This window comes from Phocoena sinus, chromosome 3, assembly GCF_008692025.1.
Source record: "Phocoena sinus isolate mPhoSin1 chromosome 3, mPhoSin1.pri, whole genome shotgun sequence".
In the NCBI taxonomy this organism is placed as follows: Eukaryota; Metazoa; Chordata; class Mammalia; order Artiodactyla; family Phocoenidae; genus Phocoena; species Phocoena sinus.
The window spans coordinates 5,969,632-6,076,835 of record NC_045765.1 but is presented as its reverse complement, the minus strand read 5'-3'; the positions used below and the strand labels follow the sequence as shown (position 1 = coordinate 6,076,835).

The 107,204-nt window shown below is 59.1% G+C and overlaps 8 protein-coding genes across 13 annotated transcripts; 3 read left to right on the top strand and 5 right to left on the bottom strand.

Annotated features, from left to right (window-relative positions):
• The first annotated feature begins 20,294 nt into the window (after nucleotides 1-20,294).
• TIMM44 (translocase of inner mitochondrial membrane 44) lies at nucleotides 20,295-34,511 on the top strand. Of its 2 annotated transcripts, XM_032627826.1 has the most exons (13): nucleotides 20,296-20,439; nucleotides 22,231-22,332; nucleotides 25,111-25,281; nucleotides 26,278-26,358; nucleotides 27,081-27,230; nucleotides 28,205-28,344; nucleotides 28,639-28,724; nucleotides 29,346-29,438; nucleotides 29,535-29,659; nucleotides 31,036-31,086; nucleotides 32,837-32,926; nucleotides 33,541-33,651; nucleotides 33,964-34,511. In XM_032627826.1, exons 1-13 carry the CDS (start codon nucleotides 20,356-20,358, stop codon nucleotides 34,081-34,083), a joined length of 1,404 nt encoding a protein of 467 aa, XP_032483717.1. In that variant the 5' UTR covers nucleotides 20,296-20,355; the 3' UTR covers nucleotides 34,084-34,511. The 2 variants fall into 2 exon arrangements, with proteins under 2 accessions (XP_032483716.1, XP_032483717.1); XM_032627825.1 differs by having other exon boundaries at nucleotides 20,295-20,439; nucleotides 29,346-29,659.
• Nucleotides 34,512-34,965: 454 nt separating this feature from the next.
• Nucleotides 34,966-36,749, top strand: CTXN1 (cortexin 1). Its single transcript, XM_032627242.1, has 2 exons — nucleotides 34,966-35,283; nucleotides 35,655-36,749. The coding sequence occupies exon 2, from the start codon at nucleotides 35,675-35,677 to the stop codon at nucleotides 35,921-35,923; it is 249 nt and encodes an 82-aa protein (XP_032483133.1). The 5' UTR covers nucleotides 34,966-35,283; nucleotides 35,655-35,674; the 3' UTR covers nucleotides 35,924-36,749.
• Nucleotides 36,750-38,080: 1,331 nt separating this feature from the next.
• SNAPC2 (small nuclear RNA activating complex polypeptide 2) lies at nucleotides 38,081-41,013 on the bottom strand. The gene is made up of 5 exons (XM_032625520.1): nucleotides 40,601-41,013; nucleotides 39,784-39,903; nucleotides 39,566-39,634; nucleotides 38,981-39,272; nucleotides 38,081-38,888 (listed from the first exon to the last, which is right to left on the bottom strand). The coding sequence occupies exons 1-5, from the start codon at nucleotides 40,781-40,783 to the stop codon at nucleotides 38,557-38,559; spliced, it is 996 nt and encodes a 331-aa protein (XP_032481411.1). The 5' UTR covers nucleotides 40,784-41,013; the 3' UTR covers nucleotides 38,081-38,556.
• Nucleotides 41,014-41,560: 547 nt separating this feature from the next.
• TGFBR3L (transforming growth factor beta receptor 3 like) lies at nucleotides 41,561-44,974 on the bottom strand. Its single transcript, XM_032625500.1, is given in 8 exon segments — nucleotides 41,561-42,330; nucleotides 42,540-42,698; nucleotides 42,801-42,927; nucleotides 43,270-43,578; nucleotides 43,656-43,798; nucleotides 43,801-44,063; nucleotides 44,611-44,652; nucleotides 44,781-44,974. Coding segments are annotated over 8 exon segments (1,305 nt in total). The 3' UTR covers nucleotides 41,561-42,262.
• A 280-nt stretch (nucleotides 44,975-45,254) lies between these two features.
• On the bottom strand, nucleotides 45,255-55,127 carry MAP2K7 (mitogen-activated protein kinase kinase 7). 4 transcript variants are annotated; one of them, XM_032625515.1, is made up of 13 exons: nucleotides 54,932-55,127; nucleotides 53,066-53,113; nucleotides 49,928-50,069; nucleotides 49,693-49,759; nucleotides 49,462-49,575; nucleotides 49,270-49,389; nucleotides 49,015-49,122; nucleotides 48,725-48,904; nucleotides 48,544-48,624; nucleotides 48,279-48,421; nucleotides 47,614-47,659; nucleotides 47,361-47,491; nucleotides 45,255-47,185 (listed from the first exon to the last, which is right to left on the bottom strand). In XM_032625515.1, exons 1-13 carry the CDS (start codon nucleotides 55,053-55,055, stop codon nucleotides 46,819-46,821), a joined length of 1,671 nt encoding a protein of 556 aa, XP_032481406.1. In that variant the 5' UTR covers nucleotides 55,056-55,127; the 3' UTR covers nucleotides 45,255-46,818. The 4 variants fall into 4 exon arrangements, with proteins under 4 accessions (XP_032481406.1, XP_032481407.1, XP_032481409.1 ...); XM_032625516.1 differs by lacking the exon at nucleotides 53,066-53,113 and having other exon boundaries at nucleotides 54,932-55,126; XM_032625518.1 differs by having other exon boundaries at nucleotides 46,521-47,491; nucleotides 54,932-55,111.
• Nucleotides 55,128-57,214: 2,087 nt separating this feature from the next.
• LRRC8E (leucine rich repeat containing 8 VRAC subunit E) lies at nucleotides 57,215-64,754 on the bottom strand. Of its 2 annotated transcripts, XM_032625512.1 has the most exons (3): nucleotides 64,201-64,754; nucleotides 60,655-60,797; nucleotides 57,215-59,981 (listed from the first exon to the last, which is right to left on the bottom strand). In XM_032625512.1, the coding sequence occupies exons 2-3, from the start codon at nucleotides 60,790-60,792 to the stop codon at nucleotides 57,732-57,734; spliced, it is 2,388 nt and encodes a 795-aa protein (XP_032481403.1). In that variant the 5' UTR covers nucleotides 60,793-60,797; nucleotides 64,201-64,754; the 3' UTR covers nucleotides 57,215-57,731. The 2 variants fall into 2 exon arrangements, with proteins under 2 accessions (XP_032481403.1, XP_032481404.1); XM_032625513.1 differs by lacking the exon at nucleotides 64,201-64,754 and having other exon boundaries at nucleotides 60,655-60,870.
• PRR36 (proline rich 36) lies at nucleotides 60,971-72,461 on the top strand. The gene is given in 18 exon segments (XM_032625499.1): nucleotides 60,971-61,036; nucleotides 61,189-61,396; nucleotides 63,486-63,629; nucleotides 64,179-64,285; nucleotides 64,386-64,463; nucleotides 67,797-68,061; nucleotides 68,195-68,329; nucleotides 68,732-68,879; nucleotides 68,996-69,094; nucleotides 69,323-69,435; nucleotides 69,529-69,590; nucleotides 69,592-69,676; nucleotides 69,679-70,400; nucleotides 70,632-70,745; nucleotides 70,747-71,160; nucleotides 71,162-71,279; nucleotides 71,282-71,452; nucleotides 71,630-72,461. Coding segments are annotated over 18 exon segments (3,564 nt in total). The 3' UTR covers nucleotides 72,145-72,461.
• A 3,008-nt stretch (nucleotides 72,462-75,469) lies between these two features.
• Nucleotides 75,470-105,887, bottom strand: EVI5L (ecotropic viral integration site 5 like). The gene is made up of 19 exons (XM_032625514.1): nucleotides 105,726-105,887; nucleotides 93,731-93,914; nucleotides 92,185-92,374; nucleotides 91,554-91,778; nucleotides 91,394-91,468; nucleotides 90,714-90,839; nucleotides 89,395-89,538; nucleotides 89,174-89,263; nucleotides 87,926-88,023; nucleotides 87,782-87,842; nucleotides 84,509-84,562; nucleotides 82,466-82,606; nucleotides 79,497-79,625; nucleotides 77,941-78,081; nucleotides 77,708-77,863; nucleotides 77,475-77,621; nucleotides 77,298-77,393; nucleotides 77,122-77,217; nucleotides 75,470-76,965 (listed from the first exon to the last, which is right to left on the bottom strand). The coding sequence occupies exons 2-19, from the start codon at nucleotides 93,865-93,867 to the stop codon at nucleotides 76,687-76,689; spliced, it is 2,385 nt and encodes a 794-aa protein (XP_032481405.1). The 5' UTR covers nucleotides 93,868-93,914; nucleotides 105,726-105,887; the 3' UTR covers nucleotides 75,470-76,686.
• Between the last annotated feature and the right edge of the window lie 1,317 nt (nucleotides 105,888-107,204).

The window sequence follows — 107,204 nt, the reverse complement described above, 5'->3', positions numbered from 1 at the left end:
TCAGAGTTTTTATAGAGATGCCAAATTGATATATTTACATGTAATGGAAACATGAAAAAGTTTTATTAAACAATTGTTCATAGCTGTGTAGACATTTTAATTCAGTTTCCAAAGCTCTCAAAAGTGTATTTTTGGAGTACGGAGTGATAACGGTTTGGGGCGTTACGGTTCCAAACGACTCGATTGTCCGAATACTTAGTTCTTTTCACAGGTATCAGGTTTGTGTTAAACGCTGTATGTTAACTATGACTGGACCTCTGTGATATTTTGGTAATAAATGAAGTGGGATCGTTGAGACACGGTGGTGTAGGGGTGATGGTGTGTGACTCGTAAGCAGCCATCGCCGAGTGACGCGCCAGCCAGGGCCACAGGTGACTTGCTCCTTCCTAGGTGAGCGTGGGCTGCCCCTCGCCAGGCTCTGTGCCAGGCCGTGGCCTTGACCCACGTGGGGAAGGAGAGAGCCCTCAGACAGCCCAGCCTGGAGGACGGAGAGGAAGGCACCAGGACACGCCCTGTGACTGGCTCTCCCACCTCCCTCTGCCCCTGCCCAGATGCTGGCCTCCCCCCTGGACGCACTCACAAATCAGCCCCCTCCCCCTGGAGACCCAGGGACCCCTCTTATCCAGGTTCAAAGGTTCCTGGGCCTCCTGTCTTGTCCCTGAGTGTTGCCTGTCTGTCTGCTCCCCACACCTGAGCCCCTGGCCATTCCAAATGTCTTCTGACACTAATCTCCTCGGGTGACGGAAGGTGAGTTCGAACTCACCAAGAGGCAGGACGGAGCATAAGAGTCTTAGGGTCGGAGTTTTCGGTTTGAATCGTGACTCTGCCGCCTCCCCAGTGTGCACCGCAGGCAAGCCCCTGACTCTCTCCGAGCCTCAGTCTCCCCGGCTGTGAAATGGGGTCCATAACGCCCAGCCCATAGGATTCTTGTGGAAAGGAAAACAGATCAAGTAGGTACCACACCACAGCCACTCTGAAGCCAAGACGCATCCAAGGAGAGAGACTAGGGTTGGCAGAGAGAGCAGGAACCCCCCCGGCACCCAGTGGGCTCAGCTAAACCCGCGGACGTGCTTCCCCAGCGGCACTACAGGGCCTCTCCTGAAGTCACTGGATTTTCTTTCTCCTCTGTGTGTGTGTCTTGTGGTTCTGTGTTGAGGTCCCTCAGAATACCCAGCCCGAGTCCCTGGCAGAGGGGCAGGCGGGCACCACCTGGGGAAGGCGGCTGGGCTCCAGCTGGAGGTGGCTCCAGGGGTGTCCTGGGACCTCCAGGCAGCTCCGCAGGCGCCGTCTACACCTACTGCACTGAGGAGAAGGGGTCTGGGCGTCAGCCCTTGCCTGCGCATCACAGACCAGAGTGTGCGTCCCCCTCCCCCAGGGGCCTTGTTCAAAAGCAGATCCGGATTCAGCAGTTCTGGGCTGAGCCCGAGACTCTGCACTGCTAACCTAACCAACTCCCAAGTGATGCCGATGCTCCAGGGACCCCCTCTGAGAAGCCAGTGGTGTAAGTGGGGGTGTGCTGTCACAAAGCCTTGCCGCCCCCAGCTCCACGTCTGGTGCGCAGGACAGCTTCCGACTCCCCCCACCCCAGGATTCAGAGCTGAGAGGCTGAGTCCACGTGCGAGGTGGGGGGCTCTTGCCGCCAGCCTGCCCGGGGTGGGGGTGGGGGGTGCCGTCTTCGTGGTTCCGTGCAAGGTTAAGACTCTGAGGGCTTAATGCCTGCATCTCTTTGCTTTGGGTCTTTTTTTTTTTTTAAGATATATTTTTTAAAAATATTTATTTATTTATTTGGTTGTGTTGGGTCTTAGTTGCGGCACTCACATGGGATCTAGTTCCCTGACCAGGGATCAAACCCGGGCCCCCTGCATTGGGAATGCAGAGTCTTAGCCACTGCGCCGCCAGGGAAGTCCCTGTCTTTTGGGTCTTTTTGTTTGTTTCACCTCAGTACTTTCCTAGCACAATTGCAAAGGATTTCCTAAAGAGAAGGGAGAAAATCATAGACACTGGTGTTGTCCCTGAGAACCATGGTTTCTGTTTAGTGACAGGAAGGACCGTTCTGCTGTGAGAGTGTTTTTTACCGTGGAGTCGGGGGTGCTAGGGACAGCACAGTGGATCTTACCCTCTGCCCCTGGCCTGGAGCCCACTCAGAGCAGGACAGATGGTGGTGACGTGGGCCTGCAAGCCTGGACAAGTGGCAGCCCCGGGCTCTGGGAAGCCGCCTGGAAGTCCCGCAGCAAACTTCAAGCTGGCCAGGGAGCATTTCTCCCCAGTTCACGCCTTGCTTTGCCCACCCAGGGGTCCAAAAGAACAGACCGAAGACCCCCATCCCACGTGTGGGCGTGCCGGGGCGTGTGAGGCCCTCCGGGGCGTGGCGTCCGAGCGGGAGCAAGTTCCGAGGAGCCAGGAGGTGGTGGTGAGAGGTGATCGCTGTTAGCTACTAGCGTGCTGTGCACCTTACAGAGTACTTCACTGAACTGTGAGCGAGGTCTTAGTATTGCCCACGTACTCATTTAAAGGTGATGCCCTGAAGCTTAGCCAGTTGGAAAAACAGACACCGTTTGGTGCTGGTGATTTTTGGTTTTTTCACTGGTTTGATACAGAGCATCCTGGGTTTGGACCTGCCCCGTAGCTCTGTGCCTCTGAATGTGTCCATTTTGGAGTTCAGTCAGGGATGGGAAGTTAGGGGTTTGGACGGGGCAGGGCTCCTCCCACAGGTGAGACCTTATGCCTGTGTAACTGCACAGGGGTGGGGAGAGGCTCAGGTGCCCGTGGGCACGTGCCAGGGGCCTGGACCCAACCCCCAGCTCTCCCGGGGGTCTTTCAGTCACCCCAGAGCAAGCGAGGGAGAGAATTTCTCTTGAGCCCCTGCGTCGTGTGTGCACAGCCAGCTCCCACCCACCACCACCCCCCCACCCCGCCTGGACCTCCAGGGGCAGTGTCCTCTGAGAGCCCGAGGGCTTCTCCTAAACTCCACCGAACTGGGACAGAATTTGCAGGGACCTCTGGTTCAGAAAGTACCAAGAATTTCAAGTCGGTGACCGCAAAGCGTTAAACCAAGCGTGGGGCATGGGGCCCTCTGAGCTTGGGGTCTTGTGGAAGCACGGGTCCCACTCCCACGGCCTGCCACCCTCTCTGTTCAGGAGGTTTCTGGTTTTCTTTGGGCTTCCTGGAGACTGTGGAGTCTCAAAACCCACCTTCCCGGGACTTCCCTGGTGGTCCAGTGGGTAAGACTCCGTGCTCTCAGTGCAGGGGGCCTGGGTTTGATCCCTGGTTGGGGAACTAGATCCCGCATGCATGCCTGCAACTAAGAGTCCGCATGCCGGGCTTCCCTGGTGGTTCAGTGGTTAAGAATCTGCCTGCCAATGCAGGGGACCGGGTTTGAGCCCTGGTCCGGGAAGATCCCTCATGCCACGGAGCAACTAAGCCTGTGCGCCGCAACTACCGAGCCTGCACTCTAGAGCCCACGAGCCACAACTACTGAAGCCCGCGCGCCTAGAGCCCGCGCTCTGCAACAAGAGAAGACACCGCAATGAGAAGCCCGTGCACCGCAACAAAGCGTAGTTCCCACTCGCCGCAACTAGAGCAAGCCCGTGCGCAGCAACAAAGACCCAACGCAGCCAAAGATAAATAAATAAATTTTAAACAAAAGAGTCCGTATGCCGCAACTAAGACCCGGAGCAGCCAAAATAAGTAAATTAATTAAAAAAAAAAAAAAAAAAACTCCACCTTTCCCTTCATTCCAAGGACCGCCTTCCGTCTGATTGGTTTTCTCAGAGTTGAAGGATTTGGTGCAGGGCCTGAAGAGTCAGAGCACAGCGGCATCTGGGCCCTGCGGTGTGAGGGCCTGGGTCCCGGAAGAAACTGCAGCTCAGAGAGCCGCTGGGTGGGTGTCGGGGAGAGGGACCAGGGCTCGCGGCAGGCCCTGCTGAAGGGACATTTCCGGTTGGAGGGATCCCAGGACAAGAGATGGGGCTGGGCAGGCACAGGCACGAATGCCCTCTTCTCTCTGTCAAGTGAGGCCTCTTGGAGACGCTTGATGGATCAACTGTGTAAACCACCCACCTGCCCGACCCAAGCCACGCAGCCAGCCCCCGGGGCGGCACCGAGGAGCGGGGCAGAGCGAGTCCTCAGACATCGTCTGTGCAGGGGCTGGAGCTCCAGGACCACCAGGGCCCCGCGGGAGAGACCCTAGGATCCAGAGGCTCTGAAACTAAAGCCAGTTGTGACCGACAAATGCACATCCACATCAATAAAATCGCCGCATGCCTGGAAAACAGGGAAGTGGCCTGATGGGCATGTCTCACCTGACATACAGGATGCACGGCAACCAAAAGCCCAGGGCCCCTCAGAGAGCCATGCGTGTGTGCTTGCACAGAAATCTCAAGGCAGACCCTGAAAGACGGCGTAGATGTGCACGCAGGCCTTTCCCGGGGACGGGGCACTCCCTGGGTGTGTCTATCTCAAGGTTCACAAGTCAAGGCGGTGGAGGCCTCGAATGCTGAGGTCACACCCGCAGTGAAGGGGTCCGTGTTCCTCGGATGCCAGGCCTGGCCCTTGCTGTTCCCCTTGCTGGGAGTGGCCTTGCCCTTCTCATGTCAGCTCTTCGGCATAAACTCCACCTCCCGGGCTTCGTGGACTGGGCCGGGGCGCGAGGGGGCAACGCCACTAAAGGGTTTTCACGGGGCATCTGGCGGTGGTGCCTGTGCTCTGACTCAGGAGGCCTGGGGCTAAGGAACAAATGGACCACAGGGCAGCGTTTCAAGGTGACAATAAAATGTGAATGAGTAAAGGGAAACTTACAAAGAGATGTGACCCAGATGGAGGTATCAACGTGCTTCTTAGAGCGCGGAGGAGGACGATCATTGATTGTGGATGCATCGGGGCCCCGGACCCACAGAAAACCAAAAGTGTAAGCCTTAAATATGCTTTTTCAAAAGGCTTGGTCTCCTGTGGGGGTTTTGGGTGATTTTTAAAAATCTTAAAGCATTTCACTCATCTGCTTTCGTGACTGAAGAAGAACATTAAAAGGTATCAAGTTCGGGGCTTCCCTGGTGGCGCAGTGGTTAAGGATCCGCCTGCCAATGCAGGGGACACGGGTTCGATCCCTGGTCCGGGAAGATCCCACATGACGCGGAGCAACTAAGCCCGTGTGCCACAACTACTGAGCCTACGTGCCGCAACTACTGAACCCACATGCCACAGGTACTGAAGCCCGCACGCCTAGAGCCCGTGCTCCGCAACAAGAGAAGCCACCGCAATGAGAAGCCCGCGCACAGCGACGACTGGCAGCGCAGCCAAAAAAATAAATATCAAGTTCTTTTTAAACCCTTTTGGCCACACGAAGATGCAACCTGTAAACATTTTCCATTTAAAGACGCGATGTGTGTATAGCACCCCTTTCCTCACCTTCCCCCTTTACAGGCCCTTTGAATCCTCCCTTGCCCAGTGCAGGATAGGTCCTGCATCAGACGGGAAGGTGTGGGCACCATGTCAGGGAGTCAGGGGACAGAGGGAAAGGAGAGGCTGAGAGCATCCCAGCCGCCCCTGGGCATCCACAGGCGGGTGGGTTCACACAGGCCTGGGTTCTCCCCGTGCCTGCCCCGTGCGAGCCTCAGCGGAAGGGGTGGCGCCGTTCCTTGGCTTGTAGATGTCTGTCTCCTCCCTGTGTCCTCACGTCGTCTTCCCTCTGTGCGTGTCTGTCTCTGTATCCAAATTTCCCCTTGTTATAAGGACACCAGTCCTATTGGATTAGGGCCCACAATGATTTTAACTTGATTACTTCTCGAAAGACTGTATCTCCAAATACGGTCACATTCTGGGGTCCTGGAGGTTAGGATTTCAACATACGTTTTGTGGGGGACACAATTCAACCCATAAAAGGCCCTTCAAAATTTGTCACTGGGTCTTCTCCGAGTTCTTCCCCAAAGCAGCGTATGGGGGGGGAGTTAGTCATTTAACCCCCTCTGGGTTCCCTTCAGGGAGTTTCAGGGAGGAGGGGACTGAGTAAGCTGTCGGCTGGGCCTGGAAGGATTTCTCCTACTGGATCTAGTGTGACAGGGGCCAGCTGGACAGGCTATGTAATTTGGGGGGCCCAGTGCAGCATGAAAATGCAGGGCCCTTGTTCAAAACTTATTCAGAATTTCAGATAAACAAAATGTTAGTATATACATAAAATGGACTATTATTCATCTTTTAAAAGGAAGGATATTCTGACAAACGTTACAACACGGCTGAACCATGAGGACATGATGGTAAGTGAAATAAACCAGTCACAGAAAGATAAATACTGTCTGATTCCACTTATGCGAGGTCCCCAGAGGAGTCAGATCCACAGAGACAGGAAGTAGATGGTGGGAGCCAGGGGATGGGGAAGGGGGATGGGGAGTCAGTGTTTGATGGGGACAGTTTCAGTTTGGGAAGATGAGAAAGTTCTGGAGATGGCGGTGGGGATGGTTGCACGACAATGTGAATGTGCTCGATGCTGCTGAGCTGAACACTTTTACAAATGATGCATTTTATGTTATTTGTATTTTACCGCACTTAAAAATGAAGTTTTTTAAGATGTATTGAGAATTTCAGGATGGCAACAGCAGAGCATGAAACTGAGCACGGACCAGCCCGGGGACCAGACGTTGCCCCAGTTGGCTGCATCTTGCATCCCCCTCCGGTGCAGCCAGCAGACCTCCCAGTGCAGCCAAGATGCTGTCGCCCTCGGTGCCCGGGTGGGGAGACACCTGCTCCCCACAGCTGGTGTCTTCAGCACCTGGACAGATGCAGCCCAGGTCTCTCTGTATGAAAATCCACAGTGCGTTTGCTGGCAGACATACTCGGTACAAAGAGAAGCAAGCTGGGTGGTGATCGGGTCCCAAGGGCAGAATTTTGGCTTCCCTCCTGACAAGGTCTGGGTGTTGCAGGTGATGGACTGCCCCTGCTGGGGTCCCAACCGTAGGACCCCAAGGGGGGAGCCTCGGCCACAGTCACCTAGAGAGGGGAGCAGGTCAGGCCCGGCTCTGAGCGAGGACGAAGTTTGCTCCCCTCCCCCCATCACCTACCCCACATCCCCCCTCTCCCATGCTCCCCTGGCTGACCTAGGAGTCCCCGCTGGACTCCTGGCCCTGAGGGAGGGCGGCAGGGCCTGGGCCACCTGTGCCTCTGTCCCCACAGCTCACCTGTCCTCAACCTCTATCCTTCCGGTCATTCTTTTTTTCAGTCCGTACATGTTCACCGGGTAGAACATTTTAAGGCAGGTGGGCCATCAACACACGAACATAAACACAGTGTGGTCCATCCATACAGTGGAGTGTCATTCAGCCGTAAAAAGGGATGAAACACGGACAGACACACTACAACATGGATGAAGCCAGAGAACGTGATGCTCAGTGAAAGAAGCCAGACGCAAGAGGCCACACATTATATGATTCTATTGATGTGAAATGCCCAGTACAGGCACAGAAAGTAGATCAGTTATTTCCAGAGGCTGGGGGAGGAGGGAACGAGAGCTGCTGCTTAATGGGCACAGGGTTTCCTTCTGGGGTGAAGCAAATGTTTTGGAACAAGATGGAGGTGGTGGTTTCACAACCTTGTGAGTGTAGGGAAGTCCACTGAATTGTCCAGTTTAAAATGGTGAATTTTCTGGGAATTCCCTAGCAGTCCAGTTGGTTAGGACTCTGTGCTTTCACTGCTGAGGGCATGGGTTCAATCCCTAGTTGGGGAACTAAGATACTGCAAGCCGCACAGCACAGCAAATAAAATAAGACAAAATAAAATAAGACAAAATAGAAATTTCTGATACCGGAATTTTATCTCAATTAAAAAAACAAAAATCACCTTAGGGCTTTCCACTGCCAAGAGTCTGACATTCGTGGTGGATCAGCTGACCCAATCATGCGTGCTCAGCCCATGTGGGGACCCCATTCGGCACTCCAAATCGGTCAGCTCACGTAGGGAATATTGAGTCTATCCATGCACAGATATTAGCGTGCAACGGGCATTAACTAAAGATGTGTCTTAGTTTGCTAGGGTGGCTTAAACAACAGAAAAACTTCTCACAGTCCTAGAAACTAGAAGTCCAAGATCAAGGTGTCAGCAGAGTTGGCTCCTTCTGAGGGCTGTGAGGGGGAATCTCTCTCTCCTAGCTTCCATGGTTTCTGGCAATCTTTGGCGTTCCTTGGCTTCTGGTAGCCTGACTCCAATTTACGCCTTCACCTTCACATGGAATTCTCCCTGTGTGCGTGTCTGTGTCCAAATAAGGCCACCAGTCCTATCGGATTTGGGGTCCAGTATGACCTCATCTTTATGAATTACGTCTGCAATGAACCTATTTCCCAGTATGGTCACATTCTGAGATCCTGGGGGTTATGACTCCAACACATGAATCTGGGGAGACATAATCCAACCCATAACAACCTACGATGCGCTGGTTCTGAGAGTACAAAGAGGAGCCCAAAAGGACAGTCCCCGTCCGCACGGAGCATGTGCTACGCTGGTCAAGGCTGAGCACAGCAAACAAGTACAGGACCGGAGCAGAGGTGTCTAGAAATGCGGGAAGCCGTTTGATATCGTTGCGACCTCCAAGCGCGTCCTCAGCTAAGCCTTCTCCTTGCCCAGGGTCGAAGCCAGTCTTAGAAGTCGCTTGGCACTTTCCCAGCTGTGTGTTGGCCACATACAGCAGAACCGCGCGTTGCTTCACAAGAGATTGGAAATTTAAAAAGAAGCACAACCACAACCCGATGCTTCACTATCCATTGTTAGAGAAGAACAGTGAGCCTCAAGAAGGGGCAGCAGAGGGGCCCAGTCTAGAGGGGGCTCAAGCAACTGGGTGGGGATTTCATCCAATCAGGAGGGGCCAGGGTAGGCAGGAGGACGGAGAAGCCATTGGCGGAAGCGGGCAGGAGGAATCCAAGGGCGGCAGGGGCAGGGCTCCTGGGACGACTCCATCCACAGACACAGCGGCACCTGCCAGAAGCCGTAAGCAAAGCCAGAAGAAGACAGAGCCCCGGTGGTGCCGGCGTTGTCAGCCTGGACCCCAAGCTTGGTCCTGGCAATCCCCTCCGTTCCGCAGAAGGCTCGAAGGCAGAGGGCCTGGGAGGGATGGGGGGGAGGTCTCAGCATTGACGATCCCAGCCTCCCGCATCACCCATGTCGTAGAACCTGCCCTCAGTCCTGCTCCAGCCTTCCTGTCTTTGTCCTTTGGCGACGCTACTCCTGTTCCTTGCATATTAACTGTGTCCTTTATTTTCTGTATTCTGATGATTTGACATCTTGGGGCCTTGGTGATCTGGGAGAGACTCCCAGGGCTAGCTAATTCCTAGAGAGAGTAAGCAACTTACCAACAAGCGCACCTTTTGTGTTGGTGGACAAATCCACCAGTCCAGAGCCAAGAGCGGCAACCACCTCCTTTATCAGGCTTTCGCACTCCAGGAGGTAATATCCCTCTGCCCTGATCACCCCGGCACCAGGTGCCAGACAACTAGGGCCAGCCCCTACACCCAGAGCCTGCTGAAGTTATTCAAATTAGCCAAGCGTAAGCCTTGCCCATTTCTCCCCATGGAAACCACAATAAAGGCTGCTGCACACGCTCCCCGCCAGCCCCACCTTCCACCCCCCACCTCCTGACCAACCCTGGCCACCAACTCCTAATTTATCCCTCCCCCCCTTTACCCTTTGGTAACCATAAGTTTTCTACGTCTGTGAGTCTATTTCTGTTCTGTAAATATGTGTCACTTTTTAGATTCCATTTGAACTGTTTTTAAGGGTCCAGTTCAGTGGCATTCAGTACATTCACTTTATTGGGCAATCATCCCCACCATCCATCTCCAGAATTTCCTCATCACCCCAAACTGAAACTCTACCCCCATTAAGCACTAACTCGCCATTTCCTGTGTATATTCTTTTTTTCTAAATTTACTGAAGTATAGTTGATTTACAATGTTAATATCTGCTGTACAGCAAAGAGATTCAGGTATCCATACATATATTCTGTTTCATATTCTTTTCCATTATGGTTTATCACAGGATATTGAATATAGTTTCCTATGCTGTATGGTAGGACCTTGTTGTTTATGTATCCTATACATAATAGTTTGTATCTGCTAATCCCAAACTCCCAATCCTTCCCTCCCCCACTCCCCCTCCCCCTTTGCAACCACAAGTCTGTTCTCTGTATCTGTGAGTCTGTTTCTGTTTTGTAAATATGTTCATTTGTGTCATATTTTTGATTCCACATATAAATTACATCATATGGTATTTGTCTTTCTCTTTCTGACTTACCTGGCTTAGTATGATAATCTCTAGGTCCATCCATGTTGCTGCAAGTGGCATTAGTTCATTCATTTTTATGGCTGAACAGTATTTCATTGTATACATGTACCACATCTTCTTTATCCAGTCATCTGTCGATGGATATTTAGGTTGCTTCCATATCTTGGCTATTGTAAATAGTGCTGCCAGGAACATTGGGGTGCATGTATCTTTTCAAATTATAGTTTTGTCTGGGTATATGCCCAGGAGTGGGATTGCTGGATCATATGGCAACTCTATTTTTAGTTTTTTGAGGAACCTCCACACTGTTTTCCAGAGTGGCTGCACCAGTTTACTGCATTCCCACCAGCAGCATAGGAAGGAGGGTTCCCTTTTCTCCACACCCTCTCCAGCATCTGTTATTTGTAGACTTTTAAATGATGGCCATTCTGACAGGTGTGAGCTGGTACCTCATTGTAGCTTTGATTTGCATTTCTCTAGTAATTAGTGATGATGAGCAGCTTTTCATGTGCCTATTGGCCACCTGTATGTCTTCTTTGGAACCCTGTGTTTATTCTTAATAAGTAATGTTCACTGTGCAAAGCATACGAGGTCCAAAGATGAGTGAAGGAAAGCTCCCCCTCCCTCTGGTTTCCCAGCCACCTGGCTTTCCTCTCTCGAGCTGCCTGTGTGTATCCCTCCCGAAAAACTCTGCACATTCAAGCCAACTATAGGTCTATGCTGTATTTTAAGTGGGGAAGGGGAAGCGAGGCCACCAGATCTGTGTTTTAAGCCCACCCAAATGCTGAGAGGAGAAAGGCTCTTTACATGTAGAGTTTCGTGCATTTCAGAAACCGTAGGCTTATTTAACAAATGTTTTCAGATTCATCCATGCTGTAGCATGTATCAGAACTTCATTCCTGGGAATTCCCTGGCGGTCCAGTGGTTAGGGCTCAGTGCTTTCACTGCCAGGGCCCGGGTTCATCCCTGGTCAGGGAACTAAGATCCTGCAATCCACATGGCCAAAAGAAAAAAAAAAAAAAAAGGAAGGAAGAAAAGGAAAGAGAAAAGAACTTCATTCCTTTTTAAGGCTGAATAACATTCCATCGTCTGGATGGACCACATTTCGTTTTTCCATTGGTCCCACTGCTTATTTTTTTCTCTCTTCCCTCCCCACCTCCCCTTCCTGGGTCATGGTAACAAAGGAGTTGATAATGGCACCCAAGACTGAAGAGACAGACCTTAGCGTGATAAGGCCAAAGAAGTAAGCTAAAATCACGCCCCGCTGTGACTTTCATGGGTCCCAGGCACTGTTGCCTTCATGGGTCCCATCCTTCACGAAAAAAAGAAAAAAATTTTTAAATTATATTTTACAACTAAGTTGGCATAACGATGACTATAATTCCAACTAGATTATATATATTTTCCTTCTTATTTAAAAAAAAAAAAAAAAAGTGAAACATTTGCAAGGGCCCCCAAAGTGTCGTGGGCCCTAGGCAACTAATAGGTAGGTCAGCCCTGCTAAGAGGTCAGGCCTGGTTCTTTGAAAGGCCTGATCGCCTTAGAAGCCCTGCATCTACTGCCTGACTATTCCATCCACACCCTCCATAGACTCTAATAAGCGCAAATAATTGTGAGAAGAGAGATGAGGTTCCAGAGAGAGAGAGTGTCCTCAAGGGCCACTGGAGATGCTAGAAGCCCCTCCCGATCGCCCGCCTGCGATGGCCAAGGGCACTGCACCACGGCCGCACCTGGAGGTTGACAACCAGGTGTGCCACCGACCTGCACCATAAAAGGTTTCCTTGTCCCTGAGTCCTGAGCACCCTGACTCCTGGCTGCTCAGCAGGCCCATCTGCCACGTCCCCTTCGTTTGGGACACTGTGATCTCCTAGCGACCACGGTGGCCTCCTCACTGGAACGAGAGGGGGAGTCTTTCCACAAAACAGAACTGACCGTATGGCTCACACAACACCCCGCCACGCCCCATTTAAAACTCCCCGGAGCTCCTGGCTTAGTCGACCCTCGTGATCTTGTCCCTGCCTAGTCTCTCCGGCCAAGCTCTTTTGCTCCCCCTGACATTTCCCCAATCTGTCCTCATCCCCTGCTGGTGCTGTCCCCACAGCAAGCCTTCTAGTCTAGCTGCCCTTTATGGCTCCTTTCAAACGCCTTCGATTTCCCCATCCTAGCACTTGAGTGGCTTAGCTTCTGGAGGCCTTTGCTTCCTTGCCAGGAAAGGGAATGATGCCACCAGCTTCACAGATATGAAGGAGGATTCAAAGCCTGTCTTACAGACGGCCCTTGCTTTCACATCACCTGGTCTGGGCACAGCCGACGGGGCCAGGGGTCTATGCTGTGACCTGGGTCCGAGGCTCTGCCCTAACCGGGCCAGCTAGATTCTCTTTGTTGACTTGGTCAGTACGGGCAGCTTCCTTTCCCTCTGCAAGCTTTGGGTGCCAGTCTGTACGAGAGCGCTAATGATAGCATCCGCCTTGAAGGCTGGTGGGCTGGTGCTAAATGAGACACCGCTTCCTGGGGCCTGGCGCGCCGTCTGGAACAGGGAAGGCACACAGCCAGTGCCAGCAGCTATTATTATTCCTGGGGAAGGAGAACAGGAGAAGGAGGAGAGAGTCAGCCGGGTAGAGGGGGCAGCAGAAGTGGGAAGGAGGCCAGACAGAAGGGAGACAGATGGCGGAGGCCCGTGGGCAGCAGAAGCTGGGTGTGTGCAGGGGCTCTGAGCCTGAGGGGAGAGGTAGAGGATCTGTTGTCTGAGTTTGCATGGGCTGCCCTAACAGAGGACCACAGTCTGGGCAGCTTACACAACAGAAATTAATTTTCTTGCCGTTTTGGAAGCTGCAAGTCCACAGTCAAGTTGTCTGTAGGGTTGGTTTCTCCTGAGGCATCTCTGCTAGCCTTGCAGACAGCTGTCTTCTCCCTGTGTCTTTACATGGTCGTCCCTCTGTGTGTGTCTGAGTCCTAATCTCCTCTTCTTATACGGACACCAGTCATACTGGCTTAGGTCCCACCCCGGTGACCTCATTTTACCGTAATTACCACCTCAAAGGCCCTCCCTCCAAACACACATCCTGAGGTCCTGGGGTTAGGACTTCAATACATGACTTTGGAGGGACACCACTCTGCCTATAACAGCTGGTGAGGGGGTCGTTGGGAGAAGGGGAGCAGGAAGGTTGGAGACAACAGATTTCTCTTAATAACCAAGTGCCTGCATCCCAGTCTGAGGCTGGAGGGACAGTTCAGTTCTGCCCACGAGGCCCAGCTGCAGGGTTAGATGGCTGTCCCCCACCCCCCCGACTCAGGCTCCTTCCAGCCACAGAGGGCCTCCCTAAACCAATGTGTGAAGCACTTGGCACACTGCCTAGCCCAGTAAGAGCTCTACAAATCGTAGCTATTATTGTTCTAAGGATTATTTGATCAGTGATATTAATTTCAGAAAAAAAAATCAATGAGGTCAAAAATATTAAGAACCTGATTATATAATGATTACCATTACCGTAAAATTGGAGCTGTGGCATTATTAAACCTAGAGCCTTCATAAAATACAATAATAAAACGGAAAAAAATGTTAGGACTAGAAGGCATTGACAGAGGCGTTAATTGCAGCGAGAACTGAATATCAGTGTATATATTGAGTGTACTGAGTGTATAAAAAAGAAGTGTAGGGGCTTCCCTGGTGGCGCAGTGGTTGAGAGTCCGCCTGCCGATGCAGGGGACGCGGGTTCATGCCCCGGTCTGGGAGGATCCCACATGCCGTGGAGCGGCTGGGCCCGTGAGCCATGGCCGCTGAGCCTGCGTGTCCGGAGCCTGTGCTCCGCAACGGGAGAGGCCACAGCAGTGAGAGGCCCGCGTACCACAAAAATAAAAAAAAAAAAGAATAAAAAAAAAAAAAAAAAAGAAGTGTATAAAAAAGAAGTAATTCTGAGTGTATAAAAAAGAAGTAATTGATCCCGCAGTTGCCCCTGTTGGGATTTTTCCAAACGAGGTTAAAACTTACCAGCGCACAAAAACCTGCACGTGGATGTTTACAGCAGCTTTATTCATAATTACCAACCAAGACGTCCTTCAGCAGGTGAGTGGCTAAATAAACTGTGGTATATCTGGACAGCACTCAAAAGAAATGACCTACCCAGCCATGAAAACATGGAGGAAACTTAAATGCACGTGACTAAGTGAAAGAAGCCCATCAGGAAGGGCTACGTGATGTATGATTCCAACTCTATGACATTCTGGAAGAGGCAAACCTATGGAGACAGTAAAAAGATCAGTGGTTTCCAGGGCTTATGGGGCAGGGAGGGATGAATAGGCAGAGCCCAGAGGAGTTTTAGGACAATGAAATGATTGTCTGATACCGTGATGGTGGATACAGGTCGTTGTTCATTTGTCCAAACCCATAGAATGTTCAACACCAAGAGTGAACCCTAATGTAAACCATAGACTCTGGGTGGTGATGATATGTCAGTACAGGTTCATTGATTGTTACAAAGGCACCACTCTGGTGCCAATGTTGACAGTGGCGGGGAGGCTGTGGGGGGCGGCTGGGGGGCAGGGATTATATGGGAACTCCCTGGACTTTCTGCCCAATTTTGCTATGAGCCTAAAACTCTAAAAAATAAAGTTTTATGTTACAAAAAAAAAAAAACCCAACAGAAGACGAAGAATGGTCCCTAATTATTTTTTTTACGTTAATGCCTATATTGAGACTAGTAAGGCGAATACATTAAAATTATGCATCTATTCATTAAAAATAATGACACAGACACCATTTCCCTTATTAGCAATATCTTAGACTGGTAGGAGACATTTGTTACAATTAAGGAACTGATACCGATACATTATAATGAACTGAAGTCCATACTTTATTCAGATTTTCTCAGATTTCCCCTAATGTCCTTTTTCTGCCCCAGGTTCTGTTTGGTACAACTGTAACAAATAACGTTTGAGTTAGCCCTCAGTCTTGGCCTCCCCAGGCCATAGAATCAAATTGCTCTAACACTTACAAAGAGTGTAGGTGGGGGGCAGCCTCTAAAGTAGCCTCCAGGATATTCATGCTCTGGTCTGATCCTGTCCCCTTGAGGGTGGGCAGGACCTAGTGAGTCCCTTTTAACTAATAGAATATGACAGATGTGGTGGGATGTCACAGCCAAGATTTGGTTGCAAAAGACTGTCTTGCTGGCCCTCTCTTGCACCCTCGGATGGGAGCCAACCGCCATAATGGAAGCAGAAACTGAAGAGGGTCGCCAGGCAACAGTCAGTGGGAAGCGGAGGCCCTTCATCCATCAGCCAGCAAGGGACTGAATCCTGCCAACAGCCACGTGAGTGACCTTGGAGCAGAACCTTCCCCCAGTTGGGCCTAGGGGGGCAAACTTCCAGATGCTTCTCATCAAAGTGCCCCAGTACCTTTATAAAAGAGGCCCCAGAGAGATCCCTTGCCCCTTCCACCATGTGAGGACACACAGCGTTATTGAGGTACCATTGATATACACAAGCTGCACACATTCAGTGTATACAATTTGATGGGTTGGAGCATCTGCACACAGACCCCGTCGCCACCATCAAGGTGATGAGCACGTCCATCATTTCCAAAGTTTTCTATGTATCCCTTTGTTTTGTGTTTTGTGTTTGGCTTTTTGTTTGTTTGTTTGTTTGTTTTGAGGGGCGTGGGGAGGATGAGATCTACCCTCTTTTTTTTTCACTTTCTTTTTGATTGATGTATAGTTGATGTACCATATCACATAAGTTACAGGTGTACAATATAGTGATTTACAATTTTTTGTGTGTCAATCCCAAACTCGCTATGTATCCCTGCCCCCCACCCTTCCCCCCTAGTAACCACAAGTTCGTTCTCTAAGTCTGTGAGTCTGTTTCTGTTTTGTAAATAAGTTCATTTGTACCACTTTTTTTTAGATTCTGCATATAAGTGATATCATATGATATCTCTCTTTCTCTGTCTTACTGAGATCTACCCTCTTAAGAAATGTTTTAAGTGCACAGTACAAGACTATTAACTGTAGGCACCAAGCTGGCTGTATGAGAGAGCTCTAGAATTCACGCATCTTGTGTATCTACCCCCAATCCCTGGCAACCACCATCCTACTCTCTGTTAAGCCGTTACATTTTGGGTAATTTGTTGCAGAGCAGTAGATGAATAATACAAAGAGTCTTTCTGTGATCATCTCAGCCCCAGATCTTGCCCTTCCGGGGACACCATGCACACACTGCCACGCACACACTCCCCATTGCCTTGGTCCATGTCCCACTCCTGGCCTTGCTGTTGACTGTGCCCAGCCCACTGTAACACACACTCACTGGACGGCATTGGGAAGGTTTCCAGGCAGCCTGGGGTTAGTCTGCTGATCCGGGAGAACAGACTTGTCTTAGTCAGCTAGGGCGGCTATAACAAAACACCACACCCACTGGTGGCTTCAACAACAGACCATGATTTACTAGTATGCTTTGCAGGAACATGTAGATCAATCACAATCACCAATGACACACCAAGTCACAAGACGAAGCTGGTAAGTCTGCAACTGAGGTCTTATCAGGGAGCTGAAATCACAAAGACCCCTTCCCTTTTACCTTTTTTTTGCCTTTAAGAAGACCTAAACAGACATTTCTCCAAAGAAGACAAACAGATGGCCAACAGGCACATGAAAAGATGCTCAACATCACTAATTATTAGAGAAGTGGAAATCAAAACTACAGTGAGGTACCACCTCACACTGGTCAGAATGACCATCGTTAGAAAGCCTACAAATAACAAATGCTGGAGAGGGTGTGGAGAAAAGGGAACCCTCCTACACTTTGGTGGGAATGTAAATTGGTACAGCCACTATGGAGAACAGTATAGAGGTTCCTTAAAAAACTAAAAATAGAGTTGCCATATGATCCAGCAATCCCACTCCTGGGCATATATCCAGAAAAGACAAAAGCTCTAATTTGAAAAGATACATGCACCTCAGTGTTCAGAGCAGTACTATTTATAATAGCCAAGACATGGAGGCAACCTAAGTGCCCATCAACAGACGAATGGATAAAGAAGATGTGGTATACGTAATGGTATATATAATAAGTAATGGAATATTACTCAGTCATAAAAAAGAATGAAATAATGCCATTTGCAGCAACATGGAAGGGCGTAGAGAAAAGCTTACTAAGTGAAGTAAGTCAGAAAGAGAAAGGCAAATACCATATGATGTCACTTATATGTGGAATCTAAAAAATAGTACAAATGAACTTATTTACAAAACAGAAACAGACTCACACACATGGAAAACAAACTTACGTTTACCAAAGGGGAAGGGGGGGAGGGATAAATTGGGAGTATGGGATTAACAGATACACACCACTATATATAAAATAGATAAACAGCAAGGACCTACTGTATAGCACAGGGAACTATTTCCAATGTCTTGTAACAAACTATAATGGAAAAAAATTTTTTTAATCATTATACATATATGTATATAATTGAATCGCTTAGCTGTACACCTGAAAGTACCACAATACTGTAAATTAACTATACTTCAGTAAAAACAAAAACCTTGTGCCCACAGCCAGCCAGAAAGATGGATTTGAGATGAGTCTAGGTCTCCCATCTTCCAGGTTGGTGCCTCGTCAACTAATTAACCTTTCTCTGCTCCGAAGTCCAATGTTTCGGTTTGTTTGCCTCACTGTTCCTTGGGCACACAACCTTGAGTTTGACAACACATATATATTTGTTTGCATACATATGTTTGTTTGCATATACATAGAGAAAGAATGCTAAAGCAAGTGTAGCAAAATGAATCTAGGTGAAGGGTATATGAGTGTTCATTATAGTGTTCTTGCAACTTTTTTGTAGCTTTGAAATTTTTCAAAATAAAAAGGTGGGAATAACACAAACCACCCTCACTCTACCCCATATGTCCCTCCAGCTGTCATCATTTCACCTTCTAAGCACGGCAAAGATTCCTTGGAGGCGTCTCTGTTCTCTCTCTCTATGTGGTGGTTAAACATTTAATAACTGGCCCTCCAAACAAACCAGAAAGCTACCGATCTGTAGTGTTTGTCAATTCCTAAATACTCCCACCACGGGAGTAAATACTCCCACCACGGCCAATTTCAGGCTATTAATGTGGTGTCATTAAAGACAAAATGCATAAGAGATGCACCGCATATAGTATGGTATTTCCAGCCTACAGATGTGATATATGCAAATAACCTCAGTAACATAGATAGTAACATAATTAAGAAGTGTTGAGTTTTGAGTAGTTATTACCTTTGTTTTAATATAATCCAGTTGATCGTAAGTTTATACAATCAATTTTTTTTTTTTTTTAAATATTTATTTATTTATTTATGGCTGCGTTGGGTCTTCGTTGCTGTGCGTGGGTTCTCATTGCGGTGGCTTCTGTTTTTGCGGAGCACGGGCTCTAGGCGCGCAGGCTTCAGTAGCTGTGGTTCGAAGGCTCTAGGGCACAGGCTCAGTAGTTGTGGCGCACGGGCTTAGTTGCTCCGTGGCATGTGGGATCTTCCCAGACCAGGGATCGAACCCGTGTCTCCTGCATTGGCAGGCGGATTCTTAACCACTGCGCCACCAGGGAAGCCCTATACAATCAATTTTTAAATAATGGTTGTGTTTAACAACTGGCCCCAAAATTCCTGAAAATTTGATAGTTGGCTCTTGTCAGGCAGTACAAGCTGGCTCCAGTACACCTCTGTAAAAAAAAAAAAAAAGAAAAAATCTCAGCCCACTGAAACCTGGCTTCCACAGCCACCATTCAACCAAAACCCTCTAGCCTGTCTCCCCAGGGACCTCCTCCATACTACAAAATGAAAAGAACGACAGATAGAGCTCTGGCCTGGTCTACCTTGCTTGAGTTCTCTACAACATTTAGCACTGTTTACTCTACCTGCCTTTTCCAAGGCCCTCTAGGTCCTCTTCTGACCTGCTGACCAGTCCTTCCCAGTCTCCTTTAAGGGCTCTTCTTCCTCCATTTGACTATGGGGCTTTGATGTGCCCCTCTGACATACTCCCCCTGGGTGCCCTTGTCCAACTCCACGGTTTCAACTACAACTAAGAAGCCCAGACCTCTTTCTCAACAACAAACCTGTATATCCCAACCTCTTAACTAGTTTGCTCCTCTTGCAGTAAAGACATTTCAAACAAAGCCGAGTGGAAGCCCTCATCCCTTCTGTCACCTCGAGGTGGAGGTCCTGAGTTACAGGAAACGCAGATCTGTCCAATCCTGAAGCCAGGGAATGTATGTTGCCTCCCTTTCAAGTCCCATAGACCTTATCACAGTTTAGTAATGCAAAAGGTTTCAATAGGGCAAAGGCAACATACATTAACTCTCCCCGGGGTACCAGCCCACCACCCCTCCCCAGCCTCAGATTGCATGGCCATGTCAAGGTACCGCCACTTGGTGGCGGCATTCTCCAAATGGAAAATAGTATCTGGGTGCTGACATGACAGAGGCTTGAGCTTCTTCAGGGCCAGGTGTATCAATTCACAATGAATCGATGGAGGGAGGAGTAGTCCACCACCACCCAGGTCTCAGCTCCCCGTTCCTTTTCTGGACCAAAACCAACAGGCGCCTTCCCAAAGTGCTGTACAAAAGTGGGCTCATTCGCCCTTGCTCGTGAAGCAACTCACTTGCCCGTCTGTTGGTCACTGTCCATCATTGTCAGTGAGAGCCAGAGTCAGTGGCTTTCGGGCTGGTGCGTCGGTGTGGGTGGCTCTGTTTACCCGTTCTTCCGGCCACGAGAACCCCGAGTTGCCAGTCGGAGAATCACAGCTCGCGACAGAATCCACACCCTCAGGCTCCGCCCCCCCGCTGTTTTATCCAACCATACGTCTCTGCCTCACAGGAGTACCCGCCCCCCAGGTCACATCCAGTCACAGTCCCCGCTCTTCCGAAATTCTGCCCTATCAGAGGCCTAGCTCTCTAGGAATCCCCGCCCACTATTAGGCCACGCCCCCATTGTGGATTTCCCTCCACGGCGCCGCCCTCCTTGGGAGCCCTGTCCAGTGATAGGCCTTTCCCTCCCACAAACCCCACCCGCAGGTCTCGCTTTTCCCAGGCCCGGGCCGCACTAGGCCGACGCGGCGGATGACGCCATCGGATGACGCCGCGAGAAGGTCACACGGGATCTTCCAGCATGGCGGCGGCGGCGGCGCTGCGGGGATGCTGGTGCCGCTGCCCGCGGGTGAGCAGAGTGCGGGGCCGGGGGGGCGGGCTTAGGGAGCTCCGGACCCGTGACCTCCAGGGCCTCGTTCTCCCCAGGCCTTTGACCCCTTCGGCTCTTCCCTGAGCTCGGCGAGAGGCTAGGAGTTTGGTCGCTGGGTCAGCCGAGGCCGGGGCGGGGGCCCCGGAGCGAGGCCTCGGAACGTGGATCCCGAAGCAAGGCCGGAGGGCGGGGGCCGGGCGTGCCGGGCCGGGAGCGGATCGCCCCTCACTTCCTGGCTGACCCCATGTGTACCGAGGAGTGAATGGTGTCCGTGGTGCTCAGTGGAGAAAAAGTAGCGAGGAAAAGGCAAAAAACCGTGACAGTCACAGCTCACCTTTATATGCCACGTCCCCCTACCAGGAGCATTTCCTGCATCGCCTCTCTTAATCCTCTGAAAGTGTGGGAGGTAGTTGTCGCCCTGGCTAAGAGCCTGGGCTCATAGATGTCCTGGGGGTCAAGGCGTGTAAAGCGGCTTCAGAAAATAGTACTCACGTTGCAGCTGTTTGTCGCTGTTTCACAGGGTAGGAAGCTGGGAACTCAGAATTGTTAAGCAAGCCGCGCACGGTCTCAAGAGTTTAGTGGGGTGGCTGACCTGGTCCAAAGCTCAGGTCAGTCTGACGCCAGAGCCAGACTCTGGAGGAAGGAAAATATCTGCCAGGAATCTGAGTGTCAGGAGAAAGAAGGTGTTTTTGACTCAGGACTGAGCTTTTTTTTCTGGACTTGCTTGTCTTTTGAGGCAGGTTTTAAAGGTTGAATGTACACGTGTTTGGATTTGGACACGTCCCAAGGAGAACCACCCTCAGGTTTGGTCCTGCTGGGGGATTTTTCTCCTCAGTGAGACAACCATCCACTTCTATTTCAGGCTGTTGCTGAAGTCAGTGGCTCCAGGATCAATGGGTGTAGGCATTCAGAGGAGTAAAACAAGTTAGTTAAACTCCCAAGAGTTACTCTTGAGTAACTATAGGAGAGTGTGGCATCTGTGTAAGTTCGGGGTGTTGCTTAGAGTGACTGGAGACAGGAAGCATGGAATGGGGAGAGGAAGGGCCCAGGGGATGTGGAAATGGAAGAGTGGTTCTATCAGGTCATTGACATCAGTGTACCTAGCTCCGTGCTGGGTGCTAAGGTGTAGCGTTGAACAGGACCTGCATGGAGCTTCCCTCATGGAGCTTTAAGTTCATCATTTGGTAGGAGAAGAAATGCTTACCAAAGAGGTGCTGCAGATGAGGTTAGCAGCATCTTTGCCCAGGTGACGCCCCTAAGTTGCTCCGCTCACATCTCAACCCTGGACCAGGACATGGTAGCTTTATTCCAAGGTTGTGCCTGGGACAAGTTAGCAGTGTTTACCCCTTGAAGCCCGGGCCTCTGGTCCTCCAAGGCTGGCAGAAGTAGGGTGGGCTGGTGAGAGAAGACTGCTTGCCACCAGCATCGAGTCTTAGCCTGCCCATTTTCAGACTAAGGTGTTCAGCTAGACTGGCATATTTAGCCTTCTTCCACCATACGTTGGCATTTCCTAGGACCCATCGGTTTCCCCCACGTTCAGAGGCAGGAGGGTAGATATGGGCCCCGGAGGTGCAAAATCGAGCGTTTTCTCTTTCCACCAGATTCCGCTGGCTTCTCAGAATTTGGGAAGATGGTCAAGCATCTAGCATGGAGCAGACATGTGATAAAAATCGTCAAATGAGTCTCAGACAACCCCTGCTCTTTTAGCGTGGCCTACTTCCTCATCACCCTCTAGTCTAAATGGATCTTTCTCTTTTCTCCCTCAATTAGAGATGCCTTGGAGGGGGAGTCCATCTTCTCTCCAGCCACAACCTAGTGCCACTACCCCATCGTACCTATCAGATGCCCCGGCCGAGTGGAGAGCTGACCCTGGTGAGTGACTCACGATACAAGCAAGCCGGCAGGAGGGGGAGGTGTGAAAATCAGACCTAGTTGACAGGGGAGAGGGCTGCAGGATGCTGTCCACACTGCTGGGGGTGTCTGATTGGCAGGCATTCCACATCCAAGGTCTTCCGGAGTTACAGAGCCCAGTGGGCCTGGTCCTCTTGGTATCCCGGGAAGTGCTCGACACTGTTAGGGGTACGGCTCCTGCCTCACACAAAGTAGCGTGTCTCAGCTCTGATGGCTAGAAGGGCATTCCTCTAGCTGAGCTGAAATCCACCTCCCGGTGGCTCCCACGTGTGGGTCCTTCGCTAAGCAAGGCTGTGCCCTCTGCTGGGTGACAGCCCTCTGGGCATTTGAGCAGAGTCACCCATCCATCTCCTGGAGCTGGGTTTCCCCAGGCCATATCTCCCTTCCTCTTTATGTTGTTCCTCACAGAGAGCATTTTCTAGAGCTTTTTTGCCCTCCCTGTCATTTCTCTTCAACCACGTTTCTGTTGGTTCCTTACCACCATGGGGAAGAAAGCCTGAAATCTCACAGTCTCCAAATCCACATGCTCAGGCAGCCCACACCCTCCCTTCCCTTCTGAGTCTCATCTCAGCCCTCTAGCCTCAGCATGCTTTATCTCCCAGATCCTGTCCTGGGGCTGTTGTGGGCTTGGGACATGCCCTTTGGCACTTCCCCTTAGTTGTCCAGCCCCGCCCTCACCCCCAGTTTGCAGCCCTGGAGTGAGCGGTGGGGCTGCCACGAGCTGGCGCAGTCCCTGACAGTCTTAGAACTTGGACTTCCCCTGGAGCAAGGCTGGTCAGGGCACATCTGGACCAGACAGCAGCCTGCTGTTGCCAGGCCGGGCCACCGCACCTGTGGGGCGGCACCCAGACTTGCTGCTGTTCTCCCTGGGGCTGGACAGGGACCGGGTAAGCAGTCGCCCCTGAAACTGGTAGGGTGAACCCCCAGCCGCTGCAGGGGACCCTGCACACCGGCAGGGGTGGTGGGAGCAGCTGAGCCCGTGCAGCTATTTCCCTGTGACTTACTGGCTCACCGTCAGCCTCTAAGCTTTCTCTCTCCCGAGCCTGCACGTAGTTACACGGGGGGCGAAGCAGGCATCTACAGCCGGCTGTGTCTGACCCCGAAGGCTGCGTCTCAGGTAGGGCAGTGCCTGGAGCAGGGCCTCAGGCTGTCTTCTGGCCTCTGGGTGTGTTCGGTTGGGTTTTCCTGTGGGGATTGGAGGGGGGACGCTGAGCTTGGGCTCTCAGAGACTGTGATCCTGTGGGCCAAGAGAGGGAGGTTTGTACCAGTCCCCAGGCCCTTGGGTGACATGTAAAGCCCAGCTGGGGACTCGGGAGTGGCCCCAAAGGAAGAAGTTACGCTGGGCCCAGAAGCCCCTGGAGTAGTGCCTGGGCCGGCTCTTTTGGGATAAGGGGCCACAGAGTCCTTTCAACTCTAGTCCTGGGACGAGGGTCCGTTTGGGTGTTGGCCTTTTCCTTGGGTGGGCGTGTGTGAGGCCCCATGAGGATTCCAAGCTGTGCCTGTTTCTCTCACCCCAGAGAGAGAAGGGGCCTGGCATTTTCTTTTGTTTTTTAATAGACTTTATGTTTTTGAGCAGTTTTAGTTTTACAGGGATATTGAGTGGAAAGTACAGGGCCTGCCCATCAACCTCCTGTCCCCCTCTCCTCCCACCGGGCACGCAGTTTTCCTCCGGTTGTACATCTTGCCGTTAGGGCGGTACATTTGTTAAAATTGATGAGCCAGTATTGACACATTATTGTTGACTTTAGTCTGTGGTTGACATTGGGTTCACTCTCTGTGTTGTACATTTTATGGGTATGAACAAATGTATAACGTATCTACCATTAACAGTATGGTTACAGAGTAGTTTCATTGCGGTGAAAATCCTCTGTGCTCTGTCTGTCCACCCTCCCTCCCCTCCTCCAGCCCCTGGCAACCACCGGCCTTTTCCTTGTCTTCATAGTTTCACCTTTTCCAGGATCTTAGAGTTGGAATCCTACAGCCTGTGGCCTTTGCAGATTGGCCTCTCTCCTTTAGTGATATGCCCTTAAGGTTCCTCCGCATCTTGTTTTATTGCGATGTAATTGACATAACATGTCATGTGACTCCTGTATTTTTTTCATGGCTTGATAACTCATTTCTTTTTCTTTCTTTTTTTTTTTTGCGGTACGCGGGCCTCTCACCGTTGTGGCCTCTCCCGTTGCGGAGCACAGGCTCCGGACTCGCAGGGTCAGCGGCCATGGCTCACAGGCCCAGCCGCTCCGCGGCATGTGGGATCTTCCCAGACCGGGGCACGAACCCGCGTCCCCTGCATCGGCAGGCGGACTCCCAACCACTGCACCACCAGGGAAGCCCAACTCATTTCTTTTTCTTGCTGAATATCTTGTCCCACAGTTTACCGCCTGGTGGCTTTTTACTTTGTCTGTTATCTCTTCTAAAAGAGATAACTATTCATTATGGGGTTTTTTTGCCTTTTGTTTTGCTTTGTTTTGTTTTCGTTGTTGTTTTTGTCCGCACGGAGCAGCCTGCAGGATCCTAGTGCCCCAACCAGGGATTGAACCCGAGCCCTCGGCAGTGAAAGTGTGGAGTCCTAACCACTGGACTGCCAGGGAATTCCCAAATATTGTTTTTATTTATTTTAAATTTTTTACTTATTTATTTATTTTTGGCCACGCCGTGCGGCTTGTATTCATTGTTAAACCTATATCAACAGAAAGGAGAAAATGAAAAAATTCTTCGTTCCTTTTACATTCTTTCTAGTCCAGATCCTATTCTTCTGGAAACAGGAAAGGCTTTCTCTCCGGCTTGCTAGATAATATCAAACAAGAATTAGCCAAAAACAAAGAAATGAAAGAAAGTATAAAAAAGTTCCGAGACGAGGCCCGGAAGCTGGAAGAGTCCGACGCACTCCAGGAAGCCAGGAGGAAATACGTGAGTCCCCTTTGCTCTCAGTCTGCCTGGGCAGTCACACTTGCTCTCAGAGCCAGGAGTTCCCTCCCAGTGCAGTGCTGGGGCGGCCGGGGAGTGAGGGGACAGGAGCAGGCCCCCAGCCTTCCAGTTCAGCGGTGAGACTGCAGCCTTCTCTGCGCACGGCCCAGCAGCACTGACGGGGTTTCAGAGCCCTCTCGACCTGCTGCATCAGGATCTGCATCTCCACGGGCCCCTCGGGCACTAGGTTTGAGATACGCTGCTCCTGAGGGCCTCTGACTGAAATGGGTAGAAAGTGAGTTGCGGGGCTGGTGTAATTATTATATCAATCGCTGCCGCCGTCTCTCACGGAGCGGCTGCCAGGCACCCGCCAGCGGATGGGCTTGGCGCCCTTTATTTGTCTGCCCTTGAGGGCTCTGCCCGGCGGCACCCCCATCTCACCTGTGGGCAGCTGAGCCTGGGGTTGTGGGCATTTGCCCCAGGCCCCTCGGGGGTTTTGTTCTGTTGGCGCCTCTCCCAGGCCATGGGCGACGCCTGTACCCCTGAGTCTCCCCAAGTCACTCACTTGTATGTAACTACCTGTGAGGGATCCGACCCTGCGGGAGATCGCCCTTCCTTTTCATTAAGGAAGAGGAGTGAGCCGAGGTGTCGTCTGGGGGCAGCGCAGGCCGAGCTTGGGGCCGGGTGATGGGGAGGGGGCAGAGCCAGGCAGGATGACGCTGAGAATGCCCCGCCCCACCCCCAATATATCACTGGTGAGCATATGGGCAAGATCACCCCCTGCCGCCCAGAGACAGATGCGGGGCCTGAGGCCCTGTGCTCAGGAGGGTCCCTGTCCCAGCCTACAGCCAGGGACCCTGGGGGGCCGGGAGGGGCCGGGTGGACAGGCTGAGGGGGTGGAAGAACGGAGTGTGTCTGGGGAGGAAGGAAGGGACTTCTGAGAAAACACTTCTTTAGACCGTGTGTCGCAACACAAAGATACAACATCCTTTACCCTAGAGAACCATTGAATCAGAAACCATGCGGACGGGCGAGGTGATCAGGAAGAAGCTGGGGGAGATCACCGGCACCGTGAAGGAGGTAATGGCCTCCGGACCCCCAAGGCCCCTTAGGGCCCCCAGAGCCCATCTGTTCCTCACCTCTGGCGGAGGAGTCAGGGAGCAATGCTGGGGGCAGCCGAGGGTGAGCAGGCGGGGGAGGCTGCCTGGTCGGGAGGCTTCCGGAATCAAAGTGCAGGATGCCTTTGGGAAGGAGGGAGAGCTCAGACTAACCCACTGGCCTGCGAGTCACCACTTAGGTTAGAAGCCTCTGAACTACAGGCGAAAACAGGAGGGTGAAAGGAGGATGCTTTTCTTCCTGCCTTAGGCTAGAGGGAAGCTGGGACCCTACACGCCCCGCCCCCCACCCCGACAGGGTGGAGGTGGGGGCGAGACTCCTGGAGGGCCTGGGAGACTTTCTTTTTGTTGCTTCTCCTGGGCTGGAGAGAGGGGCAGGGCTTTACCTCGAGGCCAGCCCGGCGCGCTGGACACACCTACTTCCCCTTCGTGTCCTGACCCCGGGGCTGCTGCTCCTGTACTGTCCTTCCTGCGTGTTCCAGGCCGGAGCCCTAGGGTCCAGCGCCCCAGAAATCGTAGGCAGCCTTCTGGGGCATGTGCACCCCAGTCTTGGCTCCGTGAGCCAGATGGGCTCAGGACACCTGCTCCCGCCCTCTGGAGGCCGGGTCTGCTGTTAGCTCGGGGGGGAGCTCCCGCAGGCCCCCACCGGGTGCCACGCCAACACCGCCCTCTTCTCTGTCTCAGTAGAGTCTTGACGAAGTCAGTAGAAGCGACCTTGGCCGGAAGATCAAGGAGGGTGTGGAAGAAGCAGCCAAGACCGCCAAGCAGTCGGCTGAGTCTGTGTCCAAAGGTGGGGAGAAGCTCGGCAGGACCGCCGCCTTCAAAGCCCTCTCCCAGGTGAGCCGGGCTGGGGCTTGTGCCCGCGGGCTCTCTGGGCTCAGCCCCGAGAGACCTCACCGAGGGCTGCAGGGCACACCAGGCCTCAGCCCCTCCTGGCTGAGCAGCCTCGGGCAAGTCACAGCCCCGAGGGAGCTACACATAACCCGATGTCAGCGGCTGACACCCTTAGCTCACATCCAGAACCCAGAGACTGTCGGGCTCTGGGTCACTTGAGGTCCTGAATTCATTCCGTCAATATCACTTACCACACGCTGGGCCCTCTACTGGCCATGGGGCCTCAGGAGAGAAGGTCCGAGTTCTTGCTCTCAGAGCATCCTGGGACAGGAATAGGGACAGGGAAGGGGCAGGCAGTTCCAAGTAACACGTGACAGAGGAACGCTCGGGGAAGGCGCCGGGCCAGGGGAGCGGGCATCACCGGCTCGGGGTGCCCCACGCAGCTAGGTGTGGCCAGAGTGGCTGCAGGGACATCAGAGGGTCCTGGAGGCTGTGCGGGGAGTTTAGGTTCATCCTGAAAGCACAGCCTCCCGGTAAGGATTCCAGCAGCAGCTCAGAGGAGGCCGGAGAGTGCCTTGGGTGATGGAGCCAGGAGGGAAATGGGCTCCAGAGGTTTGCGGAGGTGGGATCCAGAGGCTGGGTCAGCTCGGATGGAGGTGGTGGGGCAGAGGCAGCCTCTCAGGACGCCTGTCCGGTTTCTGGTCCATGTGAAGGAATGTTTCCAGCGAGAGTGTGGAATCGGCCTCAGAATGTGAGGGTCATCTGGGGGCAGCTCTTGGCGGGGGACAGGTGGGGGCAGAAGTCAGAGCTGGGGTCTCCCCTCTGCCTCCCCCCCGAGGCTTGGGCGTGTCCTTGCCCTGCACCTGCGAGTCACGTGACCTTGAGACCTGGGAGGCATGGCCCTGGGGTGGGTCCACAGCTGCTGGTCTGGGGTGCTGGGGAGCCCCAGCTCCTACGTGGCCGGCTGTGCTCTGCAGGGTGTGGAGTCCGTCAAGAAGGAGATCGACGAGAGTGTCCTGGGGCAGACCGGGCCCTACAGGCGGCCCGAGCGGCTCAGGAAAAGGAAAGAGTTCTCCGGAGAGAAATTCAAGGAAGAGAAAGTGTTTGAGGCCAATGAGTAGGTACCAGACCTGCCAAGGGGCCCACCTCTCACCACCTCCCTTTGCAGCACCTGCACTGCTGTCCGTTTCCGAGGACCCACAGAGGGTTCCTACCCAAGTCAGTTTGTGGGGTTTCTTTCTGCTCAAGGTTCCCAGGCACCCTGAGAGAACCGGGAGGGGAAGGGTAGGGTGGCAGGAAGGGGCAAAGAGAAGGCAGGAGGCCGGGGTCATCACACCGTCCTGCTGCCCCCTCTTGCCGCGAGCGGAGCGGCTCCCGGGCTGCGCTCACTGGCTTCCCCGATCTTCCGCAGGGAGGCCCTGGGGGTCGTGCTGCACAAGGACTCCAGGTGGTATCAGCAGTGGAAGGACTTCAGGGACAACAACGTGGTGTTTAATCGTGAGTGTTCCCATCTCAGAATTGCCTGACAGCGGGCCGGTGATGGACACCTACCGAGTGCTCCCCGAGGGCCGGGCACGAGGCAGAGGAGGAGGCGGGGGTCGGAGAGGACCAATCACTCCCACAGGGTCGCCCAGCGAGTGAGCAGTGGAGCGCAGGCCTCAGGCGGCCTGAGGGGAAGCGAGCGGTACCTCTCGGGCGCGGGCGGCCGCCGTCAGGGCTGGGCCACCAGCTTGGCTGGAGCCAGTGTCGCTGTGAGGCAGCCAGGTGCACGCGCCAGCCACCCCTCCGTGTGAACTTGGCCTCGACACACCCCCTCACGGGCCAGGAGCCAGCTCAAGGCCCAGAGCTCTCTGCTCAGTCTGGGGCACGTGGCTTCCCAGGCGCTGACAGGGAGCCCTGGCCCTCCTCAAATGAGGATGTCCAGAGGCCTGTGTTCCCTCAGTAGCGACAGCCGCAGCCAGGAGGGGTGGCGCCCGGCGTTCACTCGGCTCCCCTCAGCCCCTGGCGGAGGGGTCTCTGCAGCCTCCCAGGGTCGGCCAGCAGGCTCGGAGGGGGCTGCGATGGAGTGGGTGTGTCTCTCCGGAAGGGGCCCGTGACCCCATCCGCCACCCCCGACAGGATTCTTTGAGATGAAGATGAAGTATGACGAAAGCGACAACGCTTTCATCCGGGCGTCCCGCCTGCTGACAGACAAGGTCACAGACTTGCTGGGTGAGTGGGCTGCCCTGGGACCGTCCCCCCACAGCCCGAGCCGGCGGTGGGAGGGGGTCCCGGACCCTCACCCCACTCCTGGCTCGGCTGCCCCAGGGGGCCTGTTCTCGAAGACGGAGATGTCGGAGGTGCTCACGGAGATCCTGCGGGTGGACCCCGCCTTCGACAAGGACCGCTTTCTGCAGCAGTGTGAGAACGACATCATCCCCAACGTCCTGGAGGTGGGTGTGCGGCTGGCAGGGCCGCGGCCCTGTGGAGAGTTCTGGCAGGGCCGCTTGGCTGTGGACAGGGCTTCTGAGCGGAGAGGTGGCTCCAGTGTTGACAGAGGCCTGAGCACCCCACACGCCCAGCCCTTGTTAGTCAAGCAGCTCAAGAAAGCCAGGCCACTGTGGTCTCCTGCAGCCCCCGCTGGTCCCTGGGCCGGTGCCCTGACCATTCTTGCCTCGCCCACAGGGTGTGTCTGCCCCAGGGGCTGAGTTTCTCACCCACTGGAGCCTGGAGCCCCGTGGCTTGTTTCCCTCGAGCTGTCTTCCTGAAGTTGTTCCCTTGAAGCTGCCAGGGGCCAGGTGTTTGTCTCCCAGAGGCCAGGGGCCTTTCAGGGGTTGGGAGAAGCCGGCTGCTGCTTCAAGGGTGCGGGGGGCAGCGCATGACTCAGGGCAGGGAGGCAGGACCAGCACAGCAGCCCAGGGGCCTTTCCTCTCTGGGAGCCCTGAAGCTCATCTTCTGGTCTTCTCGCCTCTCCTTTTGGCACATAAACAAGGAGGAGGCGACTTGCTCAAGGTCACCCTCCTCGAGACCCCCCCCCCCGCCCCAAGCTGGGGCTGGAGCCTAGGCATCCCACAGCCCAGCCAAGCCAGGGGCTGTTGGCACGGCCTTAGTGGGACCGCAGGCAGCCCGTCCAGCCCCGTGAGAATGTCCATCCTTTCCTCCCGCACCGCATCTGCCTGGCCCCCTCTCCCGCCTCCGAGTTCCCAGATCCCTCACGACACTTGGCGGGCTTGGGAGGAGGTGAAAGTGTAGCATTTCCCCAAAGCAGCAGCCCAAGCACGGGCAGAATCTTCTGGGCTGAGATTATCTCAGCCCCCAGATTCCCTGTGGTTTCCCACCAGCATCTCACCACCCCACTCCCCCCAAAACCCACCCTCTCCCTCACCAGATCCAGCCCTGTCTCTGGGTTCCTGTGGAAGCTTCTCTCATTGCACCCTGGGAACCCTCCCCTGCACTTCCCCTCTGCCCCGTCCCACGTGGACCTGGCTGCCTAAGGCTTCTTCGTCCCCAGGGGAGGTAGAATGCCCTGCCTGGCCTCCTTGGGTCGGTTTCCCAGCCAGGGCGAGAGCCCCAAACGCTGCCACCTTCCTTTTCCTTCCAGCAGGCCGTTGGGACCCAGCCTGGGCTGCCCCGTTGTCACTTGTGGGGGCTCTGCTCCCACTGCTGCAGCCTGGCCCAGTCTCCCTTCCCCAGACTAGGACCCGGAGGCTGGGGCCGGGGGTCTGCAGAGGAAAGGTTCTAACTGGAGAGTATTCTCCAGAGTTTACCTGCCTCAAAAGCCCACTCTCATTCTCACACTTTTTTTTTTTTTTTGTCTTTCCCTTTTTAGGCCATGATTTCTGGAGAGCTCGACATTCTCAAAGACTGGTGCTATGAAGCTGTAAGTGCTTGCTTGCTTTCCCCCCCTATTTAGGCCTCAGAAGAAATCACAGTTCAGAGGAGATCTGCTTGGGTGGCTCAGTCCGAGAAGGGCTGAGATGTCAGGGGCGGGGGTGGCTACAGGCTGGGGGCCCAGGGGTCAGGGGGTGGGCAGAAAGGGACGGCGGATAACTCGGAGGGTGCATTCGATGTTCCCTCAGTGCACGGGGGCCGTGGGTGCTGGCGGGCAAGTGGGGTTTGAGGCCCCACAGCCTCCCTTCCCTGGGCCGGAGTTACATCATCGGGCTCATCTCATGGGGGTCGTGAGGATGCTTTGGGGACACAAGGGCAGCGCTCCAGCACATGCAGTGCTGGATGTATTCATTAGCTGTTCTCATTGCAAGATCCTCAAACACATCCAAACAGACATTGATGGATTCCCACCCGGGAAGAGCCGCGTGTCCTGACGAGGCCCGGCTGCTTCCTGGAGTCCGGGCTCTGGGCCCCGGGCCACAGGCCGCGCTGGGCTGCACGGCGGCAGCTCAGGCGTCCTTGGGAGCATCCTGTCTGCACTGCCCCTTCCTGGCAGCCTCCCCATCCCCGTCATCAGGCCACCTCATCCCACCCTGCTCACTCCCTGACCTGTGTCTTCACAGCATTCGTTCCCCCCGTCCCTCCCCCACCAGCTTCTTGATACTGAGCAATCCAGAGTCTCTTTTGGCTGATTTTATTCTGTACCCAGCTCACAAACAACTTGAAAAAGCAGAGGAGAAGATGTCAGGTTTCCTTGTTAAATACTCCCCTGCACGGTGACTAATCCAGCGGGCATTTATGAGTGGTTTGGTTTTTGTTGTTGTTGTTTTGGTTTTTTTTTTTTTACTTTGGGACCATTAGGATGTAGCTGGTTATCTTTGCCAGCAAGCTGCTGCTGGTGCCCCTGGAAACGCAGCTGAAGTTGCAGCCGCTCACACAGGGGTGTTTTGAAAGTGTCATCTTTGAGAAACCACACAAGATTGGCGCTTTTTTTTTTTTTTTTTTTTTTTCACTTGGTGGATCAGTTACTTCCATAAAGAGTGGATGCTGTTGGAATGTCTTCTGTCATGGTTGCTTGTTGAGATATAAAGCTGCTGGCTGCTGTGTCCCGGGCCTGGGAGCAGGCACAAGAGGGTTAGGGTGTCATCTGGGGCACCACTGCCCCGGTAAGAGGAAGAGGCTGCCAGTGGCCGAGACCCGCCCACAGGGGCTGGTCAGTGACAAGGCAGTAGACCCAGGTAGTTCACCCCAGAGCAGCCACGGGGTAGGATGAATCCTAGAAAAAGCGTTTGGTTCCAGGCCAGGATTCACAGTGAGGTGAACATGGGAATGTTCAGGGTCAGCCAGAGAGGCCTCGACTTACCTCTGGGGGTGTATTCCAGATCGCGTTCCCGGAGAATTAACCAGACTCACTGATTAATACCGCTTTCAATAACGTTGATACGGTGCTGTCTTTATAATGAGAGGGCAGTGTGTGATTCGAGCCAGCCAACGGGTGGCACCGGCCTCCCTGCTTGGACCCATGCTCCTGGCATCTGCCACTCCTGGCGCCGCACGCCCAGGAGCCGGGAGCCATTTCTGGAAGGTACAAGAGCTGAAAGCCTGAAACCCCATGGTGAGCTCGCCCTCAGGGAGCTTCCCGAGACACCGCAACAGCCCCCGGCTCCCCTGCGGTGCAGTGCCTTGGCCTGGCTCACACGGTGGCCGGCCATACGGTTGTGTCTGGCTTCTTGTTGCAGACCTACAGCCAGTTGGCCCACCCGATCCAGCAGGCCAAGGCGCTGGGCCTCCAGTTCCACTCCCGCATCCTGGACATCGACAACATCGACGTGAGTGCCTCTTCCGGGGGCCCAGGTGGACCCCAGGGTGGGCAGGGGTGCTTCTCTGAATGGCGCTCGGCTGGGAGGGTTGAGCTCCCCCTCCCTGGAGGAGTTCCAGTGCTTGGATTAAGTGACCTCCAGGGTCCCTTTCAGTGGAAGGTTTCCACAGTCTTGCTGTCGGGAATTCTCAGGCAAGTGGTGGCTCAGGGGGTGCTGTTGCCCGGACCCAGGGTCCCCTGAGGCCCCTGAAGCCAGGGCTATCCCTGCACCTTCACTGAGGAGGCTTTGTCAGGACCGCTCAGGTCCCCCACTGGGCTGCTCTGCCACGATCCCCTCGATTTCCTCCCCGTGGGGAGCTGAAGGCACACCCACCACACCTGTGTGCGAGACAGCCGGCTCCGAGAGGCCATTACACGCCTGCACCGCTTCAGTGTGCGGAGCCTGTGTGGGTCCTCAGTGGTTCACATCCTTCCTCACAATTGAGAAGTGCCCGCCCAGAAACGGGCCAGTGGCAGGTGGCAGCCCTGGGGTGCTGAAGCAGGGGTCTGCACCTGGAGGGGGGAGCGGCAGCGAAGGGGCTGGGGACCATTCTCAGGCCTGCCTGCCCTGTCGTGCCCCTGCAGTTGGCCATGGGCAAGATGATGGAGCAGGGCCCTGTGCTGATCATCACCTTCCAGGCCCAGCTGGTGATGGTGATCAAGAATCCCAAAGGCGAGGTGGTCGAGGGTGACCCGGTGAGTGAGCGGGGGAGGGGATGGGGCGGGAACACGCAGTGAGGCCAGTTGAGAGTCAGGGGTTGCGGCGTGGCAGGGCAGCACCTTGAGCTGGGCCTGGTGGAGGGTAGCTGATCTCTCCAGTTTGACCAAGTCCTGAGTTACAGCCTCTGTCCCTGCCTCTGCTCTGGACCCCAGACCCCGCAGCACCACTCCCTGGTCCCTCCCAGTGCCCTGATCTGGCAGCGTCTCTCTCCGTGCCCTGCGCTCGTCCTGGAGTGGGTGCCGGGCTCGCACCCTGCCTTTAGCCCTCACCCTTCCCCGATTCTGCAGGACAAGGTACTGCGAATGCTGTGCGTGTGGGCTCTCTGCCGAGACCAGGGCGAGCTCAACCCCTATGCGGCCTGGCGGCTCTTGGACATCTCTGCCTCCAGCACAGAGCAGGTCCTCTGAGCGCAGCAGCCACGAGTGGGGCCTCGGGGCTGGATCGTCACTGCAGACACACGGGGGACTGGTGTCCACCTGCAGCAACTAGACCTCTGGGGACAAGACTGTCAGCTGTGCCCCCGCCGTGCCAGGACTGCTGCAGAGCTAGCGGGATGCGGCGGGGAAGGGAGGGACTGCTGTGCACAACGCCAGCCCCAGCACCGCCCCTCTGCCCCATGGGGGCTGCTTGGGCCATGGGCACCCAGGCTACGGGCAGTGCCCAGAGGCCCCCAGCCCAGGGGTACCCTCCCTAGACCCAGTGGTGCGGCCTGGGCCCACTGGCCACATCAGCCAGGCCGTTTCAGCCTTTTTTTTTTTTTAACAGTGCCCTTATTATTATCCTATACATATGCAGAGATTTGGAAATAATAAAACACCAGAGTGCAGGAGAGCAACTTGGGTAGTCCAAGGTGTCTGTCACTGGGGTGAGGGGAGCTGGGACTGGGGGTGGGCAGCCCAGTGGTCATGGGGTGGCGGTCATGGTCACTGAAGGAACTACAGAAGAGGGGGAGGACTCACCTGGACAGGACCCTGCCCACCCTGAGTATGTTGTCGGGCGGGGGGAGGGGGGGAGGAAGGAGACTGGAAAAGCTACGGAGGTTTTTAGTGACCTGGCTGGGGTTGCTTGAGGGTTGGGGTCCCTGAGGCTGGAGGACCTTAAGCGCCTGTATGAGTTTTGGGGGCACTGGGATCCCCCAAACAGGGAGTCTGAGGGGTCGGTTGCAGAGGAGAATGGGGCTGTGGGAGCTTAAGTCGGGCTGGGTGGTTTTGGGGGGGGGTGCCTGTGGGGGTGGGGGGGTGCCTGTGGGGGTGGGAGGGCGAGGCCCTCGGTGCTCATGGTTCTTTGGGGCCGGTGGTCTCCCCGGCGCCTCTGGGCGGGGCCCGGTTCTCTCGGAGGACGGGGCGGGGTCGCGGGCCCGAGCGCCGCTCCCTGCGCAGCCTCCGCCCCCCGCGGCGGCCCCGCCCCCGTCGCCATGGGAACAGCCGCGGCGGCCCGGCTGGCGCGGAGCTCGCCTGCCTCGGTCTCCGCCGCTCCAGGGGCGGGTGGGGTGGGCAGAGTCCGGGCGGCCGCCGCCGCGGCCACCGGGGAGAGACCAGGAGCGGGTGCGGGTCCCGGAAGAGAGCGCGGCTGCCGGCCGCTTGGTCCCGGTCCCGGTCGAGGCCAGGGTGAGGGGCGCGGCGGGGCGGGGGCGGTGGCGGTGGGGGAGGGGGGGTCCCCAGGACGCAAGAACAAAGGGAGCGGGGTGGGGGAACTGGGTCTCGCCCCCCACCACGCAGCCCGGGCCGCGCGTTCGCACCTGTTGTGCGCGGGCCGGCCGGGTCGGGGTTTCCTCTCCTTGCTCTTAGCGTCCCCACCTGCGCGCACGCCCGGAGTTGGGTGCCCGCGGGCCAGGCATGGGCGTAGCCAGGGGACAAAGGCGCGTGCGGGGGCTGGGGCTCGGCAGGGTGTGTGGGGGGGGCGGCGGGTGGGGACGACGCGGGGGCGCGGGAAGGCGCAGCTTCATCCCTGCCTCCCGGGCGGGCCCCCTCCTCCGCAGGGCGCGCGGCGATGTGAGCCATGAGCGCGACGTGGACGCTGTCCCCCGAGCCGCTGCCGCCATCGACGGGGCCCCCGGTGGGCGCGGGCCTGGACGCGGAGCAGCGCACCGTGTTCGCCTTCGTGCTGTGCCTGCTCGTGGTGCTGGTGCTGCTGATGGTTCGCTGCGTGCGTATCCTGCTCGACCCCTACAGCCGCATGCCCGCCTCGTCCTGGACAGACCACAAGGAGGCGCTCGAGCGCGGGCAGTTCGACTACGCGCTGGTCTGAGCGGTGCGGCGCCCTCGGCCGGCCCTCCGCGGGGTCTCTCTCCCGGGGCCGATCCGACGGTGCGCCGCCGGGCCTGGACCGCGCTCAGGATCCTGCCCCCGAGCCCGCAGCCCGAGGGGGGAGGGCGTCAGGAGAAGTCCAACCCCTCCCCCCTCACACCCCTCCCATCTTCCCTTCTGGCCAGGCCGGAGCCCCACTTCGTGCCTTTATCCCGCCCTGTCCTCTCTCCGTAACTCACCGGCCCGGCTGGCCCCCGACTCTAAAGCCTGGGTGGGAAGAGGACGCCCGCCCCTCCGCCCCCAGCGTGTAGGTGGCTCTGCTACTGCCCTGCCGCCGAGCATGAGTGTCATGTCCGCTCCCGGGTTCGGGGACCCCCGTGTCCCTTCCCCTCCCTCCCCTGTCCTCTGGCCATCCTCACTCCCCCGCCGCCCGCTCCCCTTAAGTGTTGAGCCCCTCCTCGGGCTCTGGGCCTGCGGGCTCTCCTGGGCCCATGAGGTGGACGCTGCATACCAATATGCCCTGCGGGGCCTGCTCCGGAGACAGTGACTGAAGAGCGACAACGGCTGCTGTGTCCAGGATGCGAGGCTCCTTCCATGGGGGGGAGAGGGCAGACAGGCTCCCTCCCGCCCCCAGCCCAGGCCCCAGTTCAGGTCAGCGCGCCCCTCCCTCTGTCACCACCTCCACCCCTCATTGGCCCTCCTGCCACCTCCCCCTGGTCCCTCCTGCAACACCCCCTCCCAGGCCCTCCCCTTGCTTTCTCACTCCTCCCTGCCTCTGAGCCCATGGTATTAATAAAAGCTGTTATTGAGCGCTTACTGCATGCCAAGCAGCGTGCTGAGGTGGCTCCTCCTGTACTTGGTCTGTTCTCTTTTCAGGACCCTGTTAGCATCCTCATTCTACAGGCCAGGGGACTCGGGTCCAGGCAGGTTGAGTGACCTGCCTATAGCTGGCTTCTAGCCAGGCTAGAATTTGAACCCAGGGCTGACTTCACACTCTTAACAGCTGCCCAGGGCTGTGAAACACCCAGATGTACACTCTGGGGGACCAAGGCATAATCCATCCCCCTCGCTCCAGGAACAGCCAAGACCACCCTTCTTTCCCTTGACTTGAGGAGACTCTGGGGGCCATGGAATGGACTTAGGCTAGTAGGGAGCCTGGATGGGGTGCCCTCAGCCAGCCCTGGAGGTTGTCGCCAAGAACTGGCACGGCCTTCTGGTACTGTGACCACACCCACAGCCCCAAACCTCTCTGGCCTGGTCCCTCTGTCCCACCATCAGCATGTGCACTTTGCACACCACGGGGCTGGTGCTGTGAGTCCTTGGGCATGGAGTGGGCTGGCTCCGCTCCACGGCCCGCCTGCGAGATGTGTTGTGCGCCCCCGGGGGGAGCCGTGTGCAGTGTGTGTGGGGAGAGACGAGCGTTGCTATAAAAGGAAGGCTGTGTGAATGCACAGGCTCAGCGAACAGAAAATTCACTGGCTCTCAGAGGACTGGTTCGATTTGGGGGAAGGTAGTGCCGTAGGAGGACACCCGGTTCCCCCACCCGACCCTCACCAACCTGCCCCTGAATCCACACGCTCATCGAGGCTGAGGGAGGGGGGCCCCGTGCAGGGAGACCTGGCAGCACCTCTGGGACTTGGAGACCTTGGGTCACGGCCAGGACCCTAGCCCCATCCTCCACCCAGCTCTGCTCCCCCTTTCCTGCTCCTAAGGCCCCTCCAGCTCTCCCTCCCTCCCCGACTTGCTTCCCCAAGGCTACCTCAGGGACTCCCTCCCCTCCCTCCAACTTCCTGCCACATGGGCAGCCCACCTTTAACCCTCCTGTGGTCAGGAGTCCAGCTCCCCCGACCTGGCCACCCTCACTCTGCTAGCCTCTCCCCTCCATCTGTATGATGGAGGGTCATCGGGCTCTGAAAACCTTTCCTCGACACGGGTCAGGCTCAGGCCTAGACCCTCCAAACAATCACCAAGGGTCCCCTCACAGCCAAGCCAAGGTCGCTCCAGATGGCATCAGACTGGACCTGGTGCAGTGGCCTTTACCGAAAACCACACCCTCCTCCCTGGCATGTCCCCGCTCCGTCCCCAGGACCCCAAGCTATGGCTCCCTACCTCTGATTCTAGGCCCCCTCCCACCTTTCACTCACAGGAGAAAGAGAGCCAGGGGGATAGACCAGAACTTTATTCACAGTTACAGGACACCGGATACAGGACTTCAGAAGGGATGAGAAACCAGTGGGGGGAGTATTTGAGGGTGATTTTAGCCCAGCCATCTGGCTGGAACCCCCTCACCCCAGTTCTATGGCTGAAACCCTGTAAACTTCGCTTCAGTTTTTTGGGTTTTTTTGGCTGTGCTGGACAGCTTGTGGGTTTTTAGTTCCCCAACCAGGGACTGAACACGAGCACTCGGCAGGGAGAGCGTGTAGTCCAACCACTGGATCACCAGGGAATTCCCTGTGCTTCCATTTCTGAGACCCACGCTGTATCGAGCACCTTAAAGGCGACCTGTACTGCACACTGCATCAGGGACCTTCCACCGTGGCAAGATCCTCAATGACAACCCTGTGTCAGCCCAAGCAGGACTGAGGGCCTGGGGGCTCACCGATGTCCGGTGTGTCTGGTGAGGCGCCGGACCCCTCACCTTGCAGGGGTGGCCACCTGGCCCAGAAGCTCCAGGGGTACCAGGAATGGGTTCAGGGGGCAGATCCCAGCTGCTTGCCAAGTGGATATCGGTTCGCTGGGCCCAGCATTCTCGGGGGCCTGAGGAGTGGCCTGGCCAGCCTCCTCTTGCCCCCTGGAACCTGTCCCGTCATCCTCAGCCCCAGACCCCAGGCCCCCACTGGCAGGGTCGGGCTGGGGGGCCATCAGGCGTAGGTACATATCTGACATATGTTCAACCAGGGCAGCGCAGGGCAGGCGGGACAACTCCTCAGGAAGTGCCATGAGCAGGTCAAGGACCACAGCTGACTCTGATGATGGATGGAAAGGGGACGGGTGAGAGAAGGGCGGGGCTTGCCGCCGGAGACTCCCACCCCCAGATCGTCAGCCCCTCCCTTCTCACCAGCTGGGGAAAGCTCGGGGCCTTGGCCGCCGCGGGAGATGGACGACAGGTACTTGTAGATCTTCTCGAAGTCCACAGAAAAGTCTTCCTCAGCGGACGGGCCAGCCAGGAACTCAGAGGATGCCTCAGGGGCAGGGCCTTGTGTCTTGGGGGCGGGGCCAGGAGCCTCAGGGCCCAGGTCCTCCCGCCTTCCAGGGGCGCTGAGGAGCAGTAGCTTTCCACGAGCCTGCGTGGGCTTGGGAGGCCGGGAGTGCAGGAGGCTGATGGGCTCCGTGGCTGCGATGGTGAGCACCTGGCAGGCAGAGAGATCAGGCAAGGAAAGGCAGAAGCGTCCCTGTGGGCTACTCCCCTGCCCTGCAGGAGACAGCCTTCTACCTCCAAATCCTCCCTGCCACCCTGAGGAAGGCGTCACATTCAGCAGAGGGCCTCAGAAGGGCGGACACTGAGGCTAGGGTGTCCGGTGACGGACCAGAGTCACAGAGCTGGCAAGAGGAAGGGACCCAGGAACCAGGTTCAGCTTAATGAGACTCACATATATGACCCCGTCCCCGGGACACCCCCATCCTTCCTGGCGGATGGCTGTACCTGTGAGAAAGCCACGGTCAGGGCCTCCTCCAGCGGGCCTGTTATCTTCTCAGCCAGATCCATCCACACCTGGGTGGAGTAACCAGAAGGTGCTCACGGATCAACCTGCAGGAGTCCCCCAAGCCCTACCCCTCCTGCGGCTCCCCTGACCAGGTTATCCCCCCAACTCCCACCTCATCCTCCAGGGGCCGGCCTTGGGGAGCCTCGCCCCGCCTCACCTCGATGGGGGCCGGGGTCTGTGTTTCCCGGCGCCTAGGACCCTGTGGGCCACCTGGATGCATCCTCCGAGTGGCCTTTCGGAGCACTCGGCCCTTGAGCTGCCGGAGAAAGTCCTGGATCTGGGGAAGTGAGAGGATGAGGCCAAATGGACCTTCTAGAAGCCCAGGGCTAGGCAGTCCACTGCCTGCTCCAGGGCCGGCCACTGCTCCCTAGCCTCCCGCTGGCCCGGAGTTAAGGGTCATAGGGACTCTGCCCAGGGGTCTTGGGCCAAGGCCCCAGGTGTGACCAGCTACCTGACAAAGATGTAAGGCCCTGGCTGGTTCTGGCTCCTCCCCGCAGCCAGGGCCCACCCTTTGCTAAGTACTACCCTAGTCACCTGCCCGCTTCGTCCACTCCGCCCCATTTCCTGACTCTCGCTTCAACCTCATTCCCGCCCAGCCCCTCTGCGCCTTCCACCCAGCCCGGGGCCTCCGCTCTCAGAGTTCGCTCCGCCCCCAAATTTTGGCTTCGCCCCGCCCCTCAGCCTGCCGCAGCACTGCCTCCTCCTCGCCCCGCCTCTCGGCTATGTTCCGCCCTCGCCCCGCCCTCAGCTTCTCGCAGGCACACAAGGCCCAGCCTTGCACTAATCCCGCCTCCTCCGGCGTTCTTCCGGTTCCGCAACCTCGCCCCCGCCTCACCCTCGACCCGCCCACTCCAAAGCCCCGCCCCCCAGCCTCACTCTCGTCCCGCCAACTCCCGGGGCCAGCCCCTCCGCCAGCCCCGAACACATCCTAGCCCCACCTCCAGCCTCGCTCCCATCCCGAGACCCCCTCTCACCTCGACCTCGCTCCGGCCCGACAGCTGCCGGGCCAGCTCGGCGGCGTCCGGCTCCGGCTGGCCCCGTCGCGCCTGCAGTAGTCGTAACAGCTGCCGCTTCTCGCGGGCGCTCCAGGCCGCGGGGCCGGTCACCTCACCCAGATAGCGCGCCGGGGCCGCTCGCTGCCGCTGCGGGGGCTTCATGCCGGTGAGGCGGGTGAGGGCGGTGTCGTCGTTCCGGGGCCGTTTCCCTAGTGGGCGGGGTTACGGCGGCCGCTGGGGCCAAAAGACCCCGCGCGGAGGCAGAAGTAGATGGGGGCGTGGCTCTGCGTTTGCGGGCCGAAGGGAACTGCTTCCCCGGGAAGTAATGGGGAGACTGGCGTCTAGCTGAGGCGGGGGCGAACGAGACCCCGCCCCCGCCCGCATTCTATCTCACTCGTGAACTGGAGCCAAGTTCTTAGATCTCGTGCCCTCCCTCCCTTCCAGAACTACGTCTTGTGAAACTCCTATTATGTGCTTTGTAGCCAAGAGCCTGGGCTGTGGGGTCGGCCAGCCCTGACTGGTGAGCAAGTGATTTGGCCTTGCCGAACCTCAGTTTCCTCAACCGTAAAATGGAGCTAATAGTCACCCCCTTGTCTGTGCTCTGGGGAGGGAGGAGCTCGGGCAGGAGGGATTTAAGGACCTTTAGGCTAGACGGAGAGGAGACGAGCAGAGGCCTGAGCTCGAGGCCCTAGCGAGGGCAGGGTCCGGGCGGTGGGAGTGGAGAGCGGAGAAATCCTGGGGTTGAGAAGGCAGGTGGGCGGTGCAGGAGTGGAGAAGGAGACGAGGCTTATTTTTAAATTTAAGCTGGTGGGGTTGGGTGTCCCCTTTTTGTTTGGGACAAAATGCCCTTGGGGCTCCCCTGGGCGGTAACCGCACACGTGTATATAAGGGCGTATGAGGCCCGCCCCAGAGCTCCACCCCTCCAGTCTGGACCTTTTCCACCCCGGAATCCCCACCCCCGCGCCACGCGCGCACGCAGACTTCAGAACGCTGCAGTTCAGGCCAGATGTTTATTCTGAGCCCAGGTGGGAGGGTGGGAGGAGGAGCAAGAGGGGGCGCGGGGCGCAGGGATCTTAGTCCCATCGAGTCTCAGGTCCTGGCGGGCCTGGTCCAAGGCTGTGGCTGGTATGTCTCCGGACCCTGTTGGGGGCGCGCTATCTCTGGAGAGGGGCGACTCAGGCTGAGCAGGGTAGAGGACGCTACGGCAGGTCACCCCCTTCCCAACCGATCATTGGCTGCCCCATCAGTCTGTGTGCCGGGGCGAGGGTGGGTGCTAGGTCTGAAACCCGAATTCTCCTTGCCTAGTGTGCCTGTCTGAGGTGTTGAGGTCCCTTCTTACGACACTAAGCCCTCAGTCGGCCGCGAGTCACCCACTACGTGATTTAGAATCCCAGCTCCACCAAATTTTGTGACCTTTGGCAAGTTAATTTCAGAGAGTGCCTCATTTTTAAATATCTATTATGAGGATTATAGGAGTATCTACCCGAAGCTTGTTACAAGGATTAATATGCGTAAAACATTTGGTACTCCGCCTGGCAGAGAGAACGCGCTATGAAGAGTCGTTATCACCTCCCTCCTCCATCCGTCCTACCGGCCCCAGGTTACACTCCCCCTCTTCCCTCCCCCCAACACTTACCTGCCTCACTGGGGCCTGCTGGGCGGGGGGCCGCTGGGCGAGGCTCTCGGGGGCGGGCCGGGGGGCAGGGGCGCTGGAGATGAAAGGCAGGCTGGGGAGTAGGGGTTGCTGTGCGCTGGGCCGGGGCAAGGGCGCCCCCTGGGGGGCTGCTGCAGGCGTAGCGGAAGCAGGTCTAGGGATGGTCATGAGCCCGAGCAGGCTGGGATCGCCGCGACCAGGGGTCCGGACGCGTGGGAATAGGCTGGGGGCCAGGCGGAGATCACGGCGGACGCAGGTTGGTACCTGAGTGAGCGCAGACGAGGCCGAGCCCGGCGGCCAGAGCGGCGCCCAGCACGAAGGCGGCCAACACAAGTGCTACCACCGGCGCGGGCTCCAGGACCCCCGGGGCCGGCGCGGGAGGCTCGGGTCGCACGGCTCTGCCGGGGACGCCCTTGGGTGGCCCTGTGAGGAGTACAACGCAGAGACTGGGCTCATGCCTCAGATGTCCTCCCCATCCCCCTTCCCGACCCCAGAGACCCCCGCTGAGGACTACTGCGTGCTCACTCGGGGGCAGCCGCGGCACCGTGACCACGATGGGCTGCGTCAGCGTGTGCAGGTGAGGGCTGTCGGCACCCAGACTCTCATCGCGGCCACTGCCGGCGCCCGCGCACGCCTCATCCCGAGGCAGACACTGGGAGGAGGGGGAGGCAAGAGGCGGGGACGTCAGGGCCCCGGCTCCAGGGGCGGGTCCCCAGGGCTCCCAAGAGATCTAAGCGTCCAGCACTATATTGCAACCAGGTGTCGCAATACTAGACCCCTGGAAATTCGGCCCCTTCGGACGCCCCTGCGCCCAACCTCAGCCTGAGACCCAGTGCCTACTCCCAGTTTCGAGGTACCTCCGCCCCCAGGTCCAAAAGCTCCCAGACCCCCAGATCCCCAAACCCTAAGAGGCTTCTCCCTCAGATGCCAGAGGCTCTTGTGCCCAGCCCCGACGGGCCCGGGCGCCCAGATTCCCCGCCCCGTGCCCGAGCACCGGCGACGGTGGAGACAGCGTCAGAGGCGCAGGCGTCTGGCGGGCTCCCCGGAGGCGGCGGCAGCGGCTCAGCTGGCAGTGCAGGAACTGCACAGAGGCGTTGAAGACCGGGCGCAGGCGGAAGCTGAAGCGCGCGGGGCGAGCGGCACCTGGGAGCGGCCGCGGTGGCGGGAAGGTGACCGAGGAGTCGGCGGAACAGCCCCCGCGCAGCAGCGCCAGGGCGGGGCCCGGGGTCTGGCGTGAGGATGGTGTCACCGAGCAGCGGTGCAGGGCCATGCCCCAGCGCGGGGAGGGACGGGCCAGGGCCGCCTGGGGGGCGGGGTCGCGGTCAGGGTCGGCTGCCCCCACCGGCTGCCACCCGGCCTCGGTGAGCCCCGTGCCCGTACCTGCACGAACACGCGGCTGTCAGCCGGGACCTCCAACGGCCCCGCGCGGCGCGGGAAGGCGTCCTCCGCGTCCGACAGCTCCAGACTGAAAAGGGGTCGGCGCAGCCTGGGCCCTGGCGCCGCGGGGAACGGGGACACTGGCAGGGAGAAATGGTGGCACAGGGGAAGGAGGATGCGCTGTCCCTTAGGCCCCCTTGGCAAGTGAGCCAACCTCGCCTCCACTGCCTACTTTGGAAAATGGATGCAGTTGCGGTGGAGGATTCACGCGCGCTCGGCTCCGCGCTTCCCACCGCCAGCCGTAAAGCAGCTGGGATGTACCCGCTGGAGACCTGGGCGACATCCCAGCCCAGCCCCTGAGCCTGGGCGCAAAGCTGCGCCTTCCAGGGGAGGAGCCCCCTTCCCAGACCTCTACTTCACCATCCTCAGTGAGCGAGCGAATCCCTGGCCCGGAAGGGGCCGAGGGGCACCTGATGGTGGAGGGTCGGCCTGGGTGAGGTCAAAGGCCCTCCCCTTCTGGAGTCTGAACCCCCCGCTCATCCACCGAGGACCAGGGGCTCCTCTGGGGTCACAGCAGGGCCGTTTGGGGGGAGGGTGCTGGCCCCATTCTTGCCTTTCTAAGGGGAGGGAAGAATAGCAAGGTGCTCTCCCCCAAGACCTTTGGGCATCGTGGAGGCCCAGGCCGGCCACATGGGTCTGGGCCTTTTCCCTTTGTCAGTGTTCCTCACTCACTCGCAGGCTGAGGGCAGCGTCGGCAAAGCGCAGAGGCACAGGGGAGCCTCCACTGGGGTGTGTGGTCACACACACATGCACCACACTGACAAAGACCTCGGCCTTAAGGAGGCGCTCAGCTGGGGTCCTCATCAAAGGATGTTCTCAAATGTCCAGAATTACCGGCACAGACATTCCCTAAAAGCATTGGCGCAGACCGCTCCCCTCCCACAGCCCTTGGTCTCACCTGGCTGCTGGGACTTCGAAGAAGTTGGGGATCCCAGAGAACCTGGAAAACGGGGGATGGGGCAGACCCCACCTCCCACCCACCCCCGTTCCCCCAGGCGGGGTGGGTGAGAGGGTGCACTGAGAAAGAGTAACACGGGAGTGGGGGTGTGCTGGGCCACGTCCCCTTGCCTGTACATACCAGCTGACTCGCTGGGCAAGGTGGTCATCCCTGGGAGCAGGGCCAGCAGCAGGATCGCGGTGCCCAGCATGCTGGACCGGCTGAGGCAGCACTGGGCCCAGCAGGTGGGCAGGCGGTTCTGGCCTTGGCTGGGGGGCCATTTGGGGAGGCAAGGAGCGGGGGCGGTGCACTGATGGGCCGACATCAGAGCCCACGGCCAAGGCCTGCTGGAGATTAAGGGCTCTCTGGCCAGACCTGTAGCTATTGGGCTGGGGGGAGGTCCCTCAAAATGGCCATTAGATATGGGGCTAGTCACTACAAACACCTTCTCTCCAGCCCCCAGCCCTGCCTGTCTCTCTTCACTGCAGAGGCCCCATCCACCAGCCCCCGAGCCCCAAGGTCGGGGCTCACGACGCCTTCCCTGGCCCCTTTCCCCACCTCACTGCCAGGCCCTGCCAGGCTCACAACACACACCACAGACACCGCAGAAGAAAAGGGAGGGGTTTTATTCTCAAGCGTCTAAGGATTTACAAACGAGGGTGTTTCGTTTTAAAAAGGGACGGGGCAGTACTGGCGGCCTGAGAAGGGGTTGTAGACCATGGGCTGGGCCCAGGCCGCCCCAGGCCCCCACCTGCCCACTTCACCCTCTGCCTGATGGAGAGGGATGGCTGGTGACTGGTGACCGGGTGGGTGGGTGGCGGGGGGGGAGACATGGGAAAGGTAGGGGGGGAAGGAGAGGCTCCCATTTAACACTGAAGGCGGGTAGGGGAAACGGGCCGACACACACTCACAAAACAGAAAATAAAGTTAAATAAAAATAAACTCAGGCAGCTGGCCCTTTGGGCCAGCCACGCGACCTTCCCGGCTACCCACAAAGGCCCCTGTGGCTGGGGCCCATGAGGGAGGGCGGGAGCCAGGCCTACTGGCCCCGCACCCTGCCCCCCTCCCCTCACAAAGGGGATTGGAGCAAAAGAAGGTGGCCACCCCCCAGAGGGGGGGAGCAGAGAAAAGATGACTTCGAGTACTTTTTAAAACATGCGGCGTTTTGTGACTATCCTAGTGGTAACTACGGTCAGTGAGCTAGATGGAGGCTACAGTGATGCCTAGTCTAGATTGCTTCGGCTACATCCAGCGAGCTTCCCCACCTTTGGTGTTGGTTGCTTTTTGCGGTTTTTCTGGAGTTTTCTTTTGTTTTTTGTTGTTATTTCGTTGTCCACTTGATTTGCATGCATCACCAACAAAAAGGAAACACACCCCCTCCTCCTGCTCTCGCTGCTCCCCAGGGCCCGGGCCTCGGTGTGGGCTGGGGACTGGCCAGCTCTGGGTGAGTCGAGGGGCGCTCAGGGCCACTACGAGGGCGTGACTGCCTCCACACGCCCAGCCCTCGGCCTGCCCCACCTCTATCCCTGTCACACATCCTCAGACCCCCACGTCCACTCCACGTGCCCTCAATCCCTGTCTCCCCGGGCCCCATGGCCCCCACTCCTGTCACCCGTTCCCTCCTCCTCCTCTGCCTCACCGGCACCTGCTGCCCTCCACCATGCCCCACACCTGCCTTCCCTGAAGGCCACCCTGTGTGGCCACGGCCCCTTGGGCTCCCTCCACACCCCCCGAGGTCCTCAACTCACCCCTACAAGCTGTGGCCAGTCTCCAGCCCCGAGGGAGGAGCACCCCGCGCCCCCCCACCCCAGAGCCCACCTTTGGGACTAGTCTCTCCCCGGCGGGGTGGCCCAGGCCCCCAAGGCTCGGCCCCCAGCCCCCCAGCGCCCGTGGGCCATCGGGGGGGCTGCCACCACAAGCAGCTAAACATGACTTTGGTAAAAGTTTCTGAAGGTACCGACAAACCCCATGAGAACAAGCTCTTCTCCTCCCCCCACCCCCCAAACACCCCACCAAGTATAATAAAATACGATAAACTCCAAAAAGGACCCCCTGAGATCAAAAAGAGAAAGAGAGAGAGACCAGCCCGGGTCTGGCTGCAGTCACAACGTCCAGCCTGCCTGCCCAGGGCGAGGACGCCAGCCAACTGACTCATGGCTTGCCGGAGACCTAAACGGACCCAGGGGTGCCGCCGGGGGTGGCAGGGCCTGGGCCAGGAGAGAGGCAGAGGCAGGGAGGGAGACAGGGAAAGCCAGAGAGGTAGAGAGGGAGGGGACAGAGAGAGGGAGATGGAGCCAGGGTGCATGTGCGTGCGAGGCGGCGGTGGGACAGCGCGGTGTGGAGGGGAGGGGACAGGACGGGCGGCTCTCTCCCGGTCCCTGGGGGCCGCCCCAGCCCAGAGGTTACAACTGAATAAATAGCGAGTCTGCTCGCGGCCTGCTGTCTTCCGTTCACAGTGTCTGTCGGGGGGGATGCGCACAGCCGGCTGATCCTGGGACGGGAAGGGCTGGGGCCTGGCGGGCCCATCTGTCCATGGCTGGTGGGCAGGGAGTCAGGGGTGGGTCGGCGCCCCCTACTTTCTGTCCTCAGCCCTCGGCGGCCGTCCAGGTCCCAGGGCTCCCCTGGCGGGCAGCTGGGTGGCCGGGTGGGGAAGGGGAGGCCGGTGGCCACGCCCCCGGCCCCCAGTGGGCTGGCCGCCGCTGTGCGGCTACCTGAAGAAGGGCAGGTGGTGCTGGCTCAGGACCCCACTCGCCCGCGGCGACTCGGTCTTCGCCATGACATCCTTGAACCAGGACGCCACGTCCACCTCCAGCGTCTCGTAGCGCTTGATGAAGCTGTGTTCCTGTGGGGCCCAAGGCAGGGCACTTAGGGCAAGGGCGTCTTCCCTGCTAGCCTTGCTCAGGCCCGGCGCCCAGTGTGGCGGGGGGCTTAGGATGGGGGCTGGGGAGGGCCCCGGGTACTCACAAGTAGCTTATTATACTTTGGTCTCTTCCTGTGATCTTTAGTAAGGCTGGAGGGAGAAGAGGAAAGGAAGAGAAGTGAGAGCAGGTAGGAGAGGCCTGGCCGCCCTCGTGGCTGAGTCGGGTCTGCAAGATCTGTGGGCAGAAGCCCGCACCCTCCCAGGCCTGCGCTTGGGCCCCCCACCGTGACAGAAGCCCAATGTGGGCAGTGAGACGCCCATGGGAGAGGTGGGTGGGCTCCCGCACGGGAGGCTCCAATGTGGACGTCCCGCGGCGCTACTCTTGCCAGTTGGTGCAGGACACTCAGAGCCCTTAGCCCGGGGGCGCCTCTGCTCAGTTCACAGCTCCCCCAGGTGAAGCCCGAGGGCCACCCTGCCAAATACCCCTCGGGCTGAGTCCAAACCCAACTCCTCGCTCCCGGGGCTCAGGCTCCAGCCCCCACACCATCCTGGGGCCCCTCTCCCCTCCCCAGTGGCCTGGGCGCAGGGCCACATCTGACCTCACCCTGCCTTCCAGAGCGGAGGGCGGGGGCGGGGCTCCTCACCAGTCTTTAACTCTTAGTTGCGGCATGCGTGTGGGATCTAGTTCCCTGACCAGGGATGGAGCCCGGGCCCCCTGCATCGGGAGCGTGGAGTCTTAACCGCTGTGCCACCAGGCAAGTCCCCTCACCAGTCTTTGACGAAGGACTGAAAGTCCCCCGAGAAGCCCATGTGACCAGGCAGGAGTGGGGGTTCTTCCTGTAGGACTTTGGTGAGGACCTCAAAGTCCGTCTTGCAGTTCTTGTAGGGAAACTGTCCCGTCGCCAGCTCCACCTGGGAGAGAGACGGGCAAGGCTGGGCCGGCCAAGGACAGGATCCTGCCCTTTCCCGCCACCTGCCTCTGTACCCCGAGAAGACCCCACCCCTGGCCTCAGAGAGCAGGGACCCCAACTCACCAAAGAGATGCCCAGGCTCCACACGTCGGCCCGGATGTCGTAGTCAGGCTTGGTGGGGTCCGGGGGGTCGATGCGCTCAGGCTGCCGGTGGGAAGTAGGAGAGGGTGGATGTACCCCTGTGGCTGGGGTGGGTGCACCGCCCCTCATGCCCGGCCGCCGGGCGCTGCTGGGCCCCACTTACTGCCATGTAGGCAGCGCAACCCGCGCTCCGTGTTTTGGCTTTGGAGTCAACGAGGCGGCCGCTGATGCCGAAGTCGCAGAGCTTGATCTGGCCCCGCTCATCCAGCAGGATGTTGGAGGGCTTGACGTCCCGGTGGATCACGCCGTGCTTCTCCTTCAGGTAGTAGAGTGCCTTCACGATCTGCGGCGCGGGCAGAGGAGGGCACCAGTGATGGCAGGGACGGGGCCTGGTGGGGTGGGGGGGGGGGGTTGGGGACCACCCGCCCGCCCGCGCCCCACCCAGCTGCTCACCGCCACCGTCATCTTGCCCAGGATCCGCTCAGGGATAGGGCCCTGCACCCGCTTCTTGAGCTTCTCGGCGCACGTGCCCATGAGCTCCATGGCAATGAAGACGTCTGTCTGCGGGGACAGCAGGCGGCGGCTTGGCGGGGTGGCTGTACCCTCCTGCCCACCCCAGACAGGCTCGGGTCCTGGGGGAGGGGCGGGGGGCATGGGGCTGGCTCAGAGACCAGCACGGGAGGCTTGGGGGGCGGGCGGCCGGCTCACGTTGGTGATGAAGGTCCCGAAGCACTGCACGATGTAGGGGCAATCGTGGCTCTTGAGCACCACGTCCAGGTCCATGAGGATCCGCTTGTTCTCTTCCTTGTTCCCCGAGCGCCGCATTTGCTGCACGGGACAGCAGGGGCCTTAGCGCTGAGCCTGGGGCGCGGGGCCCACCCGGGGCGGGGGCAGGCTCACCTTGACAGCGATGACGTGCCCCGTCTTCCGGAAACGCATCTTCCACACCTGGCCACAGGTGCCGCTGCCCATCTCCCCCAGGTTCTCCAGGTCGTTGATTTCCGCCTGGTAGCGCTGGCGAGGAGAGCCAGGGCTGGGGGTCCACCGGGCCTCTGCCCTCCACCCCCAGCCCAGACCTACCAGCAGCGTCCTGCCCACCCTCCCTGGGGGGGGCCGAGGGAAGGGCAGTACCTGGCCCCCAATGGTCAGGTAGCCCGTCTGCTTCATGATCTCCTGCAGCTTCTGGTCAATCTCGATGCTGAGGGGACAGAGAGTGGGTCATGACCAACCTGAAGCCACCCCAGCCCCTAACACACAGGGTTCCACAGAGCTCACCAGCTCCTCCCTGAGGCTTGCCCTGCGCCCCGCCCCGCCCCGCCCCGGCCCCAACCTCCCGGCCCTCCCCCCGGCCACCCTAGCCGCTCACCTCTCCATGCTGCGGGGTGTGAACAAGGTTGACGGGAGCCCCAGCATGTGGCGGGGCCGTGCGGGGGGCGTGGGGTGCTGCGGGGAGCTCTCGGAGGACGGTGAGCGGCTGCCCCCATCGTTGGCCAGTGGGAGCTGCAGGGCTGGGGTGGTGAGAACCAGGGGCGGGGAGGGGGTTAGCTTCCAGCTGGCCCCAACTCAAGGGCCTGGAACCCTCATCTTACCCTCCCTGGCATCCCTCAGGTAGGGCGGCACAGCCCCCTGCCCTGCTGGGCTGGAGGAGCTCCCCGCTCCCAGACCACTCCTAGGGTGCCTTTTCCCACCCCACACCCCGCCCACTCCTCTGACCTGGAAGGGCTTGCGGTGGGCTGTTGAGGTGGGGTGGTCCCCAGAGGCTGAGGGTTCATCCCCAAGCCTCCCCTGACAGAAAACGGAGGCCCAGAGGCGGATGCCGTCCCTCGGGCAGGCAGCCTCCCCGCTGTGTCCTTTTCCTCCCCACCTCCGCCCGGGGAAGCAGGCCCAGGGCCACCACACCCACACACTGGACCACACAAGGCAGGAATGCCCGCTGGGATCAGCCCGAGCTCTGGCGCTGTGGGCAGCCTGACCTTCGCTGGACCACCCTGGGGAGAGAGTGGGCAAGGGACCTAGGCTTCCAGCTGCCTCGCCCAGCACTCTGTTTCAGGGTCAGGGAGGGCCGCCCTCTGGCCTGCGGGCTCATCGGTGAGCCTCCCGGCCTGGCCTGCGGAGCTAGGGCCGACGAGGCAGGGGCAGGACCCCAGGCTGGGGTGAGGGGATCCAGGTGGCACAGCCCCTCCAGGGGCCAGGCCAGGCAGCGAGTTTGGTTCTTTCCAGAAGCCTGCATGCGGACAGCTCGGGCATGCTACAGGCAGGCAGCGGGCAGGCAGCGTGCAGGCAGCGGGCACCCCAGGATGGGCAGGCGGCATTAGGGGACGGGAGGGCGGGAGACAGACAGCCGGGAGCCGAGACTCGGGGCCCAGCTGCCCAGAGGACGCGCTGCAGATACAGGCCGGGGAGGGGCCTGGGAAGGGAGAGCAGATTCCCTGAGGGGCTAGGAGCCTCCGGGCTGGGCAGGCCCCAGGGTGGGGAGTGGGGGCCAGGGTGATGACCCTCCAGTGAACCCCTGAACCCCGGAGACCCTGGCACTCGGCCTCCAGAAGGGGAGCCCCTGGCTGGGGAGGCTGCAGGCTACAAGCACCTCCCAGGTTCACCTTCCCCTGGAGAGCAGGCCAGGAGCTGGGGGCCTGCCATTCTCCTTAGCCCTTGGCTGACGCCCCCTCCTCTCTCCACACTTCCCGCACGGCCCACCTTCTCCTCCCACAGTTCTCCAGGCACCTGGTGACGTGGGCCCAGTGATCAACGGGTAGAGACAGGTATGTTCAGCACCTGGTGCCCGGGCGCTTTGCTGGCCTGCAACCCTGACCGCAGCCAGGGCGAGGGGCAGGTCTATGAGCCTGGCCTGCAGTCCTAGGAGGGCCTGGCGGGAGTGATGGAAGAGCTCTGCGGACCCCGGGGACGTGGCCGGGCCCAGTCCCCTCCACTGGCCCGGAGGCCTCTCCTCCCGTGCCCTCCCTGCTGCTCTGCTCTGCCGGGGCCAGAATCCCAGTCGTAATCCCTCCCTCTCTGGCTGGACAACCTCCGGGGCTCCTGAGGACCCTCGAGCTCCCCCTGCACCGGGACCCTGAATCCCTGTCAGGTTCAGGTTCCCTGGGGGCACCAGGGCCCCCTTTCTGAGTGAGGACCACAGCCCTCTCCTACCCACACCTCTCGGGGTGGTGTCCTGTCGGTCCCCTCCCTTACACAGTCCACCGGGCCCTCTGAGGGCTGCCCCAGAACCCGGGGCCAAGGCTGTAGGGGGACAGAGGCTTCCAGCCAGCCCCACAAACTGACGCACGGTAGGCGTGTGAGCGGGGCCGGTGCGGGGTGGCTAAGGTGGGGTGGAGGGAGGTAGACAAAGACCCTGAGAACAGAAGTCACAGAGGTGGTACCGGGCCCACGGCAGGTCAGGAGGGCAGAATGAGAGCGAGAGGCTGAAGGGGAAAGAGAGAGAGAGAAGAATGAATGAGAGAGAACGAGAAAGGACACGGGGCGGGGGCGGGGGCGGGGGTGGGGAGCACGCGGCCATCAGGAGCCACACACGTACCAGGCTGTCAGTCGACACACGTAGGCACACGCACACAGGGCATGGCACAAACCCACGCAGATGGGCAGACAACATGCCACAGGGTCTCCAGCAGAGCCACAGAGCCCCTCACCTTCCGGCGCGCGCGCGCGCACACACACACACACACACACACACACACACACACTTCCCAACCTAGTCCTGCTCACATGCACAAGGACCAATGAGGCCAGACCCCCACCCCATCTCTCTCAGCACCCCCGCCCTTCGCACAGGCATGCCCCACACCCATCTGCTCCCAGATCCACTGGCACCTGCCCTCCGCCCCTAGGGGGACTGCTTCCTCTACTTCCATCCCTGCGCTGCCCCCACCTCCCAGGAGACCTTGCTCAAATTCCACCTTCTCCAGAGGTTTCCCCGACTGCAACCCTGCTCCCTGCTCCAGCCGGCCTTCCCTCCAAGGCGCCGGGGTCTCTTCCACTTCCCACCCGGAGGCCCTCAGTGCTCACTGCCCTCCAACCCCCAGGGCCCCCCACCCCCTGGGGCGCGCCAGCCCGAGAGGACAGGGACTCAGTCCAAGCCTAGCATGGCTCAGCCCAGGGGGCGACACGGGTCCGCTGGGCTGCTGAGACGGATGAGCAGCTCTCCCTCCCCCCGCTCATGCACACGCCTGCAGGCACACGCACGGACACTCGTGACCCCCTTGGCAGGCGACAGACTCCCGGCCGGCGAGGGAGTCTGTCTCCTCCTCCAGGGAGTCCAAACCTGAGCCCGAGAGGAAGGGAGGAGCGGGAGGTGAGAAGACAGAGGAAGTGGCCGGGTGGGCCGGACGCGGACGGTGTGGATGGACAGAGAGTGAGGGTGGGGGGGGGGGATGCGCACACGCACACACGGAGCACGTGGGAGGGGGAAGGGGGGCGATGGCATTCTGCGGCCGGGGCAGCGGTTAGGTCAATGGTGCAGAGGTCCAAGCAGCGATGATAAAAAGGCTGGTACCTGCTCGTTGGGACGGGGCAGGAGCAGGGCTTAGAGTGATCACAATAACTGGATGGGGAAAAGGAAGAAAAAAAAAAAAAACAACACCACGATAAATCACAACGGAAACAACCGATTTGTCCAAAAGAAAAGAAATCAAATCAAATCATAACGGAGAGGAGGGGGAGGCACGCGCTACCAAACTGCAGAGATGGGTAGAAACCGACAGAGACGGGAGAACTGGGAGGATGGGATGGAGCTGACACAGACACAGACGCCTGGAGGGGGCTCCCCGCGGCCTGCTTGCCATGGGTCTCACCGTGCCTCGCTCTGCATCTGGGACAGCCACCCTGCAAGGCACCCCAGGCCCCGTACCTAGGCCTGTCTCGTCCACGCTGGGGTTGGAGGGGGAGTAACACTGCAGAGCCCAGCGGGGACCCTCCAGTCCTGGCTGGGCTTCCTACCCCAGGCAGTGTCCAGTGCCAGCACTGCCACCTCGGGTTTTTTCCTGGGCCCCAAGAGACACACACACACACCCCCAATCCAGTGAGAAACCCACACGGGCCCAGGTCAGGAAAGGGAGGATGGGGAGTGGACCCTACACAAGGATGGGGGCGCCAGGCTGGGGGAGCAGGCAGTGGTGGGGGAACCCAGATGAGGAAGTGTCTTCCCCATCCTGTCAGGATGACTCCACAGGGAGCTACATAAGCCACAGGAGTCAAATCAGAGGGGATAAAAAGGAGAGCAATTTGCTGGGTCAAGAGAGACACAGAAGGCATGGGTGTGTGGGCAGGGGAATTCCCTGGTGGTCCAGTGGTTAAGACTGCACTTCCAACGCAGGGGGCACGGGTTCGATCCTTGGTGGGGGAACTAACATGCCACATGCCTCGCGGTGCGTCCAAAAACAAAAACAGAAAGCATGTGTGTGGGCTGCTGTTCATCAGGTCTGTAGGGAGGGGAAAAATCTGACTCCCTCTGAGCTTCAAGGATATGGGGAGGGGATCATGCAGGAAATCACAAGGAGACTAGATGTGGTCACGGTGATTCCGAGCCAGGTGTGGGTGCTGGGGGGTAGCTCTTGACTCCAGATGACAAGACGCCAGGGAGACAGGCACGGGGACTGTGGGACCAGAAAGGAGGTGTACGTGCCCTGGGATGCCTAGATAAAGTCGCACTGGCCTCAGGTATCCCCGGGCTGGATGGGTGTGGGTGTGTAAGAATGGGGAAGTCACTTGATTCTAAATGACAAAGTCACCACGCTTGGGAGTTGCGTGTTTATTTCTGAAGAAGCCAGAAAGATGGCAACAGTGAAACGAGTCAGAGGAGTATGAGGGGGCCTGGTGTATATGGGTAAACTGTATGTGGGAGGGAGTCCGCTGAGCCCAATGACAAGATCCCAGACACGGACCCAGGTGCGGAACGGGGCGGGGAGGGGGGGGGGGAACCTCTTGACACAGTCACTGAGATGGCGGGAGTAGAATCAGCTGGTGAAAAGGGATGTGTACATGTTAGCGGAGGACCTGGATGTAGTCACGGTCGCATGAAGTAGGAGAAGCAAGGCTCAGGGTAGGTGCCAGAGGCGCCGAGGATCCCGGTGATTGGGGGCGGGTCATCAGGTGGGGGGCCTCGCCTGGAGCCGGATAACTAGGCTCCCAGGCCCCGTTAAGGGGGAACCCCCAGGCAGGGGAAGGGCTGCCCGGGAACCCGCGGGCCCCACGCCTCCCGGGTCACCGTGACCCTGTCACCGATGGCCGATAGCGAGGAGCTGGGCGGAGAGGAGGAGCTAGAGCGCCCCGGAAGCGGGGGCGGGGCCTGGAGGCGGGGGCGGGGCCTCCCGCGGCGCGCGCCCCGCCCCGCTCGCCCCCTCCCCCACGCCGCCGTGCTTACTGGGCCTGGGCCGCTGGGGGCTGATATCCAGGTTGAGGTCGATCCTCCGCCGGGCCTCGCGGTTCTCCTGCTTCAGCTTTGCTTCCAGGCGGGACAGCTTCTGCTCCAGGGAGGACGCCGCCATCTTCCCCGCCGCCGCCGCGCACCGCCCGGCCGCCCGTCGGTCCCGCAGACAAACACCGCACTGCGCCTGCGCTCGGATGACCCCGCCGAGCCGCCGTCTCGCTCAGCAGGGCGCATGCTCGCGGTGCACACCCGCCCTTCCCGCGTGCGAACTTCCGCGCGTGCGTGCTTCGTCCCGACCGGAGGGATGACGCCGCCTAGAGCTAGCTGCTGGCAACGTGCGAATCCTCTCAGTGTGAGGCGCATGCGTGAATTCCCGAGCGCTCCGGCAAGAGGCGCTGTCTGGAAACCCACACTCACCGTTCCGCTAACAGCGGTGGGCGGAGAAAGCAGCGCGCAAGCGTACAGAGGAGGAGACCGGGTCACGCCCGTGGCCTCTGCTGCGCCTGCGCACTCGTGACTTTTTTTTTTTCTTTTTTTCCTGTCGCTGTCCCCGGTGGTCGCCATGGTTGTGTGTCCTCAGCCTCGTTCTTTCTCTTCCCGGCCCGGCCATCGCTGGCACCTACTCCCTCTCGGAACTGCCTTTCTCATCTCAGACAGTGCTTCATTAGGATCCCTGTTATGCTTAATTGCTGCCTCCTCACCATAATTAGGCACCCGGGGCAAGCCCTTTCCGTTTCAGCAGGCTCAGGGTTAGCCGAGGACATGTAGGATGGGCGGGGTAGGGCTCGGGCCACTGTCAGGACCCTGGGAATCCAGTGGCGTGACCCCTGCCCTCGGCGACTGGGGGGCCGGTAGGGGGGCCAAGGTCAAGGTCCGAGAGTTCCAAATCAGACTTGCGTGGGACATTTTAAGACTCCCCTCAACTGCCCTGCCCCCAAAATTTGCTCCCAGCTCCTGGACAACGCAGAAGATAGGCCCCGGGGTTTGGTGCCTCTACCTGGCGCCTCCGCGGCCTACACATTTTCTTTAGCTGGTCTGAAGAGTGCTGGGAAAATGTCCCCATCTGGAACCCTGGGGCCCCCGGAGAGCACCTTGCCTCTGCTCTCTGGTGCCAGGAGGAGGCTCGCATTTTGCAGACACCATGGAGGTGGTGATCCCAGGAAGTCAGGGTTGGGCAGGCTGTGTCCTGCCCGCTCCAGCACAGGGACACTGTGATGGGCGTTGAAGGCTTGTGGTGACTCCTCTGGTGACAACTTACAGGTGGAGCAGATCCAAAACTGTGGAGCCGGGAGACTAACAGGGAAGGTAGAGGAAGAGCAGTTCTCCAGGAAAAAACCTAGGCAGACGATGCCACCTGATTTCTCCTGGTTAGCTGAGGTCTCTCTCTGCCTCTGCTTCCGGGATGCACTGATACCCTTGATTCTGGAATGTGACTGTCGCCACTTCCCTGTACTTGGTCTGGTGGAATCGAAGGCTTAGACTGACAGGAGTGGACACAAGGATCAAGATTCTAGTTCTCATAGTTAGTATCATTTATTAAGCACCCACTGATATACATTCCCTCACATAGGGAACATGTGAAAGACAAAGTCCCAGCCTGTCTTCAGAAAAATGTACCCTCCACAGCAGGTGTTCTTAACCTGGGGTCTCCGATCCTTAGGCTGTCCATAAACAGCCCTCTAGGGGATCTGGGGGAATCTGCTGATTGCCTCAAGTTGTTTGCAGAACTTTTCACATACGTGAGCATTTTCCTGAGGAAGGAGGTGCCCAGCTCTCATCAGGTTTCTCAAAGCATCTAGGGATCTAAACAAAAGTTCAGAATCCCTGCTCTAGATACCCAGATACCTGACTCTGTAGGTCAGCATTTTCCAACACACAGGCCTGGGACTGTCTTTGTCAGAATTACCTGGGATGCTTATATTTACCGGCAAGTTCCTGGCCTCCAGGCAAAGCTCCTGAGTCAGTCTTTCAGGGGTGGGGCCTGGGATGTTTTGTTTTGGTGATGTTGATTTTGATGCCTAGCCAAATATGAAAACCATTTTTTCTGAGTTCAGGTGTCCATAGCAAACAACTTATAAATAGGGGATTGGGCTTCCCTGGTGGCGCAGTGGTTGGGAGTCCGCCTGCCGATGCAGGGGACACGGGTTCGTGCCCCGGCCCGGGAAGATCCCACATGCTGCGGAACGGCTGGGCCTGTGAGCCATGGCCGCTGAGCCTGCGTGTCGGGAGCCTGTGCTCCGCAACGGGAGAGGCCACAACAGTGAGAGGCCCGCGTGCCGCAAAAAAATAAATAAATAAATGAAAAAAAAAATAGGGGATTAACATCCAAGTTGGGGGTGGAGGAGGGGGGAGCTTGTCCGTTGTGTCTGTGTCCCCTCCTTGGGAGAGAACCCCAGATGTAAGCTGTTTTGGTCAGGAAGAGAGGGTTGAAGTCCCATTGGGATGAGCCCCACCCCCATATGTGGCATTGATTGAGCCAGAATGTTCGGAGTGGGTTGGGGGAGCCGCAGCTCTGGCCCAGGGCTGGGGGCAGGCAAGCTAGCCAAAGACACAGGTGTGGTTTTGCTCTGAGAGTCTTATGACTGAGTTAATCCCTCCAGGATGTTCCACCCTAGATCCACAGCCTCCCAGGCAAACCAATCCTAGGATCTTGCCTTGGGCTCCACCAGCCTGGCACGTCTGCTCCTCCTGTCCCGGCCTGGGCTCACTTGGCCCCCTCCCTTGAAGATAACAGTAGAGATTCCAGGGTGGTAGCATCCGGAAGGCCTCTACAGCAACCTGCCCCTCCCTGGCTTCACTCCACCTCCATCCTGTCCCGCACCTCTGCCGGCAGCCCTTCGTAAAGGGTGTCCTCCACCAGGAGCCCCGACTTCTTCAGTCCCCCACAGTTGCCGAGTTCTTCCGGCAGCGCCTCCAGCCGGTTGCCCTTGAGCTCCAGGCGGCTGAGGGCCCCGAGGGCCCCCACCTGAGGCGAGAGCTGGCTCAGGTTGTTGTAGCCGAGGAGCAGCGTCCGCAGCTTGCAGCAGCAGAAGAGCTCCTCGGGCAGAAGCTCCAGGGCGTTGTAGGAGACAGCCAGGTGCTGCAGGTTCTGGAGGAGGCCCAGCTCGGCCGGCAGGGAGTGCAGCCCGTTATGGGAGACGTCCAGCAGGCGGAGGCCAGAGCACATGCCGAGCTGGGTGGGCAGTGTCTCCAGCTTGTTGTGGCTGAGATAGAGCTGCTCAAGGCCCCGGAGCTTCCGTACGTGCTCAGGGACATAGGCGATCTGGTTGTGCCACAGCCGGAGTGTGACCAGCTTGCGGCAGTGCTGGAAGCTGGGGATCTCCTCGATGGACCGCAGGTGGTTGTCCTTGAGGTCCAGTTCCTGTAGTGCGCTCAGGCTGAAGACGGCATGGGGGATGCGCTCCAGCCCGCAGGCCACCAGCTCCAGCTCCCGAAGCACCGCCAGCTTCTTGAGGCTGTTCAGTGCCAGCAGGCGGGCCCCGTCGTTGTGCAGGCTGAGCCGCTGCAGGTGACCGGCCACGTCGGTCACGCTGGCGGGCACTTTGCCGGCGTTGCTCCGCAGAGACAGCACCTTCAGCTGCTTCAGCTCCCGGAGGCTCTCGAGGGTCGCTGCCCGGGCCAGCTCCGGGGGGAAGAGCCCCTCCAGGTGCAGCTCCTCCAGGCTGCGCAGCCCGAACACCCAGAGGGGCACCTCTCGGAGCTCCTTGAGCTTGACCCGGATGACCTTCAGGTGGTCCCGCAGGAAGATCTGCGAGGAGAAGGGCAGCCTGGCCGGAGAGTGGAGCAGGCTGATCTCCTGCAGGTGCACCAGCTGCGAGAGGCCTGGGGGGAAGGTGACGTCACAGATGGCCTCCAGCCGCAGGGCCTCCACCTCGCTGAGCTCGAAGACCGTGTCGGGCAGCCCCGGGAGCATGCAGAGGGCCAGCTCGAGCCGGCCGCAGGCGTTGCGCTGCAGCTTCTGCCGCAGCTTCTCGGTCGTCCACTCGTGGTTGAGGTTGAGCTGCTTCAGGCGGCTCTCGCTGACCTCGGAGAGGAAGACAGCGAAGCGCTTGGAGTAGAGCGAGTCGTACTGGTCGATGAGGTGCAGCATGAAGGCGAAGTCGTTCTTGACGTCGGGGATGTCGCCCATGCCCGTCTCCTCCCGCACGGACCGGAAGGAGTACTCCTTGAGGGGCCGGTGGAAGAGCCAGCAGAGTGTGTAAAAGCAGATGATCCCGTAGACGCACACGAAGCAGATGTAGCAGAAAGCCAGCTTGGAGAAGAGGTGGGCCTTGGTGTGGCTGCAGCAGAAGCTGGCATAGCCCGTGACCTCTGAGGTGTCCACCCTACAGGCCACCAGGAAGCTGATCTTCCCCACGTAGACGAGGTTGTAGACCAGGATGGCCAAGAACTTGCAGACCTTGAGCACCGTCTGCCGGATGTACATGGTGTACAGGATGTCCCCCTCTTCCACGTGCACGCGGAATTTCTTGACCTTCTCAAACAGGGCTTTGGCCTGCTCACCCTCCTTTTTGTCCAGCAGGGTGACAGCCGGTGGCTCCGTCACCACCTTCTCGGGCTCCGCCAGCATCTTCTCCTTCTCACCCTCACCTGCCTTCCCCGGTCCTGCCGCCGCCGCTGCCGTGGTCACCGTTGCCCGCCCGGTGGCGGCAGGTCCCTTGTGGTTCTCCCTGGAGACCTCGGATAGGGCCCGCGTGGTCCACGGAGAGTCGAAACACTTGCCCAGGATAGAGATGAAGTGCTCGATCTTGGAGCTGGTGCCGGGGAACTTGAACCAGAAGCTGGTGCAGACCATGAAGTTGAGCGTGTGGATGACGACCAGGTAGGGGAAGTACTTGGCGTACCAGTGGAGGGCCGTCTCGTAGCAGAGCTGGTTAATGAAGCTGTATTGCTGCAGGTCCAGGTTGTTCCTGAGGCCGCTCAACTCCTGGAGGTCCCCCACGTGCTCGGAGACCCCCCGCGGTAGCAGTTGCTGGCACGGGGCCTCTGATAAGTTCTCCCGGGGTCCATGACTGGGCAGACAGATGATCTTGTCCTGTGTCACCTGGGGATGGGAGAGAGGGTGAAAGATGGTGAAGGATCTGGGGCGGCCTGGGAAGTTGTGGGGTGGAGGAGGAAGCAGGCTGAAGGCAAGAGGGGTTTCCATCAACCCCCAACTGTCCCCAGTTTGTTCCCCAGCTTTGGAAGAGTCAATAAACCTCTGAGCATCGGACTTTGTCTGAAAAAAAGGGCTGGGTTGATTTGTGTCCTTCGAAAAGATGTTGAAGTCCTAACCCCCAAATACCTGTGAATGTTGCCTTGTTTGGAAATAATAGTCTTTGCAGAGCAGATGTAATCAAGTTAAGATGGGCTCATTGGGGGTGAGCCCTAACCCAATAGGACTCTGGCCTTATAAAAGGGAGAAATCTGGACACAGACACACACAGACACACAGACATACACACACACACATACACACACACACACACACACACACACGGAAGATGCTTTGAAGATACAGGGAGAACGTTATCTGTAAACCAAGGAATGCCTGAGGCCACCAGAGGCTAGAAGGGAGCCGTGGAACACATTCTCCCTCACAGCTTTCGTAAGGAACCAACCCTGTCAACACTTTGATTTCAGACTTCCAGTCTCCAGAACTAAGAGACGGTAACGGAAGACTTCCGGAACCTCCCAGACCCCGCCCCTAGAGACCCCGCCCCTGCCCCGCCCCTTACCTGGAGGGTGCAGCCGAAGACCCCGATCATGAGCATAGCCACGGTGAGGTACTCGGCCAGCACGTCCCACCAAGGTTTGAGCACCTTGAAGGCGGGCTGGTGCTCCGCGAACTGCTTGAACTCCGCCACCGGAATCATCCCGCCTGTGGGAGAGCAGGAAGTGGAGGGTGCAGAGAGAGACCCTCAGGAAAGGGCTCCCGGCGCCGGGTCCCCAGAAGAGCCAGACACACGCATCTGCTCCCAATCCGCGCTCGGCCCTGCCAAACTCTGGCAGAACCCACAAGCTGTGCGCTTCCTTCCCCTCCCCCCACAGACCATGCCTCCTTCCTGGAGCCGGGCAATACTGTCCTCACCACCTCTGCTCCCAGGGACCCCTGCCTCGGTCGGACTCTGCTTGCCCTCAGAGCTCAGGAGGGGCAGTCCACGGGGCCGCTGCCCCACAGCTTGCCCGTGTGGCCTTCTCCCGGAGCCCAGGCATCTCCTCCCACCCTTGACGCCAATTGCAAACACTTCGCTCTGCTTCTCTGACCCCAGGCACCCGGTATCCAGGCGGCCAGCCCCCGGCTCCCTCCACCACTGGACCAGAGAGAGTCCCAGAGACTCGGAGACTTCCGGGGCATGGGCCCCGCACCCCCTTCAGGGGCGCTCCGGGCACCACCTCCAACCTCCAACCGGAAAAGCCGGCTGGAGCCTGGCTCTGGTTTCGGGCCCCAGGGGCAGGGAGTGGCAAAGCTGAAGGCTGGTCAGCCCTGGGGGGTGGGAGTGACTAGGACACCTGGGTTTCTAGTGGGGCAAGTGCCTAGGATCTAAGGCAGAAAACAGAGACCTGGCCTCTGAGAGTCAGGGGCAGGGGGGCGTGAGGACAGGGCAGAGGATCAGGAAATGGAAAACTCACAGGGAGAGAGCCAGGGTGACACCTACGACTGGGACAGGGCTGGGCTGCCAGGCTCCTGGGCGGCCAGCCCACTCTGTCTGTCCCAGGCTTTCATTTTAGACCAAGGTATCATTATTCCAGATACAGACAACTAGGCGCAAGTCACACGGGGGCGTGGGCCACGGGCTGGGACATCACCCTCCCCGACAGGCAGTCGGGAGCCTTTTCCCCCACCTCCGAGGCTGGAGGGGCGAAGGAAAGGGAGGCAGCAAGCCCCTCACCGCCTCTGAGGGGGCTCCTAGGCACTCTGCCCCCCTCCCCAGCATCCATGCTCCCAAATATAAAGATCCTGTTTTATATCAGGCAGGTTTCCTGCGGCCTGCGGTCCTCATCCTGATAGCCTGTCACTGGGCACAGGCTGGGCAAAGAAGGGAGGCATCTGGGCCACCAGCTGGTCCTCCAGCCTCCCACCCATCTCCTGGGTGGGAGGGAAACTGGCCTCTGTCCCACACCTCAGTCAATCGCTCTGACACCTCCTTGCCTCCCTTTTTGGTCTCCACAACCCTTGAAGGCCTTAGGGTTACTCCTGAGTGAGGACAAGGTGGAAGTGGGCAGGGATATGGGATGCAGGCCCCACCCGCCAGGCTGAAGTCGGGGCAGTCCGTAATCCCCTTAATCCCATCAGAGGTTCCAACCTCAGTACCAGGGATAATATGTAAGGGACAGGGACACGCCTGCCCACACCCAGTCTCCGGGGCCTCCTGACTCAGGCCCTGACTCACCCAGCAGCCGGCACATGCGAGGGGGTGTGCAGACAGAGCACAGGATCCCTCACCCAATGGCTCATCCCTCGTGCTCAGTTTCACACCCTGTCCTAAACGATAAGCTGAGTAAAGATGCCTCCAGTGCCTTAGGCTCAAACACCAGGGAATCTGCTAGAAACACACTCAGGGCAGCTCAACAGCCCCCAGGAGCCAAATTGCAGCCACCCGAAAGGGACACCCTGGGGGCATTCTGGAGCGTGCACCTCAGGGCATGTGTGTACAAAGGGCAAGTACACACTAAGTTGAGGAGAGACCCAGGACCAGGGAGCCGGCCATATGCCCTCCTCCAGTTCTGGCCACCCACTGTTCTCCCTGCCCTGACCACCTACCCCTGCGAGGGACACTGCTTAGCTGCTTCACCTGAGAATGGTAACTGTTAGCAAAAATGCCACACAGACGGGCAGGGACCAACTGCCTGCCCCCGAGTCCTTGCCACCCTTCAGGACCCATCTCACAATGGTGGAAGCTCCCCACTGGCCATCCCAGGTCCACAATCAAAGGCAAGAAGGCAGAGACACACCCAGGGTCCCCAGCAGATGGCCCAGGGGATGCACCCACAGAGCAAAGTGTATACGCAACAGCCTCAGAAGCAGACATGGGGTTATCATTATCTGTCTCCATGACTCAATCTTGATCGTCCCGAACCTGCCATTAAGTTTCCCCAGACACAAGGCTGGTCCCCCTGTGTCTGAACAGGGCTGGTGGGAGGGCCTGGGGAGAAGGCTTCATGGGGGTGTGGGAGCAGAGAACTTATGACCACCAGATGCCTTCAGTGTTTCGTTTTTTCCCAGCTCTGGGAGTGTGGATGTTGGGACCCTCCTTTTCCAGACTCAGGAGAGTGAAATAACTTGCTCAACGTGTCACAGCTTGTGACAAGTGGCATTCGAGGCGAGACTCCCCCAAGTCCCGTCTGTCTGATCACGTTGTTGAGCGAGAACGTCTCGCTGAGTTAAAGCATCTTTGCCAAAAGAACCTCAGAAGGGGTTCCTTCAGGCAGAGAAGAAATGGAGGGAGGACGGCTGCTCTGCCCAGCAGGCTGAGTTGTCCTCCTCAGCCTAGGGCCAGGAACATGCCCCCTACCCAGCCTTAGCTCCGCTCACCCATGCCTCACCCTGCTTCTGCTTCCCTCTCAGGCCTTCCCCAAGCCCCCCGCTTGCCTCTGACCACGTGGCGGTGGCGGGTGCTCCTGGACCAGCGCGCCATCCCACACCGTCCCCACCCACAGTCCATGCTGAGGGGCAAAGAAGAAACAGTGACTGTTGTCAGCCCTGAAATGGGTCTGGGAGGACACAGGGTCCAACTTTGGACTTTTACACAAGTGAGAAACTGTGGCCTGGGTGGGGGAGGGTGGCCCCGGTGGGGGAGGGTGGCCCCGTAGTAGCAGATCCTGCTCTGGGCCCCAGGCCTGGGGACTCCCAACCCAGTACTTTTCCAAGCTGTCCTGCCAGGACTAGGGGGGGTCTGGGGAGTCTTGAGGTTCAAGAGTCCCAGAAGGGACAGCCTGGTGAGGCTCCCAAGTGGTAGGGTTCTGGGAATTGAGGGGCTCACAGGGTTGAGTCGTCAGCAGCGGAGGAGAGGGGAGCACGGTCAAGACCCTCGGGTGGACCCCAGCCTGTTTATCTTCACTCCGTCCTTGGCCAGGCCTGCCGGGCTCCCTGACAGGCGCCCTTGGGTTGGCCAGGGCGGGGCCTCTCTCTGCACCCCCCCAGCCCACCCCCCCAGCTCCTTCTGTGCCCCGGACAGCGTTGGGCTCAGGTCACAGGGCCAGCCGCACCTGGGGCGGTCCTCCCGTGGGCCAGATCCTCACCCCGCCACCTGGTCCCCAGGGGCGGAGAGCCACCTACTCACCTCACGGGCCGGACGCTTGTTCCAACTCCTGTGTCTCTGGGAGCGGAGCGGCCGGGACTCCCGCAGAGTTCGCGGGACGGGCTGGGTGAGTCAGGGCGGGCGGACGGGCGAGCTGGACAAGAGCCGGGAGCAGCTCCGCCTCTCCAGGCCCCGCCCACCAGCCGTCTCGGCCCCGCCTCCCTTAGGGCGCTCACAGGTCGCCCCCGACTCCTGGTACCGCGGGATCGCAGGAGGAGGGCGATCCTAATCCTGATGTCTCCGAGGTGGGCGAGGGGCTGGTCGGAGGAGCGGGGACCGTAGAATTCTGGGCTCCGCTTCAGTGAGGCAAACCTGGCACGGGGGGAAACTGAGGAGGGCTGGAGGCGCTGGGCTCCCAAAGCCGACCTGAAGGCACGCTTCCGGGAGCCCAGCTGCATAGACCCTGTCAGGAACGCGTGGAAGTCCTCCTTCCCCTCCTCCTCCCTTCACTCCCAGGTGCAGCTACCTGGCCTGGAGGCTCAACCAAGGAATCAGTGACCAGGGCCCAAGAGAGGGCACGGCGCTTCCCCCTTCCTGCTCTGACCACCCAGCCAGGGGAAGCTCTCCACTGGGGGAGGAGAGGGAGTGAGCCTCTCTCGGGTCCTGGTGGGGTTGGGCACGGGGGTCAGAGGGCTCTGGGAGCCGGGGTTGGAGTCCAGTCTGGAAGGCCGGCTTCTCAAAGGGAGACTCTGCCTCCCCCCCGACCCCACGATTTCCTCCCCACTTTGGGAGGCCTGAGCTGCGTCTTAGGCGACAGTTGACCTTGATCTGCCCTGTCTGCAAAACTCAAGGGAGAGGGGACCTGGACCAGGTGGCAGAGTGAGACCCCATCTCCCATGGGGAAAAAGAAAACAAGTTCACCAGGGTAGAGACACTCCGAAACCTTGAGGGTTGGGATCCCCTAAGCTTCAGTTCCCCCGTGAAACCCTGCAATGGGCGCGACCCTTGAAGAAGTCCCTGTGGGCTCGACCACAGGCTACCCAAAGGCAAACCTTCTCTCTCAGAGCTTCTGCTCTATTTGGTGTGTGTGTGGATTGGGGGTGGAGTGCGGTTGGCTGAGACAGAGATAAGGAAGCAAATAAGTAAGGAACAAGGTAATGTCAGTTTGTGACAAACGCTGTGTATATAACAAAGTAGGGTGAGGTGAGGTGGTAGCAAGGGGGCAGGGGCCTTTTGAGGTGAATAGTTTCTCCCTTTCCTCTAGCCTCGGGAGAAGCTCCTTGAGATCCATACCCTGGCGGTTTGTTTCCAGCTTTATGTTGGGATAAGTGTTTTCATAAACGACGCTTTGCACACTTGTGCAAGAGTCTCTGTGGTGACTGGAATCGAAGCCCCATGATCCCCAGACACGTGTCTCTTCTGTTCCCTACTGTGTCCCCAGCACTTGGGATGGTGCCTGGCGCACAGTGGGCATTCAGTAAATGATGGACGGATGGATGCTTAGTTCGGGCCCTTCTAGAGGCAGATCCTGAGGCAAGGAATTAGATGCAAATAGTTTCTCTGGAAGGTGAGGCAGTGGGGAAGGGAAGGAAGCCAGTGGGGAAGGGAAGGAAGCCAGTAGTGTTAATGAGGGTGAAGGAGCAGGCTGCCAGTATGGGCAACTGTGGTTCCATTGTGCTGGGGAGCTCTGGGAGATGGTGGAGGACACACCTCCAAGTTTTCCCACCCAAGAGGTGAGGGAGTTGAAGCATTGATGTACCAGCTCCTGCCTGTCGTGGCTGAGGGCTGCTCTGGAGAGGGGGATGGAGGGAGTGTTGAGGCCCTGACACTTCTGACTTTCCTGCAGGTGGGGACTGTGGGTGCTCAGGAGATATGGAAGGAGCTGTATGGCACTGCCACAGGTACAGATGCTTGAGTGGAATGTCTCAGTCATATGACACGCATACAATGCTTTCCAGTTGTCCTCCAGAAAGCCTGCCCCCTTTACATTCCTGCAGGTAGTTTGTGAACACTGTCCAGGTTTTAAACAATTGTGGTAGAGCACACACATAACATAGAATTTGTCATCCTAACCATTTTTAAGTTTACAGCTCAGTGCCATTAAGTACATTCAGTGTTGGGCAACCATCGCCACTATCCATCTTCAGAACGTTTTTTGTTTTGCAGAACTGAAACTCTGTCCCCATTGAACTCGTATTTCTCATTCCTCTCCCTAGCTCCTGGCACCCACCATTCTACCATCCATCTCTATGAATTTGAATCCTCTGGAGACCCCATATAAGTGGAATCACAGTGGTTGCACCATTTTACATTCCCATCAACAGTACAACTGTTCCAATTTCTCCACATTCTCACCAACACTTGATATGTTATACCCAGCTTTTAAGGTTTTCTGAGCCTGAGGTAGTTACATATTACTGTGCTGTGTAACAAATTGCCCCCAAACCTAGCACCTTAAGACAACAAGAATTTATTGTCTCACATAGTTTCTGAGGGTGAGGAATCAATCAGAGTGGCTTCAATTGGTGGTTCAAAAGTTTCCCTCCCCTGGTGGTCCCCAACAACTACTGATTCGCTTTCTGTCACTATAGATTAGCTTGTGTTTTCCAGAACATTATATAAATGGAATCATACGGTGGATACGCTGTGTTTGTGTATGTATGTACAAATGTGATGGGGGAAAGGGTGAGGCAGAAGGAGCTGGTTCTTTGGGATGGGGTAGTGAGTGGCTAAGAGTCTGAAGAGATGGGGCTTGGGGGCAGAGAGCACAGTGTGTGTGAGTGTGTGTGTGGGGAGCCTTGTGGCCTTGAGTATAAGCAGAGGTGCAAGAGGGCACCTGGCACTGTTGGCCAGCTCTGGGCAGCTGAGGATGGCCATCTTCCTCTTCTTGCTTCAACCCCCTCAATGCCACAGTCCCCTACCAAGGTCCTCCATGAGGCCTCTGCACCAGTTTGGCGGGTCACCAAAATGACACCTCTTACTCCCTCAGGTTGGGCTGGGAAACCTCAGACGGGATCTTCTCGGCTCCTCTTGCACCCGTTTTTACACCTCCAGGTCCCCCATAATCTCATCCCCACAAATCCCGGCTCTGCCAGGAAACCTTTGCTGACTTGACTTCGTGTGACCTGGGAGGGTGTGGCGAGTGGGGGGGGGTGCTCTGCCCTGCAGAAGGCTGGGTCATCTCTCACCATCCTCCGTCTCTCGCTCTTGTCCTTTCTTCCTCTCTTCCCCCAAATCTGGGGTCTACCCCTACATTCCCAGGGCTGCATTCTCCCACCAGTCCCCCTAGCCCAACCAGGTACGGGGTTTCCTGGGGTCTGTGAAAACCCTTTGGGTATGAGAGGGGCGGAAGCCCCAAGAATCCTGGGGGGCCTGCCTCTGCGGTCGCAAAAGCGAGGACAGGGCCTGGGACACCGAGCGGCCGGATTGGTCAATTGGGCACGAGGCGCGATGGTCCCGCCCCCTGGTTGCCAGGGCCCAACCTATCCGCGTCCAGGCGGGCCTTGGTCACCAAGTAGTTGGGGTGGGGGCCGGGGCAGGTGTGTATGGCAGGGGTTGGGGAGAGGAGGTTAGGCTGAGTTCGGGACCCCAAGGGATTCCCCCCGAAGCCCGACCGGTTGGGTGTCTGGGGTCCTCAGGCGCAGCCGCGGGAGAAGCAGCCCCTCCCTCCTACGCGCTCCCGGCCGCCCTACTCGGCGCGCTCCCGCCTCTGCCTGCCGGGTCTGCATCCAGCGCGCGCGGCCCCTGCTCCCCCGCCCGCCGCCGAGGGGCCGGCCGGCCTCCCCGCGCCGCCGCCCGCCGCCCCCTCCCCTCGCCTGCCCTCCGCTCGCGGCCGCCGCGGCGCTCCCACCCTGCCCCACCCCAGGCGACCCAGCGTGGAGCGGCGGGAGGCCGGAGCCCAAGGTGAGCTCGGCTCGAGCAGGTGGAAGGGTGGCGCGGACCAGGGCCCAGCTGGGGGAGGGGAAGGGCTCGGGACGCGGCTCTTTGTCTCCCCGAGCCCGTGCGCGGGCAGCCAGGGCCGCTCCTCCTCCGGCAGGTGCCGACATCCCTCCGGGACGGCGCTGGTGGCTGGCGAGGGGGACCTGGGCGTGTGCTCCCGTCCCCTTCATCTGGAACCTGTGGCAGCCCCCTGTCCCGACGCTGGTGGTCAGGGTCCCTGAGGGGCCAAGGGGTAGGGGGTGGATCTCCGGTCCTGAGAGGGAGCAGGGGGTTGGCTGAGGCTGGCATGGCTGGAGGAAGGCGGTGAGGGTGGGACTTGGGGACAACCATGAGCAGCTGCGCTGGTGAGTGGTGGGTGGGTGGGAAGGAAGTGGATCCAGGCAGAGGGTTTGGGCGCGCATGGGTGGCGACGCTGGGGAAAGAGCCGAGAGGTGCCAGGGACCCAGATCCCTGCAGGCAGCGTAGCTGTCCAGGACCTGGGATGCTGATCGGTCTGTCTCCTCATCAGGTGCGAGATGGACAAGAGGGACAAGTCCAGGACAGGGGCCGCCGGTCGGACGCCCTCTTCTCGCCCTCCCAACCTTCCGACCCCCAAGCCCCCAGGGTCTCCACGACCCCTTCCCCCCGTAACCAGCGCGGCTCTTCGAGTTCTGGAGCAGCGGGAGCTTCAGGGCGAGGGCCTCTGGCAGAGCGAGCGGGGGGCAGCCGGGGAGCCGCTCTCCCGGAGGCTACTCCCCGGGGGGGACCACCGCGGAGTGCTGGGACAGGCCCCCGGAGCCCAGGTACTCCAGCCTCTTTCCCTGATTCGGACCCCATCTTCTTGCCCCCCTCTCCTCTGAGGCACCAGCCTCCCCTTCCTTTCCGGGGCACCTGCGTTGACTCAGCCTTCCCCCCACAGCCTCCAGGCCCCCAGCAGCTGGAGAGGGGAGCGGGCCCCTGCGAAGACCCAGGCCCAGGCTGTATCTCTAGCTCCGGGGCATGCCAGCGCGCCCACCAGGTAACAAGCCCCCTCTCCCCTGTTGCCTTGGGCAAGGGTTAGTGTCTCCATCTGGAAGCTTTTAATTAAAGTGTGTGGGAGTACTTGCTCATCACTGGGCGCAAATTGGTGAAAGCTATTATTGGTTGGCAGAGAGGGCATATGTCCTCACCCACGGGGAAATGTAGACTTGGGAGACGAAACAAGGAGCTGGAGCGCTGTCCTGAGCGCAGACCCTTTTGTCCCCAGGCCAGGCCCTCTTGGGCAGAAGGGGCTCCGGCCCCCAGCTGAGGAACCTGTGGCCAGAGGAAAAGCCCCTGAAGGGCCCAGAAGGAGCGCCCTGAGCGCTGGGGCACGGAGAGGTATGTGATCTGGGGAGGAAGGGGGTTCCTCGGATGTGAGGGGGACCAGCCTAGAAGGATCGGCGACCCTTCGTTTTTCTGCTTTGTCCCCAGACTCTTCTGGGTCCACTCCAGCCGTCTCCTCCTCGGCCATCTCCCGTCGATCCCGGGCTGCGGGGCGCTGAGGTGGGTGTCCCCCGGGCAGCTCCGAGTGCCCGGCCCCGGCCCCCGACCGAGGCTTCCAGAAAATCAGTGAGCAGCGCCCAGAGCGCAGCGCCGCGGAGCCGAGCCCTGCCACCAGGAGGCGACCCAGCGCCGGCGGGGGCCTCCAGAGGCCAACCTTGCGCCCCCTGGGCTCCAGCGCCACTCCTCTGTCCTCCCCAGCCCGCTCCGGGGCTTCCCCGGCTGGAACACCCCGGGCTCTGGGGCATCCTCGCAGCCCAAGTCCAGAGGGACTGCAGGCTCTACGCCCCCCGCAGGCCACACCCCCAAGGAGGGCGCAGTCCCCGCACAGGGCTTTTCTCCTCCTTTGGCCACCTCCTCCCTACCCTGTCCTATTGCACCGCCTTTCCCATATCACAGACACTCCCTTGAGGGGCTCGCTCCCACCATCTCCCACCGACCACGCCCCCTCCCCAGGCCCATATCCACCCATTGGCCACGCCCCCTCCACTAGCCCCTCCTCCCTCTGCTCCACCCTCTCTGCCGACCCTCCCCTCTCCACCGGCCACACCTCCTTTGCAAGCTCCCCCCGCACATCTGGGTACATCTTTTCCGGAGGTATCCGCCTCTTCCTTGCCACGGCCACTTTTCTGACTTCAGTCCCTCCATCAGTTTCACCCGCTCTGCAGAGTATGCCCCCCACCGAGGCGTCTTTGGCTTTACCCCCTTTTCCAGCTCTCCCCTCTCCCTTGGCCACACTCCTTTGTCGGGTCCTCTGCCACCAGCCACTGCCCCTCTACAAGCCTCTCTATCTCAAGCAACATCTCTGAGGAGCCCGTCTTCTTCCCTAACCACACCCCCTCTTCAGGCTCCTTCTGCTCTGCCCACGCCCCTCCGGGAGGCCGGTCCTTCTCTGTCTCCACCTCCTCAGGCCACGCCTTATACACTGGCCACGCCTCCCACACAGGACCCTTCTCTGGCCATATCCCCTCCACAGACCTCTCCCCCTTCCTCTCGTCTGACCACACTCTCTCGGCCAGGTGCTCCTCCTGTAGGCTCACCCTCTCCCCCTGGCCGCGCCTCTGGCCACTCCCCCTCTACAGGCCACTCCTCCTATACAGACACCATCTCTGGCCTCACAGCCTCTGCAGGCCTCTCCTCCACTGGCCGTGCCCCCCCACACACACTCCACCTTCTCTGGCCACGCCTCCCTTTCAGGCCGCTCCCTCTCCTCAGAACTTGCCTCCTCTGCAGGCTCCACCTCCTCTGGCCTCGCTCCCTCTGCAGGCCCCTCTCTTCTCCCCCTGCTTCACCCCCTCTGCAAGGACCCTCCCTCTTCCCCTGGCCACGCCCCCTCATCGGGCTCCACCTTCTCTGGCCTCACCTCCTCCGCAGGCCCCTCCCTCTCCCCCCTCTTCACCCCCTCTGCAAGTTCCTCCCTCTCCCCCTGCTTCACCCCCTCTGCAAGATCCTCCCCTTCCCCTGGCCTCGCCCCCTCCGCGGGCTCCACCTTCCATGGCCTTGCCCGCTTTGCAGACCCCTCCCTCTCCCCCTGCCTCACCCCCTCTGCAAGCTCCACGCCGCCCCCCCAACCCCGGGTCCCGATGCCCCAATCTCGGGCCCACGGCTGACCCTGGCGCTGGCCCCGGGCCCACCGCCGCCACCCTCGCGCAGCCCGTCCAGTACGCTGAGCGGCCCGGACCTGGCGGCCACAGCAGCAGCGCCACGAGCACGCCCGAAGAGCTGCGCGGCTACGACAGTGGGCCCGAGAGCGGCGCCGCAACCTCCCCGCCCGCCGATGCGGAGCTCGCCGCCTGCCACCCGGCCGCCTGGAGCCGAGGGTTCTGCTCGCCGCTGGCCATCCGCGGCACCTCAGGTAAGCAGGCCCTCCGGACACTGCGGACCAGTAGGAGGGCGAGGTCGGAGGCGAGGCTTTGCAACTCGGGGGCAGGACAGTTGGGTCTGAGGGCGGAGTTGACGGAAGGGGCGGGGTCTTGTGTCAGGGGCGGGGCTTCCCCTCTCCCTTTGCCCAGCGTGGCTCCTCTCCCCGCAGGAGCGCCCCTGCCTTGGTCTCCTGCTGCCGGGTCGGGCTCTGCTGACGGCTTGTGCACCATCTACGAGGCTGAAGGGCCCGAGTCGGCGACTCCTGCCGCAGGCGCGCTGGATCCGGGGCCCGGGTCTGGCGCGGGCGGTGGGAAGGCGGCGGCTGGGGCTGGGGCGGGGCTGGAGCGGCTTTCGCGGGGAGCGAAGCCGGCGCGTCTGGGCGAGCTGCCGCTGGGGGCGCTGCAGGCGAGCGTCGTGCAGCACCTGCTGAGCCGGACGCTGCTGCTAGCTGCGGCCGAGGGTGCCGCGGGCGGCACCGGTGGCTCAGGGGACGCGGGGGGTGCCGGCAGCGCGGGGGGAGCCCGCACTGCGCTCAGCGACGCCGAACTGGGCCGCTGGGCCGAACTATTATCTCCCCTGGACGAGTCCCGCGCCAGCATCACCTCAGTCACTAGCTTCTCCCCGGATGACGTGACTTCCCCGCAGGGTGACTGGACCGTGGTAGAGGTGGAGACCTTCCACTGAGCCAGACCCTAGCCCTGCCCACCCGCCCCACCCCTGCCTTAGGATCCGTGCCTCAGGTTGTACATCTTTGTCTTAGATCTCCCCCTCCCCTCCTCCTGGACTGGTCTCAGACCCCTTAGAGCCCTAGAATTTTGGCCCAGACTTGCGACCCACCCACACCTTTGGCCAAGGCTCACCCTTGAGCCCCGCCCCTTTGGCTTAGGACAAGCTCCCGCTCCCCTCGAGCCTCGTCCCTCCCTCGGCCTAGGCCCTGCCTGGAGTCCAGTGTATCGTCTACCGCGCGCAGCCCGAGTTTGCAATAAAGCCGGGACACTGAAGCCTGTTCACTTTCGCCTTCGCGGTCGCGGGCTGGGGCCCTTCAGCGGCGCAGCTGACCGCAGGGCGGCGAGAGGGTCCGGGCCGGGCTGTGCTGGCAGCTGTGCACAGCAGGTTGTAGCTCTGGTTGAAGGCCTTCCTGAACACTCCCCGGCCTTGCGTCTTCTCCGCTGAGGATAGGGTCACGCGAGGAGGGGCTGGGGTGGGACCAGGCGATGCCGAGTCCCCGTGGTCCAGCGCCGCGCACCCACCCACGTTTGTGAACGTAGGTTTTCTCATGCCCAATTTCTCATGGAAAAATTAAGTGCAGGAGGGGCCCAGGTGGGGCCGCGCGACCGAGTGAGCAAGGCGTGGGTCGTGTGGCCAGTTGACCAAGCTCTTCCCACGCTCGGCCAGGGGAGCGCGCACTCCTGGGGGGAAGGGAAAGACGTGGGAAAGACTTGCTTGGATCCGAGGGGGCGGGGCCCTTCCTGAGGTCCCTCCTCACAGTGTGCACCGCCCTACTTTGCACACCCTGGGGTGTAGGAGGGAGACGGGTGGCCTGAGACCCATGGCCATCTTGGGTCCCTCCAGGGCCTCTCAAGCGCGCACACTGCCCTCTGCTCACCGAGGAGGCTGCAGTGCAAAAGGTGGGCCTGCAGCTGGGTCCAGGGCTCATGAAGGGCATTCCCTGCCTCCTGGGAGGACCGCACTAGGAGGGCCTGCAGGGAAGGAGCAGCCTCTCCCAAGGCTGGGTGGGAGATCAGGGAGTCCTCACAATGCCCACTCCTCTCCAGGTGCCCTCATCGTGCCCCTCTGTGCCTCCCAACCATGGGCCTCGCCTTTCATGCCAACTTCCGGCGTCCCTCCCCAACCCCTCCAGCCAGGCATTCTTTGCCTGTGTTCCAGAGTCAAGGGTCCTCATCAGAGCCAACCAATGTCTTCACCTGTCTCCCCCAGTCAGAATTCCTTGCTCTCCCACAGTCCAGTCACCCTGACCCTGGACCCTTTAAGCCCCAGCCCAGGCTCTCCTTTCCAAGTTGCCCCTGCCAGAAGTGCACCCCTTAAGCCTTCCCTCCCTGAGGGTGCCTGCTTCATACCAAGAATGATGGAGGCCCGAGGGGAATCACAATCCCCGGGGCAGGTAGAAGGACAGAGTGGGACCCTGTGTTGGGCCCTCAGCCCCTATCTCTGTCTCCTTGACCCAGTCCCTGAAGCCAGGTTCCTGCAGACAGGAATCACCAAGTCCTGCCTGTCCCCCACCCCAAAAGCGGCTGCCTCCCCAACCTGGGGTCTGAAGAGACATTGGCGCTGTCGCAGTGGGACACTGCCACCTCCACCCCTGGGAGCCAATCAGTTGGTGGCAAACTACAGAAGTTCCTTTTTTTTTTTTTTTTTGGCCACACCTAGTGGCATGTGGGATTCTTAGTTCTCCTGACCAGGGATTGAACCCATGCACCCTGCATTGGAAGTGCAGGAGTCTTAACCACTGGACTGCCAGGGAAGTCCACAGAGGTCTCTTTTTTTAAGTTGGGCCCTGGTGAGAACCCAGGTGTCCTTGTTTCAGATGCTGAGACAAGCCCAAGGGTAGGGGCTGACTCTTGACATGCTGGGCCAGGCCAGGGCTCCAAGGCCAGCCCCTGTGAGGGAGCAGGGCAGAAACCTCAGACACCTTTCCCCCCAATGGCCGATGCCCCCTCCTGGGAGACCAGCCAGCTGGAGCCACCAGCTAACCCGGTGGCAACAGGAGCGGCAAGACAGCAACTGTCAGGGTCTCAGTGTTGAATCCTGTGTGATGGGAATGATGCATGGGGCCCACAGGAGCTGTCATGGGAGGGAATAGAGCTGGGGTTCGGCTGTCCTGGTGCATAACCAGTGTCCTGCCCTGCCGCTTGGCAGGTATCAGGCAGCAGAGTGGGGGACACTTGGTGGGTCCACACTGGGTGTAGAGGGTAGGGCTCTGGCTGGCACCCTGGCTGGACCCAATTAAATGTCTCCTCCTAGGAAGCCTTCCCTTTGCTCTGGCTGTGGTTCACCCGCTAACTGGGACTCCGTCTCAGCTCCATGGCAACCCCACAAAGGATGCTGCCTCTCCGGGCCTTCTTCCCCCAGGGGAACCCCCACTGCCTGGCTGTTTTGCCTCTGCACGGCCCCCCAACACTGTAGTCTACCTGATGGTGCCCCTCTCACCTAAGCCCTCCAGGGCTCCCCAGCGCCCTTAGTTCATAGTGCAAACTCTTTCTCCTGACTAGAAAAACCCCTTCCCGGTCTGGCCATGCCCACTCTCTCCTGTTCCTTCTTCACAGACCTCATGTGCCTCCTGCTGGTCCCTGCCACGTCTCACCGTTATGCTTATGCCCTTGCAGATCCCCCCCCCCTCCCTCCAGGAAGCCTTCCCTGATCTCCTTACACATTCGTCTAGGCACTTGCCCCACTACTGTGCAGGCTAAGTCCCCGCCCCCACCCCAATGTCTGTCTGCTCCACTACACTTGGGACCCCTCAGAACCAGGCACAGTGGAGCACCCGGAAGGCCTTGGGAAGTGGGTGCTGAATAAACCAGATACTGAATCTTCCTGAGGCCCTAAGACCCTTCATTCCTCCGTGTCTCTCGGGGAGGCCCCAGCTGAGTCACCCAGTCACCCATGATGGGAAATCATGGCCCATCCTCCCTCCCCATCTCCAGAGACACCCTCCTGAAAATGCCCTGCTCTAAGGATCTGTCCCTACGCCTGACGTCCCAGGTCCTTGGTGACTCGTTCCTACAATACTGTCTCTTCCGACGCCCACACTTATGCTCACACTGTACGTGTGAATGTCCTTTCCTCTTCCATGCTGCACCCGACCTGGACAGCCTCTTTGCCCCCCCCCCCCCCCCCCGCACTGGCGTGCTATGACCTCCACCTCTGGTTCTCTTAGATGGTGGGAGGCTCCCAAGGGCAAGGACAGCCTGCTCCCTTCCCCGCTGCTTCACTGGACAGGGGGCCGGGGACCCCTACCCCAAGGCCTGTCCCACTCAGCATCCCTTGTCCGTGACTGTGTAAATACACTTTATTTTCCATCTTTCCCGCCTGGGCGACATGTGGAGTGTGAACAGGCAGTGTGCAAAATGGTGGTGGGCAGTGTGGGGGGCACGTGGGAGAGCCCCTCAGATGCCCACCCTGGTCGCCAGGCTTTGTAACACTGAGGAGTGGGCGACCGGGAAGGGGGTACTGAGCATGGATCCCCACCCCAGGAAGTGCCAGGGAGACTGCTTGTGATGCTGCTTTAGGCTCCAGGAGCACCGAGAGGGTCAGCCTGAGGGTCGTGAGGCCCCAGGGGGCAGGGGTCTGGGGGCATCGTTGGATTTTGGCACCGTTCTTGGTTCTGACTCAGCAGAGACCACGGGACCACCATGAGCAGGCGCGGGGAGGCAACTCAACTGGGAGGCCTCCTCCCCTGGGGCCTGGCTCTGGCCAGAGAGTGGGGCCGGGGATACTGAGAAGGAACAGAAGTGGAGGCTGGGGACCCCCTGGAGAGGAGGCTAGCCTGGGTCGGGGAGCCCCTTCATCACTGGCCAGGCTGGGGTGATGGGACTGTCACAGAGGGAGATGTGGTGTGCTGGGGAGAGGGGGGCCTCTTCACTTCCTTACAGCTGCTTTGGCCCCCAAGAAGCAGGGACAGACACTACCCAGGCCCTGGCTGGTTCCGGCTGGCCACCACACCCTGCGCGGCCCTGCACACAGTAGGGGGGGCTTTGGTTTCTGTCGCAGGGGCCACAGTGCCTGCCCCAGGCAGGAAAACCCAGCCTGGCCATCTGTCCCCAGAGGCCAAGGGTCCCGAGGGTGGCACAGGGTTGTAACGACAGGCCTAGAGCGGCCTCTTCTTCCTCAGGCCTCCTCTAGCTCCTGGGTCCTTCCCAGCCGGGCCACCCTTGTCACAGAAGGAGGCCAGCCAGGAGGGGGGAGGTTCCTGCTCCTCCAGTCCTGGGACCCCTGGGTCCGCCCCTGCCCTGGCTGTTAAGAGGGGCAGACTCTCCAGGTAACTGGGCCCAGAGGGCTACGGACCAAGATGGGTAAACACTGCTGGGGAGAGTGGGCCTGCCAGGGGACTCAGGATCCCCAGACTTCGGTCCTACCCTCCGCGTCCTGCCGCGCTGGTCCTGGCCCTCGGGGTGGGCGGGACCACCGAGGGCCTGGAGTTTAAGTGCGGGCGGCGGCCAAGGAGCGGGCAGGCGGCGGCCCCGGGCTCCGAGCACGCGGGGCACTGCCTTAGTTGTCCAGGCCCTGGCTGTAGGGTGCGGCCAGCTCGTCGGCATCGCTGTCTGAGCTGCCCTCACTGTCCTTGGCCGGCCGCTCCAGACGGCGGAAGAAGCGCGCGTCGCGCGGGGACAGCGGGTAGAGCGCGTCCTGCAGCGCCGCGCCCACGCCCACGCTGAGCAGCTCCTCGTCCGACGACGGCAGCGAGTCCTCATCCAGGTGCCGTGCCAGGCCGAGCCCGTCGAAGGCCAGTGGGTCCTCGAAGGGCGGCGGGCCCTTCAGAAGCCGCACCTGGGGCGGGGGACCCGCGCGCTGGAGGCGTGGACCGACGTACCCACGGACGGAGTCCGGCCGCCTGGCCCCCTCCTCTCCCGCTCCCCGAGGCGCCGACTCCCGGCCCGTCACCGGCCGAGGACACCGGGGCTCTTACGCCCCTCCCGCGCTCACCTCGGCTTTCAGCTCCTCGATCTGGTCCTTGAGCTCGCGGATGTACTGCGACGAGTCCGAGTGGTTCAGCTGGCCCTGGATGCGGCCCTCCTCCCTCTGCGGGCGGGCCAGGTCGCCGGACTTCAGCGCGGGGTCCCTCCCCGCAGCCCGGCCCCAGCCCCGGCCCCGCCGCTTACCTGGATTTCCAGCTCGGCGATGCGCTGCCGCATCTCGGCCACCGCCGCCATGCTGTCCGCCTCCCTCAGGCGCACGGCCATCACCTCCTCCTTGCTCTGGGGGCGGGGGAACAAGCGGTCAAGGGGCGCTGCGGGACGGACGGGGGCGCGGGCGCGGTGTGTGTCGGGGTGCAGCACCTTGCACTCGGCCTCCGCTTGCTTGCGGCGGCTCTCGCTGAGCTGCGTCTGCAGCCCCTTGTTCTGCGCCGCCAGGTACTGCAGCTTCTCCTGCAGCGCCGCTCGCTCCGCCTCCACGCGGTTCAGCAGGTTGCGGTGGATGTGGTCCTGGGGGCGGACAGGCGGGGGTCACGGCCTCGCCGCGGGGCCGACCCCGGGCTCCGGGTCCCCTCCCCAGGCGGGCAGCGGCCCACCTGCGTCTCGAGCTCCACCACGCGCTGCCGCAGCTCGCGGCCCTCGGCCAGAGCCTGGGCCTCGCGCAGCCGCACGCTCATCAGCTCGTCCTGCAGCTCGCCCAGGACCAGCTTCCGCGGGGACTCCTTCCAGCGGCCGCCGCGGGACAGATGGGCCTGCGGGGAGAGTTCGGCGGTCGTCCTCCGCCTGGGAGCCCCGAGGCCGCTTCGTGCGCGTCGAGGCCCTCCCTCACCTGCCAGGTGTCCGAGAGCTCCTGCAGCTGCAGTTTCAGTTCCCGCGCCGAGGCCACGGCCTCACCCTCCCGCACCTTGAGCGCCTTCAGCTCCTCCTGCAGCCGCGCCACGTTGTTCTCGTCGGGCAGCGAGCTGTTTCTCTGCGGGGAGAGGAGCGGTCACGGCCCAGGGGAGCTGCGCGGCCACGCGGCCCTTCCCGCAGGCCCCGTGCCCCGGCTCTCCTCTCCTCTGCGCTCCGCCTTGGGCGGCCCGGCTGGGAGAGGGTGCACCCTGGACCCCAGGATGCGCCGGGGGAACAAGGACCAGGCCCGAGGCGGGGAGACCCCGCCCTTGCCGCCCCAGCTGGACATCGTGGTCTGTAAAATCGGTGTAATAACAGCATCTGCTCTCTGGCACAACTGGCCTAGGGCAACCCGCTTACAACATGTGACTGCTAGTAACACTAGCTGGGACAGGACGGGTGCTACCCGCCTGGGAATCTGAGATCCACACCCTCCGGGCCCAGACCCGGGACCGGGCCCAGCTGGAGCAGAGAAGACCGTGGATTTCAGCACCGTCTCCCTGCGGATGGACTGAGGGCCGGTGTAGGCCCTATCCTGGCCTCCCAAGGGCTCAGTGATGAGATCCGTGCTCCAGGCTCTTGGACCAAAAGCCAACTCGCTGCATGATGTTCTCCCTGACCCTCGTTTGAGTCTGGGAATTGGCGGGGGGGTGGTGGCAGACCTACCGGGCCCACATTTCCCTCTGATGTGGAGGGAGGGGGTGGAAAGCCCAGCTCTGGGCAGGCGGGCAGTTGGAGACCAAGAGGCCAATGGCCCCATGCAAGGCTGTGGCAGAGACACCCCACCTGGGAGGGCACCCAAAATAGCGCAGCTTGGAGGTGGGGGGCATGGCTCCTGCCGGTGGGTGAGTGCTGCCCTCTGGTGGCCGGGGTGCCTCCCTTCTGGCAGCGCCTTGGGAATTGAGACAACCGGTGTGGAAGGAGCAGGGAAGGGACCAAGAGGCCTGGTGCCCCCTGCAGGGCTGCAGGTGGGAAAGGATGGCCCCCTGGGTGGTGTCTCCATGGAGGGGAGCAGCCCTGATGGGCCTGGGCCTTGGCCTTCCCTTTCCCCTCTCCATCCTGGAACCCAGGGCCTGAGGGGGACACATACAGCCCAGGGAGCCCATGAAGGCCACCGCACTGGTGGCCTGGTGCCTGGCACATGAGGGCGGGCGCACCCCTTGTGGAGTCGTGTTGCTTTTTGTATGCTCGTGTGTGTGTGTGTGTGTGTGTGTGTGTGTTTGTGTGTGTGCACGCACGTATGTACCTCCAGGGCTTGAGAGGGTCTGAGGGTGAGGGGCCCAACTTCCCATCTGCCCTGACCCTGGTGTGGAGACCAAGGAGAAGGAGGCAGGGGCCAAGGGAGGTGCCCTGAGCTCCTTGGGGGCTGCTGGGGCAGGGGGCTCTGACTCCAGGGCCTGTCCCACTGGTCCCCCTGGCCGCCCCTTCTCCTTGGCTAGGGCCTCTTGTCATCTCCCCTTCCCCAGGGTTCCCCCAGCACCTGCCCAGTCGCACCTTCTCCATGTCTAGAACCTTGTCCTGCATCTCCCGCAGGGCCCCCAGGGTCTCGGTCTCCCGCAGCCGTGACTGTTCCAGCTCCGTCTCCAGGTGGGCCACAAAGTCCTCGGTGAGGCGCGGGTTATCCTGGGGGCGGGCAGAGGGCTGCATTGGGCCCCAGGCTGTGGCCAGAGGGGGCCAGCCTTCCTGGGCTGTGGGCCCAGGCCCGACCCCACCCCGTCCACCTCCAGGGCCGGGCTGTGGGTAGAGAGGTGGGTGAGGAGAAACTCCGGATCTGCCGGAGGGGCCGGATGCCATGGGGGCCCTGATGCTCTGTGTCTAGGGGTCCTGGGAACAGAGGGGACTTTCCATGGCCTCAGGATGCCATGGAAAGGGACACCAGTGACTGGTTCCCAGGATCACTGGGATGAGGACGGAGGGTGAGTTCTCCGGGGACCCCTTCCTGCTGTGTGGCCCGTGGCCTAACCACAGGGTGAGGGTGGCATGGGGCAGATGGGGAAAGAGTTTGCTGAGACTCCTTTCTTGGTCAGTGCCCAGGGGCTTCTCAAAGGTACCCTAGGAATCCCAGGGGTGATGGGTGGGCCCAATAAAGAAGACCTGGCCGTGGGACTTCCCTGGCGGTCCTGTGGTTAAGACTCCGTACTTCCACTGCAGGGGGCACAGGTTCGATCCCTGGTCGGGGAAATAGGATCCCGCATACCGCGTGGCATGGCCAAAACAAAACAAACCTGGCCAGTGGGGGAGGGCAGCCCCTGGGGTCAGAGCGGGGCCTGCATCTTGCTGCCCGGGGAGCCTGGCAGGGCAGCTGCCACCCTCTTCCCCCACCTGTCTAGCTGCCCAGGTCTGCTCGCTGCCCTTGACCACTGGGGGTCTCTGAGGCCCATGGGTACCAGTGGCTCTCCCTTGGCTCAGGTGGGCTCCGGGCCCCATGCCAACCTCTTGCCAGGCTGCACCTCCTCCAGGAGCCTCTGGAGACGGTGCTCAGGGGCTGCACTGGCACCTCCCGCACTCCCTCCCTCTGCCTGCAGCAGCCTCCCTGCCTCACCCAGCTCTGATCAGGCCCTAAAGGCCAGAGCTCAGAGGTGGCAGGTGAATGCCTCTCTGACTGGCCTGAGAGGGGGCATCATGCCATGGGTGGGGTTAGCCCAGCCTCAGTTTCCCCACTGGCCTGGCTGCTTCAGAGCCAGGTGGGGCTACAGCACTCGAAGTCGCGGGGCGGGAGGTGGATGCAGGTGAGCAACAACAGTGAAGTTCCACCCCCCTGTACCCGGGAGCGAAGAATCAGCTTGCACCCCTCAGGCCAGGTCTCCAGGCCTGGGTGAGGGGGCCCTCCTCAGCGAATGACCCTTCCGTCTCCACCCACTGTTTCTTGAGCACCCTGTGGTTTCTCCAAATCAGGGACCCTCCCCCCAACACCCCTGCCCCCAGCTCACTGCCAGGCCCTGCTGGGTTCAGCCCTGGATCGCAGGGAGCCTACAGCATCCTTCCCTGCCCCTCTGGGACCTGTGCTGGGGCACGCATGCTGAGTTTGCAGGCTGCAGCTGCTGGTGGGTTGCCACATGAGGCAGGCAGCCTGCTGGGTACGGCTGGAGGAAAGTTCTGAAAGCCCTCTCTGGGAGAAGCGGACTCTCTGCAGTGCTCCAGCCCATGGGTCCTCCCACTACCCATCCGAAGTTCATGACCCCACAACAGACTTGGGCTGCCCCATCACCCCCATCTCACCGGCTCAGACTGGTGGGCACAGGCCAGACCCTCTTCCGAGGGCAAAGTGCTGGGCGCTGGAAGGAGTTACCTTCTCCCTTGTCCCAGCTCCTGCCCTGCATGGCTGGCCCCGCCGGGGAAGCCCTGAAACTGAGTCCCCCTAAAGCTGAGTTCCCCCGCCAAGCTTAGGATTAACCTCTCCATCCAAAACTTTACTGCCTTTCTGTGCCACCCCTCCCCCCATCAGGATTGGCAAGTTTCAAAGAAAAGGGGGGATTGAAACCGAGCAGGACCCTGTGGGGCCTTCCCAGGTACAAAAACCCTTTGGTGTCCCCATTGCTTGTTTGTAGAAAAAGGCTTTAGTCTCCTAGGCCTTCCCTGAGTTTCAGAACGCAGCAAGCAGTTAATGAGGACAGCAGGTCACAGGACGCCTAGGTCCTCCTGAAGGGACACAGATATAACCATCTGACACGGATCTCTGAGCTGTTCTGCAGGAACTGGGACCCCCAGCCAGGTGGAGGATGGTGACTACATGCTGAACACAAGCACGCACACCCCCGCCTGGTTGGAACCAGAAGGCTGATGACGGAGATTCCTGAAACGTCACCCGGTTACCTCCCCACCAACCAGCCAGAAGGAGGTCCATGAGCTGGTCCTGCATCCTAAGACCCTCTCCCCTAACACCGTCTTTACAAACCTCTGCCTAAAAGCCATTGGGGACTTTATGGGTTCTTTTGAGCATGAGCTGCCTGTTCTCCTTGTTTGCAATAGATGCTTTACTTTCCTTCGCCACAACCCAGTGTCGGTAGATTGGCTTTGCTACATGTCAGGTGAGGACCCGGGTTTAGTTCGATAACAGCCCAACAGCCCTTCAGACCCCTGGGGAGACACCAGGGCTCCCCCAAGGAATCACAGCCCCATCGGTGGAAGGAGGGGTCCCAGCAGGGACAGCTGGTTCCCAGGGGCTCTTGTGCTGAGGCTGGGGCCCGGGGAGGGTGACTGCCTTGCTCCCAGTGTGGAAGGCCAGACACCCTACTGGGGGGTGGGAAACGGAAAACACGGGATACCCCTGGGTGTGGGGCTGTTCGCTGCTGAGGATGGGGAAGGATCTGCACTCTGCTGTGGGTCCCCTGCCCCCCAGCAAGGAACAGGCGGGCCAGGGACTGAGGCAGGGCTGATCTGGAGCCACGTGCTCAAGAGCCCTGCAGGCAGCTGGGCATGGGGCGCAGCCCGGCCCTGGTGGCCCCGCCCACCCAGCCTGCTACCTGCTGCTCCTGCAATTGCCGGATGGTGCTCTGCGCCTTCTGCAGGTCCTGGGCCGCTGAGCTGCACTGCTGCCGCACCACCGCCAGCTCCCGCTTGATGACATAATTCTCCTCAGCCTCCTGCGCTCGTGTCACCTGCCCCTGAGCACAGCGAGGACAGGGGGCCGTGACCCTCTGCTCACACCCCAGGCGAAGCCCAGAGAGGGTGGAGGTGGGGCGGAAGGAAGAGGGGTGAGGCCTCCCACACTCAAAGCCTGGGATGGGGTGCCCCACGGGGCCTGGGGATGGGGGGACCGGCAGGAACAGGACACTCTGGGAGGAACCTGGAGGAACACAGCCGCCCGGGGCCCAGGCTCTGGCTCTGAGCCTCTGTCCCAGGTGAGGAGAAAGAAGTCCTTATCCAGGGCACATGGCACAGCAGAGGCTGGGCTCTGCTGGTGACGTTGAGGATGTGGGGGTAGCCAAGGGCCCAGAGGCTGGCTCCTTAGGCCAGGTCGGGGGGTGGGATACAGCTCTCGCGGGGCCTTCTCCAGTCCTGGAGCCCGGGACTTCCACCTGCCCAAGACCCCCCCAGCCTCATCCCTTCAGCCCGCCCAGTTTAGGCCCCCCGTTCCAGGCTCAGAGCCACTAGGTAGTGGGCAGAAGCTTCCAGATAAAGCCATTCGAGATGAGGCAGCAGCAGCAGCAGGTGAGTGAAAGAAGATGGCAGGCCTTGCAGGTGGGAGCAGAGAAGAGCGTGAGGGGCCGGAAGGTGTGTGTGTGTGTGTGTGTGTGTGTGTGTATTGGGGAGGCTCAGCCGTGCACACACCAGGGCCTGTTGCTGATGCAACCTCAGGGTCCCCGAGCCCTCCTGGGTCCCCACCTGTGTCCCTTGGAGGGAGGAAACCTGTGCATGTGCGTGTGGGTACACTCACAGATGCGCCCCCACGCACCACGCGTTCACACGCACGCCCCCTCCCCCAGAGGGAAGCCTCTGTCTCCCGGGAGAAGCGGTCCCCAGTCACCCCCATGCGCAGCTCCAGGCCTGCCCCCCTCATCCCCCGGGGCATGGCAGCGGCCAGGGAAGAGGTGGTGTGGTGGTCATGTGCGGGGGACCAGGAAGAAGTGGGAGCGGGAGACGAAAAGCTACAGTACCTGGATTAGCCTATCAGCCAGAGCAGCGCTCTCCTACCCGGTGGAGGGGTTCCGAGCGACAGGGGGAAGAGGCAGAGCAGAAGGCGCGGGGACAGGAGAGAGGGAGAGACAGACAAGAACCACTTGTCACTAACGCAGTGGACTGTCTCTAGAAGCAGGGAGAGAGGAGTGAGACCAGAGAACCAGAGAACCAGCAGGAGAGGACCCAGAGGAAGACCAAAGCCAGAGCCAGCTCCGTCCTGGAGAGGGGTCTGCGTGTGAGTGGGGAGGGCGGTGCCACTCACGGGGGCCGCCAGGCGGGGGCCTCACTCGTGAGTGAGGAGGTGCCATCCGGGGAGGGGGTCAGGGGAGGGAAGCACTGGACCTGGTGGGTGCATTTTAATTTGGAGGCAAAGCAAGAATCAAGGCTTTGGGGCAAGGGCAACAAATTCCACCTACTCCGTGTGGTCAGTGGAGGGTCAAGCAAAACTGAGTGGGGAGCTGGAAGTAGAGGATCCCCGTCTCTACTCCCATCTTTAAAAACAGGTTGGGGGCCAGGGTCAAGGCTATGGCAGCCCCTCCACAGTGCAAGGCCGCCCCCTTCTCCCCCACCCTGCCTCCTTTCTTTTGTCCGAGCAGCCCGCACCCAGGCAGCCCGGGAGGGCACCGGGCACAAATGGATTTCCGTGTTTGCAGTTAGCAGGGTTATAACTCAATCCCTCCTCAAGCAAAGTTTCGCCACAGTCCCAAATTTATACAGCGGCCCAAATCTCAGTGAGGCTTGTGGTGGGGTCTCTGGGATTTACGCCACAGGCTTCGGGGGGGTGGGGCGCGGCGCCTGGGGCAGGAGGCTGGCTGGCCCTCTGGCTGCTGGGTCCTGCTCGGGGCTGGGAGGGTTCGGTGCCACAGGCTGGTGGCCACACCCCTCACCTTCTCCAGGGTCTCAATCCGCTGCTTAAGAAGCCGGTTCTCTGTCCGAAGCCTCTATGCGGGGAGAGGGGAGAGCACGTCAGAGCCCGCCGCCTGCTTCTGTACACACAGACGGCTGTCCCTGCAGGGCTAGGCCACCTCCCGGCAGGACAGCACCAGTGTCTCTTGCTCTGGGTCACTGATTCCAGAAACCAGTCAAGGCCAATTCCCGTTTGGAATGGGCCACCAGGTGTTTTTTTAAAAACAAACTCTGGTTCAGTAAAAATAATGTGATCACTTTGGTGGCTACACACGGTGTGTGCAGGGGGTGGGGGGTGTTGGGGCGGGTGGTCCCTCCTCCGGAGTCTGTTTCTACCCCATGCTTGAGCCTGTCAAGGGCCAATGTGACGCCTTCCACAGGGCAAAGGCCTCTGTGTTTTGGGGGAAGCCGCTCGCAGACAGGCCCCACCCCCTCACTGCTTCACTTGGAGCGCCAGGGTTGAATTCTCAGAGGACAAACTCAGAGTCTGGGTCCAGGGGAAGAGGTCTTGCTGAACACATGCTTCTTTCAGTTTGACAACTACATTTCCGCAACCCACTGAGAGCCAGCTGTACCCAAGAGTGGTCAGTTTCCCCCGGCTGGGGTTCTGGAGATGGTCTCCTTGCTTCCACCTTCCATCCTGTGCTGGTAGTCTTGGTTACATATTTGTGGTTTTAGGTTCCCTCACAGCCTTTTGGGAAGCAGGGGAGGTTCACATCTGCCTTGCACCTAGTTTCTAACTACGTACCCCTTAAGCAGTGGGTACAGAAATAGTTTTGATCGGCGGATTAGTGAGGGCCCTGCTTCCCTGTGGATCACACAGAACACTGCCTGGTTCCTACCGGGGAGAAACAGGCGATGGAAACACCCAGAGCACTCCCAGGAAGCAACTGTGGTCAGAGAGGATTGCAGACTTGATTGATGGGCAGGCACTGACTCATGTCATGGGAGGGGAAACTGAGTCAGAGGCAGGCAGTGTCTTGCCCGAGCCTCCCGGCTCGCTGGGGTCAGAGCTGTTGCCGGCACAGGTCTCTGTTGCTCATAGGGATCCAGAGCCAGAGTCCTGACCCCTGACCCCTGGAATGTCTGCCCCCTTTCTGGCTTCAATGCATTGATGCCACAAGCTCAGCCATCCCTGGAAGAGTTGGATGTGCCGAGCAACAACTCACCTCTCTCCTCTTCCTCTCAAGGGAAAACCAGACAGGGAGTGAACAAGGACTATGGGGGCCTATGTACTAATCACACTATTAAATTTTTTTTTCTTTTTTTTGCCATGCGGCATGCAGGATCTTAGTTCCTCAACCAGGGATTGAACCTATGGCCCCTGCAGTGGGGGTGCAGAGTCTTAACCACTGGACTGCCGGGGAAGTCCCTTTTTTTCTGTATTTTTGATGTTTTGACATCCTGTGGCCTTGCTAATCCTGGAGGCACTGCCCCTCCCAGGGCTAGCTAATTCCTAGGGAGAGTAGACAACCTGCCTGCTAGCTTGCCTTCCACAGGCAAACCAGCCAATCCAGAGCCCATGCCTCCACCCACCTCCCTTATCTAACTCTCGCACAGCAAGCTAGTATTTCCCCTGCTCTCAATTATTCCAGGACAGCTAGGGACCACCCCTATAGCCCAGAGCCTGGAAATTATTCAAACTAGCCAATCCTGAACTCTCTTGAGCTTGCCTACCCTGCCTCGCCCATCCCTTCCTGTGGAAACCACAGTAAGGGCTCTGGCCCATGCTTTTCTCCTTCTGCCTCCTGACCCACCCTGGTGCTTCCTCATGTGGCCCTGCGTGCAGAGGTGTGCCCCCTCCTGTGAGTAATAAACTCTTCTTTTGAAGGCAGTTGCCTCTGTGTCTCTCACCTCACCGTACCTGATTAAAACAAATCCCAGGTACATTTTTAAACAGGCGAAAGGTGAAAGGGCACAGGGCAGGGTCAGGGGAGAAGGCATCTGCCCCGCCCTTGGGGCACGCAGTCTCCTCTAGAGATAATATTCCAGGCTGGGAATGTGGTTTAAGGATCCGCTGTGTCCGTCCCTACTGCTGAGCCATCACGGTCACCATACGGCAGCAGGCCCTTGTCTGTGCATGAGCAAAACACACATACACGTTTGGACTGGTGCATCAGTAAAGCTGCCATTCCTGAGAAAGGGAGATGCTTAAAATTTCAGGACACAAGACTATTTCCCAAAAACTTACAAACAGGGCCAGGACAATGATGCCCTCTTTCGCCACTCAGGTATGGGTGGCAGGTGACCTGGATTCTAATCTAGGTTCTGTCTCTGCCTTTCTAGAGGAGGTAGGGATGACGATGATGGTGGTGGTTAATAATAATAATTATTTGAACAGGAGAGCGTCATCCCTATTTTGCAGAAGGGGACACTTAGGCTCAGAGAGCTGAATTCACCTTCCTGGCAGGTCACACAGCTGCTCTGTAGGAGAGCTGGGATTTGAACTCTGGTCTGTGGAACTCCAGTCCCAGCCACTGTGGGACTCTGCCCCTGAAGAGGACAGAGCCAGGCTGTGCTGGTGTTTGTGTTTGTGTCTGTCCCCCACCTCCACTGGACTGGGGGCCCTCAGTCCTGCTGTGACTCTGACACACAGTGCTCACTAAACGCCTCTTGAGGGAATAACCAAAATCACGTCTGGAGGGATGACAGCAGAGGGAAGGAGATGGAGGGACGTCTGGGTTCAGAGGCTCTGCACACCCAGAAAACCCTCTACGATATTGTGATTTACAAGGAATATATACTTGGTCTTTGTCCCTGGTCCTGGCACAGGCTCCTAAAACCCTGGGAATTTCCTAAGTGAGGAGAGGAATAAAGGTGTCTTTGTTATGTTAATGAGATGACTTTTGGAAAGCCCCACCCCCACCCACCCTAAGGATGGTGCTGCTTGCCAGGGGACCCAGTCTTGTGATGAGAGGGTTGGACCTTTCAGTCCCAGCCTGAGACCACCGGGAGGGGAAAGGGCTGGAGGTTGAATCTCAGTGGCCCTGTTCACCACCGTGTCCCCAGTGCTGGTGGGGCGGGGGGGGGGGGGGGGGGGGGTGGGCCTTGCTCCCATGCCGGCCTGGTGGTGAGTGAAAGGACAGGCAGGCCGAGGGACCACCTCTCAGAGCCTAAGGACCCCCTGCTGTGTGGCCCGCGCTGGGTGGGCTGCGCTCTAGCGGCCGTCGAGGGGGCTCCCAAGGGCATATCCACCACACCACCAACATCCCCCCCTTTCCCGCCAACACTGCCCAGGCCAACCGGGGACTCACTTTGATCTCAATCTGCTCCTCCATCTCTTTGCTCTTCATGGCTGCGTACTCCTTCTCCAGCCTGCAGAGGGGAGGGCCAACGTGCTCACTGTCCCACCCTCGGGGACCCCGCTTCTGCCAGCACCCTGACATCCCGGTACTGACCTCTTCATCTTCTTGGGGTTGTACTTGACCTGGTAAGCCTTGAGGATCAGCTTGTCCGGGCAGCTGTCGAACTGATGGGGGATTACCCTCTGGAAGTACTGTGGGGACACAGGTGGTCACGGACACACGGGCCCTGACCACCTGGGGCCACCCGAGCCCCTGCGGCACCCTGCTCCCCTGGAGGAGGGCCTGGGTACACCAGGAGGGACGGCCAGAGCCGGTCGGCCTGGGCCCTCGCCATCACCTGGCCTGTTGTGTGGGTTGAGTGAGCGAGTGTGAGCAGCAGGAATCATGAGAAGGAGTTGCCTGCAGCCAGGACCTCTGTGTGCAGGGAAAGTGGCTTCGGGAGCTCCTGAGGGCAAAGGCCAGGTGTGGGTGTGGGTGGGGTCCGAGCACAGAGGACCTTCACGGAGGAAGGGGGAGACATGCCGCTGCCTCAGGGGCAGTGAGAGGAGACGGAAGAGGCTGAAGGATCGGGGTGGTGTGGAGGAAGCCAGAGGGAGGACCCCTCAGTGGTCTGCCTGCTCGCCTGGGGCCCCAGGAACCTCTGCAAAGAGTTAAGTGCAAGCTGCCGGGTGGACACAGCTTGCTGCAGTTCGGGGCCAGGCTGGCTCCCGCGCCCTAGCCCAGCTGGCCCCTCTGGCAGCTGCGGACAATGGATGCCCGTGTTCGTGGACACAACTGTGGCCTTTGTGCATTCTTCCCTGAAGCACCAGCTGGAGGACGCTGGGAGGGGGCGGGGGCCTGCATGATGCGGCATGGCGGTGAGATGCAGGCCGGCCTCTTCTCAGCAGGCAGGGCAGCTGGGGTAGGCTGTGGTGAGGCAGGACGAGAGTCTGCCCCAGACCCCTCACTCCCTCCTGTGCCCTCGCCCGGCCTGGTTGCTGGGGCCAAAACCACACCCAAGGCCTCCTGGTTTGGCCAGTATTACTATTTGCCATGTTAGGCTCTGGGGACACAGAGCTGGGGGCAGGTGAAGCGGGGGGACTCCCAGGGCTCGGCCTGGGCCTTCCTCTCTCCCTGCTGCCAGGCTGCTGGCCCTGGGATGTGTCTGGCAGAGCCTGGGGCTCCTCAGGCACCCCCCCAACCCCGGTCCTCCATGGAGACCTGGGGGTGGGGTGCAGAGGTGATGGGAAAGGATCAGGGTGCTCAGGAAGTCCAGGGCCTCCCCATCTCTCAGAAGGGCTCCACCTGCCCAGGTGCCCCTGCTTGGGGGCAAGCCTGCCCGCCCTGGCCCTCCTGGCCCACCTGGGACATCCCTTCCATGTCCAGCTGCATCAGCTCCATCTGGTTCACCTGCAGCAGGGCAAGGCCCACCCGGAACACGATCTCCAGGCCCTGCGAAGGAGGCGGGGGTAGTGCATCTCTGGTCATGCTCTCCTGGGAGCCCTCCGACCCCTCCCTGAGCCCTGCAATCGTTTCCACTCCATCCAGAGTGACCAGGAGAGGAAGGGGCATGTGGTCCTCACCTCGTACATGAAGATGTCAAAGACACGCGTGGCGACGGGCAGTGGGAAGGTGGTCAGGAAGAGCGTGAGGAACCAGGAGGAGGCATACATGGACGTGTGGAAGCTCTGGGAGCGGAAGTGGGTGTTCAGGTCCGGGAGCTGCTCCTGGGGTCAGGGGAGGAGGCCAGGCGCCATGAGGAGGGTGTTGGGCACAGCTGTCGGCACCACAGGCTCCCTCCACCGGGAAGTGCTAGGCCTCAGTGCCTGCACCTCCAGGGAGCCTTCCTTGACCTGCCCTGGGCAGCACCCCGCACTGTCTCTGGGTGGGGCGGCAGTACCCCAGAGCTCTGAGTAGCACTAGGTGGGGACATGGACAGGGATGGCAGGAGGCCCAGCTGCCCGTGGGACGCTCACCACCGCCTCCCATAATGCTCTGTGCTTCGCGCCCAGCAATGCTCAAGGGATGCCTGTCTGACTGGTCTGAACTTCAGACTGCTGGAAAGTGACAGAAACTGGGGGAACTGAAGCTGGAGAAGGCGGTAGGACCCCCTGGAGGTCCTTCACTGGGAGAACACACCCTCGGGCTGTCCCCCGGCCTGCCCTGGGCTTCCTGACTCAGAAGCTCTCTGGTGGCGGCCAGCTCCTTCACCACGGGAGCTCTCAGCTCCCCAGCCTGGGGTGGGATTGCTCCTTCTCTGGTGGCCCTGGAACACCTGCTTGCTGGCACTACTGGTCCCCTCGACAGACAGCACCTCTCCATCCTCTGGGCCTGAGGAAGGGGGCTTTCACTACTGGGTGCGTCCTGCCCACTGTGGCAGAGCAGGCATGTGTGTGTGTGTGTGTGTGTGTGTGTGTGTGTGTGTGTGTGTGTGTGTGTGTACACACGTATACCGGCTCTCTCTGCCAGCCAGGAGTGGGCCCTGTGGGGCTGCTATTTATAAACAGAGGCGGCTGCGGTTCTCCAGTAATCAGCAAAGGCAGGCAGACAACACCTTCCCTCCTTCTGCCACACCAGGGAGCAGACAGGAGGGCGCCGTGGGTGTGTCTGAGCCAGGCTGACCCCTCCACCCTGGCCGTAATGGCTCTGGGAGCTCCAAGCTCTGAGGAGCCCCCACTGGAAAGGGCTGGCCCCTGCCTGGTCCCTCAAAGCATCCTTCAGGGCAGTGCTTTACGGCCCCTTGGGGAGTAGAGCCCCTCTCTGCGCTGGAACGTGTGGATGTGATTTCTCAGGCGTGGAATTTTCAGTCAAAGAGACTCGCCGGGATGGCCGACGTTAGCACCCGTAGGTGTGGGCTGGTGGAGAGGAGGGGGCAGGCGGGACCGCCCCTGGGCCCACTCACCTGTAGCATGTACTCGAACTGGTAGATGCAGAGCCCCAGCTCTGCCATGCTGGGCTTGAAGAGCTCCCGCAGGCGGTACTCCTGCATCAGCCGCACGAACACACAGAAGGCCTCTTCCTCGGGCATCTGGGGGTGGGCGGGCAGGGGGCTGTGAGTGGGGGTGGGGGGGCGGGGGTGCCCACTGCTCTTCTTATGGCTTTGCTTATCTCTGCTCCATTTACTTTTACTGAATGTGGACAGTGCTGGGCTGCCCGGACCCACACAGCAAACCTCTCTGGTAAATATCATCACCCTGTTTCAATGACAGGAAGCTTCCTGAGGCTGAAGTCACCTGCCCAAGGCCTCCTGGCAGGAAACAGTGGAGCTGGGACTTGAACCCCAGGTCTGGCCACCTCCAGAGCCCACGGTAGAGGCATCTCTGGTCCATTCCCAGCCATCTCCATTCTCCCCCTCCTAAGCCTGCTGGATTCTCTGGAGGAAACCCCGAGCCCCATAAACATCATACTGGCTGACCTAAGCCTGAATGTCCCACCCAACCCTGGGGGGTGACTGTCAGAGGTCACAGGTGGACACAGAGGGAGGTTCTGACCTAGGAGGACACCGGATGGAGGGAACACTCTCCTTTTGTCTACCTCCTGGGGGCAGACAGAGCCGGGATGGGCCGGGCCCAGGCCACCTACCTGCATGAGGAGCAGGCCCACGATGAAGGCACTGCCCTGGCAGTAGCCCACCTCCCGGTCCACCAGGGAGTAGGCCTGCGAGGGAACACATGCGAGTCAGGGCAGGGTCCTGCCAGGCCTGATGACCGCAGCGGTTCTCCGTGGGGCCAGGGGGCCTCACCTTCATGACGTTGAAGAGCACTTCCTGGCCCAGGCTGTCCTGGCCCTTGAAGAACTCATGCTCCGGGTAGGTGCGGGCAATGTCCCTGCGGATCAGCTTCTCGCAAGGTGAGGACATCTTGAGCAGCTCCGAGTACTGGTTCTTGACTGGCATGTCCGTGGCGCTGCACAGGAGCTGCCACACGATGGCCCGGAAATGGTGTGGGATGCCCTTGCGGATCAGCTCCTGGCGACAGGGTCAGAGTGGGGGTGGGGGGGTCGGGGGGTGGGATCAGGAGGCCGGGCTGTACCCCATCCCAGCGCAGCCTCCCCATGGCCACCTAGCCTGGCCTTTGAGATCGGGTCCACCCACACCTCACCCAGGGCCCAGAGCTCGGCCGAGCCACTGCACGGCACGCGGCGTCCATGAGGCTGAATGCGCCGCCCCAGCCCATCACGGAACTCACGGGTGGGAAGCAGGAGGGTGCCTGGGGTGCCAGCCTCTCCCTGATCTCCACACCCATCCCCCTGGCCCTGGCAAGGCACCCCGAAAGTGCCCACACACCTCTAGTCCTGCCCTTTGGTCGTGCTGGGGCCCCTGGCAGACGTTGCCCGTCCCCCGGCCGCCCGCCCAGCCCTGCCGCCTGGGCCACCTTGAGTAGCTTCTCCTTCCTGCGCCGCCACTCCTCCCACTCATTGGCGATCCGGCCCCACAGGATCCATGTGTCCTCCTCCAGGTGGCTCAGGTTGGAGGAGGCTGAGGAGCTGGACACCAGCGAGGAGCCGCTGTTCCGCCGGGAGCCATTCATGGAGCGCATGGACTTGGAGTCGGCTTCCAGGAGCCTGAGTGTGGCGGGGGGGTGGGGGTGGGGGGGGGGGGAGGCTGCAGGAGCTTCCCACCCTGGCCCCTGGGTCCCAAAGAGCCTGGCCCCTCCTCCCTGGGGTCCCAGAGGATACCAGGGATTGGGTCTAAGTTGTTTTTCCTGAGCGGCACTTGCTGAGTGACTTTCGCCAGTGCCCTAACCTCTCTGAGCCCTGGTACTGATGGAGAGGCTGCCATTCATGTGTCCCATTCTGTGCCCGGCCCTGGGCTGAGAAGCATGGGGAGTAGCTCATTTAGTCTCGTACCAACCCTGTGGGGCAGGTTTTGTAAAGATTTGTTTACAGACGAGGTACAGAGAGGGTGTGATGCTGGCTGGGGGCACCCAACTAGCAAGGGGTTGCATGAACTACCTATTTCTGAGGCTTTGACATCTGGGGCCATCCTGATGCAGGAGGGACTGCCCCTCCCAGGCCTAGCAGATTGCTAGAGATAATTAAGGACTTGCCTGCTAGTGCACTTTTCATATGCAAACCAACCAACCCAGAACCCACAAACCACCCACCTCTGTTAGGCTCTTGCACTCAGGGCCACTATCCCTCTGCCCTAATCACCCCAGGGCCAGGTACTAGACAAATAGGCCCAGCCCCTATGCCCCCAGCTTGCTGAAGGTATTCAGACTAGCCAGTCCTAAGCCTGATTACATTGCCTCACCATTCCTTCTGGCAGAAACCACAATAAAGGCTCTTGCCCACATTTTTCTCATTCCCTCTGCCTCCTGACTGACCCTGGTGCTTCGCCTGCCGGGCGGCCCTGCATGGTGTGTTGTGCCCCTCCTCTTGGAATCTGTGCATAACAAACTGGGTTTGTGTTTTTGGCCATGCCGCACGCCATGTGGGATCTTAGCTCTCTGACCAGGGATCGAACCCGTGCCCCCTGCAGTGGAAGCATGGAGTCTTAACCACTGGACCACCAGGGAATTCCCCAAACTGTCTTTTTAATGGCAGTCATCTCCTGATCTGCTGGCCTTGCCATACTGGCCTAATAATAAAACCTACACTTTAAAACAGGGGGTGGGCCAGAGGAGAAGTGGGAAGGGTCAACTCCAGAGTCAGAGGATTTACTCTTCCCTTCAACAAAGGCTAGAGAAGTGAAGGCCAGGTCCACTGGGCCCCCTGATACTGTGGCTTCCTCATCTGAATGGGAGAACTGTCTGGTGGGAGGTGGTGACGGCAAACATCCTTGTCAAGCCTCTGTTGGAGCTGTCACTTGGCCCAGGGCCAGGTCTAGCTCTGAGTGTGAGGTGGCACCAGCAACTTCTGTTTGGGGCCCAGGCTATACCCCTGGGGCCTCTCCCTTTCCCTCAGGTCCCAACTCACCTGTTCTGCTCTTCGAGTTTGGCCAGTAGCTCTAGCTCATCGGGGCTGAGGTTCTCGGAGTCAGAGGTGGGGGAGCAGGTGGGGGCCGACAGGGCCTCCTGGGACGAGGAGTCGGGGCTCAGAGTGGGGCTCGCCATGGTGGGCAGGCTCTTCAACTGTGAGCAGGGCCAGGTCACAGCTCTGTCTGGGGACCAGAAACATGTGTGGTCAGCTTTGGGCAGGGTGCCCACCCTGTCCTGCCGGCTCTGGACCAGTGAGGCTGCTGGTCACCCAGAGACATTTCCTCACCCCAGGCTTCCCACCTCTGGTCTGTCCACTTGGTCACTCCTCATCCCCACGCACCCCAGTCTAGCTGACGGCCTGGCCGGCTCCTTCTGCCCCGGGGGCTGGCTACTGGGATCCCTGCCTTTGTAGTCCAGCGCCTGGATGGAATCAGGAGGGCAACAGCCAGCGCCTGAGCTGTCCTGCTGTCCCTGCGCTTGAACACCAAGTCTCAACTGACACCCTTGAGTCTTCAGCAGGGCCAGGGGCCAAGGCTCCCCGTCACACTCAGGGTCCCTGCTGCGACCTTGGGGGTGCTGATGCCCCTGCTTTGGTGGCTGTTCCTGACAGCTTTGGTCCCTGTCCCCAGCTGTGGCCTGTCCTGGGAGCCCTGCCTCAGCATCTGACCTTCCCTGTCTCATCAACCAAAGTGGGTTGCTGGCACAGCCAGAAGCAATTATTCTCTACTGTTAATTGTCTGGTGCTGCCAATGGCCAGAAGAGTCAACTCCCCTTGGGCTGGGAAGCCAGGGACATGTCAAAGTGCTAGGAATCTGTGCTCTGATGGCGTCAGAGCGAGAGCTACAGGCTCTGATCAGTATCCTGCTCTTGGCTTGTCATGTGCCGGGTGGGTGCCGGCCCATCTCTCCTACTCCTCCTGGGGATGGTCCAGCCCCACCCTCCTGGGAGCCTCAGGGACGCTGGCTCCAGCTCAGCACTGTGCCGAAAGCAAAGGCTCTGGTCTCAAATGGAACAGCGTCTGAAGTGTGGCTCTCCTTGGACCTCACCTGACCTGGCTCTGACAGCTCAGCCACAGAGGCGCCCTTGCCCAGTTCCTGGAGAGGGGGCATCTGGTCTCCAGGCAGCAGGAGGACAGTCACAGGACAAAAGCAGCCCATCTTGCACCTGCTTGGCACCCTCAGGTCACTGAGCACCTTCCCACAGCCCAAGCTCAGCCCCCAACCAGCACCTGAGGGTCCACAGGTCAGCTGGACTTGATCCTGGCCATGCACTTGATTCTAGTCTCCTTCCCTTGTGCTCCCCTGTCAAGGGGCAGAGGGGACCATTTTTCTTTCACCTCGTCGGGGGCTCATAACCCTCCCACCCCAGGACTCTGTGGCCCCCCAAGGCTACTGGTTCTGCTTCTGGCCCCTGAGGGCCCCCCGAATGTCGGGCACTGAGGGCTCTAGCTTTTGGTGAGTGGTACAAACTCTAGACGATGGCTCCCATCAGAAGCAGAAGACCTCTTCCTCCTGTTGCCCAGCTGGCCAGGGACAACCTGCCCCAAAGACCAAGCCACGGTGCGCCACCAAGCCAGGAGTTAATCATTCCTGAGAGAGGGACAGTGGGGCCCACTCCGGGGCGTCCCGCAAAGTCTGTGGCTGGCCTGGGGCGGAGACGGGCCATGGACAAGGAGTGCTGACTTGGAAGGATCTCTCTGGGCTGGGAGGGGCTGGGAAGGCTGCGTAGGTTTCCCAACTTCAGAGCTGGGAGAGGGGAGTAGGTGGTGGAGGAGAGGATTGGAGCCCCATAAGCACAGCTGGATTTGGCGAGTAGTGGGGGCCTCAGAGACAAAGACCACACGTGGCCAGGGCTGGGGCTGGGGTCCACTGTCTCTGTGCTGAGCCCAGGGGACCCCAGCCTCAGAAGCACATTGCCTTCCCCCGCCAACCCCAACCCTGGCCTGCAAAGAGCCCAAGAGAATGGTTCAGCTCTGGGTTTCCGATTAAAAGAAACTACTAGGGCAATCCACTAGCAGAGTTTGCTCAGATACTTATCACAAATTAATGTGTATTTCATACAAGAAATAAAATGTATTCAATACCCAGGGCTTAAATTTGCAGTCTGAGAGGCAGAACCTTCTGGTCCCTCAGGAACTTTCTCTTGACTCATCCCCATACTCTCTAAATGCTGCGCAGCCCCAGAAGCCATCCTCCTGATACACGCACAGAGACACATACTCCTTCACACTCACACTTACCCACAACCTCACACCCCACACATTCAGATACATCCACACAGACACACTTACCCACAACCTTACACCCCACACACTCAGATACATCCACACACTCACACTTACCCACAACCTTACACCCCACACACTCAGATACATTCACACTCACACACTCACACTTACCCACAACCTTACACCCCACACATTCAGATACATCCACACACTCACACTTACCCACAACCTCACACCCCACACACTCAGATACATTCACACTCACACTTACCCACAACCTCACACCCCACACACTCAGATACATTCACACACTCACACTTACCCACAACCTTACACCCCACACACTCAGATACATCCACACACTCACACTTACCCACAACCTTACACCCCACACACTCAGATACATTCACACTCACACTTACCCACAACCTCACACCCCACACACTCAGATACATTCACACTCACACTTACCCACAACCTCACACCCCACACATTCAGATACATCCACACAGACACACTTACCCACAACCTTACACCCCACACACTCAGATACATCCACACACTCACACTTACCCACAACCTTACACCCCACACACTCAGATACATTCACACTCACACACTCACACTTACCCACAACCTTACACCCCACACATTCAGATACATCCACACACTCACACTTACCCACAACCTCACACCCCACACACTCAGATACATTCACACTCACACCCACAACCTCACACCCCACACACTCAGATACATTCACACTCACAAACCACCTCACACACAGTCTTGCGTGCACATGCACACACGCTCTGACATACACTCACACACAGTCGCAGACCTATGCGCTCAGATACACAATCACACACTATCTCACACCCACACACCCCTTTGACCATACGTGCACATGTACACACACACACACACGCTTCCTGCACTGACCAGGTCTCGCCACGCCTGGAACCGAGTACATATGGATGGACATGGGCTCACTACCCTCCTAGCTCTGTGAGCAGCCCTGTCCCTTCTCCAGAGCGCCCGGACTCTTACTGCCTCAGTCCCTCCTTCCCTGGCGCTTAGTGGGGGTCATCTGAGAGCCGGGTACTGTTCTAAGGACAGGGATGTGGAGTGGAATGAGGCGAATGAGCCCCCATCTCCCCAGGGCATGCGGCCGCCCCACCCTTGCTGGATGGGCACAGAGACGCAGAGACAAGCCAGGTCCTCTCGAGTGCTGAGGGGCCACTGGCCTCTGAGATCCACACACAGGCCCTCCAGGTCTGGGGTCCCAGCCTCTCAACGGCCCCATTTCAATGCCCTTTGTTTCTGCTTCACTGCAGCCACCCGAAGGGGGTTCCTGGCTCCTGCGGAGTGCGCAGTGGGCCACCTAATGCCGTCCCTGCTGGCACCACCGCCCGCCACGCCCTTATAAGGTGGCCCATGGCTTAGGAAGCTGAGTCAAGCCAGAGGGGTGGGAGAAGACCGCCGGTGAGCTGGGAGTGGGGTCGGGGGGCAGAAAGGTCCAGATGCTGAGGACCCTCCACCTCCCTTTTCCTCTCCCTCGCAGGGGCGTTTGGACACTGCCAGTCATCCTTCCTCCTTCTTGAAGTACTCTCCCATCTAGTTTCCAAGAGGCCAGGGTCCTGAGGCTCCTCCTGCCTTGGCCCAGCCTGGCACCCCTTCCTCCACAGGCCCTGCTTTGGTCCTTATCCCTTCATGCCCTCGGTGAGTTCACTTTCAGGACTTAAATGACCAGATACATGTCGGTGACTGTGACACCCTCGTCCGCAGCTTTTCCTTTCTCCTGAGCACCAGCCAAGATTGCCAACTGGCTCCAGAATGGCTCAATCAGATCCACCACTGGGGTAGGAATCACCACTGTCTGGGTCCCTGCTACTTCTGCGACCTGCACTGAGCCTGGTACAGCCTGAGAGTCGAGAACTATTGGAGGAATAGAACCTGCCTGCCCACCCACCGGTATTTCCTTAGTGCCAGTCAGGTCCTGGGCACCATGATGAGGGCTGAATACTGCTGGGCAAAGACAGAAGCAGCCCCTGCACGCCCAGAGCATACAGGGGTGGGGGGCGGGCAGAGACCAAGAGATGATCACCTGTGCTTTCTATTACAGATTGAGAGAAACGCATGGAATAAAAGATGAGGTAGAGTGGAAAACAGTCTGGCAGTTCCTCAAAAAGGTAGACAAAGAGTTGCCAATATGACCCAGCAATTCCTCTTCTAGGTTATCTACCTGAGAGAATGGAAAATGTACATTCACAGGAAAACCTGTACACAATTCTTTTTTTAATTCTTTTCCTGGCCGGGCCGCACAGCACGTGGGATCTTAGTTCCTCAACCAGGGATCGAACCAGCGCGCCCTGCATTGGAAGCATGGAGTCTTAACCACTGGACCTGCAGGGAAGTCCCACCTGTACATGATGGTTCCCAGCAGCACGATTCACAATAGCCAGAAAGTGGAAGCAACCCAGACGTCGATGGATGAATGGATAAATGAAATGTGGTCCATCCAGACAATGGAATGGTATTCAACCATCAAAAAGAAGGAAACTGATTTTTTTCGGTGAACTCTTTCCTGGCAAACCACCCTGCCCCCGACCACCTCCAGGGTTCTGGCTCACTTCTCTCCCCTCTCCCCAAAAATACCTACCCCTATACCCCAGCCCAAGGCACATTCTATGGCAATTCCCACCATACACACCTGCCTGCCCTACTGGGTCATGAACCTTCTGGGGGCAAAGGCCTATCTTCTTAATTTTCTACTCCAAGCCCCTAATGCAGCATCTGGCCAATAGTAGGTACTCAATCAACGTCTGCTGGATGAAGGAAGAGAAAAACCCCTGTGCTGCTCAGCCAGGTGATCAAGGTCAACACCATCAGTGATAAGTCATGTTGAGAGCATGTGCACTTGATACGCTGACATGAGAAGGGCACTTCATCTCTGGACCTTTCTCCCCAAGACTATGAGAAAAACATGTGACCAGTCCAGATTAGGAGACACTTTAGAAAATCCCTGACTAGTCCTCCTCAAAACTGTCAAAGTCATCAAAAACAAGGAAAGCCTAAGAAAACTGTCCCAGATAAGAGGAGCCTCAGGAGACTTGACAAAATGTCCTACGGGATCCAGGAAGGGGTCCTGGGAAAGAAAAAGGAAATTAGGGAAAAACTAAGGAGATCTGCATAAAATATGGACTTTAGTTAATAATAATGTATCAATATTAGTCCATTAATTATAACAAGCTTACCAGATGATGTTACTAATATGGGGAAACTGGCTGTGAGTCTGTGAGTGTGGGGTCTGTGGGAATGCTTTGTACTATCTTCTCAATTTTTCTTTTTTTTTTAAGAAATGATGAGAGATTACATCTATTTATTTATTTATTTTTGGCTGCATTGGGTCTTCATTGCTGCGCGTGGGCTTTCTTTAGTTGTGGCGAGCAGGGGCTACCCTTCATGGCGGTGTGCAGGCTTCTCATTGCGGTGGCTTTTCTTGCTGCAGAGACCAGGTTCTTGGCACGCAGGCTCAGTAGTTGTGGCTCGCAGGCTCTAGAATGCAGGCTCAGTAGTTGTGGAGCATAGGCTTAGTTGCTCTGTGGCATGTGGGATCTTCCTGGACCAAGGCTTGAACCCGTGTCCCCTAAATTGGCAGGCAGATTCTTAACCACTGCGCCACCAGGGAAGTCCTGATCTTCTCAATTTTTCTGTAAAGCTAAAACTGTTTTGAAAACTAAAGTCTATTTTTAAAATTAAAAAAAAAAAAGATTCTGTACCAGGGTAGACAGAAAAGTAAAGGACAGTTTTATAACATGTGAGAGGTGCCCTAGCGAGTAGAGTTGCTCACTGGGTCTCCTGACGAGGCCGTAGAGGAAGAAAGGTTTGCATTTGGATTTCTTTTCTCTTTCTTTTTTTCTTTAAGTACTGACCAAAGTATTTTAAAAAATCATTTCATTTTATTTTCACTGAGTGGCTTGCGGGATCTTAGTTCCCCGACCAGCGACTGAACCCGCGCCCACAGCAGTGAAAGTACAGAGTCCTAACCACTGGACCATCAGGGAATTCCCTGCACTTGGATTTCTGACTCCAGAGCCTTTGCCCCAAGTTGATCAGCTGAGCTGTCACTCTGCATTCAATAACTTTAGAAACAACCTATGTAAAACACCGAATGCAGTGAGCGCTCAGTAAATGACTTACTCTTTTTCAACAGGGAGAGTGAGTGAGTGTGTGTGTGCCATCTTTCAGAGGCAGGCAGAAGACCCCAAGACTCCTTTAATTTTGCTTTCCTACCTATCCCGCCTCCATACCCCACCCCCTACCAGCCCAGCTTCTGATCCTCTACCTCTAATGATTATGGGGACCCAGAGTCATTTCTAAATCTGAAGCCTTGAAAGATGCCACGTGACCCCATCTGCCCAGACAGATTATCAGCTGGGCCACTCAGACCACCCCGACTCCTGGGGAGACGGCCTGACGTCTCCGGGTCTTTTCCTTGGCCATGGGGTGGGCATTTGATGGGCGAGCTGCCCCTCAGGTAACAAGAACGGCTGCTGGAATTCTGCAGTCACTGCCGGCCCTCCTCTTGTCCCCAGTTCTAGCCGCTCCTCCGTGCCACTCGTGATGTTTCCACATCCATGTACCTTCCTCCATGGCTGTATGTGTAGATAAATGATCCCAGATCTCTTCGCCTCCCGGGAGGACTTCAGGGCCAGCAGCCTGGGTTCAAATCCCTCCTCACCTACTTCTCTATCTTTCTGATCTGGGTACAATGTGCTTTGTCTCAGTTTCCTCATCTGAAAACAGGGCTGATGATAGTACCGACCTCACAGGTTTTGTTGGAAGGAGTAGATGAGCTAAAACCTGTCAAGTACTTAGTTCGGGAGCTGGCCCATGATATTTATTTCCCCCTGGGTGGAAAGTTCCATGAGGGCAGGGGCTGGCTAGCCCACTAGTGGATCCCCAGAGTCTAGTGTACCATTAGGCATCTGATATTTGTGGACTGAATAAACAAACTTCCCCTCCTCAGCAGGCCCACCCCTTATGTGGCGGCCCTGTTTAAATATTAAACGCAATAAAACTAAAATCATTGTTATTGGTAGTAACAGCAGCAGCAGCAAGTACCTTCAGGCTAAAATCAGCTGTGGAAGGACCTGTGGAATCCCTTCTGACCTAGGACCTGTGGAATCCCTTCTGATCTAAAAAAAACAAGTTTACTACCTTGCCATGTCAGCAGCTACTTTCTGCCACCATCACAGGTTCCTTCCTGGCAAATCCCTGATTTCTCTATATTTCAGTATCCCTGAGAATGACAAAGGAAACAATTTAAAGCCCTCATAAGCCTTCCAGGGACAGGTGGATAAGAGACATGGCATCTTGTAAAGGATCTCGGCTCTTCAAAGCCAAGATGGTATCTTTCCTGCTGCAAAGGCTGGCTGGGCTAGGGCCCAGGGCGAGGTGGGTTGGCCCTGCCTTTGGGGGCTCTCCAAGCAGATGGATCTGACCTCTTTCTACAGAAGAGATCCAGGCCCTCTTTCAGAAGTGGGTGAGTAGGGAGGGCTGTCAGCTCCTAAAATCAACCAAGTGTCTACTGAGCATCTGCTACGTGCCCTGTTCTCGCCTAGGACTCAACCATGAACAGACAGAGACGTGCCCTGCCCTCGCGAGACTCTTGGGCTGGGAGATAGCCCTCAATGAAACAATCTCACAGGGACTTCCCTGGCGGTCCAGTGGTTAAGACTCCATGCTTCCAATGCAGGGGGCACGGGTTCCATCCTCGGTTGGGGAACTAAGATCCCACAGGCCGCGTGGCGTGGCCAAAAGATAAAAAACAACAACAACAACAAAGAACAATCTCACAAACACATCACGGTGCGCTGAGAAATGAAAGAAAAGTGCCAGTGGGGCTCTTGAAATTTCCCTGGAAGGGATCAATCTCTTCCCCAGCCCAGGTGAGTTGTTAGTTCTCCTAAGTAACCTCCCTCTTGCCCTCTGTTTGGCTTCTAGAACATGTGTGCAGCAGACATCCCTGGGCGGGGAGGGGTGGGGTGGGGTGGTTTGCTGCCTTTCCAAGTTCAATTCCAAATACTGGTCCCTTTTTTTTTTTTTTGCGGTACGCGGGCCTCTCACTGTCGTGGCCTCTCCCGTTGCGGAGCACAGGCTCCAGACGCGCGGGCTCAGCGGCCATGGCTCACAGGCCCAGCCGCTCCGCGGCATGTGGGATCCTCCTGGACCGGGGCACGAACCCGTGTCCCCTGCATCGGCAGGCGGACTCTCAACCACTGCGCCACCAGGGAAGCCCTCAAATACTGGTCCCTTTGACCAGGGAGTGTCCCATGGTGTGTGCCCCTTGGATGGCATTTGGGACACGAAGGCCTATAGGATGAAACCCACCAAACAAGGCACGCTTCCCTGCATGCACCATGCTTGCTCCTGCCGCCTGGGCCTCTTCCAAGCACTCAGGCTGCCTGGAACACCCCTCCATGCCGTGCCTGCCCAGAGAGCTCCTCTCCCAACTCGTATATCACCTCTGCTCCACCTTCCCTGATGCCCCGGGATGCACCGGGCCCTTATCTCTGCTCCACAGCATGCTGTCCGTTAATCTGTCTCCTGCTTCCACACAGGATGGGATGGTACGGGCACGGGCTGGAATACTGGTTCCTCCGGGTGGCTTGGGGGGATTAAATGAGATAGTATACCAATGGGGCTTGATACAGGGCCTGGTGCGCAGCACGGCCTGATCAGTGTGCGTTCCTGGTTTCAGCTCTTGCCTGCTGACGTGGAGAGGATCTTTAGATGCAGGGCAGGAGCCACCCCTGACGTTCCTTCACACCCCAGCCCCTGACTCGATTCCCAGTACGTGGTGGAGGCCTCATCCGGAACAACCAGCACCCATATTCTGTAAGAGGAAACTAGAGCACAATCCTCCATTCCCCCTGCACCCATCAAAAGCACATGCACAAAGACCCGGCCTCAGCCCCCCAGTCTAGGGTAAAGGGCACTGATGTCTTTCACCAGCCCTTCCCGGGAACCTTCCCGTGTTTTCCTAAGGAGTCCACAGTCTATCCTGGGGAGGCTTCTGAGCCCACTGCATCTGCACAAAGTTCCCCCTGGGGAGGCCGTGGAGTTTGTTTCCTGTGTGCCTCGTGACCTTCAGAAGTCTCCTCGTTCAGTCCTCCCTTCAGCACGTGGGCAGAACAAACCTCTCCCCGCCCAGCGTCAGAGGTCTACGTGGGGTGTGGGCACTGCCAGCAAGCAGGCACCCGACTGCCCTCTGCCCCCCGGGAGGTCCCTGTGGGGCCACAAATCCCACAACCAACTGTCTCTTAGCCCTGATGTAGACTGGCTCAGCCATGGAAAGACACCCATTATCCACTGAGGCATCAGCTAATTCCAACCAGGGGCCCAGGATGCCCAGTGACTCTGCCAACACCCACAGGTGGGCGACTGGCCTCCTGGACCCCACTGACCCCTTCCACCTGGTGCCCAGGGGACATTCAGGGCCACATCCTAACCCCTCTGGCTCCCCTGCAGTACAAAGTTCTGGTTTCGGGATTTCTCTCCCCATTTTCTAGATGGGTAAGTCAAGGCCCCAAGCCTAGATGCGCTTTTCCCCAGAGCCATCCAGAATCCGCTGGTAAATATCCACAAGGAAGCCTGGGCTTGCTCCTCTGGGGCTTTCCAGGCGTGCTTATGTCAGACAGGCAGCGCCGGCCTGATCTGGATTCCCCTCAGGCAGGACCTGGGGCTCCTTCGTAGTCCCTGCGGTCCTGGCTGCGCTGTCTCGCCAGTTCTGTGATCTGCCCTCCTCTTTGACTTGCCTCATCCCAACCTGCAGTCAAACCAAACCACCTGCAGTCGACCACAGAAGCCCAAGGGAACACACAGGCTGGACCCGAGGATGTGGGCTGTAGGGCAGGAAGAGCCAGTACACCTGGAAAGACACGATGACATGGGTCCCCCAGATCCATCCCAGCCTGGCTGAGGGAAAAAAAACCAAGCCGACTCCTCACTCGTGTTCCACCCGAGCCTCTTCAGCACATTTTTCCTTTCTGAAAATATTCCTTAACAAAGAGCTGTCTGCTTCTGGCAGGCCCAAACCCAGCCTCACTGGGTCTCAAATGCCAGGATCGAAGGAAGCTGTTTCATTTTGGCATGACATGCCGGTCGTGGGTGAAAGAGTTCTCGGGGCTGTCAGGGGCTGCTCCTGCCATTTGAGGCCAGTGGGCGTGGTGGGGTCAGGATGCTGGTCCTACCAGTCTGGTCAGGCTTCAGGACCGGGGCCAGGAGCAGGTGGTACCCCTACCCCTCTGCCAGGGGTGGCAGAAATCAGTGGGCAGCCAGTGGTTCTTTTGGGGAGACTGATGTAGGCGAGAGAGGGAGCATTCTTCCCTTTGAAGAAGGGTAAAGCGAGGGAGATGAATAAAGGGGAAGAGGCCTGGGGCAGGTGTCCACAGGGGTGCTGGGAGATTCTGGGTCACCCCGCCACCTCCAGGGCCCCAATAGGGGCACGGGCGCAGGGAGGCTGGTGTGGATGGGAAGGCTGGCTGCCTGGGGCCGGGCAGGTAGCTCATGTCTCTGAGTCTCTGCCTGAGCTGGGAGCTGTGGGGGCCTCCAGGAGGACCTGGGCAAGTGAATTCCAAGGAGGGGTGCCAAAGTGCTGAGGAGCCCTGTGTGTGTGTGTGTGTGTGTGTGTGTGTGTGTGTGTGCGCGCGCTTGTTGACGGGGGCAGGTCCCAACTGCCTGGCCCTGTGTTGGAGGTCTTAAGTTTTTCTGCGTGTGTTGGGGATCCAAGTGTCTGTCCGTGCGTGTGTGTGAAGGGCTCCTGAATGTGTGTGAGGGGCCCAGGGTGTCATTCAGTTGTTGGGGGTTCATGGGTTTTGCTCTGTTGCCTCCCAGATGTGTGTGTGTGTGTGTTTGTGCGTGTGAGTGGGGCCCTCACAGAGGTGGGTGTCCCTTAGGTGAGGAATGGAGTTCAGAACATCTGTTGGGAGGTCCTGAGCATGAGATGAGGGTGGATCTTCAGGAAGTAGGGATCAAGATGGGTCAGGATCAGGGTGTGGGTGCGACGATGACCCTGAGGAGTGGCTTTCAGGGGTGCCCTTGGGCACGGGGCTGCTGGGGGTGGGAGATGGCCCAGCAGGCTGAGGTGAGGCCTGCGGGCAGGAGTCCGGATTTATAGAGGCTGGGGAGGGGTCCTGTGCTGTCAGAAGGGAGGGGTATGGCTCTAAGATGGGTATTCTTGGGGGCGGGGGCAGGTCTGGGCCCAGAGATAGGATGTGAAGTGAGGGGAGGGATGGTGTGGCAAGGGGTCTACAGATGAAAGGGGTCTTGAGGGATCGGGACAGAGAGAGGGCGGAGGTCCTGGGCTTGCGGGGGCGCTCGTAGGGGCTGGGTCTGCGGGGTGGGGACTGGGGGAGCCCTGAAGGGTCCGGGAAGGGGTCCTGAGGGTCAGTAAAGAGGGTGAGCGGGGGTCACGGGCCTGAGGGGCCCTCCCGGGGAGGGGGCGGCGTGGGGGAGGAGGGCGCCCGGAGGAGTCGTGGGAGGGGCCCTGAGGGGTCGGGAAGCGTCGGAACGAGGATGGGCAGGGGCCAGGGCCCGAGGCTGACGGCCAGGGTCCGTGCTGGGAGTGCCGAGGACTCCCGGCGCGGGTTCCGGGGCGAGGGGGCCCGAGTCCCAGTCTTGCCCGGCCCCCGTGGGCCGCAGCGCGGAGTCGTGGGCCTGAGAAGGCGCCCGGGAGGCCCGGCCCGCACCGCCTACCTACCTGCGAAGAGCGCGCCGCCATAGCCATGCCGAGCCTCGCCGTCCCGGGCCGCGCCGCCGTCCCGGGCCCCGCCGCGTCGCTCGCCCCGCAGCCCGGCCCGGCCCCCTCAGCCGCCCCCCGGGACCGCGGCCGCCGCCGGCTCTGTCGCTGCCATTTCACCCGCTGACAAGAGCCGCTGCCCCGCCCCCGAGGCCCAGTCAGCCAATTCACCGCCCCCAGGCGCTATGGCTCCGCCCACTGACCAGGAGTGACGGGGTGTCTGGCCAATCCATGGTCACTCCGTAAGGAGGGCGAGGGCCCTGGCTACGGCCAGAAGGTTGCCGCCTTTAAGGAGAGAAGCGAATTGAAATTAGGGAAGCAGTGAAGGACGGGGTGTTTTGCCTATCGGAATGTGGAATCCTGTTGATCAACACTTGGAAGGACCAATAGAAAGGAGAGAGGGGTGTGTCTCTGAGGGAAGGCTGCGTCCCTGAGGAACCCCAGACAGAGGCAGGCCAGCGTTTGGCTCTAAGCCCCGCCCAGAGCCGGGCTTTTTGCCCAATAACGAGACTTCCTGGGACGGCCATTATTAACTGCCCCTCAAACCTCGGCCATGGTAACTCTTGGGCCTCTATAAAGAAGATTGACACCTAGAGAGCCAATGACACTGAAGGAGGGCGGTGAAGTGACGCTCTCTGGCCAACGAGATCATGTGAGGTTAGCCTCCCGGGCGGTGGGGCTTGAGGCCTGGTGGTGTGAATGAAGTACGGGAGGGGCTGAGAAGGGCGTGGCCTAGATCAGTGATGGGGCGGGGGCAGATCAGGTAGAGGCTAATGGGTTGGGTCTGAGAAGGGGCGTTGCCAGAAATCCCTTGGGCTGAGGGACCACATCTTCTCTGAGCCCGGCTCTGTGCTGAGGGCGGGGCTTTGGGTGGTCGGGGTGTCACACCGGAGACTCAGGCCTGTCGCATTCTCTAGTCTAGGCCGGGTTAGGTATCTTGTCTGAGGCTGACAGTGTCTTATGTTCCCCCAACAAACTCAGAGCACGCTGTTATCACTGCTTACATGGCCCTCCCATCCCCCACCCCTCCTAGATAGATGGGGGCGGGGGAAGGCGGGGCCTAGGTCAGGGGGTCCCTGGTATTGCTGAGCAGGGGCCCAGCACATGGGAACTGCTTATAAATGTTTGATGAGTGAATGAATGGCGGGCCCAAGATTATTAACAGGGAAGGGAAGGGTGGGGGGATCGCTCAGGCTGGGGAGGGAGATGTAGAGGCAGTTATGGATAGGGGGCAAGACTTAGAGAAAAGGACAAGTTTCCGCCCCAAGATGCAGGGGTGGGCCCTGGAGGGGGGTGGGGAAGGGAAGGACCCTGTCACAGAAGAGAGGGTGACATCGTAAGTTCAAAATGGAGAGACAGAAATGGAAACGGGGAAGGCTGGCACCCAGAGTGGGGAGTGTCAGGACCTTCTGAGGTTTGAGATCTCAACCTTCTAAATAG

Excerpts from the sequence above, each read along its gene's own strand:
- CTXN1 (XM_032627242.1), top strand. The coding sequence starts at position 35,675 with ATGAGCGCGACGTGGACGCTGTCCCCCGAGCCGCTGCCGCCATCGACG.
- LRRC8E (XM_032625512.1), bottom strand. The coding sequence starts at position 60,792 with ATGATTCCGGTGGCGGAGTTCAAGCAGTTCGCGGAGCACCAGCCCGCC. Across the intron at positions 59,982-60,654 it reads TCTTCGGCTGCACCCTCCAG|GTGACACAGGACAAGATCAT; the intron begins GTAAGGGGCGGG and ends TCCCATCCCCAG.
- SNAPC2 (XM_032625520.1), bottom strand. The coding sequence starts at position 40,783 with ATGAAGCCCCCGCAGCGGCAGCGAGCGGCCCCGGCGCGCTATCTGGGT. Across the intron at positions 39,273-39,565 it reads TGACCGTGGCTTTCTCACAG|GTGCTCACCATCGCAGCCAC; the intron begins GTACAGCCATCC and ends TCTGCCTGCCAG. Across the intron at positions 38,889-38,980 it reads CCCCGAGCTTTCCCCAGCTG|AGTCAGCTGTGGTCCTTGAC; the intron begins GTGAGAAGGGAG and ends ATCCATCATCAG.
- EVI5L (XM_032625514.1), bottom strand. The coding sequence starts at position 93,867 with ATGGCGAGCCCCACTCTGAGCCCCGACTCCTCGTCCCAGGAGGCCCTG. Across the intron at positions 87,843-87,925 it reads AACCCCAAGAAGATGAAGAG|GCTGGAGAAGGAGTACGCAG; the intron begins GTCAGTACCGGG and ends TCCCCTCTGCAG. Across the intron at positions 77,394-77,474 it reads AAGCGGAGGCCGAGTGCAAG|AGCAAGGAGGAGGTGATGGC; the intron begins GTGCTGCACCCC and ends CCCCGCCCCCAG.
- TIMM44 (XM_032627825.1), top strand. The coding sequence starts at position 20,356 with ATGACGCCGCGAGAAGGTCACACGGGATCTTCCAGCATGGCGGCGGCG. Across the intron at positions 28,725-29,345 it reads CAACAACGTGGTGTTTAATC|GATTCTTTGAGATGAAGATG; the intron begins GTGAGTGTTCCC and ends CACCCCCGACAG. Across the intron at positions 29,660-31,035 it reads TCATCCCCAACGTCCTGGAG|GCCATGATTTCTGGAGAGCT; the intron begins GTGGGTGTGCGG and ends TTCCCTTTTTAG.
- MAP2K7 (XM_032625515.1), bottom strand. The coding sequence starts at position 55,055 with ATGGCGGCGTCCTCCCTGGAGCAGAAGCTGTCCCGCCTGGAAGCAAAG. Across the intron at positions 50,070-53,065 it reads TGCCCCGTCCCAACGAGCAG|CCCTGCAGCTCCCACTGGCC; the intron begins GTACCAGCCTTT and ends TCACCACCCCAG. Across the intron at positions 49,390-49,461 it reads GGCACGTCATCGCTGTCAAG|CAAATGCGGCGCTCGGGGAA; the intron begins GTGAGCCTGCCC and ends TGTCCCGTGCAG.